At 44.7% G+C, this 144179-nt stretch overlaps 1 protein-coding gene across 9 annotated transcripts; it reads left to right on the top strand.

Moving 5' to 3' along the window:
* Positions 1-1077: 1077 nt before the first annotated feature.
* JCAD (junctional cadherin 5 associated) lies at positions 1078-97818 on the top strand. Of its 9 annotated transcripts, none has more exons than XM_048837763.2 (5): positions 19821-19903; positions 55631-55697; positions 72716-73074; positions 82223-85962; positions 92110-97818. In XM_048837763.2, exons 3-5 carry the CDS (start codon positions 72776-72778, stop codon positions 92142-92144), a joined length of 4074 nt encoding a protein of 1357 aa, XP_048693720.2. In that variant the 5' UTR covers positions 19821-19903; positions 55631-55697; positions 72716-72775; the 3' UTR covers positions 92145-97818. The 9 variants fall into 9 exon arrangements, with proteins under 9 accessions (XP_074982057.1, XP_048693722.2, XP_074982055.1 ...); XM_048837761.2 differs by having other exon boundaries at positions 55631-55693; XM_048837766.2 differs by lacking the exon at positions 19821-19903 and adding an exon at positions 51892-52042.
* Positions 97819-144179: the final 46361 nt, after the last annotated feature.

A 144179-nucleotide genomic window follows, 5' to 3' on the forward strand; every position in this document is an offset into this window, starting at 1 on the left:
TTCCTGTGCTCTATTAAACAGCTTCTGCATTTCACCCCAGTAGCAGCTATATTTTAGTGGTGAGTGAAATGATATCTGCTGATAGTTTACAAATGAGTCAATTATGCTTGTAAAGCACTTAGGAATGCTTTGGGATGAAAAGCATTATGTAAATGGAAGATGATATTATTTGTAGATCTCAAGTTTACTCAAAATGGAGCCAAATTTCCATTCATGGTGTTTTTGTTGTCAAGGGCAGATTGGAGTGTATTCTTGTTTTCACTGTTTTTTTCCCATGCGAATGATTTGCCTCTGTTAAGTTCAAAATTCAAGGGCATGTTTTATTTACAAAAATGACTTTCGGCTCAGAAAGGAGGCCTATTGGCTGCAATTTTTGTAAATCATTGCTTTTGAGGTGAGCACTGAAGTCTGTCACTTAGCCCATGCCAAACCATGATACTTTACCACTGTGTCTGTTATGAGAAACCAGGCAATGAATAGAGATTTTCAGCTTGATTTTTTAAAAAGTTTTGTGGGCACAAGTTTTTTCCTGCATTTAATTGTGATTACAGCTGTCTGTGAGTGCAAATGAGAGTTTCAAGAGCTCTCATTATCTCCTTGCTCCTGCTGACACCTATGCACCTACAAAACTGGAGAGCCTGGGGGGCCCCTTTACAAATGTTGCTTTTTATTCTAAAAAGATGCTGTTTGCCTTACTGAAATATTACATCTAACTATGTAATTGGCATGGACCATGATCAATCAAATTGCTCTGATGTCTGATGAAACACATCCTAACAGGTGTTGGGAACATTACTGTATAAGGTACTGTACCTTGTATAGGTTAGTCTGTAGAGTTCATCTGTTGTGTCTCACTTGTGTCAGTATCTAGCATTCCACACATGCCTTTTATTTAGGAAAGAACACAAAAGTATGTTATCTTATTCCTCTGGAATTTTCCACAGTTATTTAACATGTTAGTTTAGTCATAATTGGTTTGAGGGCTCTTGAAATTTATATCTCAGAAGTTCTTATTTACATCAGGCTTAGAGTAGTTAATTTCACTTGAGGTAAACGTGAAGCATTAGATTGCAAACGTACCTAATCCATCTCTCCTCCCCCATGACCAGAAATCCTGTGGTTAAAATAACACAGCCTCTATTCAGAGCACAAACTTAGAGCCGCTGGCTGAAGCAGACTTGGGATTTAGAGAACTCTCAGCAGATGAGTCTGTTAGGGTTTTGATGGGTTTTTTTTATCCTACTTCTGATCCATGAGAGGAAACCAGGATCTCTCCTGTTTGCATGCAAGGTAAAAATTTCCTGCAATCTGTGTATCTATATCTATGTGTGTCTATGTGTGTGAAAACTGCAAAAATGTGGCTACTAATAGAGCAAGAAGCATTTGGCAAATGGCTTCACAATCTTTAACTGTTAATCTGGTCTTGTGGCTATTTCAATACAACAGGAGTGAAATGATGAAACGATAAGCTTACACTGAGAGAGGAGAGCAGCACGGATTCTCTGTCACATGGAAAAGAGGCTGAGTGTTTAGGGAATAGATAAAACAGGGTTTGGTGCAGTAACAAAACTGGATTTTATTCTGTTCGAGTCAGCCTAATGCTAAACTAGAACCTGATCTGTTTTGTTGAATGTTAAGTGCAGTCACTCCCAGGGTTGTCTGACCAGTGTAATCTCCATGCAAAAGGCTAAAGCTGTGCATTCTAGGATCACACTGGATATGTTTACAGTGTATAGGGTAGTGCTATTAAATAACAACAGAACTATTATTCTGGAGTATTTTTGATGCAGTGTTGCCAGATAATTAAGTGCCTTTATATTAGCTGTGTTGCTTTCCAAGACACAGTGTAGTAAAAGATCACCTCTTTCTTGAAACCCTATTTGATTCTGAAATGCAGGCATGAAACATAGTGCTCCAAATAGAGGTTGAACTGTATTCAGAGGTTTGAACTGTACAGTTGTACCTGCCCTGCTTCTCCTCCACAGTTTAGATCATCACAGATCCTGGGCATGAAATCAGTCCTTAGGGTCTTCATTCTTGGAAATTTGCGGTCACATCATCTGAAAATACTGGCAATGTCCATTACTGAGATAATTGCTTGTTCAATTTGTTTTCATGTTGCCACTCACTAGCTTGCCCCATTCCCGGGCTCTTTGTGTTCTGCCTAACTGCACACAACACCAAACAAATGCTGTTACAGGTGGCACTCTGAATCCTCCAGCCCATTCACATTTTGAGGCGTTAACTTGCCCACTGCCCCCTCTCTTCCAGTTCATCCATTTTCTCTGTTTGATAGCTGCTAGAGTGGTTTTTTACATAGCTTCAGCCTGTGGGCTGTATTCATACAATAAGTGGCCGCCACCTGCCCCTGCTATCCCCAACATGCATCACCTCCCACAGTATGTCCTGAACTCCGCTGGTCCTAGGGAGAAACAGGGATAGCAAAGTCAGGGTTCTCATGCCACAGACTATGCAATGCCACTATAAAGACACTGGGTTGGCAAAGCCACACACATCTTTAAAACTGACAGTGCCTCATTGTCTTGGAGAGAGAAATGCAGCTTTTGTCGCTCCATACCACCGCTCGCTTTGTGGTATGGAACACAGGGAACTATAGTGAATACGCATGCACAGCTTTCAGTGATACCCATGAACAGTAAGCCATATTAAAGAGGCAGCCAAGAGGAGAGTGAATATTCTCAGGACAAAGAAATGTGGTTAGGCAGCAACTATAAAATTTCCGTATAGAAAGTCAAGCTGATGTCATTTTAACTGTACGGGCTAGTGCCAAGAATTGTAAGTTCCGTATCAAGATTCAGAGGAAAAAAAAACCCACATACTCACAATTTGTTCATGTGGAAAAATGAACTTTTATGGAAGATATTTATGGGAACCTGCCAGAGGAGTATGTGTTGTATTATTTTTTTATTGATAATGATACATATGTTCAGAGAACCATTATATTTTACTGTAAACTCCCTTTACCCAAGAAAGGAGAAGCTCAAATGTGCATGAATGTTATGGAGGGAAGATGGTTTCAGCAAAACTGGTTGATATATAAGCAGAGCTGGCAGGGTAAGAAGAACTGTTAAGGGCACAAAAGACTTATTCATGTCCTTGAATTCACGTTTTCTCCCAGTGACTTTGGGAAGATGCACATGAAATGAATAGCATTGCCAGCCTTTCTCTGGTTCTACTGTTTGAATGTTGTGATATATACAGCACCATAGATGGGCATGGTATGAATGCAGATGATTGAAATGTAAAATGGAGGTCCTGACCACTTGGGGGTCCCACCTACTTTCCAACATAGGTAATTAGGTTCTGCCTGTCTAAATTCCCCCTGGGAATTCAAGTTGTTGGGCATCTTTCACTTTCTGCCCTATCCTGTTGTGTAGTTTTATGCACTATTGAACAGCTGCTGTGCCTCACCACAAAGGTGGCTGTGTACTAGAGGTGTACAGAGATAGTTTAGGCAATGCTGCCAAACCTTCAGCTGAGGGGGCCTTGGATTATGAGGATCCCAGCCCATCAGAGATGAGTTGAAATGTCGCGGTGATACTTGTGGCTTATGTTCCAGTGACGTGTTTTGTGGAGAACAACCTGCTGTGCACTGACTGAGAGTTCTGTAGGGATAACCTGAGGAACTGAGATGTCTCCCTCTTTATTGCAGCACTGCCTGACCCACAGCACAGCTTCTCCTTCCCCCTATTTAAGAGGACACCTCCATCCACCGTTCTCCTTACTCCATTTGCAAGCATACATACCAGTTCTGGACACATTCCCTGTGTTTGAACCCTCCCCTGGTGCAGGCAGTTTGAGGGACAGAAGTCTGTATAATCTGACCTAGCACAAAGGAGCGCTGGCTTTGAGGCTGAATCAGTTACTGCTTCTGAGTGCTCTGAGATGCTCATGTGAAAGCTACTAAAGAAGAAATCATTATAGTATGTTCATTATTAGTGTTGTTTATTTACTATCTACTGGGTGAATGTGGTGCTCAGGAAGGTGGTGGACTAATATAACAGTTGGATTATAGTCCAGGAATGTGATCACCATTGTGCCTAGTGCAGGCAGGTACAAGCTTCTTCACTTGGCTCTAGAAGAGCATCTCACTCCTAACCTGCAACACTTGCTGTCCCAGTCCTTTCATTGTTAGTATTAACAGTGCAGTAGCTGGCACATATGACAAACATCTCTCAGGAACTCACCTGACACCATCCAACTCATTTTTATTTCTAACCCAGTTGGGATTTGAACTCAGCTCTTACTGCACTGCTTACCCCAGATAGTTATTCTTTATATTTGGTTTGCTACAACCCATTCGGTTATTGTTTAAACCAATAATTACTGTAGTACTGTTACTGGGGATCTGGTTGGAGAGTTGGTATTTGCTGCAGAGTAATGGACATGAAGCTAATTCTGCAGTTCCTCACAGAAAAATCCCAAGGCACAATTTAGAGCAGGGTCATGGCTGCTCTAAGTTGCTCAGGCTGCCCAAATCTCAGGGGCTGTTCCAGCAGGGCAAGGATTCCCAGGGCATGGGGACACTCTAGCCATACCCTTTTTTTCCCACCCACACCCCCTCCACCACAGACTGGGGGGAAGACAGCATAAAGGCCATTACCCCAGGCATATTCCACCTGGCGATTTACTCATGCTGGAAGATTATTCAGGCAGCTTGGTCTGCCATCTGTACAGTGGCTTTGTGCTAGCAGACTGGTACAAAGAACTGCAGCAGGTGTCAGAATCTGTTCCTGTGTTATGATCAAACCAGTGAGATGAGGTAAGTGAAATATGTGATGAAGAATTCAGATAACTGCAGAAAGGATTTTGTCTCTCAAGGAATACAGTCTTAGGTGACAATACAATCTCTTGTAACAAATTTTCTTGATGTTCCAAACAATATGTTTCTATATAAAACACATCACACTCTATAATAAGCCTCATGTTATCTTCACATACGAGCACTAAACAATGTGCACATTTGGAGATGTGAGACCCCTAAAGAAGTTTATAAACTTCAGGGTTAATACAAAAAAACCCCCTGATTTGTAAGACTTGGTTTGTTTTCTATTGGCTTGTGATTCAGTTGCAACTGAGGAGTGAATAGAGGTCTGGTAACAGAGAAAGAACAATACCTGGCCTTACTTTTTCATTAACAGTAGAAGTAGGCAGATAGATAACTAATTATTAGACTCCCACTAAGTGGGTGCTTTAGGTATGTGCTTTCATTCTTGTGATTTTGGGTACGTCTGCATTACAATTAATAACCCCCAGCTGGCCCAGCTCAGGCTAAGGAGCTGTTTAATTATACTGTAGATGCTCGGGCTGGAGCCCAAACTCTGAGACCCTGCTAGGTGGAAGGGTCCCAAAGTAGGGCTGAGCCCGAACATCTCCACCGCAATTACACAGCCCCTTAGCCCAAGTCCCGTGATCCCAAGTTGGCTGGCATGGGCCAGCTGCGGGTGTCTAACTGCAGTGTAGACATCCCCTCAGTTACTTGTATGTCATACTGTTCTGAAACGTGAGGCACCCTGTGAGCCGGTTGTTTCACTGTGTGTCAAATACTTCAAAGCAGAGAAGGCATCTAGAGGACGAGTCAGGGAAGGTTGGAGAATTCCCTTGCTAGTGATGCTGGGTGAATTTAGGAAGGAAGCAGCAATGAGGAACAAACCACTGGGCATAAGCAGTGAGCGGAATTTGTGTCAGTTCTTAACTAGTGCTGTCCAACGTACCAACTCCTGGATATCCATCAGATGTTTATCTCCTGGACTGTTGAAATTACCTGGTATGTTATGATGGTATCAGTGCAATGTAAATGTAGTTGCACAGAAGCATGTGTGAAGACAAGGGGTTAATGTACTACCTCTTGTTTGAGAATATGTAAATCGGTAAAAATAAGCAGACATGACCTAGAGCCACAAAACGTAGGGGATAGTTCTTTGCACTCTTTTAATGCCTCCCTCATCCAAGGGCTGATTTCAAATACCCCAAAGTCCTGTTCAGATCAGGAGCTGAATCTAGGTGGTGTGATGGGAGAGTGGGTGTTTCACCACTTTAAAGAGATAAGTCCCCTCTGGGAAATTCAGATCCAGATGCTGGTTTTGATTCTGAACTCCCCTAAAGTTTTGGCCCATTTTTAAAATTAAATGTATAAATTGCCAGAGCAAATGTAAGTAATAGAATAGAATATATGCAGGGCGCTAATCACATCAAAAGCACTGAAGTTTTGGTGTCTGGTCAAAGCCTCTTGATACAGAAATGATATTCCCTTTTACTTAATAGCGTGGCGTCTTGGCAGTGTGTTCCATTTCTCTCTCTCTTTCTGTCTCTCTTTCTCTTATTTTGCAGGTACTGAAGCTTGGCTGTTTATGCTCTTGGCATTTTCTACCTGCAGGGGAAAAAGTGCCTCCTTTTGTTAAACCTCTGATGTTAAACTTTGCACTGTGCTGAGTTACGCTGCCCAACTCCGTGCGGTGCCCAAAAGGGGCCATAGGAGCCTAACAAACATAACTCTTGTGGTTTCCATCCCTGTGCCCCACACAGATCACAAAGGTTTTAAAATGAAAATGTACCTAGAACTTCCAGTCCTTCTAGCATCAGGGGCAATCACCAAGCCATTGTCAAAGAGCTGCCACAACACATGATGGAGCATAACTTGACATTCCTCCTTTTGCCCCTCCCCCATCCCATGCTTACTCAGAATGTCTACCCTGAAACCTGTAGTTCTGAGTAGGGACTTGTGCAGTATCCACTGTAAGTTAACTATCATCTGTGACAGCATTTCACACTAGTGGCTAAATTCTCTGTTTACGTACACCCTGGGCAATTTTACCAATTTAGACAAAGTTGAAAAGGGTGTATGTCAGCACAGAACGGGCTTTATTTACTGTGTACTAAACTTTGCTGCAATCACTCACATATACTTCAGTGAAAAGTAAACATTAAAATAGAAATACTGTTGTCAATACTGCATCTTGAAGAAACACAAATAGCCTCCTCCATCTTCTTTATTCCATGATGAAGATCTCTCTCTCTCTCTCACACACACACACTTTTCACATGTTGAAACAGTCTACTTTTGACTCATACAATGCACCCTTCCTTTGGTAGGAACCTCCTTTAAATATGAATCAAGACAAAATAATGTCCACTAAGCCATTCCTATTTTACCCATGTTATTTTGTAAAAGGTCTGAGATCTTCTTATTGATATGCAGATCATGCCAAGGGGCTGCCACAATCACAATGCAGAGTGTCACACAATCTCTCAGAGTCAATTTTTGCAAGTTTTCCTATTGGTATTATTGCTGTCCCAGAAATTAAATATTTTAATGACTTCCAGGAAGAGGAATTGCTTTGGTCCACAGTCAATTATTTCTGAAGACATGCAGTGCTAACAGCACGGGTTCTTTTTCTCTTGTCAGTAATAAGCAGTAACTCTTATAAACTTGTGTGAAAATACAAAACATCTTTATCAAATATTTGTTTTAACTTAAAATAACTGAATTTTTAAACCAAATTTGATTAAGTAATAATTCTTCAAGAGAGGGATCATCTAGTGTTTTTTTTCCACAGGTCTGGAACGTCAGGACTGAGTTGTAGTCTGAAGTGTTCACGTTGACTTCTGTAGTCATGTGTAGAACACTAAGGACCAAGAGTCAGATGACTAAAGTGAGGCACCTCAATAAATGGCCTGATTTCAGAAATGCTCAATACTCACAGCTCTCACTGAAGTCAACACAAGCTCTGTGTGCTCTCTGTTCCTTGCCTAAAAAGGCCTAGATTCACAGAAGTACTTAAATGCCTAAAGTCCGATTTAGGAGCCTAGGTCTGGTTTTAGGTTTCTAAGTCTCAGTTTTAGGCTCCACTGTGATTCACTTGTAGGTGCCTAAACTCACTTGGTGCCTAAATTGTTTCAGCAAAAAGCTTCCTAGGCAGCTGTGTTTTTGCAAAAAAGGCACAGGCTTCTAACTCCAAAGAGAGTCCCAGGTTGTGAATTGCTAGCAGAGAGGCTGCAGGGAAATGCCTATATCTTCATGGGAGAGGCAAGGCTTAGCAAACACCCCTCTAGTTGGCATCTGCCACTGATTAGCTTAGGCAGCTCCCTGCCTTGCATGTTGGCTTTTGTGAATTTCTGTCCTGTCTTTCTTGATTTTACTTCCTTAATCATCCACCATTTTGATGCAAACAAGCAGTGACAAAACCTCTGCAAACATAGATTTGGGGTAGAAAACTGATTCTTCACTTTTAAATGGTAGAAGAGAAGGAAGAGACACAGGATTATGATCCATCACCTATAAATCAGCCTCGTCTTCTTGTTCTAGGCCATTTGGGTTTAGTCATTATGGCAAAACAATGGAAAGAGTCCATTGCTTCTCTGAATCATTTTTTGATCTTGTCCTTCTGTGGTTTGAGTTCTTTCTTGTGAATTACATCAAGCCAGATTTCCACAGAAACTACAACAGCAGTGTCATCAGTCTGCAATCTGTCAAGCCCCTCTGAAACCTTCAGTTGCTTCTGTAAACTTAGTGTTTTTCTGTAGAGTCCCTTGTGCGCTGTTTGAATCATAGAATCATAGAATCATAGAATATAAGGGTTGAAAGGGACCCCAGAAGGTCATCTAGTCCAACCCCCTGCTCGAAGCAGGACCAATTCCCAGTTAAATCATCCCAGCCAGGGCTTTGTCAAGCCTGACCTTAAAAACCTCTAAGGAAGGAGATTCTACCACCTCCCTAGGTAACGCATTCCAGTGTTTCACCACCCTCTTAGTGAAAAAGTTTTTCCTAATATCCAATCTAAACCTCCCCCACTGCAGCTTGAGACCATTACTCCTCGTTCTGTCATCTGATACCATTGAGAACAGTCTAGAGCCATCCTCTTTGGAACCCCCTTTCAGGTAGTTGAAAGCAGCTATCAAATCCCCCCTCATTCTTCTCTTCTGCAGGCTAAACAATCCCAGCTCCCTCAGCCTCTCCTCATAACTCATGTGTTCCAGACCCCTAATCATTTTTGTTGCCCTTCGCTGGACTCTCTCCAATTTATCCACATCCTTCTTGAAGTGTGGGGCCCAAAACTGGACACAGTACTCCAGATGAGGCCTCACCAATGTCGAATAGAGGGGAACGATCACGTCCCTCGATCTGCTCGCTATGCCCCTACTTATACATCCCAAAATGCCATTGGCCTTCTTGGCAACAAGGGCACACTGCTGACTCATATCCAGCTTCTCGTCCACTGTCACCCCTAGGTCCTTTTCCGCAGAACTGCTGCCTAGCCATTCGGTCCCTAGTCTGTAGCTGTGCATTGGGTTCTTCCGTCCTAAGTGCAGGACCCTGCACTTATCCTTATTGAACCTCATCAGATTTCTTTTGGCCCAATCCTCCAATTTGTCTAGGTCCTTCTGTATCCTATCCCTCCCCTCCAGCGTATCTACCACTCCTCCCAGTTTAGTATCATCCGCAAATTTGCTGAGAGTGCAATCCACACCATCCTCCAGATCATTTATGAAGATATTGAACAAAACCGGCCCCAGGACTGACCCTTGGGGCACTCCACTTGATACCGGCTGCCAACTAGACATGGAGCCATTGATAACTACCCGTTGAGCCCGACAATCTAGCCAGCTTTCTACCCACCTTGTAGTGCATTCATCCAGCCCATACTTCCTTAACTTGCTGACAAGAATACTGTGGGAGACCGTGTCAAAAGCTTTGCTAAAGTCAAGAAACAATACATCCACTGCTTTCCCTTCATCCACAGAACCAGTAATCTCATCATAGAAGGCGATTAGATTAGTCAGGCATGACCTTCCCTTGGTGAATCCATGCTGGCTGTTCCTGATCACTTTCCTCTCATGCAAGTGCTTCAGGATTGATTCTTTGAGGACCTGCTCCATGATTTTTCCAGGGACTGAAGTGAGGCTGACTGGCCTGTAGTTCCCATGATCCTCCTTCTTCCCTTTTTTAAAGATTGGCACTACATTAGCCTTTTTCCAGTCATCCGGGACTTCCCCGGTTCGCCACGAGTTTTCAAAGATAATGGCCAATGGCTCTGCAATCACAGCCGCCAGTTCCTTCAGCACTCTCGGATGCAACTCGTCTGGCCCCATGGACTTGTGCACGTCCAGCTTTTCTAAATAGTCCCTAACCACCTCTATCTCCACAGAGGGCTGTCCATCTCTTCCCCATTTTGTGATGCCCAGCGTAGCAGTCTGGGAGCTGACCTTGTTAGTGAAAACAAAGGCAAAAAAAGCATTGAGTACATTAGCTTTTTCCACATCCTCTGTCACTAGTTTGCCTCCCTCATTCAGTAAGGGGCCCACACATTCCTTGGCTTTCTTCTTGTTGCCAACATACCTGAAGAAACCCTTCTTGTTACTCTTGACATCTCTGGCTAGCTGCAGCTCCAGGTGCGATTTGGCCCTCCTGATAACATTCCTACATGCCCGAGCAATATTTTTATACTCTTCCCTGGTAATATGTCCAACCTTCCACTTCTTGTAAGCTTCTTTTTTATGTTTAAGATCCGCTAAGATTTCACCATTAAGCCAAGCTGGTCGCCTGCCATATTTACTATTCTTTCGACTCATTGGGATGGTTTGTCCCTGTAACCTCAACAGGGATTCCTTGAAATACAGCCAGCTCTCCTGGACTCCTTTCCCCTTCAAGTTAGTCCCCCAGGGGATCCTGGCCATCCGTTCCCTGAGGGAGTCGAAGTCTGCTTTCCTGAAGTCCAGGGTTCGTATCGTGCTGCTTACCTTTCTTCCCTGTGTCAGGATCCTGAACTCAACCAACTCATGGTCACTGCCTCCCAGATTCCCATCCACTTTTGCTTCCCCCACTAATTCTACCCGGTTTGTGAGCAGCAGGTCAAGAAAAGCGCCCCCCCTAGTTGGCTCCTCTAGCACTTGCGCCAGGAAATTGTCCCCTACGCTTTCCAAAAACTTCCTGGATTGTCTATGCACCGCTGTATTGCTCTCCCAGCAGATATCAGGAAAATTAAAGTCACCCATGAGAATCAGGGCATGCGATCCAGTAGCTTCCGTGAGCTGCCGGAAGAAAGCCTCATCTACCTCATCTACCTCATCCCCCTGGTCCGGTGGTCTATAGCAGACTCCCACCACTACATCACTCTTGTTGCACACACTTCTTGTCGAAACCCTTCTTGTACTGAGTGCAACTCTCAACATACTTATGGTAGTTTTGAACTAACTGAAGAGACTCATTCTCCAGACAGTTCCACTGAGTGTTATCAGGAGAGATGGGGTGTCAGTCAACCTTTTCATTCAATCAACCATGAGCCTGATGATGGCTGCAGAAGCATTTTTGAATTTGCACAATGCACTGTAACACGGCATTAGATATTACAGGTTTTCCAATAAGGTTAATATATTGTGCTGAACATCTAGACCTCAGCAGTTCTCATCCTTTTCATTCTATTTTCATTGACTGAGCAACTGCAAAAAAACCTTTTGTCATACTGTTCTCTAAATTACTGGATGGCATCTGTGGCAAAATGGATGCAATGTTCCACAGTTTAATTTCAGATGTACAATCAATACTTCATTACCTCAATCCATTAAGCAGAAACACGTTTTTCCCTGTTAGGGAACTTGTAGCCATGATTCAGCCATTCCTCATGTTCAGCCAACCATCCTGCATTCGTATCAATGTTGATTCTTTAGGCTCTTCCTTTAATTTTCCGCACTGTCTTCACTTGCATCACGTAGTAATGGGCTTGTGAGTTTAAATCTGTCCAGAAGAATATATCCAGGGAGAAGGGCTTCAGTTATTTCTTTAAATTGCTATTTTGTGCTACATTATCTGAACAGTACCTTATTAACACAAATGAAGCTTAGAACTTTTCTTTCTTTTCAAGTTTAAGTCTTTGCCTTTCCGTTGTTTTTATAACATAGTTTCCAGACCAAGAGCATGTTAAGGAGAGCTGGTTGAAAATCACTATGGTCATGTGACTCCCCTAGTGCATCACAGTGGTTCAACCAAGGGGTAGAACTGACTAAAATGGGAGCTGTAAGTGCTCAGCACTTCAGAGAATCAGGCCACTTGTATTTAGGTGCTTAACTTTAGGCATCTATGCTTGAAAATTCTGGCCAAGGCGTTTAAAATTAGAAACCATTTTTGAAAATGAGGCCTCAACCTCTCCGCTTCATTTTCCCCATCTGTAAAGCTTGGATAATAATAGTTGCCTAAGGAGCTGTAGTGATGAATTCTATAGTATCTGTAGAGCTCTATGAACATGGAAAGCTGGATAAGTGCTAATTATTAATTATTATGTAGTCATTCCAGTCAAATTGAGACTAAATTATCCAAACACAAACCCAATATATATATATCAGTCTTGCTATTTTCCAAATAGCATCTAGCAGCAATCTTGGCACTATAAATTGTTTACACCGAACCATGGGTACTTTAACCGTGTAAGTTATTTAATATCGTTTTGTCAGTCAGATAAGGAAACATTTTGAACAGCTCCTGAACTCCAAAACAAGCTACAACTGCACTAGCAAAGCATATTGCTGACCAACTCTGAACTGATAGGTTGCCCTGACTTATACCCTGTGCAACCCCACTAAAGTTAATGGAATTGTCCAGGGTGTAACTTGGGGCAGTATTGGCTCATTGTGGGTTATTTTTTAAATTCCTAACCCTTTTAGAACTAATAAGATGAACAAGCCAATTAAAGGTGTTCACAACAGAACCACTTTCCTTCAGTTCTAAATACTATACTGCTGTGAGACAAATCCTCATAATCCTCTTATCCTGAATCGGTCGTGTTGGGGGGCTCTGCAGCATTAGGGATGAACAGAATCCCTGCATGAGTCACTATTACAACCTCAGTGTTCGGACTCCAGTGTGGGCTCAGATACCACAGCAGGAAGAGCAGTGTAGGAAAAAAGAGGGTTTGGGATCCATATTGCTGCAGATCCTCTGCATAATTGGGCACCCGTTCCACTACCTTTGCCTCCCGCATGTCTGTGATGGAAGGGTGGATTTGTTTCTATGAACTCAAGCGGTGCTGTTATGAACTCCATTGCCTGCTAGTTTTAGTGACAGGCCATTGTGCTTTTGAAAATGCACCAGTTAAAGAGGCTGATCCAAGCTGTGTATCTGCAGCATTCAATCTCCTGTGTGGTTTAGGATGGTATTTTATGAAATATTTCTTGATATTTCCTATGACTATCTGATTTTTGTTCCTTTCAGGATTCAATGCATTATACCAGTTCACTTCCCTATACAAAGGGGAAAGGGGATCATATTACAAGCAGGAATGCTTAAGTCAAACTCTCTGAGCCTTTCCAACAGCAATTTGTTTTGGAACTGAGTGAGTGAGGAGGAGGGGAAATGGGAAGACCACCAAGACTTCAGTATGAGACATGCTATTCCACTTTCAGGGAGATGTAGTCTGGGCAGTCTGCAGATAGGGGTTGAGTCTGCTTCCATTGAAATCAATGGAAAACTTTTCTTGACTTTAATGATGCAGCACTGAGCCCCAAAACATTAATTTAAGGCCTGATCTGAAAAATATGACCAGTCATTGGGCTGGCAAGAGAGAGAATGACTCTGTAGTCCAGTGGTTAGGGCACTGTGATCCTTCAGGGTTGTGAGGCACCTTACTACCATCTGCCCTTAGCGGGAGGAAGCCTGTCTATGGCTGCGAGGAGTCAGCCCCCTAACTTGATTGGCCACAGGCAACACAAGCTCTCCTCTCGTCCTATGCAGGCTCCACTGTCCCTCTGCGGGTTAGTGATAGGTACCTGGAGCCCTTTGAGCATCCGCCTGGGGGGTCCTGCCCCTGCGCCACTGGACACTCACAGTGTCACTGCTCCCAGAGAAGCAGTACACCCCAGCTTATCAGTTTTATCTCTAATCACTGCTCTGTTTAACACACAGCATTTAGATAGGTTTATACACAGCTGCTGACTTTTCCTTTTCCCTGGGGGTGCTCCACCCCTGCTTCACCCTGAGGCCCTGACCCCACTCCACCCCTTCCCCGAAAGCCCCACCTTGACTTTGCTTCTTCTTGCCCCATCCCCCAAGGCCCTGCCCTCACTCCACTGCCTCCCCCAAGGCCCTGCCCTTGCCCCACCTCTTCCTGCCCCCCTCCGTCCCCTCCCTGAGGCCCCCGCCCACTCACCGCTCTCCGCCCTCCCCCAAACCTCTCCCCGAACCGCCAAACAGCTGTTTGATGGCAGCACGGCCCCCATTAGCTGTTGGGTGGCAGCGCCCCACCATCAGCTGATGAGCGGGGGCGGAGAACAGCTGTGCCTGGTGGGTGCTGAGCACGGACGGAGTCAGCACCTATGGGTTTATAGTGAAACCCAAGCAAAAGGTTTATTTAACAAAGAGATGCAAATGATAGCAAGTGGAAGTGTTAGACGCAAAGGGGTACATATTAAATAAAATCATAACACACATTCTAGAAGTTAGATTTATTTAACTAGATACTTTTCATGTCTTACAGAGCAAAACTCACCCCAAAGTCCTTCCAGGGTTTTCAGCCAGGCCTGGCTGTGATCCTTTTTATATGAGACAAAACAAGCTGCAATATGTCCCTTAGGTGAAGGATACTGTGTGTCTCTTTGCAACCCCAGATATATCAAAACATTCCTTTGATCTTTAGTCATAAACAGACACCCTCCTGCTGTGTGTTTTCTTCCTGTAGATTTCACAATCTCATCAGTTTTGCATTCTTGATTAGCTGGTGGCTCAGTATGCAAATAGACTTACATAATGAGACAGGCAATACACAATGACCAGACAGAGAGATAAGCATCTACTGCCCCATGCCTGAACAGAACCTGTCCAAGGCATGTCACCTCCTGGTGACCTGCCTTTAACTTCAAGGCTTTAAGAACATAATTTACAGTATAGGTCCATAAATTCTTAAATATTATCTGGTTTCAGAGTAACAGCTGTGTTAGTTCGTATTCGCAAAAAGAAAAGGAGTACTTGTGGCACCTTAGACTAACCAATTTATTTGAGCATAAGCTTTCGTGAGCTACAGCTCACTTCATCGGATGCATTCAGTGGAAAATACAGAAGATCTTTTTATACACACAAACTATGAAAAAATGGGTGTTTACCACTACAAAAGGTTTTCTCTCCTCCCACCCCACTCTCCTGCTGGTAATAGCTTATCTAAAGTGATCGCTCTCCTTACAATGTGTATGATAATCACGTTGGGCCATTTCCAGCACAAGTGATCGCTCTCCTTACAATGTGTATGATAATCAGGTTGGGCCATTTCCAGCACAAATCCTTTTGTGCTGGAAATGGCCCAACCTGATTATCATACACATTGTAAGGAGAGCGATCACTTTAGATAAGCTATTACCAGCAGGAGAGTGGGGTGGGGGGAGAGAAAACCTTTTGTAGTGGTAAACACCCATTTTTTCATGGTTTGTGTTTATATAAAGATCTTCAGTACTTTCCACAGTATGCATCCGATGAAGTGAGCTGTAGCTCACGAAAGCTTATGCTCAAATAAATTGGTTAGTCTCTAAGGTGCCACAAGTACTCCTTTTCTTTTTGCGAATAAAGACTAACACGGCTGTTACTCTGAAACCTCTCCTTACAGTGTGCATGATAAACACCCATTTTTTCATGTTATGTGTGTATATAAATCTCCTCACTGTATTTTCCACTGAATGCATCCGATGAAGTGAGCTGTAGCTCACGAAAGCTTATGCTCAAATAAATTGGTTAGTCTCTAAGGTGCCACAAGTACTCCTTTTCTTTTTGTAAATATTATCTGTATTTCACAATGATTGCAATGACCAGTGGGCTACTGGCTCTCAGGAGGGACCTTATAGGCCTCCCTGTGGTGAATTACTGTGTACATACTTGACACAAGGATTCTATGCACCCCTTATGCCCTCTGGCAGTTGACAGAGGTTTTTTGGGTCACAGACACTCACCTGGGAGGTGGGAGACCCTGGGTCCCAACCATTCTTCATTACTTATCTAGACAGCTTCAACAGTAGACACTGAAGGAGCCCTGCATCAGAATATCCCATAGCTCAGTGGTTAGACTGGTTTCCTGAGGGGAGGGAAACCCCTGATTCTTCCTCTGACAGAATTGGGGGAATTGAACCTGGGTCTCCTACATACTTGGCATGTGCACTAACCACCGGGCTAAAAGCTTGTGTGGAGTGAGACGAATGCATCACTTATTCCTGCAAGAAGCTGTGTAGGCACCTGCAACTAGCTGGCTCCCACTCCCGGCGTGCTAAGCCGTGCGAGGTGCCTCCCTGCAGCCTGCACACCATGATGCTCAGCATTGCAATGCCTAAGTCCCTTTGTAGATCTCACCCAGAGCCCGTGGAAGATCCATGGGACAATCTAATTCAAATACAGACCATACAGTGTAGATATATTTGATACATACAACATAGATTCAAACTTCCAGAGACTCTGGTCTCTTTGATTATTTGTTCATGGCTACAGCCATCTATATCTCTATCTTGCTCTGTATACGTATGTTGATTTTTAGGCAGAAGGAAAGGGAGGAAGTGCTGCATTTTAATAGTATGGAGGAAAGTGCAAAGGTGAGAGCAGAAGAAAGGTACAAATGGAGCATTTAGAATGTAGGCGGAATTAAAATACAAGTGCTATTTTTGAAGTGCCTAATGTATGGTAATAAAGCCTATAAAATTGTTCTTTACATTCAGTTAACATTTCTATGTGCATACATCTGTCTCACACATCATGGTAAAATGTTTTCTAATGTATAAAGGTTTATGTAGGAAAAGTGCAATTACTGTACAGATTAAAGTGCTAGTCAGCGGACGTGCATAGAAAATAAGGGTCACATTCAGATTCCATGTTCAATTAATCCAAATGAATCTGGGCATTACCTAGTTCCTACAAGTGCCCTGGGTTACATTCCTACTGTAAAAATCAGGGGCCTGAGCAGCTATTTGCATGTGCAATCACCCAGTTTGCCCACAGAATCCACGTAACTGCGTGTAACTGTAGAGATGCATAGCACATGGGGCTCTCTCTTGAACATGTGGCCCAAAATGTATCATTCTGAACAAAGAGCTGAATTCCCTTTTCCAGTCTGGCCCACTTTGGCCTGCTCTGGTGGCACAAAGGAGCCTAAAAGGATCTCCCCACCTGAAGATTCCTCTACTGTGGAGGAGTCTCCAGCTGTACAAACCAGCGCCTGCATCACCACTTTCTCCAGCCTCCGCTGTAGGGGCCAAATCTAGTCCATGATTCCTTTCAGTGGAGATAATACTAAATCTCTTGAGGCTTTTTACTGAGTTTGTTATTAAGAAACTCTGGCTAATGAGGGATACCACTGTGGAGACAGACATGTGCTATTAACCAAATTCTAAAATAAGAGGTTAAAGAAACTGCTTGGAGACAGATTTGCCCTACACGAAGTGAATTTCTTCTTATCTTTATTACTTTCCGCCCCCCCTGAACCTGTCACTGATTTTTGGTCCATTAGTGATTTTCTTCTTGTCTCTGATTTCTCTGTCAAAGACTCACGAGGTATGAGGGGAATATTGTCAGATCTCATTCACATGATGGAAGAGGCATAAAATCCACTCCATATATCATGTGCCCCTGGTTTCCAACACCACAAAGGATTTCTTCAAGCCCTCCTCATTATCTTGTTTCATACTTTAATAGAAAAGCTAAAAGGCTGGTGACAAATAGCCTCATTTATCACATTTAATAGACTATTCTTTTAAGCCCATGAAATATACACTTTGGGACAAAGGCATGGAAAAATAACACGTCATTTGCACTGGTTTGCTGCCAGATCATATTTAAAAGTTCAAGAAGTATACAAACCAGTTAATTCAGTGTTCTCTCTGTTGCAGCATCCCTCCATTCACACAACCAACTTCTTTCCCTTCAGGTACACACTATAAAGGGTGAAAGGTTGAATATGAGAGTCCTAGATGTGCTTCATTAATAGCACTCATGTTTTTATTAGCAATGTACATATGCAGAGCAAGTGCCCTGCTATTCACAAAGAGTGGAACTGAGTGAAGGCATGGAAGCAGAAGAAATACAACAATTCACTGTTCTGGGGGTGGTCAGCTCCCCAGCTTTTTATTATTATTATTATTTATATTACAGGCCCTAACTGAGATTGGGATCCCATTGTGCTAAGTGCTGTACAGAGACATCATGACAGACACTCCCTGCCCCAAAGAGCTTACCATCTAAATAAACAGTCAAAGGATGGGAGAGAAAATGGCCACATGCAGAGATGAAGTTACTCGCCCAAGCTCCCACAGCAGACCATTGGCAGCACAGGGATTTGAATCTTGGTTTCCTGCATCCTAGTCCGGCGCCTTGGCCATTGCTCTATGTTGCCTCTCTGGGGGGGCAGGCAAGGGGAGCTGCATACTGAGCTGGGGCGTGACCTATGGGCCTGTAATGCTCATGTCCGCATGGGGTGCTGGAATAGCTGCCATTGATGGGCCGCTGCGGTGCTCCATGCTTTGCATGCAGTCTGCGGTGTGACTTATCTCCAAAACCCTTTATTCAGGTTTTTTGCGAGGGAGGCAGGGATTGCCCTTCACCTTACCAAGAATTAGCCCCAGGGCCACAGATACGATCCTCACTCTGCCAGGGAAAGGGCAGGGCTACACAGACCATTCTGTACAGCACGTGCGTCATGCTAATCTGCAAATCACCACCCAGACTCCTCATATGAATGACAACCACAGCCCTCTCCAACAAACCTCATATTAAAGGTTTATGCTCAGGCTGAGGGGTCTCTCATGCAATGTAAATATTAAAGCCTATCGTCTTCCCCCACCCTACCCCATGCTTGGTGCCAAGGGGGCTCCATAGGGGCTGAGGTGTCAGGAATCTTCTCCCCTTCCTAGCCCTCTCTAGCTTGCAGGGTACTAGTTGAATGTGAAGCTGCAGTAGCTGGAGCTGCTCCCTTGTAGGCATTGGCCAGTCATTCCATGTAATGGTGGACCCTGTGGTCCTGTCCCCATTTCTCCTCTTACCTGTTCTGCTTCATCCTCCGCCAACTCCACTCCACTGGGATGTGTGGGATGCTCCCACAAAACGGGGTTCCATTTCACTGACTTCTGCCACACTCCCTGCAATGGAACCACCCCAATTCCTCAACCACTGGCCCTTGAGGAGCAATCAGAATCCCACCCTAAACGAGGGATACTGGCACAACTCCTGCCCTGACTGACAGCAGTAGGATTATCCAGGCTGGTTGATAATGGCAGGATTTGGCTCAGTGACTTCTAAGGCAGGGCTAAACAGTTCTGACTCTCCACTCTTCTCTAGTTCATTCTGGACACTGGGTATGCCTCAGATGGCAGGTCTCCAGCGTGAATTTGTACAATATTTTAGCAGTCCAGCAAGCATTAGTTCAAGGTTTCAGTTATTCTAGTTCAGATGAAGAAAATGGTGGTTTCTGAGGAGGGCAGTGAAATCCCAACCTGCAGATTTTCCTTTCCTTGTATATTTATTTTGCAATCACTTTCCTCTTATGTGTCCTAAATCTGCAGTTTCTGAAGGCAGGAGACATGTGAGGAGGGGGAGGAGGAAGATGAGAGGAAACGGCTGTATGATATAGTAGTTTTTTTCTGTGCCACCATTTGTTTAACTGAGGGAATGTATCTAATGACAGTTACTACTATTTAAGGAAATAGGTTCCTATACAAAATCCTGTGGTTTCGATGTGATCCTTTTATAGGCATAAAGAGATTTTTCCACATCTCTCTCTTTCATTTTTGTTTCACTCAAACCAGGCCTTCAAACAGATAGTTCCAGAACACCATGCCGTGGAACTGGACATTCTGCTCCTGTTATTGCTATGAGAGATGAAATGTCCCACCAATTTACCAACAAAGGCCACAAGGATGCACTCTGGACCAAGCTGAGGTCAGTAGAGTTATCCTAGATTTTACAGCAATGTAAGAGGGAGCAGAATTTGGCCATATTTATCCTGATGGGTTTTGAACTGGAAATACCTCATCATTATCACAAATCACATAATTTGATTAACAGAATAATATTCTATATGGCAAGATCTGTTACAGAACATAAACATAAGCAATTTCTAATGAATGACTGATTCTCAGTTCCTTTACAAATGCCAGTAACATGGACTGGTTAAGGTTAACTATAGGTTACCCTATAAATACGAACACTGCTTTTTAGAGTGATTCATTACTGATGTCTTCCATCTGAGTTTAAGAGGCCAATGACTCCCTTACACCAGTTTTACACCTGTGTAGTTCTACTAACTTCCAAGTGGCTATTTCTGATTTACACCAATGTAAGTAAGAGGGGAATCAGGCGCTGAGTGTTTAGCCAAAGTTCTGGAAATAACACGAACTTTACACAATTTAGAGCTTTATCGAGATCTTTAATGTATTACAGCATGCTATATAATCATATATGGTGCTGGCAGTAGCTGTTCTGCACACAGTTACAAAACAAAGATTTACTGAGTCCCAGCAGCTGCTCAGTGCCAGATGAGTATTATCTCATCACATACATATGCTGTGCAAAGATGCTGGTGCTAGTATTTTCCTTCCCTACTGCAGAGGCATGCCTGGTACCACCAGTTTGTGCTGACATAAATAATAACCTGTCCAAGCATCTCCCAAATCAAGTGCTTGGGGAAGGGGCAGACACAATGTTTTAGAAGGAAACATAACTGGAGTTCATTCACTGATCTGGCTTTCCAATTATATAACTTTATCTTGAGTAAGAGCTGGGAGCAAGAGAGTCATATACAAATTCATTGCATCATTCTATTTGATTGCTTATGCATTTCTTTTATTGTGGTAATTTATATGAAACTATGGATCTTTGTTTCTAGTACAAACCCTTCTTTTCAGTGAAAGACTCTGAACTAAATGCCTGTTTCCTCTGGAGACCTGAGACTTGATTTCCTGCTCACTTACATCAGTATTACACTGGTATAACTATTGACTTAAATGGAGAAGCTCCTGATTTACCCCATTCTGAGTGGAGTATCTGGGATTTCAGTCCTGACTCAGAGTCATGGGTGGGAAAGATTTGAATGGCCTCAACCTAAACTTTAATCAGAATTTCTCCCTATTAGAAACCTCCACACATATTGATATGATTGAGATATGCCTAAGATTGGTATAGCAGTATTACCACGCTAGCTGCTTCTTGAGCCCCTCCTCATGGCCAGAGGTTGCTCTGCAGATGACTTGCCTCACTTTCCTTTTCTTTGAGGGGCTTCTTAAATCAACTTAATACAGGCTTTCTTGAATGCAGTGACAAAAGCTCTCCTTAGGGCATGGTTTATTACACTAAAGTTCAAAAATAAACCCAGAAGTCTTCTCTCCAACCTTAAGCTGGTCACAGCCCCAAACTCCTCTGGTGTCTCAGGGTCCTTCCTGCCTTAGCAGGTTACTCCCAGCCCTTCCTAGCTGGAGCAACTCCCCTAGTCTCAGGGTCTTCCCTGCAGGAGCCTCTCCCATGTTCTGCAGTCTCTCTATACTTCCTGAATACTTTTTCCCCTCCTCCTCATTCTCTCCCCCCACAGCTTCCTATTGCTCTTTATGGGAGGATCAGCTCTTCCGTACTCAGCCGGTTCTATTCATTAACCACAGACCTCATCCCAGGTGTATGAGGCAGGCTAACAGCTGGGGATGGCCAGCTCCAGGTCTCAGGGCCTTAAAAGGGCAGGCCACCCCAGCACAAGCAGGAAGTTTCAGACCAGGATTGAGGTGTATTGGTAGAAATAGGATCCAGAATGGACCAGTGCCTGCCCACGCAGGGACAAATTCAATGGTGTTATTCCAGATTTATACTAGTGTAAGAGTGGTTCATTGTGCTTAGTTCTAGCCAATGAAGAGCATCAAATTCACACAGGCAGAAGTGACTCCAATAGAATTATTTACTTTGAATATACCAGTAAGTATTATAAACAACATTTTGGTAACTGTTTAATGTTTGTACACCGATAGTTACAGGCTTACTTGTATCTCTAGTATATAGTCAGCCCCTGTTCACTGAGTATTGCAACTTGGGTAGGAAAACTAGCTCCAAGCGTAAAGTTGGCTTAAAAGGATTCAAGCACAGAATGATGCTGCTAATAGTTGGTGGTTATTTTTTTCACCCTCATAGTACAAAAGGCAGCCAGATGTATCTGGTATGAAAGTGGGACAGGTAACTAATATCACTAAAGATAAGAGTCCCTGTCCACTTAAGAGCCTGCATCAGAAACACTATCAATTGTAATTCAGTAATTACATACTGCACAAGTGTTTATTTCTCAGGCATGCCAGAATTTCTGGGTGTGGTTCTCTTATTTATACCAGTGCATATCAGGTGTCATTGTTTTCACTTGTACCATTAGTAATTTTGTAAAAGTTGCAATGACAGTATATTTCTTCACAACAACAGGTAGCTTCTCAATTAAAATAAAACACAAAAGATAATAAATAAATAAATAAAACACACACCCCCAACCATGTTTTAACTTCCTGCAGTTTTCACTGGAGACTGGCTAAAGGTAACAATGCACTTAAAAATAGGCCCTATAATAAGACTGTACAAGCAAGTGTTAAGAGTTGCACAGGAAAGATGAAAGGACTAATACTAAACATGTTAAAAACCTAATGTGTTTAGTTATCTCATGTAGCCTTAGATATTCCATCAGCCAAGGGTTCTTCTGTAACCCTGCTGATTTGTGGCTAGCTTGTGCAGTGTTTTAGAGCAGAGGGGCCAGGACCCCACAGCAACAGCAGTCTCCACGAAGAATTCTTCTGTATCCTGTGACCTCAGCCAGATTCCTTCTGGGCATCATCCATGGTGCATTCACTTTGCCACTCTTGAGGAGGGCACAGCACATTTCCTTCTCTGAGCCCAGCCAGCTCTGTTAGATTGTGTGCAGACATGCTTTCACTCTGCCATCTTTTAGGCATCTAGCACTTGTGGGAATGATAGAAGGGAGAAGATCCTACACAACCCAAAAAAAGAGAAGAGTGAGCCTCAGCAGAGAAAGAAGAAAGAAGAAAATACCTAGTGCCCTCCCCAACTATACATATAAAAATGATGGGGTCTAAATTAGCTGTTACCACACAAGAAAGAGATCTTGGAGTCATTGTGGATAGTTCTCTGAAAACATCCACTCAATGTGCAGCGGCAGTCAAAAAGCAAACAGAATGTTTGGAATCATTAAGAAAGGGATAGAAATTAACACAGACAGTATCATATTGCCTCTATATCAATTCATGGTACACCAACATCTTGAATACTGTGTGTAGATGTGGTCGCCCCATCTCAAAAAAGATATACTGGAATTGGAAAAGGTTCAGAAAAGAGCATCAAAAATGATTAGGGGTATGGAACAGCTTCCATATGAGGAGAGATTAATAAGACTGGGACTTTTCAGCTTGAAAAAGAGACGACTAAGGGGGGATATGATAGAGGTCTTTCAAATCGTGACTGGTGTGCAGAAAGTAAAGAAGGAAGTGTTATTTACTCCTCCTTGTAACACAAAAACTAGGGGTCACCAAATGAAATTAATAGGCAGCAGGTTTAAAACAAACAAAAGGAAGTATTTCTTCACACAATGCACAGTCAACCTGTGGAACTCCTTGCCAGAGGATGTTGTGAAGGCCAAGACTATAACAGGGTTCAAAAAAAGAACTAGATAAGTTCATGGAGGATAGGTCCATCAATGGCTATTAGCCAGGATGGGCAGGGATCCAGGGTTAATCGGTAGGTGGACTGCAAAATCTTTTTATTTGTTTATTATCATTATTTTTGCATTATTTTCTCTGGAGTCTGGACCTTGACTATACCTTGACCAAGAAATTTGGACCTTGACAAAAAATAATTGATTACCCCTGGTTGTCAGAAGCTGGGAATGGGCAACAGGATGGATCACTTGATGATTGCCTGTTCTGTTCATTCCCTCTGAAACACCTGAGATTGGCCAATGTTGAACGATAGGATACTGGACTAGGTGGACCATTGTCTGACCCAGTATGCCTGTTTTTATGTTCATGTACCCATAAAGTGTTGGCCAAGGTCTGTCCCTTTATCTTTCCCCTCCATTATGAGTAAACATGGTACAAATCGCAGCAAGGGGTAATTCATTTTAGAGCTGTGTCAAACTATGCCTTTATGTAAGCTTTTGGATAGCCTAAAGGACAACTTCCTTTCACACACGACTTAACGATTGTGTTCAATGCAGTAGAATAATTTCCATCCTGGATTTACCCTGATATCAATTAACACCCCAAAAAAGTCCCTGCCAAAAAGTGGGATTTAGTCAAAAATGATGCTTGTTACAGGAAGATGTTGCTTTGGATCAAATTTTCCATTGAAAAATTTCAAAGTGAACTGAAACTACAATTTTAATTTAATTTCACATTTAAATTTACATTTTGTTTCATATTTTGAATTTTTGTTTTTCCCCCTTCTCCCTCTTTTTGCCACCGAGTTCAATACAATAAATAATGTACAAAGGTTTTTCTTGTTTTTTACATTTTTCTATCTTTCCTTTTTGTTCTTTTTACACTGCAACTTTTCAAAACGGCTCCAACTTTGGAAAACTTGCAGAGTGGCAAAGGAAAAAAGGAAAGCACTGTAACTTTTCCAAAGCTGATGAAGTTTTAAAAGTTAGAGTGGAAAGGGGGAGGTGGAAATAAATAAACAAACACTATTCAGCCTATTGACTTCGGTAGTGAAAAGGCAGAATAGGGAAAATGGCATGCATTGTAATACAGCTAAATGTAAATATAGACATCTAGGAACAAAGAATGTAGGCCATACTTTCAGGATGGGGGACTCTACCCTGGGAAGCAGTGACTCTGAAAAAGATTTGGGGATGGAGAGGCATAATCTGTTGAACATAAGCTTCCACTGTGATGCTATAGCCAAAAGGGCTAATGTGATCCTTGGATGAATAAACAGGGGGATCTTGAGTAAGGGTGGAGAGGTTATTTTACCTCTGTATTTGGCACTGGTGTGACTTCTGCTGGAATATTGTGCTCACAATTTAAGAAAGTTGTTGAATAATTGGAGAGGGGTCAGAGAAGAACCACAAGAATGATTAAAGGATTAGAAAACCCGCCTTATAGTGACTGAGCTCCTTGAGTCTATTTAGCTTAACAAAGAGGAGGTTAAGGGGTGATTTGATTACAGCCCGTAAGTAACTAGATAAGGAACAAATATTTAATAGTGGGCTCTTCAATCTAACAGCAAAAAGTATAACACAATCCAATGGCTGGAAGTTGAAACTAGACAAATTCAGATTGGAATTCAGGTGGAAATTTTTAATAGTGAGAGTAACTAACCATCGGAACAATTTACCGCAGTTGTGGTGGATTTTCAATCATGGACGATTTTTAAATCAAGATTGGATGATTTTCTAAGATATTTTGGGGAAGTTCTATGGCCTGTGATTTACAGAAGGCCAGATGAGATTATCACAGTGGTCCCTTCCAACCTTGGGATCTATGGAAAAACAAAATCCAGAATTTTTTTAGTTTTCAAAAAAAAAAAACATTTGAATCAAATATTATCAAAATGCAAAATGTTGGATGGAAACATTATGTCTAGTTTTCTGGGATACGTGAAACATATGAAAAATGTTGAAAGAAAATTTCTCACTTTCTGAGGGGAAAAATGCATTTTTGACCAGCTGTAGTGGAGAGAAAAGAATTAACTTTTCAAGTAGCCAAGAGACGGTGATATGGTAGCCAGTCCAGACTAAGATGAGCTTCTGTCTTGAGGGAGTAGGCCAGAGTCTTGTCTTATAGATTTTAAGGTCTTTGAACATAGCAAAAGTGGCCTCTAAATTCTGACTTCTCTGAAGGGGATAACACCCTGTGCCCCTCAACTCCTCCAAGTTAGAAAGCAATGAACAATTTTTTTAAAATTGCTGCAGATAGCATCATGCTTTCTTCAAGTCTCATGTGCAGAACTGTTCCCTTTCTCTGCTCTCTTCAGGTGCTAGAGACCAGCACAGAAGGTCAAAGGCTGAAACGGTCACAGATTTTTACACTCTGTACTTCTACACTCCCCTTTCCTCCTCCCCCTCTATTGTGTCATTTAGGCACCGCTCTGCATTGGGTTGGGGTGGAAACCCAGCAGAGGCAGAATTCCTTTCAGAACTCCCTGGCATACATACATGGGTGCTTCATAGAATCACAGAATATTAGGGTTGGAAGAGACCTCAGGAGGTCATCTCGTCCAATCCCCTGCTCAAAGCAGGACCAATCCCCAATTAAATCATCCCAGTCAAGGCTTTGCCACCTCTAAGGATAGAGATTCCACCACCTCCCTAGGTAACACATTCCAGTGCTTCACCACCCTCCTAGTGAAATAGTTTTTCCTAATATTCTCCCCTATCCACCTTGTCTGCTCTGCTTGTCAGTGCTTAGGGGCAGATCCATAACTTCATCTCTTCCACACCCGCTATTTCAAGGGATGCAGAGAGGGAACAGTTCCTGGACTCCAAAACAGGTAGGGAATGCATCTGTGCCTGGCTGCCACTCAGAGGCACCCTATCCCCTTCCTTGCATACCCTCAGAGCGGTGTGGCACAGCCCGGTCCCCAGAAAGCTTATTGCAACCAAACAGCTTTCTCAGTTGTTTGAGTCCTCTCATTATTTCAGTCCCACCCTAGTGAAGATTTGAATTATTACTTTGCCAGCAGCACATACCGTATGGCCTTTCTTTATTAATGCTCAAGATTAAGTCTTAGGTGATGATGTGCTTTCCATGTTGAAATTCCATTCTAAATGATAAAGCCATAAGGGCTCTAACAGTGAGAAACTGAGATCAGGTTCAACTGAAGTGTTAACGTCAAGTCCACCTAAGCTGGAGTTAATAAATAGCTCAATACTGGAAAAGACAAAGACTTTTAGAAAAACCCAGTTGAATATTTATAACCATAACCAAGTAGGACAAGTCCTGTTGGTGTTTACCTGTCAGAATTTCTAAGGGTATGTCTACACTACGGAATAAGGTCGAATTTATAGAAGTCGGTTTTTTAGAAATCGGTTTTATAAATTCGAGTGTGTGTGTCCCCACAGAAAATGCTCTAAGTGCATTAAGTGCATTAACTCGGCGGAGCGCTTCCACAGTACCGAGGCAAGCGTCGACTTCCGGAGCGTTGCACTGTGGGTAGCTATCCCACAGTTCCCGCAGTCTCCGCTGCCCATTGGAATTCTGGGTTGAGATCCCAATGCCTGATGGGGCTAAAACATTGTCGCGGGTGGTTCTGGGTACATATCGTCAGCCTCCCGTTCCCTCCCTCCCCCCGTGAAAACAAGGGCAGACAATCATTTCGCGCCTTTTTTCCTGAGTTACCTGTGCAGACGCCATACCATGGCAAGCATGGAGCCCGCTCAGGTAACCGTCACCCTATGTCTCCTGGGTGCTGGCAGACGCGGTACGGCATTGCTACACAGTAGCAGCAACCCCTTGCCTTGTGGCAGCAGACGGTACAGTACGACTGGTAGCCGTCATCGTCATGTCTGAGGTGCTCCTGGTCGCCTCTGTGAGGTCGATCAGGAGCGCCTGGGCAGACATGGGCACAGGGACTAAATTTGGAGTGACTTGACCAGGTCATTCTCTTTAGTCCTGCAGTCAGTCCTATTGAACCGTCTTATGGTGAGCGGGCAGGCGATACGGACTGCTAGCAGTCGTGCTGTACCATCTTCTGCCGAGCAGTCATGAGATGTGGATGGCATGCAGTCCGTCTGCTGCCAGCCAAAGATGTAAAAGATAGATGGAGTGGGTCAAAACAAGAAATAGACCAGATTTGTTTTGTACTCATTTGCTTCCCCCCCCTCCCCTGTCTAGGGGACTCATTCTTCTAGATCACACTGCAGTCAAGGTGCAGCGAGGTAAATCTAGCCATGTATCAATCAGAGGCCAGGCTAACCTTCTTGCTCCAATAAGGACAATAACTTAGGTGCACCATTTCTTATTGGAACCCTCTGTGAAGTCCTGCCTGAAATACTCCTTGATGTAAAGCCACCCCCTTTGTTGATTTTAGCTCCCTGAAGCCAACCCTGTAAGCGCCCCTCCCAGCGTCAGAGCAATGGCAAACAATCGGGCATCTGAGAGTGCTGTCCAGAGCAGTCACAATGGAGCGCTCTGATGGGGCTAAAACATTGTCGCGGGTGGTTCTGGGTACGTGTCGTCAGGCCCCCGTTCCCTCCCTCCCTCCGTGAAAGCAAGGGCAGACAATCATTTCGCGCCTTTTTTCCTGAGTTACCTGTGCAGACGCCATACCACAGCAAGCATGGAGCCCGCTCAGGTAACCGTCACCCTATGTCTCCTGGGTGCTGGCAGACGCGGTACGGCTTTGCTGCACAGTAGCAGCAACCCCTTGCCTTCTGGCAGCAGACGGTGCAATACGATTGGTAGTCGTCCTCATCGTGTCCGAGGTGCTCCTGGCCGCGTCGGCTGGGAGCGCCTGGGCAGACATGGGCGCAGGGACTAAATTTGGAGTGACTTGACCAGGTCATTCTCTTTAGTCCTGCAGTCAGTCCTATTGAACCATCTTATGGTGAGCAGGCAGGCGATACGGACTGCTAGCAGTCGTACTGTACCATCTTCTGCCAGGCAGGCAAGAGATGAGGATTGCTAGCAGTCGTATTGCACCATCTTCTGCCAGGCAGGCAAGAGATGGGGATGGCTAGCAGGCGTACTGTACCATCTTCTGCCGAGCAGCCATGAGATGTGGATGGCATGCAGTCCTTCTGCACCGTCTGCTGCCAGCCAAAGATGTAAAAGATAGATGGAGTGGGTCAAAACAAGAAATAGACCAGATTTGTTTTGTACTCATTTGCCTCCTCCCCTGTCTAGGGGACTCATTCCTCTAGGTCACACTGCAGTCACTCACAGAGAAGGTGCAGCGAGGTAAATCTAGCCATGTATCAATCAGAGGCCAGGCTAACCTCCTTGTTCCAATAACAACGATAACTTAGGTGCACCATTTCTTATTGGAACCCTCCGTGCAGTCCTGCCTGAAATACTCCTTGATGTACAGGCACCCCCTTTGTTGATTTTAGCTTCCTGAAGCCAACCCTGTAAGCCGTGTCGTCAGTCGCCCCTCCCTCCGTCAGAGCAACGGCAGACAATCGTTCCGCGCCTTTTTTCTGTGCGGACGCCATACCACGGCAAGCATGGAGCCCGCTCAGCTCACTTTGGCAATTAGGAGCACATTAACCACCACACGCATTATTCAGCAGTATATGCAGCACCAGAACATGGCAACGCGATACCGGGCGAGGAGGCGACGTCAGCGCGGTCCCGTGAGTGATCAGGACATGGACACAGATTTCTCTGAAAGCATGGGCCCTGACAATGCATGCATCATGGTGCTAATGGGGCAGGTTCATGCTGTGGAACGCCGATTCTGGGCTCGGGAAACAAGCACAGACTGGTGGGACCGCATAGTGTTGCAGGTCTGGGACGATTCCCAGTGGCTACGAAACTTTCGCATGCGTAAGGGCACTTTCATGGAACTTTGTGACTTGCTTTCCCCTGTCCTGAAGCGCATGAATACCAAGATGAGAGCAGCCCTCACAGTTGAGAAGCGAGTGGCGATAGCCCTGTGGAAGCTTGCAACGCCAGACAGCTACCGGTCAGTTGGGAATCAATTTGGAGTGGGCAAATCTACTGTGGGGGCTGCTGTGATGCAAGTAGCCCACGCAATCAAAGATCTGCTGATATCAAGGGTAGTGACCCTGGGAAATGTGCAGGTCATAGTGGATGGCTTTGCTGCAATGGGATTCCCTAACTGTGGTGGGGCTATAGATGGAACCCATATCCCTATCTTGGCACCAGAGCACCAAGCCGCCGAGTACATAAACCGCAAGGGGTACTTTTCGATAGTGCTGCAAGCTCTGGTGGATCACAAGGGACGTTTCACCAACATCAACGTGGGATGGCCGGGAAAGGTGCATGATGCTCGCATCTTCAGGAACTCTGGTCTGTTTCAAAAGCTGCAGGAAGGGACTTTATTCCCAGACCAGAAAATAACTGTTGGGGATGTTGAAATGCCTATATGTATCCTTGGGGACCCAGCCTACCCCTTAATGCCATGGCTCATGAAGCCGTACACAGGCAGCCTGGACAGTGGTCAGGAGCTGTTCAACTACAGGCTGAGCAAGTGCAGAATGGTGGTAGAATGTGCATTTGGACGTTTAAAGGCGCGCTGGCGCAGTTTATTGACTCGCTTAGACCTCAGCGAAACCAATATTCCCACTGTTATTACTGCTTGCTGTGTGCTCCACAATATCTGTGAGAGTAAGGGGGAGACGTTTATGGCGGGGTGGGAGGTTGAGGCAAATCGCCTGGCTGCTGGTTACGCGCAGCCAGACACCAGGGCGGTTAGAAGAGCACAGGAGGGCGCGGTACGCATCAGAGAAGCTTTGAAAAACAGTTTTATGACTGGCCAGGCTACGGTGTGAAAGTTCTGTTTGTTTCTCCTTGATGAACCCCCCCACCCCTTGGTTCACTCTACTTCCCTGTAAGCTAACCACCCTCCCCTCCTCCCTTTAATCATTGCTTGCAGAGCCAATAAAGTCATTGCTGCTTCACAGTCATGCATTCGTTATTCATTCATCACACAAATAGGGGGATGACTACCAAGGTATCCCAGGAGGGGTGGTGGAGGAGGGAAGGAAAATGCCACACAGCACTTTAAGCACAGCACTTTAAAAGTTTACAACTTTAAAATTTATTGAATGACAGCCTTCTTTTTTTTGGGCAATCCTCTGTGGGGGAGTGGCTGGTTGGCCGGAGGCCTCCCCACCGCGTTCTTGGGCGTCTGGGTGTGGAGGCTATGGAACTTGGGGAGGAGGGCAGTTGGTTACAGAGGGGCTGCAGTGGCAGTCTGTGCTCCAGCTGCCTTTGCTGCAGCTCAACCATACACTGGAGCATACTGGTTTGGTCCTGCAGCAGCCTCAGCATTGAATCCTGCCTCCTCTCATCACGCTGCCGCCACCTTTGAGCTTCAGCCCTGTCTTCAGCCCGCCACTTACTCTCTTCAGCCCGCCACTTACTCTCTTCAGCCCTCCACCTCTCCTCCCGGTCATTTTGTGCTTTCCTGCACTCTGACATTATTTGCCTCCACGCATTCGTCTGTGCTCTGTCAGTGTGGGAGGACAGCATGAGCTCGGAGAACATTTCATCGCGAGTGCGTTTTTTTTTCTTTCTAAGCTTCACTAGCCTCTGGGAAGGAGAAGATCCTGTGATCATTGAAACACATGCAGCTGGTGGAGAAAAAAAAAGGGACAGCGGTATTTAAAAAGACACATTTTATAAAACAGTGGCTACACTCTTTCAGGGTAAACCTTGCTGTTAACATTACATACATAGCACATGTGCTTTCGTTACAAGGTCGCATTTTGCCTCCTCCCACCGCGTGATTTTGGTTGAATGCCAGCAAACATACACTGCAATGCTTTGTTCTACAGTGATTCCCCAGTACGTGTTGCTGGCCTGGAGTGGTAAAGTGTCCTACCATGAAGGACGAAATAAGGCTGCCCTCCCCAGAAACCTTTTGCAAAGGCAGAACCGCAAATGCCAGGGCAAAGTAATCCTTTCACATGCTTGCTTTTAAACCATGTATAGCATTTTAAAAGGTACACTCACCAGAGGTCCCTTCTCCGCCTGCTGAGTCCAGGAGGCAGCCTTGGGTGGGTTCGGGGGGTACTGGCTCCAGGTCTAGGGTGAGAAACAGTTCCTGGCTGTCGGGAAAACCGGTTTCTCCGCTTGCTTGCTGTGAGCTATCTACAACCTCCTCATCATCATCTTCTTCGTCCCCAAAACCTACTTCTGTATTGCCTCCATCTCCATTGAAGGAGTCAAACAACACGGCTGGGGTAGTGGTGGCTGAACCCCCTAAAATGGCATGCAGCTCATCATAGAAGCGGCATGTTTGGGGCTCTGACCCAGAGCGGCTGTTCGCCTCTCTGGTTTTCTGGTAGGCTTGCCTCAGCTCCTTCAGTTTCACGCGGCACTGCTTCGGGTCCCTGTTATGGCCTCTGTCCTTCATGCCCTGGGAGATTTTCAGAAAGGTTTTGGCATTTCGAAAACTGGAACGGAGTTCTGATAGCACGGATTCCTCTCCCCAAACAGCGATCAGATCCCGTACCTCCCGTTCAGTCCATGCTGGAGCTCTTTTGCAATTCTGGGACTCCATCATGGTCACCTCTGCTGATGAGCTCTGCATGGTCACCTGCAGCTTGCCACGCTGGCCAAACAGGAAATGAGATTCAAAAGTTCGCGGTTCTTTTCCTGTCTACCTGGCCAGTGCATCTGAGTTGAGAGCGCTGTCCAGAGCGGTCAGAATGGAGCACTCTGGGATAGCTCCCGGAGGCCAATACCATCGAATTGTGTCCACAGTACCCCAAATTCGAGCCGGCAACGTCGATTTAAGCGCTAATCCACTTGTCAGGGGTGGAGTAAGGAAATCGATTTTAAGAGCCCTTTAAGTCGAAATAAAGGGCTTCATTGTGTGGACGGGTGCAGGTTTAAATCGATTTAACGCTGCTAAATTCGACCTAAAGTCCTAGTGTAGACCAGGGCTAAGATACAGGGCATCTTGCAATGGACTTGCTTGTGTTCACCATCCTCCTTTGCTGGGGGGATATGTCAGATTGCTCACAGGTAAGCTCTACTGGTCAAGCTCACCAGTTAATTCTGTTACCAGTGCCACAAATGTGCAGTTAGCAGCTGATCATGGTGTCTGCACGAGACACATTATGATGCTTTAAAGAATAAGGCAGACAAATGCACATACACAGAACTAAGTTTTCAAAGGGCCTAGGGTCTGTGTGTGCACATCTGCCTGCACACAGTAATCAGGAAACTGCTTACTTAGGTACGCACTTTGGCTGCATCAATCTGCGGTTTGGAGGCCTGAACAAAGGTTGAGTGTGCAGAAAGTGGGGGCTGTAGCAAATTGCCGGTACGATTATGATGGGTCCCACGCTTCCTCTTCTTGGAGGGGGTTCAGGGTGCAGTTTCCTGCCCCTGAACTAGGGTATCTATGGTCCCACTAGTAACCCAGAGAAGGGTAGTGGAGAGGGAGGGACCCGGGCCCACCCTCTACTCTGGGTCCCAGCCCAGGGACCCTAGGGATAGTGGTAAAGCACTTGAACTAGTGCTTCCTTCCCCTGGGCTACTTCCTTCTGCTCTTCAGCTTGTGGGGCTTCCTGCCCTCCCTTTGCACAAGCTGGGTGTCTCTTTACCTAGGGTCTTGGTCTTCTAGCCAGCCACGGCACTTCTCTAAACTCTCCTCTACTTCAACTCCTTCAGACTGCTCTCTGCTCCAACTCTTTCCCCTGGATGATTGAATCAGGGTTTTTATTTTATCAGGTGACTAGCTTCAGGTGCTCTAATTGGCTTCAGGTGCTTTTAATTAATCTATAGAAACCTTTCTTCCCTCTACAGGGAATAAGGCTTCTCCTCATGCTGGGATTTACATATCTCTCCTAGATCACTCTCCTGCTGCCTTCTGGCCATGCTGTATCACAGGGCCCTTTAAAAACTGGGCCCACGTTCATGCTGGCAGCCATTCACCAAAGCAGCAGCTGCTAGAAATGACAGTGGCATCCAAAATAATAAGGTGAGCTGATGATTATGACAATAATCCAATAGAATCCCCTGGGTTATTTTGTTTGGTTTCTTTCAGTGAGTTTAGTGCAGGTGAATTTTCATTGCCAGGCTGGGGGTCCTGGAGACTGGAAATCTCTGTTGGCCTACAGAGCAGAAACAGCACAGGCACCAGCGTGAGAGTCCCCTTGCTGTCCTGCCTCAACCCGCCATGGGAGGGGTCAGCCGCGGGGCAAAGGCAGTGCGTTTCCCCCATCCATTTAGCCCGCACTCTCCCTGCTGAGTCTGCCAACAAGAATACCTGTTCATGCCAATTGCGGTGGTAGTTTGTTATTTATGGATGCACGCTCACTTGGAGCTGGAATCTGTGGGACAAAACCTCCTGTGGGGTAAAGTGGTGTAGCTCCTTCGGCTTCAGTGAAGTTAACCCAATTTGCACCAGCTGAGGATCTGTTTCTAGTTAGCAATGCTCTCTGATTTGTTTTTAAACGTATATCTGATCTTTGCCTCTGTGATCTCCTCAGCCCTGGCACCCTCGCTGTTGCTGGTGGAGAATGACAACCGTTCCAACAGCGCTCTGGGGCGACAGCCGCTTTTATCCTGATGGTGTAGCAGGAGAGTGCAGTGGTGTTGAAATGCACTCCCAGGAGGCTTTCCTCTTTCTAGCGGGCTGTCATTAGGGAAGTGCACCCTTTGACTGATGTTTCAATGCCCGAGTGTGTCCAATTATCACAGATGTAATTCTTACTGGTTTTGCTGTCAAGGTGGAAGTATAATCTCGCACCTCATAAGCAGCAGGACCTGCTGTATGTGCTTGTTCTTGTCCTCCCTGCCATGCGTTACATCCACCTCTTGGCTCTGTGTAGAATCATCTTGTTGACTGGAGGGCGCGTAGTTTGGCGACACTGTTTTATTAAAAGATGAGCGACTATTTTCTCCAGGCTTCAGAGAGTGCAAAACGTCTGTTGCTTCACAGATCTGCCTTTGTACTATTCCAATTAGATTTGTGTACTGTACAGTGGAGACCACTGAAAGGTGAAATCCCTGCAGGGATGGATTTGTGAGATTCTGCAGGAAATTGGTATTACAAGTAATTGTTTCCTGCTGAGGGATCTATCAGAAATTCACAGAAAAGCTACACTTTTCATCAGTCTCCTGTAAAGAGTACCTAGAAAACTAAGGTTCACTTACTCTGCAGTTATCCTGTGGTGCACACACATGACACTCTGTATGCACTCCTGTTACAGTGGTTATCTGTCTAGTTATGACTAGCTATGCTGGGGTTGACTTGTAAAGATATAATAATGTTCTGTAAATTATAAATCTGCTTAAATGGCAAATGAGGAGAGGCTGGATATTTAGGACCCTCTGCGCTAGGACTTTGTCAACTGGTATTGGGTAATGCTACCTACCTTTAGTGTGTCAGATTACAAAACCTTCTTCTAAAGTTAAAACAAAATGTTCTGTCATTTTCAAAAAAAAAAAATGTCCTCTCCTAGTCACGTAACGCTTAGGATGTGCCACCTTCATTCTCAAAGAGATCAGCTGCAGCTCAACTTTCTTCTCTGATTCCCACTAATTTCATAATGTGCCTGATGTTTCCTCACATTAACATGATCTTATTTAAAATGAGAAGGCACTCACATGATGGTATATATGACAGCTTTGCAGTAATACTGATTTCTACCTGTATGTAGAGTTCAGTGTAAATGCTGGCTTATCCCCCTCAAGAATCCAGTTGTTGCTTTAACCTGTGATAGTCCTGATAGACTATTTTGAGTCAGAGTAATGTTAACTGTAGATGGGAGCTTGCATCCTGGTGTACTCTGTCCTTCCCTCACTCCCTGTAGATTTGCAAAAGTAGGCCACTGCCAGCAGCTGGTTTGGGTGCGCCATCTCCATTGAATGTGGGCCTTGTATTATTCATTTGGCTGTGTGACAGCTCTAAACTTGAAGCAACTGAGACTTTGAACTAGATAAAAGGAAATCTCTGCTATAATTATTGCAATCAGCAAAATACCCAGTGCATTGTAACTATTTTTGTAATACAAATACTTTGCCGTTTCGAACGTAAGTAAAACCTCTGTGTTTGGCTTTCCAATAAAATTGCTACTTGAACTGCTGTCACATGGGTTGAAAAATATATAAACTCCTGAAACCATGCTTGCTAGCTCTGCTGCTCCTCCAGTGCCAATAATTTCAGGAGAAAGGATGGTCCCTTTGATACATGCATTGTAGTGCAACTGGAGTATAGTGGCCAACTACAGGAAACATACAGTATACCGCACGTATACAGACGGACAGCCAATTTCTCTTCTGAGACACTCACAGTAGTGGTCATCTTCAGTATTCTGCAAACCTATATGTGCAGATTTCCTGCTGATGTCAAGCAGGAAACATACACACATAGGCAGAGGAGACACTACATTAGCACATTACTGTGCAAGACTGAGAGCAGAACTTTTCCTTCTTCCATCATTCCCATATTTAAAGAGTTTCTTCATCCTTCTTCTAATTATGGTGCTGATAACATTGTAACTTGTGGTATTTAATTTTTAAATGGAAACTTTTACTTCTAAATCCTGGATTTACTTCTAATTCCTTTTTGAAATGTATCTCCACATCTGCATGCTATTCTTTAAGGTATCAATATGAGAATGCAGTATAGGGAGGGAGGGATTTTTTCTTTGTGGTGTTGGTGTAACTCGCTGAAATTAAGGATGGATGCATTTTTTCGAGAATAAGCATTTGACTTTAAAGTTATAAGCCTCTGACTGCAAACCTAAGTTTACCTGCCAGCAGATCAGTTCATCTGGTGGCTTGTTATAACCATTGCCTGACATCACCAGGAATAAGCATGTTAAATCGATTAGGCCTTTTACAGTCTAGCACGGATTTAGGTAAACTGCATTAAAGTTTGCCAAACAGAAGGGTCTGATGAGAAGAACAGATTGTTCATGTGGAACCCTGCGAGAGACAAATATTTGAGAAGTGCAAGAGTGTCTGTTACATGGACCCCTAACTGCTTTATCACATGAGAGAAGAATCTAGCCAAATGTAATGCACTTATAGCATAAGAACTTGGTTGAAAGATTTTTGTCAGATCACCCAAACAGATATTTCATCTCTAGCAAAAGGCACTGCCATCAAAATAGATGAGTTCCCGACACACGTTTCTCAACTGCTTATTTCTCTGTACGCCATGCATAAAGATAATTTGCTTTTTGTATTCGGAATTAATTCAGTGCAGTGAAATGGTGAGGTACTCTCTCTCTCTTTGTACCTGGATTTTCATAACTTTCTTATTATTTTTATGTCTAGCTTGAGGGGAGAGGAATATGGATGACAAATTCAGCATCACATTGGGATGCTTGGTTAACTTAAAAAAAACTATGTAGGGCTAAGAATGAGTTTATATTTCAGAGTAACAGCCATGTTAGTCTGTATTCGCAAAAAGAAAAGGAGTACTTGTGGCACCTTAGAGACTAACCAATTTATTTGAGCATAAGCTTTCGTGAGCTACAGCTTATATTGTGCTTCTAGTCTCTTGTGTGTTTGTTAGAGATTCAACACAGGCCTGCTCAAATCATGAGAGAAAAAATTAAACACTAAATGCTTAAGTCAGTTAATGGAAATGTTTACGTTTTGGGTTTTTTTTTGTTTGGTTGTTTTTTTTAAAGGAAATGTTTGTGGTCATCAAAAGCCCTAGAATGGCCTGCCTGGTAACTGAAGTCCTCTGTCTAGTCACAGGGCAAGCAGCAACGTAACCTCTCCAAGCTGCCACATTTATGTGTGTCAGTCCTGATCTGGAGTACCACCACTAAGGCTACGAGGGTAGTTCAATTTCCACACCATTCACTCGTTACCGTTTCTTCCCCGAACGGGGGAAGTCCCGGATGACTGGAAAAAGGCTAATGTAGTGCCAATCTTTAAAAAAGGGAAGAAGGAGGATCCTGGGAACTACAGGCCAGTCAGCCTCACTTCAGTCCCCGGAAAAATCATGGAGCAGGTCCTCAAAGAATCAATCCTGAAGCACTTACATGAGAGGAAAGTGATCAGGAACAGTCAGCATGGATTCACCAAGGGAAGGTCATGCCTGACTAATCTAATCGCCTTCTATGATGACATTACTGGTTCTGTGGATGAAGGGAAAGCAGTGGATGTATAGTTTCTTGACTTCAGCAAAGCTTTAGACACGGTCTCCCACAGTATTCTTGTCAGCAAGTTAAAGAAGTACGGGCTGGATGAATGCACTATAAGGTGGGTATAAAGTTGGCTAGATTGTCAGGCTCAATGAGTAGTGATCAATGGCTCCATGTCTAGTTGGCAGCCGGTGTCAAGTGGAGTGCCCCAGGGGTCGGTCCTGGGGCCGGTTTTGTTCAATATCTTCATAAATGATCTGGAGGATGGTGTGGATTGCACTCTCAGCAAATTTGCGGATGATACTAAACTGGGAGGAGTGGTAGATACGCTGGAGGGCAGGGATAGGATACAGAGGGACCTAGACAAATTGGAGGATTGGGCCAAAAGAAATCTGATGAGGTTCAATAAGGATAAGTGCAGGGTGCTGCACTTAGGACGGAAGAACCCAATGCACAGCTACAGACTAGGGACCGAATGGCTAGGCAGCAGTTCTGCGGAAAAGGACCTAGTGCTGACAGTGGACGAGAAGCTGGATATGAGTCAGCAGTGTGCCCTTGTTGCCAAGAAGGCCAATGGCATTTTGGGATGTATAAGTAGGGGCATAGCGAGCAGATCGAGGGACGTGATCGTCCCCCTCTATTGGACATTGGTGAGGTCTCATCTGGAGTACTGTGTCCAGTTTTGGGTCCCACACTACAAGAAGGATGTGGATAAATTGGAAAGAGTCCAGCGAAGGGCAACAAAAATGATTAGGGGTCTGGAACACATGACTTATGAGGAGAGGCTGAGGGAACTGGGATTGTTTAGTTTGGAGGGAGAATGAGGGGGGATTTGATAGCTGCTTTCAACTACCTGAGAGGTGGTTCCAGAGAGGATGGTTCTAGACTATTCTCGGTGGTAGAAGAGGACAGGACAAGGAGTAATGGTCTCAAGTTGCAGTGGGGGAGGTTTAGGTTGGATATTAGGAAAAGCTTTTTCAGTAGGAGGGTGGTGAAACACTGGAATGTGTTGCCTAGGGAGGTGGTGGAATCTCCTTCCTTAGAAGTTTTTAAGGTCAGGCTTGACAAAGCCCTGGCTGGGATGATTTAATTGGGGATTGGTCCTGCTTTTGAGCAGGGGGTTGGACTAGATGACCTCCTGAGGTCCCTTCCAACCCTGATATTCTATGATTCTATGATTCTGTTGAGATTAATAAGGATGCCAAGAACTAAGGCCAATTGTGGTGCTGTTTGTGATGAGGAAACCGTTGAGAAATAGAGGGAGACCATAGTTTAAGGATCAGAAAACAAACTCCTCTGTTCCTTGCTTTTCTAAAAAAGGAAGAAATTAAGAGGAAATTAAGACACGCGCAATTCTTCATTCAGGTCATTTTTGCGTTGCTTTTGTAGTGTGTGCATGATCACACATGTGCTCTTGGATTCCTACAAGGCACAACAAAAGAAGGATGTAGTAAGAAGATGTAACTGTATTTTAATTTCCTGGTTTTAGTGGATTTAAGTTAGATCTTCAGTGTTGTTAATTTTATTTGCAATGATAATTTGTTCAGGTGTTGCTTATCTATCTCCCCAAACTTTCTTGAATGCACACAGGGGTCTTAACTACTGTTTTGGCCCAGAATTTCCTTCTAGGCTCATGTCCATTTTGGAATACTCATGGGTTGAAGGGAGCTGAATAACCTTTCTGGGGTCAAGTATGAGAGGGGTAGCCGTGTTAGTCTGGATCTGTAAAAGCGGCAAAGTTGCTGCTTTCTGGGGTAGAGCCTCAACTGTTCTAGTTTGGTGTAGCTCCATTAACTCTACAAAGTCCCTCCATCTCCCAGGGGGGGCAGGGGTGGAAAGACATGGGCAGGGGGCTGCTTTTGTTTCCATTCTGCCCCTTCCTGCCGAGCAGAGAGGGGGCCAGGCTCCCCGGTCCCGCTCTGGCTTCCAGCTTGGCTGGGGGCAGGGTCTCCTGGGAAAGAGGCGGGGTGGGAGTGGGGCTTTGGGGGAAGAAGAAGTGCCGTGGGGTTGGGGGGGGGAAGAAAACCCTTTCTGTCAGTGTAGGGCTATGACTACCTACAGGGCTATGCTGACACTGCTATGCTGGTCTATCCATAGCGTTGACATACCTTGTGACCCTCATTTGGCGTTGACCTTTAACAACGCATGCCAGGGCTTAAGGGAGGCACAACTGGTTTCATATTTCTGAAGGGGCCCTCAGCTTTCAAAAGTTTTAAGATATGCTAGGTAGTCTGACCAGCTACTTAACAAGGCTGTAGAACGTCCCATGGTGATTCCTACATCTAGCCCGCCAGCTTGTGGTTGAACCAGAGCATGTCGTGTTAGTAGGGAATAGATGCGGGGGAGAGAGCCCATGACAGCATGGCTCCTGGTGGAACTGTATTGTCGGTGGAGTGGACTGACTAGGAAGCACGTGAAAGGGCCAGGCTGGCTGTGCTGCTGCCTGGGAAACTGCCAGCTTGCAGCCTGACTGGTTTGTGTAGCCCTCGCCTGCATGTGGTATCTAGGCCACACTCTCTCCCCCAGTATGGGGTGGGACATCCCTACCCCGTGAAGTGAGACTGAGAAAGACACGTCATGAGATGACCCTCGTAGAGCTCCTCCTGGGCATTTCCCCCTGCAGTGGGGAGTTGCCCATGGGCATGACTGGGCTCATAATTTGAGAGATGAACTCTACGTTCTGTCCTTCCATTGGTTACCCTGTGTTCACACCCTCTTTTGCTCTGAGCAGTATCACCCTCTCAGGTTGTAGTCAGTCCACTACCAATAAGGGATTGCTAGAAAGTTGATATTTTCCTCTGTGTGATATCAGTGATGTGTGTGTTAGGAATGAACAGATTAATTTTTGAATCTCACAGTACAAGTGCATCCTCACATAATTCAAGCCTTTAATCAGCCTATCTTTTAATGAAAGGGTTCTTGAAGGTTATTTCTCACAGTGCCTATAACCCATCCAATGTCAGGATTGAGACTTAAACCAATAAGAACAAAGAAGTGATTAATCAAGATTTTCACAGTATCCTTTATTTACTCTTTTGATCCTAAGTGCGGCACACATGGCGTTGTATATAGGTACAACTGTAGTTCTGATCCCCCTACAGGAGAGCCATATGGGCATAACCTGGGCAAGTTAAGATGCAGTGGCAGCCTTAAATCATATTTTCCTAGATTTTTTTTTTAAAAAAAAAGCCTAATAAAGTGTACATTGGCTCCTTCTCATTAATCCAAATGAGAGTTTTCCTAATAAAGGATTTTATTGTTATAATGCTTAGCCCTGGTTAATTAAGCACTGGTACTTCCCCTGTATTCCAGAATGGAAGGTAACACCTTAACTTAATTAAAGAAAACAGTTATAACATGAAAGTAACAAACCCTGTGCTGCTGCCTTTTACCTCCTAACAAGATTTGTTTGTAATCACAGGTTTCTGACCAAAGGATATTGGTATAAAGAATTAATAGATTTCAAAGACTTTCATCTTGGTAGGGTGCCTACTTCTTTCCTAGCCTTTTTATGTAAATACCCTGTAGTAACATTACCATGACCCTTAGGAAGAATCAGTGTAATTAACATGACTTTTTGACTACTAATATATATTTCTCTTAGTCATCACCAATCTGTGTTCAAAGGGCATTAGAGGAGACACAAGTTCTTTTAAGACAGCCAAATCATGCAGTTCTGAGTTGGTCTTCCTCAGGAAGCATTTCCGGTGGAGTGGGGCTAAGATTTTAGTGGGACAGTAGCGGTTGGTCCTAAGTGTATATGGAGGAGGAAGTGTGTAATGTGCACTGGGGTAAATTCTGCCTTTACCTATGTGCACAGGCCATGCATTGAATGCAATGAGTCTCGCACCTGTTTGTTTGTCTAAAAGGCAGAAGCTCACATAAAGGCAGAATCTCTCCATGTTACTAGTGGTTCAAGGGAAAATGAAGCTGGTCTATCATGCATTTGTGCAAATGGTATGCTTCATCTAGAGATAATTTTGCCTGAACTTTATATGTTCAACATACATTGGACCAAAGTGGACCAATGCTTTTGCATAGATAACAGTACAGCCATGGAACAGTTTGATAGCCGTGTCACCTGCCAGTCAGCCATTTTAGAATGATTTTCTATTAAAAGCTTGTTAAAAGCATAATCCTAGGGCCCCACAAGAATATTAAGAATCATTTGTGATATTGGATAACTATGTAGAAAAGCTCTCCCTGTTCCCATCTTGATGGGCTGCCCTTGGATTGGTTCATTTCCCTGGCCTCTTTCCAGCAGCTCCAGAATCTGCATAACCTCCCATGTCAAGATTTGTTTGGATTTGTAAAAATTGTGGCACTTCTGGTATATATCAGTTAGATAACAAGAACTTCTACCCACCTCAGAACCGGATTGTCTAATGCTCAGTGCTCCTCAGTTAAGGGCATGTATCTGTATTTTTCTGTCTACTGTTTAACCCAGTGGATGACAGTTGCATCTATAAGGCTACTATTTGGAGGTAAATATAGCAGTTCACATTCAAAACCAAAAACTGCCCTCAAAATATTCTTGTCAGTTCAAAATTATTGTAGTTCTTTAGTTCCTTGGGTAGTGCATTTCTTTTTTGTGAGGGCCTAATGGTTTGAAGGAGTTCTGCGGTCTCTTGTAGAGCTATCTGGATGTGTCTATAGTAGATAGACTTCACACCGTGCCATCATTATCATATATTAACAACTTTCCTCATGGAAGAGTCACATAGAAGGTTATCCTTTCTATAGATACTTTTAAACCAACCATATGATTCTATATCAGGGGCATAATTGCTCATTAATATCTATAGGATGGTTCAAAAAGGATTTTGGTTCATAAAATAATATCTATAAAATTCTATTTCATTTCTATGGAAGCCTATTGGTTTCTTCCCTCTTAAATTCTATAGAATTTAGGGTCTATAGCACAAAGCACTTACAATAAGCTATTTTTATTACTGGCACTTACATCACTGTCCTAGATTCAATTTAATTTCTTACTGTATCCTACTGTAACATAAAATGCTGTGCTAAAGATATTCTTGCATCATTGCCTTTGACACAGTGCTTTGTTACTTTAGGAAACCATTGTATCAAACCAATTTACCATTGTTTAATACCAACATGTGCCATTTTGTTGATTTCTTTTTTCAAAAAGAATAATTTCAAGAATGGAAAACTCCCCATTGACCTATGGAAGCCCAATGACATGAGATATGTGAAACTATGCTGGACAAAGTACTAGATAACATACTGTGAGAAGTATTCTTGATCTGGCAGGTGGATGGACTAGGTGACTTAGAGAAGGAAAAGACTAACTCCTGTGATATCCTAATTCAGTTTTGTGGGGAAAAACATCTTTGAAGATATAATTATCTCTTACTTTCCAGAACCAAACAAGGAACCTTGAAGTTGCCATGCTGGATCAAACCCAAGGTCTACCTGGTCCAATATTTGGTCAGTATTGACAGTGGCCAATACCAGCTGCTTCAGAGGAAGAAACCCTATAGTAGGCATTTATGGGGTAACCTGCCCCAGCGAAAGTTTCTTCCTAACCCTCCTGTAGCTAGAGGTTGGTTTATGCCTTGAAACTTGAAGGATTCTATTCCTTCCAAACTCATATTTTTGAATAATTACTATAGTAAGTAGGAATTTTTGTTATAGATATATTTTTTTCTGGTTCCTGCTAAGCTCTGGGCAGCAGTGATATCTTGTGACAATGAGGTCCACAATCCAAATGGTTGCTTGTGTGAAAAAGCATTTCCTCTTCTCAGTTTTGAATTTGGTGCCTTCCAATTTCATTGATTGTTCTTATATTATGAGACAGGTGAATAGAAACTCTCAGTCTACCGTACCTTCTCTTTATCCTTCAATAGTTTGTATACTTTCATCACGTCTCCTCTCTCAGAAACACAATCCCGGTCATTTCAATTGCTCTTTATGTGAGCGAACAGATGAGTTTCTCATGATATATGCTATGTCTTTGTAAGTTAAATTACTTCTAGCACCTGAGAATGTGTATGTACCTGTTCTAAAAGTGGAATTGCTCTTTTCAATTAGCTGTACAATTAGCTTAATAAAGGAGGCTAAGGGGGTTTGGGCACCATTAGTTACCCTGAACTTTTGTGAGTGGCTATATTGGGCCTGATTCTGTTCTTACACCAGTTTTACACCAGTGTAATACCATTTGGTCAGATCCTATTTTCATCTGCGTAAATCTGGAGTGACTCCTTTTGAGACTAGATTTACACTGGTACAGGTGAGGCCAGGATGAGCTCTACTACTTCAGTGGAGTTACTTCAGCTTTAGGACTCAATCCTACAATATGCTGAGCACTTCCTGGGAGTTGGTGAGTGCCTTCCACTACCACTGAAGTTAATGGGAATTGAAGGCATTAGCATCTCCCAGGAGCTGCCTAATACCTTTCAGGATCAGGACTCTATGCCATTGTAAATGAGATCCGGACCAGGCCTATTCCTTTTTATCTTTTGTTGCACTAACTTATTTTCCTCATTACAACTACACACATACTGTGGCCCTTCATCTGACTCTTATGGGATTTACACCCTTTGCTAGTACTTTATTCCCATCTTCTCTAGACCAGGAAATCAGCTTAGAGACCTGGTCAGTATTTGAAAATGATAAACCACTAATAGTGGGTCTTGACAATGGGTTTAGCTGAGCAATTGCTGATACCCATTGTCAACAATGGGTAGTTTTGCCAGTGTAAACAAGGCTTGAGTGCTGATTGGTTTAAGCACGGTTCTCTAGAAAAATGCTAGCATCGTTTCCTTGGCCATTGTTCTTTGACCAGAACCCAGATCTCCTGACTCTCTTAGCCCTTTGCTTTAACTACAAGACTGTCCATGTCTTTCGAATCTTTTATTAATTGAACTCAGCACTCCATATTATTCTCATGAAGCTAGTTCAAGGCATCAGAATTCTACAGAGCAATACATTTCTAAAATAAATATTAGAAACAACATCATAGGTCTAAGGTGCAGTATTCTGTGCTGCAGTGTAACACACTTCATTATAGGGCAGATTCTCTTCTGCATCTGGGCTCTACTTAGGGCCCCTACACCAGCTGAGGACCAGCAGAACGGAGGTCTAACCTCCCAATAGGTCCCTCTGTCCCTGACACCCTCTATACCAAGCTGGGGGTGGTTGGCACAAGTGCTGGCTCTGCTAACTTTTTCCAGCTGAGAGATCCCTCAATCCATGCCAGAATAATTTTCAGCTGGCCAGTTCCGACCAAGATTCGGTCCCTTTCTCACTCAGTTTGTAATCAATTTAGTTCATATTAGGTCTAGATAACAACTGCTTGACATTGGGGATTTTCTGGAGTTCACGTGAGAAATGAAGGGGCAGAGAACTCCACTCAGGGAATTTCTCTGACATGGTCACAGGGTGAAAAGAAAAGTTTCATAAATAATAGACAGAGGGCTCTCTAAGCCTTGTTCAGATACTTAGCATATGTCTATACTGCGATAAAAGACCCATGGCACAGCTGCAGCTGGCCTGGATCAGCTAACTCAGGCTCATGGAGATCAGGCTATGGGGCTATAAAATTGGGGCTTTCGGGAATGGAGGTTGTTCGTAACTCTGAAATATTCATCACTAGTCTGAACAAAACATTTTGGTTCTTTCAAAAGTTTACAAGTGAACTTTGACTTAATACAGCTTTAAAACTTTACTATGCAGAAGAAAAATGCTGCTCTTAACTATCTTAATTTAAATGAAACAAGCACAGAAACAGTTTTCTGACCTTGTCAAATCTTTATTTTTTTAGTAGTTTATATTTAACAAGTACTGTACTGAATTTGCTTTTTTAATTTTTTTTGTCTCTGCTGCTGCCTGATAGCGTAATTCTGGTTCCAAATGAGGTGTGTGGTTGACTGGTGAGTTCGTAACTCTGAGGTTCTATTGTATTTTAGGAGCTTATTTTTCCCATTATTATTTCATGTTTTAGAGGCTCCAGGCAGTTTCAGCTTAAGTGTTAGCTGAAATCCTATGTTGGGGGGGGGAGAATTTGATTAATGCAGTGTATTAATTCCATCACTAGTACCCCTATCTGTGCACCAAATGCTCTGACCTGTCCCAGTGACCCGGGTGTCCAAGGCATAGTCTATCACCACAGTGAGCCTCAGTAGAGAGGCCAAAGGCTGAATGGACTTGAAAGAGCTCTTGAAGTGGTCCTTCTAGGTCAGGGCTGAAGCACACTGACTCCGCTGTGCAAGGAACCTACACTACTGCTACCCATGCTCTATTAGTTCAGTGACTTAAACGCAGAACTTAGTTCCCCACAGCTTCCAATACAGCACTTTTCAAGAACACTATATACACATTGCATTATTTTAAAAGAATAATCACTAAAAAATACCTTGACTGATTCCCCACCACTGAAAGGCAGCCCTTCTAATCTGCTTGTTAAAGAATGTTTAGGAAGCTGTTAAGAAATTGAATCCCCAAGTGACGAGGGTCAAAAATACTGCTGAAGAAGCAGAAAAGAACTGACAAATGAAAACATCTCCTCTCCGTGGCAAGTCTTGATGCTTTCCTCCACGTAACTATAAAATATTTCAAGCTAACATGCTCCAAATGAAAAAAAGGTGCCAACTCTATAAGCAGGTGTTTGCTGACCGAACGGGCAATGTGTAACGTGTTTTTCTGCAAACGTATAATAGTAATTTTGCTGATGAATAGCATCTGTTCCAAGAAAGTTTAATCTATTATGGCTGTAATGTGTGCTATATAGGACAGAAGAGGGAGGGAAAATAGCCATGGATTTAAAACTACATCTGTGGCTAGTTAGTTATGGTAACTCTCTCAGGTATGTGGTGGTTTCAGCATGTGTTCTAGAATGCAGCAGTAGACTAGCAACAAGAGCTATAGAGAAAACTATGAAAAATCAATACACCTACTCGTTCAAAAAAAACCAACTCCAAAACAAAAAAACCCTACAAAGTGTTTTCAGTCCTATGTCATTCACTGAACACTTGCTGGCCCTGCAGCTCTAGCCTCTATCACGTTCCCAACCAGGTGCAAAAACCATTGACACGAGGTCACTTCCAGAAACGAGACAAAACACTAATAACGAGCTTAGCAGAAATGGAGGGAAAGCACTGACCTTGATCAGCAAAGCTGAGGGTGGAACGTGAACTGTAACCTTAGGGGATGAGCAGTTGGGAAAGAATTGCTAAAGGCCAAGTCCTGATCCCATTGAAGTCAATGGTAAAACTCCCATTGACTTCCATGGAAGCAGAATTTGGCCCAAAGTGAACCAGAAAGGCAGCAGGGAAATGCATTGGGCAGTGCAGTGCTTCCCACTCACTCACCATTGCCAAGAAGTGACCTAGGCTCCAGTACACTGAAGAGGCAAGACAGCTGTTGCCGCAAAGAGCTGGCTGTTGTATGGTTTGCATTTGTTCTCTCTTCTGTGCTCCCTGCTTATTACTTTTATATGTTCTCCCATCCAGCCAATTTCTTCTGTATTTGTATGTTCCACCTTTGGATGTGTAACACCAACAGACCCCGGTCACTGACGGGCAGGATCGAACCTGGGACCTCTGGAGCTAAATGCATGAGTCTTTACTGCATCAGTTAAGAGCCATATGCCTCTTAGCTAACACTGTAGAGCAGACTCATTAATCTTTCTCACTAAGTGGTCTCAGTGCCACTAGATGGGACAGAACACCACACCCAGGAGGTGTGTGGGTTACAGATGCAGCAGTTATCTTTCCATACTCGCCACTGACTCCAGCTTATGGATACTGCTTTCTAGTTCCTCAGGACCAAACCCCTTGCATTCCTGTGCTGGAAATTTGTCATCCCCAGATATTTTGAGACTGTTTTAAATGCCCTGTGGGACACCTGTCAGAATGTGACCTGAGTGAATAGGTGGCAACTTTACCTAGGACTCCTGCTCAGCTTGCCTCCTTCCCTGGGTCCTAGTCCAGCCCTCGGCTATGTCTTGCTGCAATTCTGAAACCTTCTCACCTGTGCTTGCCCTGCTCTACTTCCACAGTCTGTACAAAATGTTATTGCTAACATGGTCTTCTCTCCTGCTACTGGATCACGTCACTCTTCTCTCAGGATCCCTCCTTGGCTTCTTCTCTCCTTCCCCCAACACCTTCACCTTTTGGGTCCTGCACAATGCCACCCCCATCCACATCTTCGCCTTCCTTTCGTCTTCCCAATTTCCTCTCCTAAATGTCCCCCCTCTTAGACCTTCTCCCACGGCTATCTTTTACCTTTTTTTCAATCCCTTTTATGCTTGAATCTGCATACTCCTGAATGCCAAACACCTACCCTCTTCTCCAGAGGTTGGAGTCAATTGAACCAAGAGGAGGAGCTCCACTACACCAGTCAAGGTGGAGGGAGACCCATGGGGAAGCACTACTCAGCCAGGCCTGGGAGATCACTGTCTCCACTTTTAGTGTAAAAAGGGGAGCTGCCATCACCATCTCCCATGCTCCTCCTTACTTTAGCCCCCTGATCTTCTCATTGGAGTTACTATTTGTAGTCTAGTAGCAGCTACAGGGCGCCAACTGAGAGAAGGGCCCATTTTTCTGGATGCTGTACAAACACACAGTAAGAGATAATGCCTGCCTTGAGAAACCCAGAGTCTAAAGTGTGAAAGAGGAAACAGAAGTGAAGTGACTTTTTCTCAAGGTCACACTGCAAAATAGTGGCAGAGCCAGGCATAGAACTTAGTCCTTGCATCCGTGTCCAGTGCCTTATCCACAAGTCACCCTCTCTCATTCGGATCCTTCCATCAAATGCACCTCCAGTACTGCCACCCCTGAGTGTTTAAAAATCACGAGTCTGGCCCAAAACATCAGGAGTCATGGCTTAAAAATCATTTAGCTTTTTTAAAAATAATCCTTTTTAAAAATATTTGCCATCCAGTTTCTGAGCCTTTAGGTTACACTGAGTTTACATTGTCAGGCTTTTCAGAAACTTTTTTTTTTCTTTTATGAAAGTTAAGATTCTCAGCTCCAAGAGCTGGGACTTTAAGAAAAACAGGAACAATGGCAAGATTTCCAATAAAATCACCAGAGTTGACAGTGCACTTCTTCCATAATTCTATTGACATTTGACAGCAACCCCCCAGTCAAAGAATTCTGGAAGATTACATTACCAAAAAAATCCACGCTGCTTTGAGATGTGAGCAGCATCCGATTATATGGTGGATTGTGTGTTTGTACTGTACTGTGCTTAGATTGTAAACCCCTTGAGGCAAGGACTGCCCTTTCCTTTTTTCTGCACCCTGATGGTGCTCAATAAATAACAATCCCCTCCTTTACACTGGCAACTTACCCCATTCTCAGTCCCTTGAATGACATGGCAGCCTTTCCCTAATGAAATCAGCAGAGTTACCAGCGCTGGAGCGAAGAGGTGTTTTGTATATTGCATAGTAAACACCACAATAGCGGGTGAGAGGTGTTGAGGCCAAGGAGGAAGGGGGAAGTATACAGTGCTGCTTCCCATGACTGTGTTCTCCTAATGAACAGCTGCTATAGGATAGCAAACAGTTCCTGATTGAGATAAGATTACACACATGCAAATGACACTAATCATCCCAGAAAGGGTTTTGCAAAAAGGATCAGATTCTGGTTATTTTTTATTTGAACTACCTTCCAGTTTTCTTAACACAGTGAAGAGATTTAAATGTTCAATCCATTGTCAGTCCTTTTGACTGATGGCAAATTGTGTTATCTCATCTAGGGAGTATCTGTGATAAAACGCCTATGGTTGTAGTGAGACCATGTAATTTTTCTACGATGAGTGTAGCTGGCTGAAACATGATGTAGACATTTAGCAGCGAAAGGAGTACAGCTCTTTCTGTACAGGCCCTGATCCTGCAGGTACTAAGCCCCTGCATAACTTTATGCATGTGAGTAGCCCCATTGAAGGCAGTGGGGAGTACTCATGTGTGGAAAGTTATGCATGTGCTTAAGTGCTGGCAGGATCAGAACCCTATGGTTAGATAAGAAAGAAAGATTGTTAGATAACAGAAATTGCCAGAAGGGTGGTTTTATGGCTAAAGCATCAGAATGGGGGAGCAGGAAATCTGTATTCTATACTGGCTCTTTTGCAGACTCTTTGGATGACCTTGGGCAAGTCACTTAGAGTCTCTTCCTGTTTCCCCGGCTGTGTAATGGAGCTATAGTGCATCACATACCTGACAGGGATGACGTGAGGCTCCGTTCATGAACGTGGTCAAAGCCCTTTGACAGGTTTCAGAGGCACTGAATTTAGCCATATGGAATGGAAATCCATCAACTTCATGAAAAAACTCCTACAGATACAGACAGACATCATCTTCCTTTCCAAATGCAAACAGATGGACATCATACCAAAAGGACTAAAGGTAAAAAATCCATAACAATCTACATATCACACAGACTATGCTGAGAGATTATGCCGCACACTCTCAAAGAAACTGCAAAACCATCTGATCAACATCCTATACAGCAAACAGGGAAAGATTAAGAATGAGCTTTCAAAGCCCTTTGAGAGCCTTGGGTAGGCATCCATTCAGAAATGCAAAACAGCTGGTAAAGCCAGGTGAATAATGAAAGAAATGACTCGCAAATATGGAAAATTTCACTAAGCTGGAATCTATTCACCAATGATTTGCCCAGCTCTATAGCTTGAGCAAATGATGGAAAAAATATTCCTCCAATTCCTCTTTAAAAGAGATCATGAAATTCATCAACTAAATTACTCAGATCACATTGGGCCAACTCTGGTAATAGTATCATTAAAACAGAGCTAGCTGGAACAGGATTCTATTACAACAGGCCTATCTGGGTGCATTTAAGAAGCCAAATAATTCTGTTTTTTTCTTTGGAGAAGTTGCCAGTGGGTGGATTTGGAAGCATTGGGCTGTCTCTCCAGCCATCACTTACATGCAGTGATTATCATCTCCTGCCACCAGCATCCTGGCTCCCAGGTGCCCCAAAAGCATTTCTCTGGATGAGGAGGGGACCCCTCTGATGTCTTGTCTTGTCCTGGGTACCAGCCAAGCCTGTCAGACAGCATTAATTTTAAAAGTGCATCCTATTTTCCCCTTGATAGACTATAATCTTCCATCCTACAGATTTTCCATGCACAGAGAGCTGATGTTTTTCTTATTAACTATGTAGCACTTACAGACTCAGCAGCTCCTGTGGGAGAGCTGGAGGTGTTTTGTTTGTCCTCTCAACGGAAACAATATACCCCATGCTGAGGGATGTTCTCAGCAAGTCTGCTGTTGTCAGAACTGGTGGCTGGTGCTCTTGGGTCAGGCTTTTCTGCTTCCCCGGTGTTGTTTTTCTGGGAAGGTGCTGCATTTGGAAATCTGTCTGACTTGGCTTCATAGCTAGATGCCTGTGTAGGAGGCCTGCAAAGGCACACCACTCTAAGTGATGGGGATATCTGCTTGAAGCTAACCAGCCACATAGCTCCTCAGACATTCCCTTTTATTTAGATTTCAAATACACTGTGTATGCGTTACCTCTTGGAAGTGCTGTGCAGGACTCTGACTTCCCACAGCACAAGTAAGCATGTTTACAGGGGTGGATTAGAGCAGGATTCACGGAGTTGTAGAGCCAGGCCATGGGCTAGAGGGGAACCCGTACACTCGTGAGAGCCCCAAACCTAGAATTTGTTCTGCACAGCAAGATCCTCCGCTTACGCAAAACAAGTTGCAAGACTGGGGCCAAAGTTCAGATCTGTAGGAAAGGGCTCCACAGGGGGTCTGTCGCAGGGACGTGGGACATGAGGGATGATTATCAGGTCGGAGCGCCTGAGAGTATTTGATTTGTTGTGGGCTGCTCTTTGCTTTGGGGGGAGCCCTTGGATTGGATTGGATTGGATCTGGGCCCCATTTTGTCTTAACCCAGCATCACTTGTTTGTGAAGATTAACTTTTGAAGGGGGTGTGTGTGTGTGTGTAATATCTGCAGCACATTAACAAGAATGTTCTTAATCCTGGGGGCTAAGCTACTTCAGGTGGCTAGAATGTTCAGAGAGGTGATAATGAAGAGAGATCCGATGGAATTCACAACAGCCATACCACCTGGGTTGAAACTACAGTGGTTTATTCCTTTAAAAAAAAAGTTTTCTGTCGTGGAGGAATCTTTGATAATTTGCAGGAAGCTTGAGGTTCACTTCAAAGCCATTAAGCTGCTGGGGAGGAAAGGCAAGGCAAGCTGTCTGCACTAGGCATGCTCCGCAGTGACTGCTTCATGCAAGGCTGGGCTCGCTCACAATACTCCCAAACGCAGAGAACAGAGGCAAGCATGGGGGAGCCACTTGGTAAGTCAGTGACATTCTCTTCCTACAACTCCAAGTTAAAGCCACTTAATTTATTCAGCCTGAATTAAGAGTTCAAGGGAATTGTGTGGGTGGCTTTGTTGTTTTTCTGTAAGGCATGCTGCAAAAACGAACCAAGCCACTGCAAAGCTGTCATGCAGCTGCCAACGATTCTAACTGCATCTCTAAGTTTCTCTCCTCATGTCAAACCATAGGCTTTTTGCTCTGTTCCGGAGCTCTGAGTGTATGGTTCTTGCACACGCTGCTCTGACCGTTTTCAAACGGATGAATAGTTTTGCTGGAGCAGCAGTAGATTATTTGGTCTCCGCTGGTGTTAGTTGCAGATGTAGCTGTTCGCATACCAGAGAGTATGTGTTTACAAGCAGCTTGGCTCTCTCCTTCAGTTGTTTGAAGACTATGTGAGGTATGTGTTCCCCATTTGGCTTGGACATAGGGGGACCTAAAGTCCCCTGCTAGCAGCTCCCCCTACCCTTTTTGCACTGGGTAGGTGGAATCAAAGAGATCAGAGCGAAAGGATTTGCTTCCCACGCAGCAGTGGAAAGAGATCATATTTCCAAGGCAGGTTTTAGATCACCTCTATGCTACTAATGAGTCTTCTGCAGTAAATTGCAGCCTGTGGTCTCTTCAGGTGACCTGCTGGTTAATTGATTCAGTGACCACTGCTGTAACAGATTCAGTTTCTGTACTGATAGCCCTGCAAAGTTTACAAACTCCTCCCCCCCCACACACATTTTTGACGTTTAAAATGTTCCATCAAAGAAATAATGATGTTAACCCAGGCTGTGGAAAGCACCACCCCTCACAGAGGGGGTTTAGTGTTTTAGGGATTAGGGTTTGGTAATCTGTGAGTGTGCAATCTGAATGCCTCTGTGTAGGTCTCCTTTATGGTGCCTTGCTGCTACATCCCTCGAGTTTTCTTACAGTGTTTATTATTCCAAACTAAACCCCCTGTAAGGGAGATGTTTATTGAGCACTATAGCCAGCCCGGGGTCTCTGATTTTCAAAGCATCTCTCTCAAGCTGTTACCAGTTTAGCAATAAAATGAAACATTTAGGTACTTTATAGCAGAGAGATGAGGGTACTGCCGTAACACGAACTAGTGTACTAAGAGAAACTGCATTTGCTTCTTGCCAGGAATAACAGAAATTTAATACTTGGGATCCATCTGGATGTTTCAAAAACTAAATAATTCCACTCTAGAATCATAACAACAAAGCATCAGTTACTCTAATTTGTACATGCAAGACAAAATGTGTGGATGGTTAATACCAGGCAGCTACCTTCTCTTTCCCCGCCCCATGGTGGGTGAATTAGCAGTAGACATGAGAAAAACAGGCCCTTCTGTAACTAAATTAAAGACATTTAGTTAAATCCCCAAATCTTGCAAAGTATTTTTTGTGAAGAGCCATAATCTGATTTGTGTCTAAACACACCAAATAAGAAAACAGACTGTGAAGCAATCCTTTCTCTCTGTCTCTCTCTACAGCTTTTGAATTTCTTTCCTGCTTTGCTATTTTCTCTCTTTTTTTTAAAGCTACAAACTTGCCTTCACCCTGGAAAGTGCCTATAACAGTGTGAGACTTCTGTCTCTTTTCATGTCACTTTTCTACCTGTTAATTCCAGTCTTCTCCCACATTGTAACCCACTTTCTGAACAGGAGAGATGAATTCTTTAGTGAGGTAAAAGGCCCTGGTTCTGCAAATGCATCCCAACTCCTGCTTAACTTTACTCCCATGAAGAGTCACAAAGTCAATGCCTGTCTTAAAAACTAAAATTGCCTTTAAAAACCTGATTGTTAGCATGTGATAATACAGTCATAGGCACTAATCCCTTAGACTGATCTATACATCTACCCCTGTGTCTATGCGAGCCCCATTGACTTTAGGGGTGGTCTACCTGCACAGATTAGTTTGCAGGATCCGGGCCTTAAACCTGAAGCTGCAAAGGTTTATTATCAGTCTTAGTGCTGTCTATTATAAGTGCATCCTTTTACACTTTACTCAGTTACCATTGCAAAGAGAAGAAAAAAACTGTTGTTTTTCCATTGGGTGTTAGGCTGAATATTACATTTTAAATTGTCCTAGAACTACAAATTATAGCCCTGATTTGGGCATCGAATCCATCCAATGGACTTTTGTGTATCTGCAGAATCTCTTCTGGATCGGGTTTTTGTTAAGGATTCAGAAAAATTGTTTTTCCATGGTTAGGCGTCCCAGAAGTTAAGACACTTCAGCTCACGCTCTTCAGTAAAAATCTGAGTACAACTGCATGAGCAAGCATTTTGATCCATGTTGTCAGGATACCAAATCTTAGTGACAATGCGTATCTTGCCTTCTAGCCTAAAGCATTCAGCCACGCTCCTGAGCAGTAGCTGAACCGTTTTCCTTTCTTTGCTTTAAAGGATCTGCATTAAGTCAAAAAAGATATTACCATTTGTTGTTGTTATAAACAGTTACATGGAAAATAATGACCCAACTAAATTCAATTGTTAAAGAGCAGAATGAGCAACTTCTGAACAAATTACTGCAGTACTAATTGGCGAGGAATCTCATGGCTTTTACTCACTTGAGACCTGCTTCTGCCACTGTTGTTGTGTCCACTATTCTCCACAAAGCAGGAGAGTGGGTAGTGACAGGAACACTGGTTCTATTCTTCTTCCCCAATGTACCAGCCTGTGCAGTTGAATTGCCATGGAATAGGGGTTGTAATCTAGAAAGGACCAATAGCAAATTACTATCGCCTGGATCACAGGGTGGGATGGCGAATCTTTGAGGCACAATTCCTTCCCTGCACTGCTCCTTGATGGCCTGGCAGCACACCACTACCTACACAAGGTAGATTGTGAAATCACAGTCTAGCCCGTTGTTTCCAGGATGGGGGCCCTTGTTTGTCTCCTCACTTCCTGTAGCATTATTTAAAATTGCTGGCTGTAAAGTGCATTCTCCTGTGCTCAGAAAGTACTAATCCGACTGAATCTGTAGGTTTTAGTCTTTCGAGTGTTAACAGATTACAATAGTATGTTGTTAGATACATAACTTGACTGGCTTTCTCATGACCTAAAGAGCACACAGAAAATAAACAAGGATCTATTGTTCAGTGGGGAAAAGCAAATGTTTTCTGTGTTGCTATCTAATTAAGAAAAGATCATTTTAAAATAATTCTCCTGACTGTCACAGCAATGACATGGCACATGCAAACTTGGGTTTTGCCAAAAGCAGATCTGATTGGAGGGTGATGTATTTCTGAACTTCTCCATCATTTTCGAGCTGCTTATGAGCAGGCTGCAAGGTCCTGCCCAAATCTTCTATTTTAATGAATTTGGCCAGAGTCCATCCTAATTAATCTTGAGGGAGTTAGGGGTGGGAGAGCACAGTATGAAACAATTGTTCTTTTGTAATTTTCTTTTCACATGTGTTGACCCAACCAAGAGCTATGTCTTCAAAATCCTTTGGGTCTCTTGCTGAACCCATTACACCAATTTGTTTGGTTTTAACAGATGTTGTTTTCCCCTTCATGAGTGGAAAGGGTTATCTCACTTGCTAAAACCTTGCTATTGTGCTTTGTTTCAAGAGCCTGTGGACTTGTGGAATGCTGGGGGAAGCTTACTCACTAGGTCCAGCTACAAAGGAAAGGGTAGGTCAGTCTTTCAACAACTTTATACCACCTTTAAGATCCAAACGTAGATATCTGCATAAATTGATGGGATCTTTTAACACCTACAGCAGGAATAACCTAAGTATGTCTCTGTGCAATATATTGCTGATTATAGTAGACAGCAAAAGATTACAGCAGCATGTACATTGCCCAAGTAGTTCATGATTAGAACATTATTGAAATTTGTCCGTGATCACTCAGACAATATTAGATGGGAAGTATGTTTATAGTATTAACTATACTGGCCCAACTTTTCAAAAGTGGCCACTAATTTTGCATGCAAAATTAGTCGTATATCTTAAAGTTGGCATCCAAAATTTGTGGCCATTTTTGGAAATTTGGGACAGTCCCTCTTCTACTGATTGGCTATCACTTGCCTATTCAGTCTCTAATGGCTTGTCTACACTAAAAAGATTTGCCATTTTAAGTACACCAGTGCAGTTAAAATAACAAACCCTTCCCTAGTGTGGATGCAGGTGTACTAGTATAGTTTTTATTCTAGTTTGGGAAGATGAATAATCTGTATTGGTGTATGGTAGCTTTATACTGGTATAAGTGTCCACATTAGGGTTAAAATAATCAGGCTAAGCAATATATTATACTGGTATGACTTTTCTTGTGTATTCTTGCCCTTACATTCTGCTTTCCTTACTGTCAAATACCAAATATTAAACTACTTAATGTGGAATTAATAATATTAACAATGTGGAAACTGAGGCAAAGAGGTTTCAACTGACCCACGGCCACACAGTGTATCAGTGACATCCCCTAAATTAGAATTTAGGATTCTCAGTCTTATCCTTATTCCACTGGACCACGATACCGCTAAAATATTACTTTGGCGTTTAAGTTCTTGCAGCGTATTTCCAACAACAACAAAAGCCCTACTGTGAATATATGGTAGGACACAGACTAGAGAGGAAGATGGGGTTGGACATCTATGGTACAAGTATAGATCTGGGGGGCAGTCCAGAAGAGGGACATTGATTCCACATAAAAGTATGCTAACGGGAGGCAAGAGAGGCTGGAAACATGTGAAAGTGAGTGAGCAAAGCAGACAAAGATGTGCTCAGAGTCTATTTACTCCAGCAAACATGATCTTTATGGAGGTGTCTGAAAGGAGGGGAGGCAGGCCAGCCCTGCGGAGCCCCCACCACAAGCCACTGTCTGCATTTGTGAGGAGGGGAAAGTGTGTGTGTGTGTGTTTGTTTTCTTGAAACCTGGCCTGAATGGCTGGCTGGCCCTGCTGTGATTAGGAGAATGCTCATGTGTGTAATCCTTTTGATCATGGAGCCCAAGCTTTATAACCAATGTCCCTGTCATCTCAAAGAAGTCCAGCTCTGTGATGGATCGCTTTATTAAAACATTTCTTACTCCATACAATTAAATACAATTGGCCAAGTGATCTTCTCTGTGTTTTTTGCCCAAACTGAGAGCTTTTTCTCCTGGTTAGAAAAAAAAAATCCACATAGGTTAGTGTGGGAACAATTTATTGGGGTTTGCATGTAGGTATTTAAAGTGGAACTGTTGGCTCTCAAGGACTTAATTTTAAGAGTCAAGAAATGTAAGTTCCCTTTGTTTTGTTCCAACAGAGCTCTGACAGATTTTACCCATGGAAAGCGGCTTGAACAGCATGAGAAAACGTGTTTTCAAACTGAGACACGTGTTCTTTTGTAGGTGGGTTTTTTTGCGGGGGGAGGGTGGTGGAGGGAAGGGAGTTGGCTGTTTACTTTTTGTTTAATAAAATACTTTACTATTTATTACAGCAGTAGAACTGTCAGGAAATACTTCTACCACACACTGCCAACTCCTCTAGGAACCTGTTACATCTTCCCTATGGAATGTCAGCGAACAGTGTTTAAAAATCGCTCCTTCTTTATTAAAGAGAAACCAGAAAAAAGAAAAACCCCTTGGCCTGTTTTCAGACTACTAATGTGGTGCTTTGTGATCAGTGGCAGCAAGCTCTCGACATTCTGAAAACCAGCTCTTTGGAGCTGATCAGAATGGTGAATATTCAAAGATTCCCCCTCTGCCTTTGTGTTTACCTTATCTGGATTTGTGCATGCTACAATAAAAGAGCACTTATCCAGTGCTCTAGCACCCTGGGCAAACTTTTTTAAATACTGTACACAAAATAACTAACCAGACGCAGATCTATTCCCCCAGGCCACCCAGCAGCAACATATATACCAGAGATATGGCTCAACTCTCAATGCACATTCAGCTCCAACCAGAGTCCCACATCACCACAAACAGCCCTCTCCAGCACCTGTCTCCTCATGATCACGGGAGGAAAGCTTTGCTGCAAGCCCTGAAGGCTAGCAAACTCAGGCTGTTACAGACCCGGGCAGAAGCCATTCCCAAACGTCTGGGGCTCCAGTGGAGAATGCCCTGGCAAGCCACTCCCTTGCTGTTCTAACAAGGCTTCAGCTCAGGTGCCTCCACTGACCACCACTGTGTCAATATGTTGCGGGGCAAGAGTCACTCTCTGAAATATGCTATTTCGTCTCTATCTGGTCAGATTTTTTCCTTTTATTTTTTTGCCCCCACTTCCAAACTTTCTTGGGAGCCATATTGTGCCTAATAATAATACATTGTGGCACATCTGATTAATTTCATTGGGGAGTTCTGCTCAGAAATTGATGGTAAAATATGGACCATGATTTTCAGTGAATGTGAACATATACACTTTTTGCTTTCTCCTTGGGAAAAATGTACACACTCTGCTGTCCGCAGTGAAGGTTAAATGCAAAATTCACAGGTTTGTATCTTCTTGTGAGCTGAATTAGAGAGATGTGCATGCCTGGGAGCACACAGGGTCCCAAACTCTCCTAATAGCCTTGTGCTGATGGGTGTCTGTGATCTGACACCAACCACCTGATTCAGAATATTTCATTTCAACAAAACAATAAAATGAATTTGGTCACTTCCTTGTCCTGAAGCATTTAGTCTAATTGGATTTTTCACTTTAAAAGAGGATTAAATGGTCAAGGTAAAAACCAGATCCTATTTAAAATGTTTGTTTTTAATACACTGTCTGCTACATAAAAGAAAAGGAGTGAGAAATAGAAGAGGTTAAAACACCAAAGATAGCACTGCCCATTATTAAAGTTTCCAAACACTTCCCATATAAGATCCCATTTTCAGTTGCTTATAATTTTGCCATACTTTAGGCATCTGAGTTGAAATTTCCCATGCTGAGTGTGAGCTGCAGGATGAATTTCTTTTGAAAATTTCAGCTAAAAGAGGTTATCTGTTTCTGAGAACAAGGCTGGGACAAATACATTGTTTTGTTCTTCCTGAAAATAAAAAATCTCACAGCCATTTCATTCATTGAGAAGCTCGAGTGCACCTGTGTTTTGGATCAGCAACTTGAAATTTATCAGGGCTGTGGCCTGTGTGTGTCAGGAATATATGCTTTTTGCCATGCCTGTGAAAATCCACCCCATTAGCATACTTTATGTGGAATCAATGTCCCTCTTCTGGACTGCCCCCTGGATCTATACTTGTACCATATATACCCAATCCCATCTTCCTCTCTTGTCTGCATCCTACCATATATTCACAGCAGGGTTGTGATGGTGGTTGCTGTTAATACGCTGGAAGAACTTAGACCAGAGTAATATTTTAGAGTTATTGTGGTCCATTGGAGTAAGCATGAAATTGAGATTCAGGCATCCTAAATTCTAATTCAGGATGTGTCACTGACACACTGTGTGGCCATGGGTCAGTCAAAACCATTTTGCCTCCGCTTCCATATTGTTAATATTATTCATTCCACATTGAATAGTTCTGTGGCCTGCAATGTGCAGGAGGTCAGACTAGATGCTCATGATGGTTTCTTCTGACCTTAAAGACTGAGTTTATGAGGACGCTGTCTGAGTGAAATGTAGAGGCAACAAAAGCTGAACTGGGATAGAGGATGAAGAGGAGGAGATTGGGAGAAGGAGTCTGCTGAGACTAGGACTGGAGCAGGAGAGGAAAACTGTGATGGAGCACAATGGGGGAGACTGGTACTGGATGGGCAAGGAGACTGGGAACTGAGGAGTGAGGGGGATGCTGAGACTGGTCGGGCAGGGAAGCTGGGACTGGGAGCTGGAGGATGAGGGAGAGGGGACTGGGGCTGTTTGGCAACTGGGAGCCAGGGGGAGACTGGGACTGTGAACCAGTGAGGGAAATAGGGGTGAACTGGAAGTCAGTTCCCTGGTTGGTGAGAAGGGGCCTCGGCCACTGATGAGATGGTGAGGGGAGACTGGGTCTGGCTGGACAAGGAAACTGGGACAAAGAGACAGGAAGTGGGGATCCTGGACAAGAGGAGAGGGTGAGAAAAGACTGAGGTTGGATGAAGAGCCCAGTGGCCAATTAGCCACTGGGCCGATGGGGCCCGTGCCAGCGGCCTCAGCCAATTGGGGTGCCCTGGAAAAATGAGTGCCCCTGCGCCTTGAACCCATTCTCTGGCAGGAGCACTGGGTGGGGTGGAGTGAGCCCCCATGCCCTGGCCAGATTTCTCTGGCAGGAGTGCAGGGGTTGGAGGGACTGCAGGTGGAAGGGGCCCCCACTTGCTGTGGCCCAGGGCCCCACAAAACCATAATCCGCCTCTGGAAGAGCCCAGAGAGGCAGACTGGGACTGAGAGGCAGTGAGGGGCAGATCAGACCAGGAGCCAGAAGAGGAGCAGTGGAACTAGCTGGGCAAGGAGACTCACACAGGAAAATAAGAGCAAAAAAAAAAATCACCTGTGGGTGAATGCTTTGTAAAAAGTGATCACTCTACAGCACTCCTCATCCTCAAAGGAAACTTGCACAACACTTTCTCAAGACGAGCCTGGGAGCTTAGATTCGTTACTCTGCTAGACACTAAAACTCATGGACAGAACAGAGACATTGGATTTATGGCTTATTACAACAATCGCTAACTCCCTCTTTTTGTCCTATGATTGCAGAAGTGTTAACAGATCACTCTACCTCGAATGGTCCCTTACAATATGTGCTAACTACTTATGCTAAACAATCTGTTCCACGTTGTATTTAGCTGTGATGCTGGGAGTTCCTTTCCCACATCTGACGAAGAGCTCTGTGTAGCTCAAAATCTTGTCTCTGTCACCAATGAAATGTGGTCGGGTAAAAGATATTACCTCACCCACCTTGTCTCTCTAAAGAATTAGACAAGTCACTTAAACCAAACTTTTCACAGGTGGTCACTATAGTGTGTTCCTCATTTTCTGGGTGTCTGACTTGAGACCCTGAGGTCTGATTTGCAGAAGTTCTGAGCACTCAGAACTGCAGCTGAAGTCATTGGGAGCTGTGCGTGAACACGTAACATAGCAGGGGGTTGCTACTCATTAAGGGTCCACTTTACAGAGATGCTGGGCACGGCACCTCCCACTGGCTTCAATTAGAGTTGTCAGTGCTCAGCACTTCTGCAGCTCAGGCTCTATGAGAGCGAGAGAACACATATCAAAGACTCGGATGATGAGATAAAACATACACTGTGCAGGACTCTCCAGTGCTGCCACCTTGCTTGGGTGCAGTCATTCAATTCACAGTATGAACAATGCTTCTAGACACTCAGTAGGTCCAGCATATGCATCTTTCTGTTCTTTCAATGATATTGCACCATGGTATCAATATTATTTATCTTCTCTCGCCCTTCAGGCAAGAATGACCATTCTTTCTTTTTAAAGCTAAGGAAACGTTAAGGGCCCAAGACAAATGCACAAACAAAGCATTTTGGTGTTTGATAATACACAACAAGGAACTCTTTTAGTGTTCCCCCTCCAGGGGTTCCATTGTATCCAAGTACTGGAGATTTTAATCCTTAACTATGCTTTAGTTTGTGTGTGTGTGTTCTAATGCAGATTTTTCATGGTTGAATGCACACTTGTTTCTTTGGCTCTGATCATTGTAGGTTAGAGGTAGCCAAAGAAAGTTTGACCCATGTTTCCACTGCACTAGAGTTGGACCAGCTGACTTTGACAAGTCGGAAACACTGGTGAGATAACAGGCATCCTCAGGAAGCAAAACCTATCAGGACACGTTGATGTCGTTGGCAAACAAACCAAATGAGCTCTGGGAAAACAAACTGTTTTCCAGCATTGTTGATCTTACCTCAAATTAGAAACTCTGCACATCCACTTTCTGGCCCAGTTTGAGAGAGTCGTTAGAAGAGAGCAATAGTTCAAGTCTCTACTCCCCTTCCCCTCCCCATGGGGCACTTTATTTTGCTGTCATTTGCTTTTTAATATACACAGTTTTCATTTGTTCCTCAACCAGAACTTAGCAGGATAATAAACCAGGACTGTGTATTCATGGTCCATGGGCACTAAGTTACCCTTGTGTGCACCAAATAGAAATCAACGTGTTCAGGCAACACGTGGAGAGCTCAGTGTTTGAGGTCTTGTTTTAAATACTTTTTTGCCTCAAGAAGCCATTTTGGGGATGAAATAATGCAAGATCTTATCTTCTTACAGTATTTCCGCAATCCAGGAACTATAATGTTGTGAGAGGACTAGATCTTGCATTTCCATCTTGTAAGATGACTGCTTAGTGCCTGTGGAAAACCATGCAAATATTAGAACCTACATACACTTCTGTAACAAATCACATTTGAAGACCCAAGGAAAAGTTTTTCAAAAGTCCAATCCCATTTTCAAAAGGGATTTAGGCACTTAGGATTCTGTTTCCTTGGAAGTCAGTGTGATTTAGGCTTCTAAGTCACTTACTGCTTTTGAAGATGTTACCTCTGAACTAATTTTACTCGTTCATCTTTTTTTAGGGAAGACCTACATCCCGGTAGGGAAGAAAGTGAATTTTTTCTTTTTGAAAAGGGATGGCTGGAAATCCAATCTCCCTATCAGATAGTCTTGTAAATTTGACTTTAATCAAAAGTCTATTGCTTAGCAAACTAAAGAGATGTAAAATCAACACACAGCTGAAGATAATGTGGGAAACTCAGTTTTAGGGCTTCTCTGCAGGTGAAAGTTGTGTTAGATTTATCTTGAGTTGTGTTTTTTTTTTTCCTGGATAAACTGCCTTATGTCTACACCCAATTTTTTTGTTTTGGGTTATCTGGTGTCTCAACCATATTAATCCATTTTGAAAGTGAGTTTACTGACATTCAGGATGGAGGCATCTCCATTTGGAATCAAGTTTTCTGCCTCTGGTAGTTCTCCTACTGCTATCCCACATTACTTTTCTGCAGGAGTGGCAGAAGCACCTTAAAAGTGTGTGTGTGTTTGGGGGGCGGGTCATAGGCACCCAAACCATGGCCCTGCCCCTGCACTGCCCCTTCCCCCAAGACCCTGCCCCAGTACTGCCTTTCCTCCCAAAGCCTTGCTCCCGCACTGCCTGTTCCCCCTAATACTCCACCCCCTGCTCGCTCCTCTCTGCCTCTCCTCCCGTTGCTCACACTTATGGCCAGTAAAAAGTGACTTTTAAAAGTGGGGGGGCATGGCCCCCTGACTCTACCCCCGCCCATTCTCGCACCTCTGCTTTGCTGCCAATCTGGGACAGCCTATCTGTTTACCTGTGTGCCCTCTGGTGCCTACTTGACTGGAAGTCACCAGCCTCTTTACATGCCAGATGGTGTTCTTTGCGATTCTCACTCATGGTATCCGAGAGTGGGGCATGAGCGGTCATGTGGTTAGAGCAGGAGAATTGAAGCTGAGGTTACCTGGAGTAAGGCAAGGAGCAGGGCTGGAACAAGGTGGGGCAAGTCTGGGAACATGCAGGCACAGGAGCTATCCCGGTGGGTGAATGCTCTGAGCATTCTGCTGCTGCTGGGCTCAAGAGCTGGTCTGCTGACTCTTCCGTTAGGCGGTGTAGTCAATTGGGCAGCCTACTACAGGCCTGTTGCATTCATTAGGTTACGTGGAGACTGGCTCTGCTGTAGGCCCTGATCCCTGACACATGGCAAGCTCACACACCAGAGTCACATACTGCACTACACCAAGCCAATAGCAGCCGTGTCCCATGCTTCAGGGTGGTCCCATGCTGAGGTTCTGGACTTCATTGCCCTCTGGGAAGAGGAAGCACTCCAGTTTCATCTTAACAGCACTTATCAGAATGCCAAGACACCCAAGATAATATCTACAGGAAAAGCTGGATGAGCTTGAAGACTAGAGGGACAGAAATGGGATGAAATTCAACAGTGTGAAGTGCAAGGTCATGCACTTACAGTCTAATAAGAATTTTAGCTACAAGCTGGGAGCTTGTCAGTTGCAAGTGGCAGAGGAAGAGAGAGACCAGGGCATGTGGTTTGATCACAGTTTGACTATGAGCCACTAGTGTGGTGTGGCTGTGAAAAAGCCAAATGCGATCCTAGGATGTATTAAGCAAGGCATTTCCAGCAGAGACAGAGAAGTATTAATGCCATCGTACAAGATACTTGTAAGACTTCATTTGGACTTCGCTATCTGCAAGTCTGGTCACCCATGTTCAAGAAAGATGAATTTAAACTGGAACAGGTGCAGAGAAGAGATACTAGCATGATCAGAGGCATGGAGGGCCTGTCTTATGAGAGGAGCCTGGAAGAGTTTGGTTTATTTAGTCTAGCAAAGAGAAGTCTGAGAGGGGATATGATTACTCTCTGTATAAGTATATGGGGGTGCAGGAGGGGTGCAATACCAGGGAGGGTGAAGAGCTCTTCACCCTAAGGGACAATGTTGTCACAAGAGCAAATGGGTATAACTATGTCATGAACAAATTCAGGCTGGAAATTAGAAGAAGGTTTCTAACTATCAGAAGGCTGAGGTTCTGGAACAGCCTTCTAATAGGAGATTTTCAAGCAAACAACTTAGTTAGTTTTAAGAGAGAGATGGATAAATTTGAGTGTGATTGTATGACAGGGCTGTTTGTGATGGTACCCTCACATAAATGTATGTCCTGTGTTCCTAAAGCTCATGCTTCAGGGTTTCAGCCAGCCACCAGCAGAGTTCAGGAAGGGGTACTTTTCCTCTCAAAATGCATTCTGGGATTTTTTTTTTAATCTCCTTCCTCCGAAACATCAGGTATGGCAGGAGATGGGACCTTGGGCAGGGTAGGGCTAGGTTCTGATGGGAAACTGTGCATTTTCTTTCTCTCAGGTGCTTGGTTGGCTGGTTCCTGCTCACATACTCAGGATCCAACTGATTTGCCACATGTGGGGTCAGGAAGGAATATTCCCCCAGGTCAGATTGGCAGTGACCAGGGGGAGGGGGTGTTTCACCTTCTTCTGCAGCATGTGGATGCAGGTCACTTGCCAGGGTTATCTGGGTATATCTCACAGAATCCTTTCCCTGCCGTTGTGAGAGTATAGGTTCACCTGGGTCCAGGTCCGGCTCCAGGCACCCGCGTTCCAAGCAGGTGCTTGGGGCCGCTCTGTGAAAGGGGCAGCACTCGTCTTTCCGTGGCAGCGGCAATTTGGCGGCATCTTTTCTCTGCAGGCTGCGCCGTGGCGGCAGTTCGGCAGCAGCTTTACTCTTCTGGCTGCCACGGCGGCAATGCAGCAGCAGCTTCCATCTTCAGACGTCCTGCTTGGGGCAGCAAAAAACGGTAGAGCTGACCCTGCCTCAGTCTCTCCTATTCTCTGCCTTTGGCACAAACTAGTCTAGTCCCCTGTGGACTGTAACACTTTTGTTCTAATGTCAGTTGTTGGGTTAGTGTGCAGCTGTTGGGTGGTGTTGGTGGCCTGTGATATACAGGAGGTCAGACCAACTGATCTAGTGGTCCCTTCTGGCCTTAAACTCTATGACTCTGTGAAACAAATAGAGGAGAGGGGGCACTCCCAGCACCAGATCCAGTGCTGCAACAAAGGAAAGGTGCTCTGGCAGGGTTATAGAAAAGCTCTGGACGATGGGAGAGCTCACATGGTCACCATCTGCTATGAGGCCCTGAAGCATACCTTTTGCAAAGGAGGCCACCAAAGGACCCCAGCTTGTGGACACCATTGAGAACGCTGAGTGGGAGGAGATGGACCCAGACGCCCATGATCCCTTCTCAAGTCATCCGCAGCCATCCAGCTGCACGATGGCCAACACATCTGCATCCGCCTGTTTGTATTAATGACCATCGGAAGTGCAGCACTTAGTTGTGTTTCCTCCATGCTGCCCAACAGCAGTTTGAAAATTGTGTTGGCTTGCAAAAGCCAGATGAATGATGGGATGAAAGTAGAAAAATCATGGGAATTTATTAGTTTGACCCCAAGTCCCAGAATTTCAGTGGCTTCTGGTAGGTATCCCATAATTCACAGTTGAAAAAATTCCCAGAATGCATAGAGCCATGCAGCTGAGCATTGCGCTTTGGCATCTCAGCCAGAATGCTGTGCACTTATTTAAAAGAACAATGCAGTGGTGGGTGGAAACAATGATTCAAAAGGGAAGTAGCTTAACTGAGGACAATAAAGCAGTGGTTGCTTTCAGAATAATTGTTCCTGATTACTTAATGTAGCAAACATAACCTGAAACATCTTTCAAGTGTAGAGGAGCCATAAGACATCAACTTGTGTTAATCTGTATCTTTTGTTGTGTGCTTCACAGTACTCATTCATTATCACACAGAGTGGGAAGAGTGACAGGTTCTGTGGGATAGTGAATGGTGGAAAGAATTTACCAAAGATTTACCAAAAAGATGCATGTCCTATTTGTATTGGGTTTCTTTCCTCCTATTCATCTTGTTGTAACGTTCTATGATTAATTCCCCCCCCCCCCCCATGGCAGATGTAGATGTTTGGCCTGTTGGGGTCAAATGAGAAGCGTAAGGAGAAGGAAGACATGAGAAAACGGGAAAGGATGATAAAGTAACCGTGGCTGAAAGAGGGAGGAATAAATTAAAGGGAGAATGAGACCATTAAAAGCACTGCTTCCACCTATGGAGTGTGCACATGCATCCGATGAAGTGGGTTCTAGCCCACAAAAGCTTATGCCCAAATAAATCTGTTAGTCTTTAAGGTGCCACCGGACTCCTCCTTGTTGTTTTTGTGGATACAGACTAACATGGCTACCCCCTGATACATGACGCCTATGGAGTGTGCACATTTATTATTTCCTGTGTAAGAGGCAAGATTAGCAATGACAGTAGTCGTGTCTCCTCCATCCACCGTCTGCTAAAATGTGTGCACTAGTAGAGCTGCTGTTATGGATGGGTTCAGCTTTCATTTTCCAAACTATCCAAGTGCTGGCTAGTCCTTCACCCTAAGAAAGCTGAAGACTGGTAGAAGTCATGCAATGGGATGATTTGAAAAGGAGCTGGTTAATTTAATGAGCAATAATACTTGTAGCTGCTAAAATTGAGGTGATGAATCTCATGCTCCAGGTGATGAAATCAGCAAATTTCCACAGAGGTCAAGAAGGAATTTCTTTCCCTCATAGTACAATTGTCAGGTGTATTTGGGAGGATTTCTGTCTGCTGCTGACATAGCAGATATGTGCCGTTGCTGAACATAGGATACCATTCACCATACTAGATCAGATCAAGCATATGTCCCTGTTCTGAAGCAGATTCCATCAGTGACCTGTGGAGCTGTCTCAAAGACAAAAAAGCATTTTGCATGAGATTTTGTAACTATAGCAATGTTCAAAATGGGTGTATTTTTCAAACCCAATTCTGGGATCTCATCACATTTTCTATCAAAATGTTACCAGAATTGTTTGAAATAGTTATCAAACTTTTAAATGTTGTCATGGTTTAAATAAGCAGTTTGATTAACATCACATAAACTTTTATGAAAACGTTGAAGTTGTTGACAATATTTTACAAAAAGTTCTGGTTTCATTAAAAAGCCATTTTTCCTCAGGAAACTTTTTTTGTACAAAAAATGTTGGCTGGATCCGGTGGCTAATCTCCTTTTTATCCCTCTTATGTTATGTTCGTCTCTGCCTTGAGTTGAGTTTATTTTGATGTTGGTGTTAAATCTTGCTCTCTTTTTGCTCTTGAGTGAGAACTTCTGCTCTCTTTCTTTAATTTGTTGTGTATACTATGGATGAAATGACATGCACACAGGAATCTAATCCTATCCTTATGCATGAAATATTGTTTGTTATGGAGTGTTATACTCTTTTATGGGGTATCATCGATACCTTTTTTTCCCCAGTCAGCTTCAGAATGGTAGCTTTCACTCTCTTGGTCTGAAAGATTCATGATCATCTGCTGTTCACAGGAACCCTTCTCCACAGTAGCTCCACCCTCTCCTGCCAGGCACACACTTTGAAGGAAGCTGAGATCTTGTGTATTAAACTAGACTCTAATGAATTGCAGCCCCTTGCATTACAGGTTCTCTTCGTTAACATGCAGTCTGCTGATCCACTTCAAGGCTTGATCAGTAGTGGTCCTGGTCTGCTGTCATGGAGCCAAGGAGTCACCCTCATCCCTTCCAATACACTCTCACACGCTTTTGGACCAAATTCTTTGCCTTACCACTTTGGAGCCAGAGTCTAGAACTGGATGTGATTCTAAGAATTCAGGGTCGCTATGGGGGACACACCCTTTCCTGCCTGCCTCCAAATCACAGTAGTAGAGGGAATGAGCAGGATAAGTTCTTTGTCATATTGCCAGGAGTAAAATCCCTCCCCACCTTTTCATAGACCAGGGAGATAGAAAAGATTTATTAGATTATCTCCTTGCCAGTGCCAAACTGTCCCCACTTTTACATTCACTAGTGTTTTATTTTGGTTACTTTTAAAGGGATTTAAAAATCCCACGTCTGTCTGAAAGTTTTGTACCTACTACTGTTAGAAATAGCTGCTAAGATACCATGACTGAAAGAAGCTGAGGAGGTAGATTTCTCTCTCTTTTTCCTGTTGGCTTAGTTGGTGCATTTTGATATCACTGCACATAGGCAGTTTCATTGTTTGTTTATTTTTCACATCTGGTCAGTCAGTTGGTTTCCTTTTTGGATGTTTTGCACAACACACAAACAAGTGTGAGAAAAACATTTAAAAAGAAAATATTAATGTAAAAACCACAACAAATTGGCTGGTGGACTCAGGGACATGTGCTTTACCTGAAACTACTTTTAACTTGTTCTCTGAAACTGCTTAGATTTCAAGGGGACAGCAATACTTGAAATGCCCCAAATGATCAGGGCTTTCATCCCTTTCTATTAGAAACTGTTCCACAGGATTAGAGATCTTGCAGTCAGGAATGTTTCCTCATATTCAGTCTACATCTTCCTTTACTTAATTTCATCCACTTACTCCTAGTAAAAGGAACTGGCCTCCCACCTGAAAAGTAGAAACCTTGGATTTGAAACACTGGGAAAATTGCCAAAATGTACAATATGTGTACATGGGGCTTGATCCTTTCTATCTGTTTTCATAAAGTACCTATAATGTCTTAATGTCTCTTTAACGTATTTATCCTCACAATACTCCTGTGAAGGAAGAAAGTGCTGCTAACCCCACTTTATGATGGGCATCTGAGGAACCGAATGACAAAGGGACTTGCCCCAGATCACACAGAAGGTGTGTGTCAGAGGAAGAAATTGAACTGAGGTCTCCCAAGTCGCAGTCTAGCACCCAACCCATTGCACTGTCTTCCATTCTGAATCTATCCTGACTTCATTTATACTACTCTTACTGGGAGCTAATGGAACTAAGCCCTGTCAATAATGTCAGCTATGCTGGAGACAGAGCTGTGTAGCACAGCTGAGGTACTACAGTGTGCAATGCCATTGACTGCCATTTGGGGGAGGCTGAAACTTCTGCAGTCTCTGGAGTCAGGATGTCCTACAGGTGGCTGCCCTGAGTCATCCTGGCTCTGAAGCCCATAGACTCCAAGGCAGCAGAGGGGGGAGGCACAAAGCATGGAATACAGATTCCTGTAGGACCAGTTCTCTCTTGATGTGGAGTATAGGGCTCCCTGCAAGCACAGTCCTTCCCTGCTGCTTCTACTTCTCCAGGACCAGCAGTGTACATGTGGGTGGGCAGGTGGGTGTAGCGTAGTCCTGACTTAGTTGTTGGTGGATGTCTGATAGGAGGGAGGTGGGTTCTGTGCTTGTGGAGGAGTTTTCTGACCTGGGGGTGGGGGGGTGATGGAGGTGTTGGTGGGGGGGGGGGGAAGGTTGCAGAGCTGAAGGGCTGATTTTGAGATGTGGAGAGGTTAGGTAGGAAGTGGAAGGGCTTTTGGATAGGTATGGGGGTAGGGTTGCCACCTGGCCGTGTTTCCCTTGGATTGTCCCTTTTCCTGAAGTAGCTGTCCTGGGAAATGCTCAGTACGCACAGCCGGCTATCTAGTTTTATGGGCTCTCAGAATCATCCTGGTCATCCTGGTTTTTTGTACTTCAGAGGTGGCAACCATCGGGGTGGGTCTCGGTGGGTGGGGGGAACAGGGTCTGCACTGATTGGGTTGGAGGAAGCTGAGAAGGTTTGGGGAGGTTCTGAGCTCGGAGTGAGATGTGCTGGGTTTACAGAGTTGAGTTTAGGGGAAATCCTTTAGTGAATGAGGATGGGGGTGACTTGGTGGTGAGTGTGGGAATAGGGAGACAGCAAGGAGATGATAGGGTAGAGCTAGCTGTGAGGGAGGGAGAGAGGTTGGGATGAGGAGAGAACTGTGTTCTCCCACCCTGGGCTTTATGGTGAAGTGTCTCCGTTTTTCACTCCGAAGAGCAGGGCACTGACATGGAAGAGGGCATCCCTCCCTCCCTGCCCCCCCACCTCACTTCCCCATATCCCCACCAAAGGACTTTCCTGTCACACCTCCCCAGGGCTACCCCAGTTTTTTACTTTCAAATATGATTAACCTTGAGGGGTTATTTTGGGCACCAGCTACCACTGGGTTTTCCCCATGTGTTTCCCCATGAGTAACTCCACTTATTTCAAGTTACTCGTGACTCTCAGTATTGACAGTGAGATCAGAATAAGACCCATTGTCCAAAGGTTTTGTCTGTTTCTAAATTGCCTGTCTCTCCCTCTGCATATTGCCTCCTTCAACCTCTGACAAATACTGTTTTCACTTGGCCACTATCCACAGCAGTAGGAGAGAAGGGGTAATAATAACAGGAAAAGCACATTTCTTCCTTGCACCTGTGAACTGTCCAGTGGGCATTCTATTGTTCATGCAGTCACAGTGGATCTTTTTCTCTTTAGAGGTTAAATAGCTGTAGCAGCCAGCTGTTCTGTCTTCTGTGCTTTTACCTCCTCTCACAATTCCAGGTCTTTGTGTTCTAGAAACAATTAGGAATAGAGAAATCATTTGAGTTGACGTGATCTGGCCGCACCTCCTGTTTACTGAAGTGTTTAAAAATAAACAACAAAACCGTCTTTTCCTTTAAAGGAAGGGATTCCACTCCTTTCTTCCATTAATTTGTCTAGTACCTCTTGGCTGGCTTATTTATCCCTGTGACTATCTGCTGATATCTTCTAGTACAGTGTAGCATTTACTGGGTTTGAGGAGCCCTGTTCTGGCAAAAAAAAAAACAACCCAAAAACAAAAAAACCACCACTCCAAAAATGGGGAATGTTTGATTTCTTTAAGATGTGTACAATACCACATGCAGAGGGGACCGAGTACAGATTCTTTAGGCTCTATGCAGAGACTGGCGTAGATTCTAAACAGGTTTAGAAATGAGTATTTTCAAATCCTTAAGTAACAATTACATGGGCTGCATAGGCACTTCTTAAAGTTTGGTTCTGTGCTGAAAACTGACTTCTGGAACACATGAGGTAAATGTGTCCTTTCCCCCTCTCGTGCCCACTTCACAAAACGTGTCTCCTATTGATAGCAGTGAATGGAGTTCCTTCTTTAGCACAGAGTAGAGACTCTTTGTAAAGCTCATTCTTGGTGACAGAACCCAGAATTTCTTACACCAAAGCACAGACCTCTAGCACTTCAGCTGAAGGAGAAACTTCATTAGCTTCTAGAAATAGTAGGTTCTTATTCTTTATGCAGACCTGTAACAGTGAGCATGTTATGCAAGCCCCCTATCAAGGGTCCTATTGAGTGTCTTACTCAATGTTTTTGCTCCCTAGGCGTATTTCAAGTCTCATCCACGCACCTCAGTGATGTGGCAGAACAGCACAGCTAAGAGGTGGTGCGCTGGAGTGTATTCATCTACAGAAGTGTTTACCAAGTTCCAAACCATTGAAGACTTGGTACCCCATATATAGAACAAGTTAGAAGAGTAGAATAGACAGTAGGTTACAAGGGTGAGCTAGCCAAGAGAAACTGTTCCAGATCAACTAATTTGATCTGCAGAACCTATTACTAGTAACAATGTGCCATCAGTAAAGAACTCAGGCTGAGTCTGTAGGGCTGGCAGATAGGAGGAAAAATCTTTTAACTTTGAATTGATCCCATTTGCTTTGGAAATCATTGTGCAACAACAAGCATGGCTTCAGATGCAGTTTACTGGGCTTCTTTGATTTGTATTACACCTATTAGCTGATTATAGATTTCAACAGGCCCACTTAGGCAATAAAGAAATCTTCCCGAAAAGCAACCTTTAAAGACTGTAAACAAGGGAGTCTAATTCAGGGCACAGCAGGACCATAAGCGGTGCCTTGATGAGCTAACAGAATAAACTTTTTTTTTCTTTTCTTGTTGTTATACATATTTTTTTTTTTGTGCTCGTTCACCAGCTAATTTTGATAGAATTTGCAGGGCTCCAGGAGGAGGCTGTGCTGCCCTGCAGTCTAACACCACTCCCCCCCGCCCCCCAGCATAAAGCACAGCTCCACCTGATCAGAGTAAAAACGAATTTTGGAGAAAATGCCTTTCTCAAGGGTTTTGCTGATCTCCAGTGCAAAGCTTCCCAAGATCACTTATCAAAATCTGAAAGCTGCAATCATCACCAAATTCTTCACTCAAATGGACTGACTCAGCAGCAGCAGCTCTGCATCTGTTCCCTGGCTGAACAAATTTACGTATGTTATCTAGGGAAGGTCAACACATGATTCATCAGCATCTGCAGGCGCTTCAGTCTTATGTATTTTATTATGTTGAGGCGAGAGAATGAAACTCTGCATCCAGTAGCCTGCAGATTGAGTAAAGTTGTCTTTCCTTATTAGAACAGCCTTCTGTTCCCTCTTTCAGTGATGGATCCTGCTGGAGAGAGCTTTCTTGTGGCACAGCAGTGAGTGAAACCAGCACAACATGTTCAGTGTGGAGGACCTCCTGATTTCTCATGGATACAAATTGTCCAAACCATCCCCTGCTTCGTATGAGAACAGAAATGATGGATACCAGCCTGAGATTACAGAGAACAGAACTAGTCGGGGAATGCTGAATGGGTTTGAGACAGACTCTGGAGCCTACATTTACAACAAGAAACCACTGGCAAAAGGCAACTTGAGCAGCAGCGAAGGCAGTCATGGGAGCCAAGGGAGGCATGCTGGTCCCGGTTACCACCCAGACCTCCGGGGTTTGTCCACTTTTCATACTTCAGAAGCGGGGTAAGTGTCTGTGTCACGCCATGGCTTGGCTTTCTGCTCTCTTCCCTTTCATTCTGGCAGATAACTGAGCATGACTTCAGCCCCCCTTACCCTCTACCTGTGATAAGTGAACATTTGTTTGCTTTTGTGCCGGTCAATGCACTGAAACGTTACATGATGCAGCACACTAACATTAACATGCCTTTTTGTAGTGTGTAGTCTTTATCAAAACAGCAGAGGGAAGGGGAGGGGGCAGTTTAATGAATCAGTAACAAACACCCTTTACAAAAGGCCTTGCTGGTGTGGAGGAGAAGCTCAGGTCACATAGGATATGTCTGCACAGAAACTAGATACCCACGGCTGGCCTGTGCCAGCTGACTCAGGGTCATGGGCTCAGGCTTGTGTGGCTGTTTTATAGTTGTGTAGACTTCAGGGCTAGGGCTGGAGCCTGAGCTCTGGGACCCTTCCACCCTGCAGGGTCCTAGAGCCTGGGCTCCGAGCCCAGAAGTCTACACAGCAATGAAACCGCCTCGCAAGCCTGAGTCAGCTGGCATGGGCCAATCGCAGGTGTCTAGTTCCTGTGTAGACATAGGATATGTCTACAATGTAAACCTAGGGTTAGTGGGACTCAAGTTAGCTGACCCATGTCAGGAACTCTGGGCATTTTAACCATAGGTTAATCATTTTCTGACCTGTGCTTGAATCAAGGGATCTGGTGTGCACACTGCAATGCACAGACCCGAGTCAAAGTAAACATACCCCAAAGCGCCTAGCAACTCCCCAGTGTCGACATCCTAGCTCTAGGAGCACGGTGCATTGTGGGAAAACTCTACTGCCCACTCTGTGCTCTTGGCGGGACTCAGGTGCCCGTACGGGGCACATCAGTACATAAAGCTCGTAACTAGTTCCTTTGGTGGCTGTCTCAGCAGAATGACTGACTGTAGTTTGAGAAGGCTTTATACTGAACCACCCTGTAATCTAAGAATTGAGCTCAGGCTAGGCTGAGTCACATAGGCAAGAAAACACCCAGGTGCACCTGTTCTGAGGACAATTAGGACACCAGTCTCCAGGGCTGGCAAACTGTTCAAATGAAACTTTGCAATTCTTAATGTTTAAAATGGGATGCTCAGTTAAGGGGTTTGTGTTGGGCTGGTTTTTTATTTATTTTTGTCTGTTTTGAGGTTTGAGATAAAATGTAGGTTTCAGAGGAAAAACACCCCAGCCTAGCTGTTGCCAGCTGCAGAGCAGTGAAGGGCATTCTCAGGGTTTGGGGTGCAGTTGCTCCAACACCCCCTGGGGATCCCTTATCCCTGCCCTCACTGCACCCCAGGAGGCAGGGCGAGGGGATCCCCAGGAGGCTATGGTGAAGTTCTGGGGCTGGCTCCTACTCACGGCCCTTACAGTGCATGCTGCCCAGGTGTCTACGCACACGCAGTCCCAAGAAGTCCAGAGGGTGCCTGGGAGAAAGGGCCAGAGAACATAGCGAGACCAAGCATGGCCCTGGAGGGAGGGGGGAGCAGTCAAGGTGTTCGTGGGGTCATCCCTCCCCCGGCTGTGCTGAGCCAGGAACTCTGCTGCTCCCCCTCCCTGCAGGGCAACACTTGGTCCCTGCTCTTCTCTCTGGCCCTTGCTCCCAGGACTCCTGCCCTCCATAGGGCTGTATGTGCAGGGGCACCTGGGCTGCATGCACTGTGATGGCAGAAAGTAGGAGCCAGGCTCAAAACTTCCCTGCAGTGCAGAGGAGCTGGAGCTGCTATCGCAGGAGGCTGCAGGGAATTTTTGGGACTGGTTCCCACTCACTGCCCTGACAGTTCACACAGCTGGGCACCCCTGCACACGCAGCCCCAGGAAGGGCAGAGTCCCAGCTTAACACGGATTCAGATCCTCCAGCCCTGCAGGTCTTGGGACCCTGGATCCAAGCCCTAGTTTAGCACAATTGGTGTGTGGTCTCAAGGGGGGTTTGGCTTGAGCCTGGGCTCACATTGCCTTTTTTGTTCACTATTGGGATGTTTACACAGCAAAACTTTTGCTTATGAAAATGAATAGTTGTAAAACAGAACCCAGCTCCTTATTTCTCATGTGTGCGTCGATCCCTGGTGGATATCCAGCTGAGTGCAGCTACTTCTGGGGAAGTTCCCTCACCAAAGAGGGTCACAATCTTTATTTTTAGGCAGCTCTCATGGAGCAAATATGAGAAAGTGTCTGTAAGTTCTTGTTAAGGCAGCTCAAACTCAGTGGAAGCCCTTGTCAGCACTTCATAAAATGTGCTTGCACCACTGCACTTCCCGTCGTGTAGCGTGTGCACTTTTGAACTGGGATAAAATGGACAGGAAGGACTCTGTCTAGAACGCGTATTCAGTAGTTAAGTTTTTGTAGCCACTTGTATGCTAAATATGAACAAAGGGAAGAGGCTGGGAAGATATTTAAAGCAAGGCCAAGTATCCTGGGTGGTTATCAGAAAAAGAGGGTCAGTTTCCGCCCCACCTTCCTCTGTCCAAAGGGTTTGGAAAGTGTTGAGGTCCTGAGTGAGGAAACGGGATCTTGTCTTGGGACATTCTCCTCCAGTGCTGGCCTAACTCACCTATGCCGCCTTCAGTAGCACTGCAGTGCTGCACCCCCTGGATGCCAGGCTTTTCTCCTCTCTCCTCCACATCTCCTCCCCTTACAGGTGACCTGTAAGCTGTTGATCTGGGCGCAGAAGTGTTCTTTCTCCCCAGCTAGAATTACTGAAAGGAGCAAATTCAACAGCTGGGCAGCAGCAGTAAGGCAGCCGGTGAGCTCAAAAGGATCTCTGGTCTAGATGTGGTTCCAAGCTTGTTTGGCCCCTTTTGGGGAGAGAGAGAGAGAGAGATGGTCTTTAAAGAATGAGGATGGGGAACCAGTGGAGGAGGTTCTTTTAAGAGCAGGCTTTCCCTCAGTTGGAGGGAGAGAGACTAGTCATCAGCAACAAAGTAATATACTACTAGAGGTAGAAAAAATGGCAAATGAGGAGGACAGAGCATGTGGAGGGGAGAACATGGTTGGACTTGGAGCTGGGCCCATGAGGAGGAGAGAGAAAATTTGGGTAAGTACGTTTAAGGCACATCAACATTACAAGAAAATACTAGCTTGCTTGTCTGCCATAGCCAAGATGTAGGGGGAATGTCCTTTAATGCTAGTTTCAGAGTAACAGCCGTGTTAGTCTGTATTCGCAAAAAGAAAAGGAGTACTTGTGGCACCTTAGAGACTAACCAATTTATTTGAGCATGAGCTTTCGTGAGCTGAAGTGAGCTGTAGCTCACAAAAGCTCATGCTCAAATAAATTGGTTAGTCTCTAAGGTGCCACAAGTACTCCTTTTCTTTAATGCTAGTGTGGATGGGGAAAATATGGCATACTGGCTGTGGTATCTTTTAAAAAAGAGTAGAGTTAAAAAACAGGACTGGGTGTCCACTCAGTGTGTCCCTCCCTAACCTCTCATGAAATGGGAAGTAATGGAGTAGAACCTGTCCGTTTACACTGTATTTAATATTAAATCTTGTTTTTAAAAAGCTCCCTTTTGCCCCTCAGAGTAGGGACCCAAATATTGGGCCTGAACGGCTGTAGTTGTATCCCTTTCGTTAAAATGGCTACCTCTTTTTTTACATGCAGCAAGTCCTACTACACACCAGCCCTACCAGGAAATCTTACAAGCCCTAGCAGTTATTGTCTATGGAAAGCATTTTGTTTAAACTCTCATGTTTTCTGTTTTGCAATGTGTTTCTCTTGCATCCGGAGAGAAATATTAGGGCCAGTGCTGCAATCACTTGGTCGGGGGATGATCTTGCAGACTCTCTCTCTCTTCCAAATGGGGACACTCAAATGCCTCTAGAGGGCAGAGTTTATTTTTTCTTTCAGCTACTGATCTAATTAATGTTGGTAGCTAATTGGGTTGATTGCTGATGGAAATTCAAACCGTCCCCATCCTGTCATTAAGCAATGGCTTTCTCTTGTGACATTGTTTCTCCATCTTTGGAAATGATTTTTTCTGTGTGCCCTCTATTCTGCACCCCCCATATAAGGCCTTTGCTCCCCCTTACTCTTGCTTCGTACCACCCCCTTCAGACTCCCTCCCTTGAGCCCTAAAACAATGTTAAGGAAAGATGACCCTTTCCACTCCCAGACTGCAGCAGCTGGCCTCACTGGCTGAAAACCTGAGATGGGGTAGAGCAGAAGCCTCTGTTAAGCAGTGGGTTTCCTCTTGGGGCTGGGAGCCATTGCCCCACTTTTTACTGGCTGTAAGGATGAGCAATGGGGGGGTGGGGCAGGGAAGGGGCCGGAGAGTAGTGAGCGGGGCCGTGGTCTTGGGGGGAAGAGGCAGCACAGGTGCGGAGCCTTGGGGGAAGGGGTGGTGCAGGGGTGGGGCCATGGTTCGGGCACTGGTGGCCCTCCACTTTTAGGGAGCTTCCACTGCTCCTGTCCTGGGAAGCTGGTGGTTTGAAGTTCTTCTCCCCGTCCTGATTTTCAGTGGGGGACAGTAGTACTAAGGTCACATGGCTCCTCCCTAACCAACTGGAGCAGTGGATGTAGAAGCAATAGTGGTGAAGCTCGGAAGCTGCACCCTTCCTCTCAAGCTGCAGCTGATCAGCATGGATCAGGGGCATAGCCTCAGGTGGGCTGCGGTTCACCCACTTAGCATCCAGGCCCACCTAAATCGGGGCCAGAGCCCCCCCAATCCACGGGCTGGGAGGCGGTGAGTCATCCCAGGCTGGGGTGGGTCTGGGCAGGGCTAGTGCTGGGGCTGGAGAGCGGGGCAGCAGCACATGGTGTTGGCAGGAGAGGGACTTGGACGGCCGGATGAATAGACACCGCACTGGGGGCGGGAGGGGCGGGCGGAGCTTGAGCTCCAGCGGGGCCCCCATCCGCCCCTTGGGCATGCCTCGCAGCCTGTATGCTCTGAGCAGTCTCCTATTCTGGTGCTTGCTGAGCAGTAAGGGCCAGCTGGAGGGGGTGGGGAGAGGCGGGCTTTTCATCCCTCCTCCTCCCTCTTCTCCCACCCTCCCCCGTCATTGCCTGCCCACCCAAAAGTCGAAGCCGACCCAATTTTCCTGTCATAGGTATGCCACTGGCAGGGATCCTAGTTTTCCGTGATAAAAATTTTTCTGACTTAAAACAACCTAAAAATCCACGTTTTTCCACAAGTAAAAGGAAATGCTGAGCTTTAGTTTTCCCAGGCAGCTGGGGTTCGGGTAGTCAGCCCCGCATGATACTTTCAGCAATACTGGGACTTTCAGTAAAGTTTAATTAATAATTGATATATGTTTTTATTTTTTCGCAAAATATACAAACTAAAGATTCGCTGTAAAAACACAAATTCCGTGTTTTTCCACAGAGAACGGATTTTTAGGATCCCTGCTGATCCATGATTAGCAGAACTGCCCCCAGTCTGGGATATAGTAGATTATGGAGACCTATTAAGAAAAAAACCCAACATAATTCCTGCAGTTGTGGGGTGAATTTAAAGCCCTGTGACTTCCTCCATGAGAGAGGCCATAAAATGGATGTAAGAATATTATTCATGCGGTGTGTTGAGAACTAAGTAGCTAATAGACATACAGTGTTTTGAACACCAGATACTGCACAGTGATTATTATTAGTGTAACCAAGTCACACTTGTAAATTCTGATGGATGATGACCAGAGACCGTGCAGCCTAGCATATAGTATTGGCCTCCTATTTGCAAAGGCACTGAGTTCAAATACTGCTAGAGTTGCTCTTTTGTTTAAAAAATTTCCAAAATTGTGTTTAAAAGTTTGCCATCGGTGTAATTTCAGATGGAACTAATTCACGCCACATCTAGGGAAATAATCAAAGAAACTCTGATCCAGAATATTTCCAATGTGTGGTTGTTTTTTTTTTTTTAAATAGAGAGACAGCAAATGGGCTTGACAGCACTTGTGTACTACCTATAGGAATGGCTGTGTTAGAAAAGAGTTTTTACCATATAGGTCGTGAGCCTGTAAATACTATCCAACATGATACTCCCAAGGGTCCCCCCATGCTTATGGGACTAAGCACTACAGCACCAGGGAGTACGCCGTGTTTGCAGGACTGGGTCCTGAATAAGGCATATTTAGAACTCGCACCGGACCTCTATCCAAAGATCTCAAAGCACTTTACAAAGGTGGGTATTAGCACAAATTTAAGACACAGGGAGGTTAAGTGGTTCAAACAAGGCCACCCTACAAGCTACTGGCAGAGTGGAGAACAAAATCTAAGTCTCCTGACTCTACTCTCCAGCTCTTAATGGATTGGCTAATAAGTTTTCCTTATTACTGATTTATTCTGTTAAATATAGTGGCCTACATTTTCAAAAATGTCTGGTGATTTTTGGTGCCCCAGTGATTGGACACCCAACTGAAGAGGGCAGGTGTACTGTATAATGTTTTTGTTTTTGCGTTCGTATCACCAGTTATATTGCAAGTAGTGTAGGGCAGAATTGCACAGTAAGCGGTGATGTTACCAGATAGCAAACATTTTCACAACAGGTGCCTCTTGATCATTCTCAACCATGATAACTGTTCAGTTATATTTTCAACTGTGGATATGGCCACACTGTCCTGGATACAAAATTATTTCTCCATGTGGACTAGTGCAAGGCTATTACTTGTCATGGTAGATGTTGCACTGCTTCTGAAATCAACTCAAGTTTAACTCAAAGTTGGGTCATCGGCCTTCTTTTCTATTACATTAATACTGTTTTCTTCTAACAAGAGAAATTGGAAGGGGGGTTGGAGGAGAGAAAGATTTTAAAATTTCTATCTTCTAACCAAAATAACAACATGAACAACATTTCAATCCAGTAGTTTAATTTTTTTTCCCCCCAGGATTTTTCTCCGTACCACTAAATGTATCTTTACCCATGCCTCTACTATCCTCATTCCTGAATCTAATTGCTGTGAGTCACATGATATAAACTGAATAATGTTCTCTGCCTCATTAATATATATGTTACAAGGTTTAGAAAAGCCCTAACATTACCTTTCTTTAAACATGCTTTCTGCATTCTAGTTGCTATGATGACATAATGTAGATCTTCAGTATGGTGTTTTACATCATGTTTAGAACTTCCTTAGTTACTATAACTACAAAATATTGTTTAAACAACTTCTGTAAAACCATTTGGTTACATTCTCGCTATCAAGGAGGCAGGATTTTCTCTCCTCTGAAGCATGCATTATGACTAGGGGAAACATTCACATAATTTTGTACATTGAAGGCTGACTCTTCTTTGTTTTCTGGTGGATTCCCACTAGGAATCTAGGTAACACTTTTCCAGTAGTTATTCACAAACGCTACTTTCATAATGCCAGGGCATTTCACTGATCCATCATCAATAACAGTGATCACTAACCTCAGTGTTGATTTACTGCCTAGAAGACCCTCCAGTGGTGTTGATGTGTTATAGTCTTGAATAAATACTGCTTGTGATTTTGTACTTGGTGTGTTTTAATAGTTTAGTATGACTGATCTCTCCATATATTTTATGTCCTTTACCAGATCTTGCACAGAACAATGCATGGCTTGTCTGTTCCCTAGACCCAGTCACTCACAGTCTCTCCAGTCAATAGCTACACAACAGCATTATAGCATTATGAGAAAACATAAAGGTAGCAGAGGTGGCCTTGGTAATCTCCAAAGGCTGACAGCATACAGTCAGCTGCAGACTCCCTCATGCTGAAAGATATAGTGGTTTTCACCCTAACTGTGGTAAAATTTCCAATATCGGAGATGTCCCATTATAGCCCATGGATTAATACAGGCTTTTAATATTGAAACCCAGAAAGCAAATTTCAAATTGTATTTTATATGGTGAACCTTTCGTTCAGACAATGGGTTTTAATCCATCAGACTTAAAACAAAAATAGTCTTTATCCCAATGTTTTAAACATTTTTGCTTGATAGGATAAAGTTTGCATACGTAAAAGAAAATTATTGAAGAGTGTTCTGAATATGGATTGCTACATTTTCATTCGGAATTCTGAACTTTATTATCTATTTAAACCTTTTTAGTGAGAAGATTATTACTTTTTTGGCAGAAACCAAGAGCAGATTGTACATAGAACTCAGGGTGGGGGAGGAGGAAGGAATTTCTTGGGTTCCATCTACATTCTTGTCCTATTTATGTCAATTTTGATTTTTCTCTCTTGTGTTATGCTGGTGGCAGTTACATAGTAAAATAATGGCAGTTAGATTTTTGGACACCTTATTTACAAGAACAGCAGAACCACAGTATAACTAAAAGATAAACTTTTAATGCAGAAAACTATCATTTTTCCTTTGGAATAGTATGTAAAGTATTTCACACCATGCCTGGAAACATGGGAAGGATCTGATATTGTCTGCTGGATTTAATTCAGAAATCTGCCTTCTGAATTTCTATAACTAAAGTGTTTGTTTTAGCCTTCCTTTTTCATGTTTCAGTGATGTGTTTTGGTAAAAACAAATTTAAAAGGTTACACACAAAAATTAACCTGATGTTTAAAATCTCATTAAAACTATATTCACATAAAATTATATATACCACAAAGGTGATATATTTGAAGCATCTAGAGAGACTTATTCCTTAAACCAAACACAAAAGATCAAATTAACCAGCACCATCTTCTCTTTCAACCCTTGTGCTATAGTACAAAATCCTGTTTCTTACAGAAATTTACATTAAGAAACTCCCCCTACTGCCTTCTCTTTTTAAATCTAGAGTCCTATAATCTTATGCTTGCCTACCCCTTTGCAACCCTGATGAAGTCAATGGGTTTTGATGTAAATGAGAGCAGAAATTAGGGTTCAAAGCCTTGTTTAACATGGTCAATTCACTTTTTATAGTATGTATTCAGTAGGACTCTACATGTCTGCGCAGCATACAACATTGTGCACATTGTTTTCTAGCAGTTAAGCATACCAATAAATAAAATAAATGCCGTGCTAATGTGCATGTGCATATAGCTTAGCCTCCTTCCTTGCTTGTGAGAAAATGTGTATGTTAATTACTAAGAGAGGCTTTTAATGTTCTATGGCTGTGAATAAATTACAGAAACTGAGAGTGGAAACCCTATTGGCATAATTCAGCATTTGACCCTCTAATAAAATTCCCTATAAAGGAAAGAGACTGCATTTTTATAGCTTGCCTGTGACACTGCATTTCTTTTGCAGGTTTTATGACACACCTCTGTTAGCATGGTCTTCGGGGCCCAAGACTGATAAAGATCTGGCCTACTGGAGAAGAAGAGGACAAGACTTTAGCGTCTTACTGGATTACACCGACAAAGGAGACTCTGAAATGAAAGGATTGGCACCACCCCATGGAGTGTACAGACATGCTAAAGAAAATCAGCTGGAGGTAGGAACAGGAACAGAGAGTGTGACGAGAAGTGGCTTGCAGGAGACCTGGAAAGTGCCCGGTGATTACAAATGGCAAAGTTTAAGAACAGAAAGCTGGAAACAACCTACAAAATTTGGAAGACAAATGTCTGATGGTGATAGAGAGAAACTGCTTCAAGATCTATACTCATTGAGCCTGGAAGACAATGTACTTAGCTCCCATAACAAAGGGAAATCACAATCATTGCCAAAAGTTCTTTCACCAGAGACTCTGAAGTGTGTGGAAATACCCTCCCTGGTGAATAATCATCACTTCCTAAGTGGAACTAAAGCACCCTCTGGTCCCCAAAACAGACTGCCTTTGGAATTCACAAAACCCAGGGAAACTGGAAGCCACCTTCTTCCTCTGGCCAAGCCCAAGTATGGCAGACCCCTTAAACCTCCATCCTATGAACTGCACCGACAGATGAGGGCACCGGTAGAAACCAGTGGCTTTCAGGACCACCAGCAAACAGATGAGCCTGTTTCATATTTAGCTAAAGGTAATGAGCTGAAGCAAGACACTTACATTCCAGACTCTGGTTTAGAGCCCCCTGTCTATATACCACCTCCATCTTACAAGTCCCCACCTCAGCCAAGTGTGAACCAGCATTCCCTCAATGAAGTGCCTAACTATGACTTGTGCTTTGACAACAGCCAGCGGCATCCAGTAGAGAGGACCCTCAGCAGCCATCTACCCTTCACTAGCACATTGGAAACTAAGGGTGAACACTGCAAAGATGACCACCTTCCTCATGGAAAACAAAGCCATTCCAGGCACACTGATGACTACCTGCATTCCATTCAGTATATTTCTTTTGATGATCCTCGAATACGGCATATTAAAATAGCACATCCAGAGAGCCTCCAGGACAACAGTAAACACACTGAAAATACATGTAGGACCAATCCTACTGCTTTGCAGGAGAGAACTATCAAACTACAATACAATAGTGCCTTTTTGGATCCATCAAACTTACTAAATATTGTAAAGGGTGAGAGAATTCCCGACAGCACCACAAATAACAGGTGGTTGGCAGCATCCAACAGAGATCAGGAAAACTGGGCCTTGCCTGACCAAAGAGACAGTGGTGACACAGATAATCACCTCCCTGAAAATGAAAGTAATCAGGAGTACCCAAAGGGCAACCTTTCTGTAAGAAACCCACATATGGATAGCACCTGTGAGACTGTTACTAGAGTAAAAAAGTTTGAACCTGGAACTGGGATGCAGAGCAAAAAGAGTTCAAAGAAAAAAATGAATGAAACTATATTTTGTTTGGTATCCATCCCAGTTAAATCTGAATCAAATCTGCCAGATACTGATAGGAACAATAACTTAACACAGAGCCCTGATAAGAAGAATGAATTCGACAACAATGGAGCTTTGCAAGAACAAAGTCTTTTAAGTATGTCTTCCACCGACTTGGAGTTACAAGCTCTCACAGGAAGCATGACCAATAAAACCGAGTTACAAAAACAAGAGCTGTGGAAACCAGAGGAGTTCAAACAAATGAATGACCTCAGATTTACTCAGCCTACAAAACACAGGGAACTCAAATACTCTGGCTCTTGGCCAGGTGATCAGTACAAAGACCAGCAAACACAGACCTGTTTCACTGAAGACTCGAAAAGGTCACAATTTTTCCATGGTATAAAACCTGGTGAACCAAATAATAAATTGATGGCTCCAAAATTCTTAGCCTGTACAGTGTCTTTGGTTGGGTCAGAACAGGCAGGTTTATCCCCTGATGACAGAAAATGTAGGCAGAACACATGCAATATGAAAGGTCAGATGAACCTCAATCCATCCAGCAATAGTGCTTTTTCAAGGACTGCCACCTCGGTAATTCAGGTACATTCACCAAAGGCATACCAGAGCCAGCCTTATGGGTCCTGCACAACCATGCCTACCCAGGAAAGGGAAACTGGCACAATTGCCAGGGGTGATGTGGTTAAGGGCAAAGCAAGTGCTCCCTGCAAGAGTAAAGAACTATTTGGTCAGTTTCTCTTGAAACCTGTTGGTCGCCGTCCCTGGGATGCAATAAGTGAGTTAGAAAGTTTTAACAAGGAGCTCCAAGAACAGGAAGAAAGCACTAGTAGTGAAGATAGCGTGGAGAGTGAGGGAACAAAGCAGGACTGTGTTCCTACAAAGATAGGGACCTCCAGAACTGATGAATCAACCCAGGAACTCAGACCTTGTAAGCAGCTAAAAACTGTGGTACCAGATGGTCCTGTATTTAAACAAGGAAGAGTTAAAAGTAAGTCTGAAAGTTGGAGTACGGAGCTTAAGTCTGATGATCCACATATATGTGTTGGATCACAAAGCTCCTTGAATGCGAAAGAGAGCAGTAGTTTAATCAAGCCAGCAGATGGAAGTGTGATAACAGAAACAAGAAACCAGGAAGTCAAGAACAGAACAAACAAACAGGGACCTAGTTCAGGCCCAGTCAATAGAGTTTTGTCCAGTAGTCCAAATAATGCAAATCAGAGTAATCCATTCAATCATGTGGACTTAAAGGAGACAAAAGAGAATAGAAATTACGTAGCTAATACGTTAGATTTTGTAAAACAGAACAAAAGCACAACTCCCAGGAGTGATAAACCTTTAGAGAGAGGATCTATAGTAAGATTGTCTTTAACTAGTAGAAATCAAGGTCATTCTGAGCCAGATTTGAGGTCGGTGGGACTGGATATTGATTCTGAACCTGGTGCTAACAACTCTGATTTTTCTTCTAATGCAAATGCAATGGAGATCCCCCAAAACGAGTCACTGCAGGCAAGAGCTGCAAGGATTCTGGGTATAGAAGTAGCAGTGGAGTCTCTAATTCCTGGGAACAGAACTAGCCTCCACCAATACACCAGTCCTGCAAATAGTATCCAGGATCCTGAATTACCAGTAGGGGAAATAGTACGTGACAAAGTAGAAACAAAAGACCGCTCTTATGAGGGCAGACGAAAGTGTGGCTGGACAGAAAGTTCTCTCTTTGTTGGAGAGAGAGACTTCTCATTTTGGACTGGTGAACACCAGAGCACTGACCAAGAAGCCAGATCTAAAACTCTGGTAACTGAGCAAGGTTTTGAACAGCATGCGGGTCTCAACAGGCAAGATGAGGATCCAGACCTGCCTTGCAAGTCTGTTACACATCAACTTGCTGAAAGAAACGTGATCATTCCGAGCTCGGAAAAGAGAGTTAGAAGCACCTCAAAGGTGATTGAGACGTTACAAGGCAAACTTGCCTCTCCCCCTAGCCGAACAGTCATGGATCGTTTGGTGCGAATGAAAGAAGTTGACTCGGTTTCCCGTATGCGGCGTCTGAGTATCAAGAGTGCAGATTCAGGGGAGGAAGTAGATGAGGAGAAACCTCCAAGGGTACAAGAGGAGAGAGGAAGCTATGCCCCACTCAGCAGTAATGAACTCTCTTGCAAAATGGTGCACACAGGTGCGGTTTCCAAGCGCATTATCTCTCTCGATGAAAATGGACACGTAACTACGATAGGCAAGAAGAAGGCTGACCGAGATTTTTGTTTAGGTAAGGCCCAGTTTTACCATTATCTGGGATTCAGTTGGGCACTGTTTTAACGGGGAACGTACATCAACTCCCTCTGTGGTCTCCTTAGAAGAAGTAACATTCCTGTTTACCTACTGCCACACACTACAGCTGCGAGTAATAGTAATTTAAATAGTAATTTAATAGGCTATGAACAGATTAGTTGTCAATAAAGAGTTGTAGTTTTCTTGTAGTGAGCATTATCCTCTACGTTATTGCAGCCACTTGGGTTCCGATTACTGAAGTTCATTCATAAAGTTGTAGGACTTTCCCGTAACCTAATGGATTCAGAAGACTGCATGTGTCAAAAATAAAGTGAAATTTCACAATACCTGCCCTGGTTTTGCGCTCCAACATAGCACACATTATGATCCCACCCATTTCCATGACTGTCCAGGTTTTTATTCTCCAGTCAGGAACACACCACATCAGGACTGAGAAGAAATAAAAAATACTTACAAACCTGATATATTCTAATCTGAAGCCATGGAGAAAGGGTTAAATGTTCAGGGTAGAAATTGTCTAGATAATATTCTTGAGACATTATACAAAGTGTTTCAGATAACTGATATCCCCCAGGAAAACATGAGGCCAAACCTTTCAGCATATGCTTTTGGAGTCCTCTGCTCCTTGGGTCAAGGATAGTCTTGTCTGCTACTTAAGTAACCCCAAGTTAACTTTACAAATTGATGAACTCTCCAGAACAGCTCACATCTGGTCTTTTGAACATAGTGATGTGCTAATTAAATGAATAGGCATCCTTGAGAAGTGTAGCCATAGATCTATATAAAGTCAGACATGCCACCTGTTCAGAGACTTTAAAGTGTTTGGAAAGAGTAAATGCATGGTACTTGGTAGGCAGGTTGATAACCCAGTACTTAATGTTTCTTTTGTTTTCCCCGCTTCCTCTCTAATAGCTGAAAACTCACAAACACTTCTTCTTTAACCCAGTCAGTATAAATCTATGTAAAATTCTCCAGTGTAGGGAGATGGAGATTAACTTAACCATACTTTATAGGGATTTTTTGTCCCCATCCCAGCCCCTGGGATGAATTGCATGAATTCTAAATAAACATCAGAATCCCCCCCCAGCTCCTACTGTTCAGGCGTCTGTTTCATTTCCTGCCCCCTCCATCTCAGATTCTCCTTCTGTGTTGAACTATACTGTAACTCCAAACTCACTGTGTAGGCAAATTCAACTTCCCTGAATTAACGAGGCCTACTGTGCCTCAAAGAGGTTTCCTGTGTCTTCCTCCTTTTGAGACATTCTGCTGGGCATGAGAGCAGCAGCCGAGCCTCCCTAGGAGCTCTTCCAGTCTACACTGCTGCAGGGATGTATCAGATCAGACTTTATGATTTATTTATTTGTATTACTATAATGCCTCAGAGCCTCCATGGTTTCCCAGGACCCCGTTGTCCTAGGCACTGTCCAATCACAGAACAAAAAAACCCAGTCCCTGTTCCAAAGAGCTTACAATCTAAGTGCCCTGGTTTATGCCAGAGTAAATCAGAGCTGAATTGACCCCTACTGCTGAATTGTACAGTCTGTTCCCATTTAGATACAGTCCCCCTTGGTGGGGACAATGCCACTTCAACAGAGCACAGAGAAGAGTTTTGCTCCTTTGCACCTGTAACAGCATTTCCCACAACTGGATAGAATTTGATCTTCATTTCCCCTTAATCAGTATAATAGAGGGCGTAGTGCTCATGTACAGGGGTTGGGAAGGAATCTCCTCCACTAGCATCCTCCCATCCTCAAAACATTAACTTGTTCACACCCAAATATGGATACAAGTGACATAGAAAAATCTCAAGTCCTGGCCTCTGAGGTGTAGTCTGGAGTATAAAACTAAGTTTTGTAGAGAGGCTTCATGCTTTGCCTTCTCTACTATCCCACACCACCAAAGTCCCATGGTGGCTTACAGTAGAACCTCAGAGTTACGAACACCTCGGGAACAGAGGTAGTTCGTAACACTGAACAAAACGTTTTGGTTGTTCGTTCAAAAGTTTACAACTGAACATTGACTTAATACAGCTTTGAAACTTTACTATGCAGAAGAAAAATGCTGCTTTTAACCATCTTAATTTAAATGAAACAAGCGCAGAAACGGTTTCCTTACCTTGTCAAATCTTTTTTCAAACTTTTCCTTTTTTTTTTAGTAGCTTACATTCAACACAGTACTTTTATTATTATTTATTTTGTCCCTGCTGCTGCCTGAATGTGTACTTCTGGTTCCAAATGAGATGTGTGTCTGACCGGTGAGTTTGTAACACTGGTGTTCGTAACTCTGAGGTTTTACTATATGTCTAGTGAGAGGGTAGACTGGAATGGGGAGGTGGTGTGAGGACTTAGTAAGTATCCAGCAGAATTTTAGAGAAAAGAGCCAAAGTGCCATGCAGCTTGGACAGGAAAAGACTGATGTCTATCCTAGTTGCAGGCTAGGTCAATCACAGATGCTAGAGGAGTCAACAAACAGAGATTCTCATCCAAAGCCTTGTTTTGCTATTTTTATACAATAACTTGTCAAACGCACCAGTTATTTTTAAATGAGGGAGTTGGAGTTAAAATGAAACACTGTACAAGAGACAGTCCCTTATTATGCAAACTACCATTGCAACAGACCACCCTAATGTATTTCCAAACACACGAGTACATTTCTGCCCCACCATTAGTAAAAGATCACTTCTTAAGCTGCTGATTTTTGTTTTTTGAGTGCATACTTAAGACAGGTTTCACTGTATTTTGAATAAATGAGAATAAATCAATGCCGTTGTCTTCAAAGGACATGTAAAAGTATTTCAAACAATTCAAAAAAACAATTCCTCCCAACTGTTTATAATAATTACCTTGGAACCTTGACATTGAAATCTTTTACCTTTCCAAGCTTTTATTCTATTGTCCAGTGTGCACCCATATCCATGCCTTTCCATCCCTCCGAGCTCCCACCCTCACACACACTGGTTTTAGGGCCAATTGTAATTACTGGGCTGCAAGCATTTGGGTGAGTTCCCAGTCTCTTTGATGTCGGTGAGAGTTTTACCAGTGACTGAAGTGGGACAAGGATTTCCTCCTTAGTATGTTGATCTTTCTAATTAGTTGTCTTATACAGTAAGCTAATAAGCTGTTTAACTGACGGGAGGGGGGAGAGACTTTTTAGATTTTTGTTGTCAGATGTGAGGAAGAAAAGTCAAAGAGTTAAAGCTCAGGGCTGGGAATCAGGAGACTTGGACTTACTTCCCTGTTCTGCTGTAGAAATGCCGCTGTGGCCATAGGCAAGTCGCTTAACCTCCGTGAAGTGCTGGTGCTAATTAGTCACCCAGCTAGCAAGGGGGATCTGGCTTTATTTACTAATGGTGGTGAGTGCTTTGAGATCCAGCTGGTGGAAGGGGCTATTGAAGTGCAATGTACTCCTAAGTAGTAAGCAGCAGGGCAATAGTACGAACTAGCTTAGATTACATGAGCCTGTCTCATGAAATAAAACATTCAATCAGCTCATTTCATCCCTGGTGTAACCACACCCACTTCAGTGAATTTGGTTGAGTGTGCTCAGACCTTGTTGGGCACATCAGCCTCTGTCATGCATGAACAGGCTCCTAAGAGCGGAGAAAGCAAGACAGTGCTAGTCTGCACCCAAATTTGATGAAGATTTGGACATTTACAAATCTACAACTGAAGGGCCACAGTCTGTTCAACTCCTGCATAGGTTTACAATGGGAAGGGTGGAAGAAGCTCTGGACAGGGACTGGCCAGGATTTCATTGGGAAGTGAAGTGCCTGTTCCCTGCTAATGCCCCCCATGGTTGTTAGCTGTCTGGGCAGAGTAAAACAGTCCCCTGGCCATGTTTCCCATGCATGCACTGCACTGGCTGGGTGCTGAGCAGGGGAACATGCTGCGCCATCCCAGGGGAGCAGATCTACTACTCTAACATCTGCTCCCCCAGCCTGCCCACCAGCTGTATGACAAAGCCAGAATTCTGCCTGGAGGGTCCAGCCACAACCCAGTCCTTTTGCTGCCCCTTCATGCACCAGACAGAATCTTGCCCTAATCCATTTGGCTTCAGTTCAGATAGCTGAAAGTGTGAGTAACTTTTCAGAGAATAAATAGTGTTCTGGCTGGGTGAGCTTCCATCATCCTATGCCCTGATTTTCACAGGCCTGTGCACTTGCAGCTCTCTTGGGAGTTGATGGAAGTAGCAAGTGTTCAGCACCTCTGGCCTTTAGGGAGAACCATGATTCAAAACCATGAATTCCTTTCTAGTTTTGTCTTCATCTCCTCCTACGAAGCGTAGTTCCTACATACCAAAAGGCTGGACGTATATAAAAAAAATGGCCAAAAAAAATTACATGGGGAAAAGTGCCCATACCTCACTGGTTCTTCCCACGCATTGATCCATAGGGCTTAAATGCATGCATCAATGTCTTTTAGACTACAGCATTTCCAACTGGAGTCTTCTATTGACTTTGATCCATGTGTTGTGTGTTAATAAAAACATTTGGACACTGTCAGAAGAAGGTGAATGACACATTTTCTAAAATATATCCGTTGCTGACAAGGTTTCCTTTATTGATTGCCCTGCAAATACTGCAGGGAGGGAGGGAGAGCGCGGCAAGAGAGGAGACAAAATGATACGACACCAATCTGTCAGTGCAACAAATGTTTATTCCTATTATCTTTACACAGGGCTAAATCCAGAAGTTCTTACTTGGGAAAACTTTCCATTGATTTAGGCCTTGATCCTGCAAGCACTTGTGCATATGTGTAAATCTGCATGGTTATTCCTTTACACACACGAGTAAAGTTACTCACATGCACCAGTGTTTGTGGGATCAGACACTGCAGTGGGGGGTTACATGACTACAAACTATGGGTGTGGTTTTCAAGGACCTACGTGATTTGGACGCACACATCCCATGGACTTTCAGTGAAGTCCCACCCCAGTGCTGCAGGCTGATATGCATGGGAGGATGCAGATATTTGCTTGCATGTAAGCTTTTGCATGATCAGAACCTGAGTAAGAACTTCAGTTTGAAACCCATTGAAAATATAATAGACCAGCTTTTGTGTACTTTTAGCTAGAAAAATGGGTATAATTGGGTGATGATGCTATTTGTTTACTTGTTGCATTAACCAAAGCATGGGGTTGATTTTCTTTGATAATAATCATCACATCTTGTGTCTAGCATTCTGTCCACACAAAATAACTCTGAAAACTATGGCCTGGAGCTTTGCACGCTGGAGGAAGACAGCCTGGCCACAGTGATGTAACACAGCCTCTCTTTGTGATACCAATGTTTAAAGCATAATTCCGCAGAGTAGGAGACACTGAGTGCTGAAAAATGAAGACAGAACTGTATCCCCACCTTGTAAAATGGTCATATGGGTCCGGGTTGAGACACATGGCTGGGAGGTGTACGCTGCCCCTTCTTTGCTCTGCAGTGTTAAGGTATATCCGTGCTGTAGCTCAGAGTGAGCCTCCCAGCTGGTGTAGACAAAGTCGCACTAGCAGGCTAAAAATAACGGTGTGGCCGTTGTGGCACTGGAGGAGCCTTGGGCCCAGCTCAGCTCAAGCTCACCCTATCCCCTGGGTACAATGTTCATACAGCCATATTTAGCCCTGCTAGCGGAGTCTGTCCACCTGGGCTGGCAGGTTCGCTCCCAGCTGCAGTACAGACACACCCCTAGGGGCCAAGCCCCATCCCAACTCAGTTCAACGGCAAAATAGCAAAACTCCTTTTCTAGTTGGTGGGTCCGATCCATCTACACAAGTTTTACACTGGTATAGTTCCACCGACTTTAGTGGAGTTACTCCCAAATCACACTAGTGTAAGTGAGATCGGAATCCGAGCCAATGGGACAAGAATCAGGCTCTAGTCAAGAACTTGCATCTCCAGGGCTTTCAGTCCAGCACCAGCACTGAATTCTCCCACGCAATGTAAAAAAAGAATAATTGCAAGTTCATTATTCAATTTTTAAATGGACTTTTTGTAGAAGAAGAATGTGTTTGCCCGGGCTTTTCTGTACTTTTAAATTAAGAAAATAGTGTCTTATTCTCTTGCCAGCTACATGTACTAAACTTGAGTAGATTTCAGAACCCATCACTCACGGTTTTCCTGTCTTGCATTTTTCAGATATGTACGATCCCTCCAGGGTTGAAAGGGTGTGAGCTGAACACCGATGAGAATCTAGAGACGTCTGCTCTCCTAAGAATGTTTTGCTGATTTTGCTCTGTGTTTTAACACTTGGAAATTGCCTCCATTTGTGGTGTTTATGATATTCTGATAAAGCCTTTAACACTGCCAATAGGAAATTAGTTATTCACACATATCTGCTTTGCGGAGATCACAGAAAACTCTGACTCTTACTTGGATACCATCTGTTTTTTGTAGCATTAAGACTTAATGCCTACACTTGACAAAGAGTTTTCATCTAAATGATGTTTAACAGTCTTCAGCTGGGATAGTAAACTCAATGAGGCTCGGCTTTGGAGCTTATTCTTCTGTGTACATTTAAACACAGGAGATTAGTAAAATGATTTTAAAGGAATGTGAATTTATAAGCTAAACTTCTGAATCTCTAAAGCCAAAACTTTGCTTAAGTTGAGGAATCTTTGGCCATAAGACATGAGTCATGAGTGCTGCTGTACTGAGCGGGGGGGAGGGGAGATGCTTTGGAATGAATGCAAGATAAAGCAAATGAAGATTGATTGATTGTGAAATCAGTTTGGACTTCCACAGTTTGAATTAATTTTGATTAAATACTTATTTGCCACATGTAGAGAAAATAAAAGCAAACTCCCCAAAGCTCCTAAAAGATCAAGACTTTTGTAGTACCGTGTACAGAACATGTAATTACAGTAGCTGGCAACTAAATATATTGAACCAATGCAAACAATACCACTGGCTGTTTTGCACTCAGTATTATCTATTTGTGTTTTGCTGTTTAGAAATTCTTTATATGACACAATAATTGCTGGTTTAAAATAGCCCATTTTAACAAAGTTAACTATATTTCTTGTTACAGAATACTGTCTATTTTTCTACGATGTAAACAATTGTTAAGTGGCCAGTATAAAGACTTATTATTATTATTATTATTATATTTTAAGAATAATTCTTTTGACAGAAGACAGACGAAGGAGGGGTCACTTATGTATCTTAATGCACGTTCCATATGGCCTCATATCCAGTACTGCCACTTTCTTTTGTTGTGAAAAGAACAGTCAGTGTATATGTATGTATATGGAGTACAGGGTTAATTTCTACAATTTTCCCCTCAACTGTTGGATCGTTCTTTTTGGAGCAGCTCTTTGGAGAACACAGCTGAGAACCATCCCTGCTGGTATTGCTGCCATAACATTCCTCGGGCTGTAATTACCAAAACGTGGGTTTGGAACCCTGTCTCGGTGTCTGGGAGCAGCTTTGATAAAATACCTGGGTTGGTTTGTTAAACATTTTTTTTATGTGGTTTGGTTTTGAATTAGGCTAGTGCGTGAAAATAAATAAATCTGGGTCAAATTCACCCTTGGAGCCAATGGGCATCACCGAAGGGGGTGGATAGATTTGGACAGCTTCTTTGTAACATTCAAATATATGGCTTTTTAAACAAACATTAAAGAGTATATTAAAAGGCCTGTACATTCTGCTGTGTTTAATACTGAATTAACCTGCACAATGTTTGTGTTTTTAAAGCCTTTATGTCCACTTCTGGGGGTTTTTTAAGTGTTGTTTGCTGACATTCTTTTGACAATATATCCATGAATTTCAAGAGCTTTGTTACAAGCCATTCTTGCTTTGGAGAACCACCTTATCTTTTAAACATTTCAGATTCCTGAAATATAAATTTTTGGGTGGTCTGTGAGTTGGCAAAAACAGACCAAACACACATACTGTGCTTTGGCAGCAAGAATTTCTTATCTGTAACACATGATTCGGTTACACAGGAACTTCATGGAATTTTTAAAAGTTTTTTGTTACATATTCAAAGAAAATGTGATTGTATAATTTATTGAACTGAATCTTGCAGACTTTCTCCAGCTCTACTTGTGAACAATCTGTATCCATAAGGCTTAGCCATCACCTGCTCCTTTCTAAATCTGGCTTCTCTGGTTGTAATACCATAATAGGTTGCATTGTCAACTCATCACTAGCAACAACCTAGACCATCTCTGTGCTAGTAATAGCTACAAAATAAGTTTCTCCCCTTGCTCTCTCAGGAGAGTCACACTCTGTGTTTGTTTTTGTTTTTTAAATGAACCACTTGATGTCAATGATACTGTTGAGTAACAAAGCTGAGATGCCTGGCAATAACTTGATTTTCAGGAGAACTGTAAACTGCCATCCATCACCAGTCCACCTACCTGCAGTTCATGTCTGTAGGGAATAATCCGCAAATTTAGGCAGGGGGGAATTAACAATTTTTTCAATGTATCTGTTGTGTAAATCCATCGAGAGTGGATAAAGTGAAATGACCAGGACATGTAAACAGCTAACATCTTAAAGAAAGGTGAACAGAGAGTAGGGGATGATTTATTGCCTATGCATGGAAAATTAAAATCTAGACAGCAGGTTTATAACCCTGGTGGTACAGTAGTTTGTGGCTGACCTACAGCTGAAACAACAGTAGCACTAATGCTATAAGAACATAGTATATTTGTCTAACAACACTGGTCATGTCCTTTCCTACTTAGATACAATATTCTATACTCTTGAATGTGTATTATTCATAAATCTGTAGTCTGTTTTTTCTACAGCACGTGTGTCATTGTTAAGGAAGATGGCTGTCTGGCATGGAACCAGTGGCTAACGCTATAGGTGGATAAGTCCAAGAGGCTTTTGCCAGATGCAGTTAGCATTCAGCATAGGGACACTTTTACCTGCTGGGACAAAAGTCCCAAACTGATCCTCATAAAAAGCTAAGCCGTGAATATAGTTTCTGTCTCTGTGCCTTTCTTACTGGGTATATAAAACCATCCCCACAAGTGGCAGGAACTAACAATGGTGGTGGAGGTAGTCTCAGCAGAAAGACCAAGAGCCTGATTGTCCATTTCCCTACACCTTGTGTATCAATTACACCAAATCAGCGTGGGTGCAAAATGCCACCAAATCAGAACAGCAGTGGAGCAACAGGCACCAAATTTCGTTGGTGGTCCCTCCAAGTATTGGTGTAGGAAGCGTGCACTGCTGCAGCCATTCTGTGAGTAAACAAGACAGCAGGCTCCGGTGTGGCTAGCCTTGTGTAACCCTCTAGAAGCACTACATTTCCAGGCATTCCCAAATACGTATAAAAAGAATTACTGCCCGCTTTAAAAATAAAAAAAGTGTAACGGGAAGAGTCCTCTAGAACCCACCATCATCTTCCATTTTTCCATCAAGCTTCAGAGTGAATGATCAATCCAAAGAACTAGTCATGTTATTGCCAGTGCAATGACGCATCCTTCAGGAAGAAGGTGAGAGCCCCAAATCCCCAGCCACTTTTCTTCTGTCGGGGAAGAAGTGTAAGTAGTCAGATTTCACAGCTCCTTTCCATGCTTCTCTGCATTGTTCACTCCCTTGCCAACCACAAACAACGGGGACTCACGCTGGTTCCTAGCCTATGCGGGGATGCAGTGGGCAGACCCTCTATTTCCACATGGAGTTCTGGGGAAGCCAGTGGGATTGTCTGCAGGCCTAAGCAGCCGCTTGCACAGATCCATCCTTCTGCAGGACTGGGGTTAATTTGCGGTTTACGTTTCCTTTAAAGAATCACTACTTTTCTAGCGCAGGTTCCAGACCTTGCTGAGGGGGAGGAGTAAGGGACAGGAGCGTGTGGCCTTAGGTCTCCTTGAAGTAATTGGAGCCTGTCTGGAAAAAGTCTGTTAATGGCCAAAGAAATCTGGCAATTGAAATGCCCAGCCATGTACTTGCATGAGTGCTCACCCAGCCATTAAATTAACTCAGAACAACCTTTCTAGGAGTAAAAAATACCGTAACTTAGCCTTCACAATCTCAGGTCATTCAAAGCAAAGATCAAGGTAGATTGTACCGGAGGGGTAGTCTGTGAGTCAGACACCAGTATCCTATACAGGGCCACCAAGCTCCCTCAATTTAGGTCCAGTGGGGAGACTTCCTAGTAGTGCAAAGTCATTAGAGGTAAGTACAGTACTTCATACACTACAGCACCCAACCAACCTTGAAAAGAAGTGATTGTTTACACTCTGTGTTTAAAATTTACAAGTAATACAAATAATGTGTCAAGTTTGTGCCTATCTGAAAATCTCCAGTCCAGCAGGCTTATTTATATATAAATATCTGAATTTAGTAAAAAGGCTTTTGCTTCTTCAATAAGTTGAAGTAATATATATATGGTCAGTGTTCTGCTGCCTTGGAAGCACACGCAGCCTATTGACTGAGGGGTTTCTAGTGCTGGCACTTATGCTGGGAATCGAAATGTAACTTTTGCTACCCTTCGCTTTCATTAGGAGTAGGACTGAACTCCTACATACCTGGTGTAGGGGGAGGGGAGAAAGAGGGTGAGTGTGGGGGGCAGGCAGAAGGTAAAGTTATTTTGCATTACTAATTGCGAATAGCAGAAGATCCTTCAACTGTACACGGGCTGCTGCAGCTCAGATTCCAGTCTCCCAGGTTAAGCTGGTAAAACTGGAAACAGACTCTTTCCTTGATAGGACCCAATAGACCAAAGAGGCAAGTGGAGGCATGAGCTAAACTGTATCATAAGCTGTGTTAAATGGAACGGAGAGAATTGGTAGATTGTCTGTGGATCATGGTCCATAAACTGATAGTTTCTGCGACAGTTGGTTTCTTTTAGGTTGGACTCAACTGCTCTCCATAATTCGGTGATATAGACGCTAAGGTCACAATATGGCAGCCCTTCTTAACTGGCATAAGCTTTACTCACACAAGGAGCCCCACTGATTTAATTGGGATTACTCCAAAGGGTGCGAGTTTACAGGCTCATGCCTGCAAACCCACAGACAACGGCTAAATTGCTGAAGCCATTGGAACACTGTTAGGGAGGTTGAAATGCTAAAACATTTGCAATTTAATTCTCTTATTTCCAACTCACATGAAAATATTTACCAGAAGCCTCAATGTGGGAGTAAATCAAAGCTGTTTATCCTAACCACTATTTAAAATAAATTGTTTGAAACAAAGAAAAAGATGAATCTTGATATCCCTAGCAAAACCAAAATCCACAATCCTCACCACCACCCATTCTGCCAACTGTGTTTGCAACATGCCTCCACTGTGTTACAGTGCAGGGAGTGGGTGAAAAGAACAAAAAGTCTGAAGTGACCAACACAGAGCAGAGAGAAGAAATAAAATGAAATTTCCTATCCAGGGGAAACCGCAGGAACATAGAGATTATACAATAAATGAGGAACGTTCCACCCTAGCCAGTAGAAAGCCGAGCAGTCCAACTCTCAACTGGCTGAAATAATAACCAAAAACATCCCACACGTAATTCCTAAACTGAGCAGAAAACAAGAAGATGTAAAATACAGATAATATGCATTAGTGTACACGTGTTGGTCTTTATGTAAAACGGGAAGTATTTCTAGAGACAGAGCTTCAACATGTGGGTCATCTCCACTGCCAACAATAAGTCATTGCCATTGATCTCTGCTCTAGACAGGCCAAGAGGGGATTCAGAGGGATAAAGGGAGGAAACAGGGATAAGCAACTACAATAATATTTGTATAATATTGCAGGATGAATGTCTTTAAGGATTTCTTTGTATTTTTCTGCACAATGTAAACACTATGTTTCCATGCTACCGTGTAAGTCAGGTGGCGCTTTTGGCCAACAATAGACATTCTCCAAATAAAGGTTTTGCATGAACACGCTGATCTTTGCTTTTTTTGTTCTGGGAAGGAATGGGATGTGTCAGCTGATGTTTCTCTTCACCTGGAGATAGATAGTGGGACTACTGAAACTGTAAAGCATCGTGGTATTTGTCAGGGGAGTGTGGTAGCAGCCACTAAACTATGGTCATTTTATGTCCTCGTGGATTGAGAATTCACCTTGTAATTAAAGTATGTGCCCTGAAAAATTATTTCCTGCACCACAAAGCTGGCCCACTTCTTAGGGGCTGGCATTCTAGCTTGTAACAGACTTTAAATTCAGCTCACTACCATCTTGGTTTTGCACCATATATTTATTCTGTAGCTTTAGAATCTGTTCTCCCCATATGTGTGAATCTGGTGGTCGTTTACTGCCTAGGAGCATGTCATTTACACCTAGGCTAACTGGGAGTAAACTCCTGCCAGATTAGAACAAGCGCATTTGACATCCAAATGCACGGGATGACAGTCCAGTTGTCACTTTAATTTTGTGTCTCACTTTATGTCTTCAGTGCAAAAAAGATGTGTGTTTTTTACACTGAGAGAGCTAGCTGTATCAATGTAAAATCCTAAGTGAGAAATGGCACTGTTAGATTTCACCTTAGCTACCTACCATGGTTAAAAGCTGCAGTGCCTTGTCTCCAACAGGATTTTACATCGAGAGAGCGATCTTGTTAACTCTCTCGATGTAAAAACACCTTTCTTTGCAATGAAGACATAGCGTAACAGGTGGCAGGAATGGCTGGGACATACAGGTCTTCTATAGTTGGTGGCTCACCACATAGGTGCTGGAATTAGGGGTGCTCCTGCACCCCTAGGCTTGAAGTGATTTCCAGTATATACAAGGTTTACAGTTTGGTTCAATGACTCTCAGCACCCCCCTCTCTACAAATTGTGCCAGCACCCCTGGTTCACCAGTGTTCAGTTCTCTCTCGCACACACATACACCCCCTCCCTGTGGTCTGAATTGCATTTTTCCTAGCTTTGCCCAGCCAGAGGCAGGAGTGGATATTTAGTTTTCTCTAACAGCTGATGAAAAAAATAACTCTGAGCTTTGCCTGAATCTAGTCAGACCTTTTTATACACTGGTTACTGCTTCTAAGACGCACCACCCTGTTGTGTGGCTTAAAGCCGTAGCCAGTGCTAGAGCGATGGGTAGAAAAGCTACTCTATGCTAGAAGCCACCAGGAGGAATTCTAGCTGGCTGGGTGCACTTTCTTCTAGCCCTCGCCTTTCTTTCTCTTTGTGGGAAAGCTAGCAGCCCTGACCATTGGCACCAACCAAGCACATTACCTTTGCTTCCCAGCCCCATGCAATGAGGAAAAGCTCTTCTTCCCTTTACACAACTTCACATGACAGCCTCAGTTTGGCACAGAGTCTGACTGAGGGCCTTAGACATTTAATAATAAACCTTATCAGATCCACCTGAACTTGGAGAACTCCATACACTGACTGCTGAAGAAGCCAGCTCTATAACTATCTTATCAGTGATACAATGTCTCGTAAACGTACCTGTGGTGGAGAGGACACCCAGTTGTGCAGGAGGCCCACTCACAGAGAGCAGTAATTACAAAGCCACTAAAACTCTATTAGTCTGTTTAGCATTTTAATAACATTATTTTTTAGGGATATGCTGGGCTCTAAGTTGGAAGGGTTTGTAAAGTGGCCTGTGTTTCTTGCATTAAGAGTTCTGTGGACAGTATTTTACCCTGGCACTTCTGGTGTCTTGTCTAGTTTTTCCTGGTTCTAAGTTTACTGCTCAAGATTGAATGGCTCAGACAATGATAATATAGAATACTGAGCCATTCGCTCTCAGGTCATGGGTTTTAATCTACCTAGGTTAGTGTCTCATTAACTGTCTGATGGTTGCTTGTTCCACATGAAAGAAGCTGGTTATCTCAGTCCATTTCTTAAAGGACCAGAAGGGTCCATGTTCCTATTGGCATTGCTGGATAGTTGATAGCCTCAGTGGACATAGAATGACTAGACACAGTGGGTATGCGTACACTAAAAACTTAAGTCAACTTACAGCCACTGCAGTAGTTATTTCAATGGTGCATGTCCACGCTACCCTCATTGGGTCGGTGGTGCATGTCTTCACCAGATCGTTTCCACTGACCTAAGAGGGGCAGAGTGGGGAACTGAGAGTCCCGTCTTTCAGCTCTGCTGGCAGCTCCCTGCTAGGAGCCCAGCTGCCCCACAGGCTCCCGGAGGGCTGCCCCCCACTCCCCATTCCTGGCCGGGAGCTGTGGGAAGCCACCTGGGGCTTCTTGCCTCCCCATTCCCCAATGGGAGCATGGTCCAGCCGGGTGGGCTTCTCACCACAGCTCCCAGCCAAGAGTGGGGTCCAGCCACCCAGCTCTCCAGTGAATGTAACAGCCGATGTAAGTAACAGAGTGTCTACAAAGACACTGTGTCGCCCTAAACACCAACATATGCCCTGTGCCTCTGATGGAGGTGGAGTTATGATGTGGGTGTATTGGGGCACTTACATCGGCGGAAGTAAGGCTGTAGTGTGTACACTGACATAATTAGGTTGCGGTAAGCTGCCTTACGTCAGCCTAACTGTGTAGTGTAGAGCAGGACAGTGACTGAACTTTCATCCTAAGAGCTGAGTCTTCAAAGCAAAGGTGAGACGCCCTGGAAGGGTGGTGTGGGGAAGGTTAAGTGCCTGCTGTGTGGGACAGGTAGAGGATAGGAGTGCCCAGGGCTCTCCCTGCTTGGACTTGTTCCTGAGCACCAAAAATCCTTTTAAAAGAGGAGAGTGGCAGGTTCAACACTGAACACTGACCGGGCTGGTTCTTAGTTTGCTCATTTCAGGTGCGTGCTAAGGGCCTGAGTTCCAGAAGCGCTAAGCACCCATAGCTCTGGTCAGTCAGCGTGAGATGTAGGGAATCAGCACGTCTGAAAATCTGGCCCTAAGTCAATATGCCTTGAGAGTCCAAGAAATTCAGTACAAACCCCTGTACACATGTTTCCTCCTACTTCTACCTCACACAGGGCTAGATTCTGGCCAGCCCCTGTCAGCGTGTGAGGGGCAGGGCACAGAGAGCAATCACATGCTAACAGGAGCTGGCCACACTCCTGTTGGGGAACATAGTCCCTGCTCCCACCTAGCAATTTTGTGGGCACTTGGCCTGCCAGCAAACTAGTTGGGTCCAGAGGGGGCATATGCTGTGTGTTGTGCAGAGGGAGGAGTGTAGTTTTCCTCCCATGCAGTGCTGCCCAGGAGGATTTCTAGCTGAGACTCTTAGTGCTCCTTGGCTCTCATGATTTCTAGCACATGCCTGATGATGCCTGATGCACTCACGCATGACCCTTCTCTGGGCACGTAGTCACTGGATAGAGTTGCCAGGTGTCTGGTTTTCAACTGGAACACCTGGTTGAAAAGGGACCCTGGCAGCTCCGGTCAGCACTGCTGACTGGGCCGTTAAAAGTCCAGTCAGCAGCACAGCGGGGCTAAGGCAGGCTCCTTGCCTGCCATGGCTCTACACGGCTCCCAGAAGCAGCAGCATCTTCCCCACTCTGGCTCCTACATGTAGGGGCAGCCAGGGGGCTCTGCACACTGCCCCCGCCCCATGCACCGGCTCCGCAGCTCCCACTGGCCGAGAACCAAGGCCAACGAGAACGGCAGGAGCAGCATCCACGGACAGGGCAGAGCGCAAAGCTGCCTGGCCGTGCCTCTGCATAGGAGCCGGAGAGGGAACATGCCACTGCTTCCAGGAGCTGCTTGAGGTAAGCGCTGCCTGGAGCCTGCACCCCTGACTCCCTCCTGTGCCCCAACCCCCTGCTCCAGCCCTAATCCCCCTCCCACCCTCCAAACCCCTTGATCCCAGCCCAGAACACCCTCCTGCACCCCAACCCCCTCATCTCCAGCCCCACTCCAGAGCCCACACCCCCAGCCAGAACCCTCACACCCCCCTGTGCCCTTACCCCCTGCCCCAGCCCAGAGCCCACTCCTGCACCCCAAACCCCTGCATCCCCAGTGCCACCCCAGAGCCTGCACCCCCAGCTGGAGCCCTCTACTGCACGCTGAACCCCTCAGCCTGAAGCTGCACACCAAATCCCTCATCCCCAGCCCCACAACAGAGCCCACCCCCCCAGCCAGAGCCCTCACCACCCCCATACCCCAAGCCCCTGAGTCAGCCCAGTGAAAATGAGCAAGTGAGCGAGGGTGGGAAGAGCGAGCGATGGAGATGGGGAGATGGAGTGAACAGGGGGCTGGGGACTCAGAGAAGCGGGGTTGGGGGGGTCAGGGGGTGAGGCAAGGGTGTTCGGTTTTGTGCGAGTAGAAAGTTGGCAACCCTATGACCGGGCCCAAACTGTCACACTCTTACCTTTTACCACGCTAACTTCATTGGTTCTCTCTCGCTGACCTCTTCCAGGCCCAGCACAAACATCATCTCTTACTGAGCCTAGATACCACTGTGGCTCAAGATCACTCAAACCCATTTCAGTTCTTCTGACACCTTGCAGTGGCTGCTGTTTTCTTGTGGAGAGCGAAAACCCAGCCATGGCAACCCCACAGCAAATTCATGCAGTGATGTGCTAGCAATAGCCCACAGAATGTTGCTCCGTGGCCCTGGGATAAAGCTGGTGTCCCAGGCCGTACATGCTGCACAAAGGGAAGGGTGACTGACTAGGGAGTCTGGCCCAGATCCTTGAAGGGATATAGGATCCTAACTTCTGTTGATGTCAGTGGGTGTTAAGGACCTAAATTCTTCTGAAGATCTGGGCCTCTGCCCCTATGCTTTCCCATTGAAATAAAAACATTGTCTCATGATCACGACCAAACAGGGAGGCAACATCACTTGGCAAAGCACCCTTCACTCAAACTAGCTGTACATGGGAGGCACTGTGTCCCCATGGATAAGGCACTGGCCTGGCAATCAGCAGGCCTGGATTCTAAGCCAAGATCTGTCAGTGACCTACAATGTGACCTTGGGTAAGTCACTTAATTTGGCTGTGCCTCTGTTTCCCCTTGCTCTGTCTTCTTTATTTAGATTGTAAGTTCTTTAGGGCGGGAAGTGTCTCCTCCTGGGTGTTTGTTTGGGCCTCACTGTAATACAAATAATAATAGCTCCATACAACGAATTGCTGGCCGGCCAGTGTCATTTGAAATCCTGGGAAGCAGAGCTGGGAAATCCTTAAGACAGGAAGGTTTGTGTTTCATCCTAGTAGCTCCTTGTTACTGTAGCACAATGTTTACAGTGGAAAGGAAATGCTCTGTTCTCCAAGTAGCTGGTCAGACTATAAATATCCCGGATGGCATAAGACAGGAGGTCTCTAGTTCTCAGGATGTGGGTCAAAGGATGGATGTAGGGCTTCGTGTCTGGGAGAGAGCGATAATATCCCCTTGCAAGGGGCTCTGACAACACCCACAGGAAAGAAGAATAAACTCTGAGGTGCCGATCCTCAGCAGCTGTACAACGTCATAGCGCCACTGACTTCTGGAGCTGCCTCTTATTCTCCTTCCCTTCTTGGCCAATCCCCTCAGTATATGGGCTGAAAAGTGCCACAGCTCCACAAAGACTCCCCTCCTGAACTACCTTCCAGCTTCCCCTTCCACAGAGTCCTCCCAACACATTCAGCTTCCTGTTCCCTGCAACACCCTTCCTCCCACATTTATAGCCCTGGCGTTCAGGCCAGTAGCCTGTCTGACAGCCCCAATACCTTCACTTTGAATCTCATATGCAGCAACCCTGCCTAACGTTCCCAACATCCATACTCACCGCAGGAAGGTGCATCCAGGCACCTGAGCAGCAGTCACGCCCTACTAGAGCAGGTCAACAGTTTTTGAACAACAAATGTCTTCACCCACCAAAAGAAATAAAAAAAGGTGTGTTTCTGAGGGGAACAATCGTGGACAGTGGTCAATATCATAGACCCATTTGGGTTGTTATGGAAAATGGGCCTTTTTCTGTATATTTTAAACATATTTATTGAAAAATGCAATAAACATTTTAATTTCTGTAACCCTTTTCATGGCTTTGATCATTTGTGGTGGAAAAATTTGCAAAGACATTTGAATAAAGCACAAATGGATCCAATTTAGCTCCTTTGAAATGAAACATGGCTGTTTCAACATTTTTTGCAAAATTAGTTTTTCATTTGTCAACCTGCTTTATTACCCCTCACGCCCCACCCACCTTCTTCTCCCACAGGATATTCCTTATCTATAGCCAGATCTACAGAAAGTGCCCTGTGACACCGAGAATCAGCCAGCTAATGGCTCTGAAATCCATATCCTGCTTCAGAAACGCCTCAGCTGTGTGAGAGAACAGACTAAGCACTTGGGGGGCCATACCCACTGTTCAGCTGAGGTCAGACAGCTGTTGTGTAGGGTTAGTCTGCATCACCTCCAACATTCCTCACCCAGGTACAGGTGCTGGTTGACTCCAGGGCCTACCCACAAGTCAGCCCCCACCCACCTCAGACACAGTAAAAGCGGGCAGCTGGAAAGAGAGGGTAAGCTTGTCTCACCCCTATGTTCTGTTTCTAAGAAATTCCTAAGGCCCTGTCTGTACATTAAAAACAGAGAAATAGTTAAAGAGATTCCTTACTCCAGTAGAGCTATTAAGCCAGGGAATTCATTTTGGGAGGGAGACAAAACCTCACTCCCAAAAAGACAATACAAGAAACCAATCAAAGCCCTTTCCTGCCAGTAGATTGTTGAAACTGGCTTCAGCTTGCCTCTGATCTTCTGTCAGCCTAGAGCTTAACTTTAAAGTGTTTTTGGTTGCTTGCTTACCCCTTTATGGGATATTAGCCCCCATATCCTGCAGCCACCCCTCCCCACTGCCACAGGTTTGATCTAACCAACCACAGGGTTTGTGCCCTTATATGGAAAAATATCATGGGCAAGAAAGCTGATGGCTTTCTCTCTGTTCGCTAATATCCAACAGGAAACAGATGAGCCAAAGAGCCCCTTCTACAGATGGCTGCCGCTGCTGGTAAGAGAAAAACAGGTAGTTTGTCTGATGAGAGGAAATCCTAGATAGGCAGTGTCTCTGATCATCCTACCTAAGATCTGGCCCTGAGGCCCCTCTCACATATGCTAATTTTACACAGTGTAACACCATTGATCTCAATTTGTGTCTCCTTAGTGATAACACAGTGTGAAAAGAGACTCTAGATAACTTCCTGTGTTGTCCAGCCAGTCTTAGCGGTGCCCACTATTTCGTCAGTAGTGTTACGGTATGTCTCTCCACTACCTCCACTTCTCCTTATGCAAGAAACCCAGAGAGAAGAGAGATTTACCACTCCTCGGTTTATTGGACATTCCAATTTACTAAGCCCTTCAGAACTCATGGAACACAGCAGGTAAGTGGACAAGAGTTTGAACTAATAGTACACTTTACATTTTCAAAGTGCCAGATGAATGTCAACTAACTAACTCCCCCGCCCCCCCCGCACAGAGTGCCTGGAGACTTCCTGCTTCCAGTTGTGTGTATGGATGTAACTGAAAGAAAATATCAATCTGTTTCTGTACACGGCACCTTTACGTGTGGAGGCAGCTGCTGCTTTGTGTGTCAGTTCAGGTGCTGGATGTCAGATTGAGGCTCTGAGTGTGCTGTTCTCTGTTGCATGGAGACTTCCTAGGTGTTCTTTCTTTCCCTTTTGTTTTCCTTAATTGGAAATAAGTCCTCTAGACTGAAAGTGACATGGGCTTTTGTTCTTTGTGCAGGGGAAAACCTAGCAAGAGAGACTGAGTCCACAGACTGTTTGTCCTTTGGAGGGTGGTCTACTGGCTAGGCATAGCTCTGGGATGGCTCTGTTAAACTTTTAAAGCCACTAACCCCTGGTACATCAGGCTCTATTGAGAAGTGGAGCTACTGTGCTGTCTGAAATACTGCTGTGTCTTCCTAGATCCATCCCAGGACGTGAGGAGGGTGTCTCAGACATGGTGGGGTAACAACCATGGGTAAATGATGACTTTTGAAGCCATCCATGTGGGTGGAATCTCTTGAGTTAGGGCTTTTGAGATAGTAGCACCTGGCCCAGGAAGCCAGGGCTGTGGTGATGGAAGTATTTATAAAACAAGCTATTGCTGGCTTAAGTATGTCTGATTTTATTTGGCTTCAAAAGTCTAATACAGCTAAGCCTAGTAAAGAGACTTCCAAGGGGAAAAGTAGTTCATGGACTCAGTATCTCTTGTGCACCAGACGTGCTCTCAAACCTTGGTCCTCCTTTAGCTCAGTAGTTAGCTCCGGTGCCAGATTCTATACAGCACCCCTTGGGAGGCACAGCCCAGACCTGGGGATGTCAAAGGTGGCGTAAACATATTGGGTTACTCTAAGGGTATGTCTACACTACGGAATAAGGTCGAATTTATAGAAGTCGTTTTTTTAGAAATCGGTTTTATATATTCGAGTGTGTGTGTCCTCACAGAAAATGCTCTAAGTGCATTAAGTGCATTAACTAGGCGGAGCGCTTCCACAGTACCAAGGCTAGAGTCGACTTCCGGAGCGTTGCACTGTGGGTAGCTATCCCACAGTTCCCGCAGTCTCCGCTGCCCATTGGAATTCTGGGTTGAGATCCCAATGCCTGATGGGGCTAAAACATTGTCGCGGGTGGTTCTGGGTACATATCGTCAGGCCTCCGTTCCCTCCCTCCCTCCGTGAAAGCAAGGGCAGACAATCGTTTCGCACCTTTTTTCCTGAGTTACCTGTGTAGACGCCATACCATGGCAAGCATGGAGCCCGCTCAGGTAACCATCACCCTATGACTCCTGGGTGCTGGCAGACACGGTACGGCATTGCTACACAGTAGCAGCAACCCCTTGCCTTGTGGCAGCAGACGGTACAGTACGACTGGTAGCCGTCATCGTCATGTCCGAGGTGCTCCTGGCCACGTCGGCTGGGAGCGCCTGGGCAGACATGGGCGCAGGGACTAAATTTGGAGTGACTTGACCAGGTCATTCTCTTTAGTCCTGCAGTCAGTCCTATTGAACCGTCTTATGGTGAGCAGGCAGGCGATACGGATTGCTAGCAGTCGTACTGTACCATCTTCTGCCAGGCAGGCAAGAGATGAGGATGGCTTGCAGTCGTACTGTACCATCTTCTGCCGAGCAGCCATGAGATGTGGATGGCATGCAGTCCTTCTGCACCGTCTGCTGCCAGCCAAAGATGTAAAAGATAGATGAAGTGGATCAAAACAAGAAATAGACCAGATTTGTTTTGTACTCGTTTGCTTCCTCCCCTCCCCTGTCTAGGGGACTCATTACTCTAGGTCACACTGTAGTCACTCACAGAGAAGGTGCAGCGAGGTAAATCTAGCCATGTATCAATCAGAGGCCAGACTAACCTCCTTGTTCCAATAAGAACAATAACTTAGGTGCACCATTTCTTATTGGAACCCTCCGTGAAGTCCTGCCTGAAATACTCCTTGATGTAAAGCCACCCCCTTTGTTGATTTTAGCTCCCTGAAGCCAACCCTGTAAGCCGTGTCATCAGTCGCCCCTCCCTCCATCAGAGCAACGGCAGACAATCGTTCCACGTCTTTTTTCTGTGCGGACACCATACCAAGGCAAGCATGGAGGCTGCTCAGCTCACTTTGGCAATTAGGAGCACATTCAACACCACACGCATTATCCAGCAGTATATGCAGCACCAGAACCTGGCAAAGCGATACCGGGCGAGGAGACGACGTCAGCGCGGTCACGTGAGTGATCAGGACATGGAGACAGATTTCTCTGAAAGCATGGGCCCTGCCAATGCATGCATCATGGTGCTAATGGGGCAGGTTCATGCTGTGGAACGCCGATTCCGGGCTCGGGAAACAAGCACAGACTGGTGGGACCGCATAGTGTTGCAGGTCTGGGACGATTCCCAGTGGCTGCGAAACTTTCGCATGCATAAGGGCACTTTCATGGAACTTTGTGACTTGCTTTCCCCTGCCCTGAAGCGCATGAATACCAAGATGAGAGCAGCCCTCACAGTTGAGAAGCGAGTGGCGATAGCCCTGTAGAAGCTTGCAACGCCAGACAGCTACCAGTCAGTTGGGAATCAATTTGGAGTGGGCAAATCTGCTGTGGGGGCTGCTGTGATGCAAGTAGCCCACGCAATCAAAGATCTGCTGATATCAAGGGTAGTGACCCTGGGAAATGTGCAGGTCATAGTGGATGGCTTTGCTGCAATGGGATTCCCTAACTGTGGTGGGGCCATAGACGGAACCCATATCCCTATCTTGGCACCGGAGCACCAAGCCGCCGAGTACATAAACCGCAAGGGGTACTTTTCGATAGTGCTGCAAGCTCTGGTGGATCACAAGGGACGTTTCACCAACATCAACGTGGGATGGCCGGGAAAGCTACATGATGCTCGCATCTTCAGGAACTCTGGTCTGTTTCAAAAGCTGCAGGAAGGGACTTTCTTCCCAGACCAGAAAATAACTGTTGGGGATGTTGAAATGCCTATAGTTATCCTTGGGGACCCAGCCTACCCCTTAATGCCATGGCTCATGAAGCCGTACACAGGCAGCCTGGACAGTAGTCAGGAGCTGTTCAACTACAGGCTGAGCAAGTGCAGAATGGTGGTAGAATGTGCATTTGGACGTTTAAAGGCGCGCTGGCGCAGTTTACTGACTCGCTTAGACCTCAGCGAAACCAATATTCCCATTGTTATTACTGCTTGCTGTGTGCTCCACAATATCTGTGAGAGTAAGGGGGAGATGTTTATGGCGGGGTGGGAGGTTGAGGCAAATCCCCTGGCTGCTGGTTACGCGCAGCCAGACACCAGGGCGGTTAGAAGAGCACAGGAGGGCGCGGTATGCATCAGAGAAGCTTTGAAAACCAGTTTCATGACTGTCCAGGCTACAGTGTGAACTTCTGTTTGTTTCTCCTTGATGAAACCCCCCGCCCCTTGGTTCACTCTACTTCCCTGTAAGCTAACCACCCTCCCCTCCTCCCTTCGATCACTGCTTGCAGAGGCAATAAAGTCATTGTTGCTTCACATTCATGCATTCTTTATTCATTCATCACACAAATAGGGGGATGACTACCAAGGTAGCACAGGAGGGGTGGTGGAGGAGGGAAGGAAAATGCTACACAGCACTTTAAAAGTTTACAACTTTAAAATTTATTGAATGCCAGCCTTCTTTTTTGGGGGCAATCCTCTGTGGCGGAGTGGCTGGTTGGCTGGTGGCCTCCCCACTGCGTTCTTGGGCATCTGGGTGTGGAGGCTATGAAACTTGGGGAGGAGGGCGGTTGGTTACACAGGGGCTGTAGTGGTAGTCTGTGTTCCAGCTGCCTTTGCTGCAGCTCAACCATACACTGGAGCATAGTGGTTTGGTCCGCCAGCAGCCTCAGCATTGAATCCTGCCTCCTCTCATCACGATCCCACCACATTTGAGCTTCAGCCCTGTTTTCAGCCCGCCACTTACTCTCTTCAGCACGCCACCTTTCCTCCCGGTCATTTTGTGCTTTCCTGCACTCTGACATTATTTGCCTCCACGCATTTGTCTGTGCTCTGTCAGTGCGGGAGGACAGCATGAGCTCGGAGAACATTTCATCTCGAGTGCGTTTTTTTTTCTTTCTAATCTTCAGTAGCCTCTGGGAAGGAGAAGATCCTGTGATCATTGAAACACATGCAGCTGGTGGAGAAAAAAAAAGGGACAGCGGTATTTAAAAAGACACATTTTGTAAAACAGTGGCTACACTCTTTCAGGGTATACCTTGCTGTTAACATTACATACATAGCACATGTGCTTTCATTGCAGGGTCTCCTTTTGCCTCCCCCCACCGCGTGGCTACCCCCTCAACCCTCCCACCTCCCTGTAGCTAACAGCGGGGAACATTTCTGTTTAGCCACAGGCAAACAGCCCAGCAGGAATGCACTCCTCTGAGTGTCCCCTGAAGAAAAGCACTCTATTTCAACCAGGTGACCATGAATTATATCTCACTCTTCTGAGGATAACACAGAGAGATAAAGAACGGATGTTGGTTGAACGCCAGCAAACATACACTGCAATGCTTTGTTGTACAATGATTCCCGAGTACGTGTTACTGGCCTGGAGTGGTAAAGTGTCCTACCATGAAGGACGCAATAAGGCTGCCCTCCCCAGAAACCTTTTGCAAAGGCTTTGGGAGTACATCCAGGAGAGCCGCGAATGCCAGGGCAAAGTAATCCTTTCACATGCTTGCTTTTAAACCATAGTATTTTAGTACACTCACCGGAGGTCCCTTCTCCACCTGCCGGGTCCAGGAGGCAGCCTTGGGTGGGTTCGGGGGGTACTGGCTCCAGGTCCAGGGTGAGAAACAGTTCCTGGCTGTCGGGAAAACCGGTTTCTCCGCTTGCTTGCTGTGAGCTATGTACAACCTCATCATCATCATCATCATCATCATCATCTTCGTCCCCAAAACCTGCTTCCGTGTTGCCTCCATCTCCATTGAAGGAGTCAAATAACACGGCTGGGGTAGTGGTGGCTGAACCCCCTAAAATGGCATGCAGCTCATCATAGAAGCGGCATGTTTGGGGCTCTGACCCGAGCGGCCGTTCGCCTCTCTGGTTTTCTGGTAGGCTTGCCTCAGCTCCTTCAGTTTCATGCGGCACTGCTTCGGGTCCCTATTATGGCCTCTGTCCTTCATGCCCTGGGAGATTTTGACAAAGGTTTTGGCATTTCGAAAACTGGAACAGAGTTCTGATAGCACGGATTCCTCTCCCCAAACAGCGATCAGATCCCGTACCTCCCGTTCGGTCCATGCGGGAGCTCTTTTGCGATTCTGGGACTCCATCATGGTCACCTCTGCTGATGAACTCTGCATGGTCACCTGCAGCTTGCCACGCTGGTCAAACAGGAAATGAGATTCAAAAGTTCGCGGTTCTTTTCCTGTCTACCTGGCCAGTGCATCTGAGTTGAGAGTGCTGTCCAGAGCGGTCACAATGGAGCACTCTGGGATAGCTCCCGGAGGCCAATACCATTGAATTGTGTCCACAGTACCCCAAATTCGAGCCGGCAAGGTCGATTTAAGCGCTAATCCACTTGTCAGGGGTGGAGTAAGGAAATCGATTTTAAGAGCCCTTTAAGTTGAAATAAAGGGCTTCATTGTGTGGACGGGTGCAGGTTTACATCGATTTAACGCTGCTAAATTCGACCTAAAGTCCTAGTGTAGACCAGGGCTAACATATAGCTTGTGGATTATTCTGCAGCCTAAAATAGAAAGAGCACTAAGGACTCCAGCCACACCCTTTCCTGTCCCGCAAAGCATGCCCTTGCACCAGGGGCTGGAGTGGGGAGAAGTGTAGGGTCTTGCATACTGCTCTGATGCAGCCTCTGTACTGGATGAATTCCCCCGTATGCTATTCTGCCCTCCAAAATCAGAAAGGCTAAGTTACATTTAGCAGTTCTATAAATACAGAGGAGCAAGAGAAAGTGTAGGTCCGTTATTTAGTGGGGAAGGGGAACTAATAACAGATGACTTGAAGAACGCTGTGGTGTTTAATGCCCATTGTGCTTTAGTCTTCACTAAAAAGGGTAATTGTGACCAGATCCTTAACACAATTAATATTAACAACAAGGGGAAGGAACAGAATAAGGAAAAACAGGTTAAAGAATATTAGATAAGTTAGAGGTATTTAAGTCAGCAGGGACTGACAAAATTCATTCTGAAGGAACTAGCTGAAACAATCTCGGAACCTTTAATGATTCTCTTTGAGAACTCATGGAGAACAGAAGAGGAGCCAGAGGACTAGAGAAGAGCAAACATAGTGCCTATCTTTTTTTAAAAAAGGGAACAAAAAGGGACTAGGGAATTACAGACCAGTCTGTCTAATTCTGATACCTGGAAAGTTACTGGAATGAATTATTAAACGATCAATTTGCAAGCATCTAAAGGATAATAGGTATTAATTAATAGCCAACATGGATTTGTCAAGAACAAATCATGCCAAACCAACTTAATTTCTTTCTTTGACAAAGTTACTGGCCTAGAGGATAGTAGGAAAGAAGCAGACATGATATATCTTGATTTCAATAAGGCTTTTGACACAGTCCCAAATGACATTCTCATAAGTAAACTAGGGAAATGTGGTCTAGATGAAATTACTATGAGGTGCACCACTGGTTAAAAGAGTAGTTATCAATGGTTCATTGTCAAACTGGTAGGATATGTCTAGTGGGTCCCACGGCAGTCCGTCCTGGATCCAATACTAGTCAATATTTTCATTAATGACTTGTATAATGGAGAGGAGAGTATGCTTATAAAATATGTGGAAAACAACAAGCTGGGAGAGGTTTGGCTTCAAAGACAAAGTACTACACTTAGGAAGAAAAAATCAAATGCGCAAATACAAAATGAGGAATAACTGGATAGACAAAGGAAAAGGATCTGGGAATTATAGGGGATCACAAATTGAATATCAGTTAACATTGTGATGCAGTTGAGAAAAAGGCTAATATCATTTGGGAATGTATTAATAGGAGTGTCATATGTAAGACACAGGAGGTAATTGTCCTGTTCTTCTCAGCACTAGTGAGGCCCTAGCTGGAGTACTATGTCCAGTTCTGGGTACTAGACTTTAGGAAAGATGTGGACTAATTGCAGAGTATCCAGAGGAGAGCAACAAGCATGGTAAAAGGTTAAGAAAACCTGACCTATAAGGAAAGAGTTAAAAAAATTGGGCGTGTTTCGTGGTGAGAAAAGAAGACAGAGTGGGAAGCTGATGATAGTCTTCAAATGCGTTAAGGGCTGTAATAAAGAGAACAGTGATCAACTATTCTCCACGTCCACTGCAGGAAAGTCAAGAAATAATTGTCTTAATCTGCAGCAAGGGAGATTTAGATATTGGGGGGGGGGAATTGTTACTATAAAGATAGTTAAACACCTCAATCGGCTTCCAAGGGAGACTGGCATCACCATCACTAGAGATTTTAAGAACAAGTTTTAGACAAACACTTGTCAGGAATGATCTAAGTATACTTGGTCCTGCCTCAGCATGGGGGGCTGGATTAGATGATCTCTTGAAGTCCCTTCCAGCCCTACATTTCTATGATTCTATAAGTCTTTATAATGGGCCTGACCTCAGCTGTTTTTTGGAAGCAGAGGTCTCTGGTTCAGTTTCTTGCTAACGTGGCTAAATTATAAATAAAGATAAGGCTGCAGTTGATATTTGTCCCTTGAATACCTGTCTGTATTCTGCACTGTCTATCATCAGGGTTGCATTTGCATAACGGCTCCCTGATGTATGAGCAGAGTGAAAATGCACAAAGTAGCTCAGTTGGTGGATCTGCAATTGCTCAAGTCTGATTGGATACATATAGATGTGCATATAATGCCAAGTGGCAGGAGCTCCAGTGCAGCATAAGCATGGAAAGGGCAGGAGCAAAGCCCAGCTTCCCTACTCTTGGGTATGTGTTTTCTAGGTTTGACTGAATGAAGTCATAAGGTTGGTGTTTTCCTGCTGCTAGATACAGTCTTGGATTTATGTATTTGCCCGATTCTATGGAAACCAGGATTTCTAGGCGGGCAAGGTTCTCCAATTGGCTAATTTTGCTTTCTGTGCAATTCTTCATACAAAGAAGAATGCACCCTGTTTTCCTCATCAGTGCAGCAAGGTTCATCGTTAATATGTTTAAGAAATATATGCCAATCAACTGGGGGGAAGGATGGATTGATTAAGAGCTCTTGCCAAGTACAATGCAGATGTTCAGCCACCCATGCACGTTTCCCGCTCCATCTGACCTGTGGGTCATCCTTTCATTAAATGTGGAGAGAGACTGAGGCAGGAAAGGCTTGACAACAGCACCACCTGCTGGACGGCTGATGGAAGTACTCAGGTGTAATCAAGTTCTAAAGAGCCTGAACTCTTCTAAATTTCCAGAAGGTATTTTCCAGACTGAGGTTCTGTCTGTTACCCCTCGCTCTGTGCTTCCCTGCAGATGGGCAGAGCACCTTCCTGCAGGTGGGAGAAGATTGACTTACTTGAGTGTTGTACATGATGACAAGGAAATTTTTGATTTTGCTTAATCTTGTCCCTCTTTCTTCACATGATTACTCTCACATGCTTCAAGATGTTGCCGTTTTCGTGATTCAGAGCAGCTGCCAGAGAATTTGATTTCACACAGAGTTCAGTCACACAGCACTGTGCTGGGCCTGGCAAGGAAATAGCTGTGGAGAATGTCTAATCTCTGCATGTTGGCATGTGCAAAACGTACAGAAAGTCCCTGATACACGCAGAAGCTGTTCATGTGGGTGTAATTAGGATTGTCCTTTATCCAATGGGTTGATGTTTAAAGAAGTATTGCAAACAGTGGTGAGCCAAATTGGTCTGGGAAAACTTGGATACCTCCAAAGTGAGATGAAGTGTCCTGGGAGAGGGGTACAGGGAGAGGAAGTTTCAATAAATGGATTATCTGCACACCCTGTGCTGTGGTCTTGTGGGTTTTCAGAAAATGAGCAAGGGCAGATCTTGGGACTCCTGGGGAAAGCCTGATCTGCTGCTTGTAGCGATGCAACTGGGATGCCTTTCTTTTCTGCGTCCTGCGCCTTTCAGTTTCAGCTGCTCTCCAGCTGCTCAGCCAGTGCTGGGGCTTTGCAGGGCTGAGTCCTGGCACCTCTTTCATTACAAATTAAGCAATGTGGGGAGGCAGCAGGGCCCAGGGGCAATGGAGGGGTGGGAAGCCTGGGGAATCAGTGGGTGCTGGGGCAATGGGTGGGAGGCCAGGGAGGCAGAGGGGGCCAGGGGCGATGGGGATGGGTGAGGAGCTGGGGACAGCAGTGGGGGCCAGAGGCGATCAGGGGATGGATGGGGAGGCAGCAGGGACCAGGGGTGCCAAAATTCAAGTTTATCCAGGGCGCCATTTTCCCTAAGGCCAGCCCTGGCCTTCTGCATGGTGTCATGTGCTACTCATACTGGAGGTAGGCAAGCCACTTGTCCAGTTTGAAGCTGGACAGTCCTCTTTTTCTCAGGTTTTGTCCTCTATGTGGTACTGAGGCAAAACTAGACATGGCTTTGTCTGGTACCATGGGTGGAGGACACCATTTTGAAGAGCATGCCTCTCTGTCCCCGCCAGCGTGACCTCGCACACCAATCATACTGGCAGGGGCAGTTAGGTGAGGATGAGACAATGGCCATGTTAACTGGGGGTGCCATCTTTTGAAAGAGACATAAAACCGAAGTCCTGGCTATGGCATCTAGTGCCTAGATCCTACAGCACTTTTCACAAGACTGGAAGTGCCAGCTCTTGTATCCTGGAGAAATTCCACTCTGGATAAGCCCATTCTGCCTCCTCTGAGTATCAGCACTTGGAGGGCAGTGAACCAACACACTGAGGGCCTTCGAGGTTTGGGTTAACCAGACCTTGTTGTCATCTCCCAAGCTGTAATGTTGTATCATAGTCAGAAATACAGAGAATCCAGGGTTTCCTCCTCTCCCACCCACCAGAACTGCACCTCAGCCCTGAGACTGTGACCTAGGCCCCCATTAGCATTTCAGTGACTCCACAAGGAGAATCTTCTCCCTCTGCAACTGAATCCTGTTCCAGGATAGGCAGATGTGGCACTAGAAGCTTGTATAGGAAATAAACTGAAGGCGATTGTTTGTTTAAAAGCAAGAAATCTCAGGCAGTTAGGAGGTAAATATGGTGATGTTCAGCTGAATGCACTTATTTTCCATGGCTGTGGGAATCAGGGTGTCTAGAGAGTAGCTGGAAAAGAGTGTGTTGTGTGTTAGTCTGATTGTGGGGTCACTCATCTGGAGGAGGACAGCTGGGGCTTGGGCACTTATCTTCAAGGGAGAGTTGTCCGAGTGAGGCAGTTTGGTGCCCCAACAGATATGAATGAAGTAAGCATGGAGTTGCCCATCATTAGCCCTGTGGAATCTGAATTTCTCTCATCTCACTCATCCCTTTAAATTTTCCTTTACATTTCTGTTTGCATTATCAGAAAACAGAGCGAAACTTTGCCAGGATCACCAAGATTTGCCTCGTTTCCAGCTGGCTCCCTAACTTAATCCAGGTTTTCTCAAAATTTGTCCCTAGGCTAGCTAAGAAGTTTGTGAACTCAACAAACTTGTCCCGGGTGTCACATTTGTAACACACCCAGCATTAGTTGTGTTGGGAGGGGAAGAGAGGAGAGGTTAGGAATGTTCCACACAGCTTTATTTCCATTCACCTATTCCAAGGATTCAGGAGTATAAATGACCTCACTCCCCCCAGTCCCACACAGATTATTTCTGGACTCTGATGCTTCACTGACTTTATAACTTTATGCTAGTCACTTAAGCTTTCTGTGCTTCAATTTTCCCATCTACAAAACAGAAATAATCCCCACCTTTGAAAGCATTTTGAGATCTACAGGTGAGAAGATACTATATAGTACATGTAGTGAAGCGGAATGGCCTCTCTGAACTGGAGAATGAGGGACCATGACATTCCCTCTGGTGGGAGGAGCTAAATCCCCCCCTCTAGATAGGAGAACCTTGGAGCTCAGTTGGTGATGAAGCACCGGAAGGAGCAGACATTTCTTCCAGGGAGCTGAGATCTCAACAGGATCCTGGACTAGGCCCTGAGTGGAGGTGCACCCTGCAGTCAGAGGAGGCAGACAAGTACTCCGAGGAGCTGCCGGAACTGCCTCCAGACAAATGCCCTGGGGAGCTGTGGGGACTGCTTGCTGCCGAGTACCCGGGGAGATGGAGAACCTTTGGACTCTGGGTCTGTACGCCCAGACTATGGTAGGAAGTAGCCCAGGGGAACAAGACTTTAGTCTGGTTTTGCTGCCAAAGAATTAGTTAGTGTGTTTCGATAAGATCTCCACTGACCCAGTGGTGGACCCATCTGCCACTGTTAGGGCCCTGGGCTGAAACCTGTGGAGTCAGGTGGGGCTGGGTCCCTCTATGCCCCTGCTGCTGACCCCACTCCTGGGGTGGCCAAACTCCCCCTTTTGGCTGGAAGACCTGTACTGTGTTGTTGGCTTATCCCAGCCGGAAGGCTATGGAGCCATAGACTGTTAATTGGTGTCTGCCCCTGCCAGGAGGTTGTGGGGTAAAGACTGTTTGTGGCTCTGTCCCACCCAGAAGGCCAGAGCTTTCCTTTATAGACTGTTGCTTGTTGTCTGCCACAGCCAGGAGGCTGTGGGCTGAAGACTGTTTGCACTCTTCCCCTCCCCCCCCCCCCCCGAGGGCCAGAGCTTCCCCACAGACTACTGGCTGCCTGTAGTGAGGTAGGGTGGTCTCCCTCCTCACTTGGGAGCAAGGGACCACTACACTGCAACATATTATTAGAGGTATTTTTTCCTTGTTCCTCATCTTTAGTTCTTGAAAAAGCCTTTTCCACACCTTTCTACAAGGCAAAATGTCTCCTTATTCCTGCACTGGCAGGGAGGTGGGCTAGATGCCTTGATAGGTCTCTTCCATTCATCGATAGTGAGAGCATTGCATGAGCTGAGCAGTATGTTTACATTATTGAGGTCACCTCACTCACAGCCGATCGGACAACGCTTGAAACTGCTAACTCTGTACAAACCACACATCAGCAGGAAACATACCACATTGCGCAAGACATGTTCTAATGTAGCTGTGTTCAGCCCTCTCTGGGAGCTGCTGTACCAGTGAGAAGTGTGCTGTGACTTATCTGCACCTGGTTGTGTAGTAAAGGCTGGGCACCCATATTTTTGCACATAGGGACCCCTCTCTTGGGCAATATGCCAAGAGCCTGCCACTTACCTTGGAGCAGATTACAAGCACCTTCCTCTCCTCTAAGGATGTGCCACCTTTTGAGATTACACAGGTGCTGGACACCTGTGTCTCCCATTGGCTGTGAGTGCTCAGCACCTTTGAGAATCACCATGTAGTTGGGTGCTTACCTTTATGCACCCAGCTTTGAAAATGTTGGCCTTAATCTTTCAGATTCAAAGGCCATCTAATTCAGTGGTCCTCTAATATAGTGATTCTCAACTCAGGATATGTGTACCCCTTGGGTACACAGAGGTCTTCCAGGGGGTACATCAACTCATCTAGATATTTGCCTGGTTTTACAACAAGCTATATAAAAAGCACTAGTGAAGTCAGTACAAACTAAAATTTCATGCAGAGAATGACTTGTTTATACTGCTCTGTGTACTGTACGCTGAACGGTAAGTACAATATTTATATTCCAGTTGATGTATTTTACAATGATATAGTAAAAATAAGAAAGTAAGCAATTTTTCAGTAAGAGTGTGCTGTGACACTTTTGTATTTTTATGTCTGATTTTGTAAGCAAGTAGATTTTAAGTGAGGTAAAACTTGGGGTACGCACAACAAATCTGACTCCTGAAAGGGGTACAGTCGTCTGGAAAGGTTGAGCGCCCCTGTTCTAATACACAACCAGGTGAGAGCCAGCACCTGCTGGAGTCAATGAAAAGACTCCCACTGATGTCAATGGATTCCGGAGCAGGCCTCTAGTGAGCAACTTGATGCCGTGGATTGAGTCTCGAGGATGGCAGCTGAGGAGTGCCAAATGCACTGCATTCCCCTGTCCCCACAGACACCCACCCTGATGGCCCAGAAACCCTCACTAGCTGCTCCATAGACATGGAGGAAGTGGGGCTTTATTCCCCCCGATTTTTCCCACAGCTGTTCCCCATTGATTTGGGAAAAGTAGTTACCCCAGATTCAAACTTCCATCCCTTGCCCACCTTGGTACTCTGGAACTCCCCTCCCCTTCTCATGACCCCAAAGAGGGTCTTCACAGGGTAGCTGTAAGTAGAGTGAGCCCCTGCCACTGTAGCCAGGCTGCTGAGAGGTGGGGAGCAGCCAAGAGTCTCTGTGCACATGTCCTTTCCGTCCAACAGATCCTGGAGGTCTGCAGGTTTAGGGATTGTAACCCGGGGCCTCTTCCTCAGGAGACCAATCACACACTGCTTAGCGAAAGATTTGTAAGGAAACTGAGCGAAGTTTCTGCCTCTATTCCCTGTGCATATTACGTCCACATAGGGGAGCATCAGACCCAATGTCAATACAAAAACCAGTCATGACTTGGTGAGATATGGCACTGAAAAATAAGGGAGAAGGGCTTTGAATCCCATTGAGTCCAATGGGTTTTGAATCAGATTCTTCACCCTGCTCCTCAAGATGCATCTAATTGCCTCTTTTCAAAACTGAATTAAGTGGAGAGTTTTCTGCCTGGCTTTTATTTGCATAAAATGAATTTTCATTATGACCAGGTCCCTCTCTCTAAGATCAGAAGAACTTGTGCCCTTAGTTCTAGCTGGGTCTTTCTTTCAATGTATAAGTTGCTATTATTTTAAAGCTCTGTGCCAGCCCACTTCAGAGAGCCATCTCTCCTGCAATGAGAGAGAGGCTTTAGGGAAAAGAGACACCAGTGAAAAATAGATACAACAAAATAGATCCAAAGGAGCTGAAATGAGGATAAGGCAGAAAACCAGAGACCACATTTTTGGCAGCTAAATTTTCGAGCAGAACTAATGTCAGGCACCTAAATCAGCACCCAGGGGATTTAACACTGGTTTCTGGTTTTAAGCACCCAGCTTTGGAAATTTCACCCTTATCAAGAGAAAAACAGGCAAAGAGAAGCATTAGTGACCCAGAAACGATCCCTGTCAAACCAGTGGTTCACCTTTACCAAGCACCCACTGCTCTGTTTCTAAACCTGGACCAGTGTTTTTAAATTAGTTATTTGTATAGTAAAAAACCTGATTTGTGGGGATTTTTGTTGTCACCTTGTTTGAATAGGTGGATAATTTTTAGTCGATACATTATACAGTTAGTACAAAAGGTAAATCTAGTGATCCAATTTCAGCAGAAGCCCATATGAAACACTGGTACACTGTCACTTTTTATGGCTGTTCAGTTAGTTCAGTCTATCTAATCTCAGTGGAAGTCTATAGGAAAACTGGAGGGATCTCCTGTGGTTACTCGAATCAGAATGGGTTCCCCTATGGCTTCCTCAGTTAAATCATGAACTTTGAATCCCGTGTGCGGTAACTCCTTTAAAACTGTTACATTATAAAGATCATTTTGAAGCATTATTATAGGCAAAGCTATAGCACTGCCTATTGTTAAGGTTGTCATGGGCGGTGAGTTCTATGGGCTCGTGGTGCCCGGGCACCAGGAATATTCCTGGCCTGAGGGCCCGGCTCCAGCAAAGTTTCCCGCGCATCCCCTGGCCCTGACTGCTGCCCCCTGGTGATTTTAAAACAGCCCGGCCACTCCTGCCGCCACCTGACAGCCTGTGGGGGGAGGGGAGGGGCTGTGCCGCTGCCCCGAACGCCCCTGCGGCCAATAGGAAGCTTCGAGGGCGGTGCCTGGGGAACAGCAGCACGCAGAGACCCCCCCCTTGCCTGGCCCACCTAGGAGCCGCTGCCAGAGGGGGTGCCCCAGGTAAGCACTGAACCCCCCCATCCACTTCCAGAGCCTGCACCCACACCCCCTCTGCACACACCTCCTCCGGCCCCAAATTTCCTCCTGCACCCCCACCCCCCTGCACCCCTTCTTGCCCCCAAAGTCCCACCCAGAGCCTGCACCCCTCACCCCCTTCTCCACTCCCACCCACTGGCCCCAGGCCAGAGCCTCTACCCAGCACTCAAACTCCATCCCAGAGCCTGAACCCCTCCCTCCCCCCAAACTCCTGCTTGCACACGCACTCCTCCCCCGCACCCACTTTTGCCCCCAAACTCCCTCCCACAGCCTGCACCCTTCACCCCCCTCTGCACTCCCACCTCCTACCCCAGCCCAGAGCCTGCACCCAGCACATAAACTCTCTCCCAGAGCCTGACTTCTCACCCCTTCTGCACCCAAACTCTCTCCCAGAGCCTGCACCCCACCTGCACCCCAATCCCCTGCCCCAGCCCAGAGCCTGCACCCCAGCCCCCCCCAAACTCCCTCCCAGAGCCTTAGGCAGGTGGGGGGGGGAGTTTGCAAAGGGGGAGGCAGGTTCTGGGTATTCTGGGCACCATCAAAATTTCTACAAACTTGCTGCCCTTGAAGGTTGCCTGACACTTCCCGTTATAAGACCCTGTATTCAGTTCTTATAACTTTGCCAAACTTTATGTGTTTGGTCTGATATGTTAGTGTATGCCCCAGGCTGAATTCTTCTGGAAAATTTAATTTGTTTCTGAGGATAAGGCTCAGGGAAAATACGTTTTGCCTATAATAAAAAAATTCTTGAGACCTTGTAATAAATGCTCTAACATCCCCATGCTGTGGAGTAGGCACTTAAAATTAGGAAGTGGGGTGACAGTCATGTCTTGTTAGGTATGTCCTTTTGCCATCCTCATGAAAATCCACCCATATCTGACCTTTGAAAAAAAATTACACTTTGCACACTGGTCCTGGAAGAGCTGAATTTGGCCAGGTGGTCCCAATCAGCTAGTTAGGCTGCAAACAGGCTGGAGGCAGCTAACTAGAGAGACCCTCACCTGTGGGTGACAGGCAGGATCTATATAAGCCAGGAGGCTGGCAACAGAAGGGGCTACTCAGAAAGGCTGTCAGCATTCCCTGGAAAGAGGGAGATATGCCTGGAGCCTGCAGAGATAATCTGCTTAAAGTTACTCCCTGGGAGGAGGGAGTGAAGAGTCTGGCAAACACAGAGGAGTGGGGAAGGTCAGGTGGTATGGCAGCAGTGCAGGGAATGGACCTGTGCTGTTGTGTGGAAAGTCCCTGAGCTGGAACCTGGAGTAGAGGGCAGACCCAGATTACCTCCACTGAGGGAGTGGCACTGTGAGGCAGTGAAACAGAAGACTTCCTGAGACTGCTGGAGAGCAGGAAACTTGATAGTCCCCCTTGGAAGGGGAACCACAATAGTGACCTAGCTGGAATCATGAAGACGGCAGCTGTGGCTCCTGAGAGTCTAAGAGGGGCTGTAGAGGAGAAACTGATGGGGTGTAAGTGCTGGAAGGTCCATTGGCCTTGACCACACTAATCCACAGGACCACCATCAAGTGGCACCATCCAGTGGTGAGTAGAGCAAACCCCATCACAGGGAGAGGCCAAGATTGGATGAAGAGCCTGGGATGGGAGACCGTACTGGGAACCAGTGGTGGGGAGAGGAACAGATGGGTTGGAGGCAGGAGGAGGGAACTTGTTAGGATATAGATATTTAGGCCTGTCTGCAAAGGCCTGTACTTTAAGAATTTAGGGGTATTCTTATCACTTGGCTAGTTCTAGAGGTATAAAAGAGAGAATCAAAATCACTGTCTGCTGGTGTAAGGGCCGTCTCTTACTGTGACAGTCTGAGGCCCTGTTCTTAGGCTAAGGCCTTTGGCTAAGCAGCAGAGGCAGCCATAAGCTAGGAAGCGAACAGTTACATCCTCACATTTCAAACTAGTCACATTGAAATAAGGTGCTATTGGGCTGTCAGGCACTATCAGGACAGGATTGTATTCCTATCACCTCCAGAGAAAGGGAAGTGCCTAGAAAATGTAAAAGGAAACTTAAGTTTGATAGCATCCTGTCTGGCAAGAACTCACTTATCAATAGCTGGGATGTGAAATCCTCACTTCTGTATTGTTTTGTCATTATAGTTCCCACTTTGCTATTGTTTGTCTGTATAATCTCTGTCTGGTTCTGTGATTGTTTCTGTCTGCTGTATAATTAATTTTGCAGGGTGTAAACTAATTAAGGTGGTGGGATATAATTGGTTAGCTAATCATGTTACAATATGTTAGGATTGGTTAGTTAAATTTCAGTAGAATGATTGGTTAAGGTATAGCTAGGAATATTACTATATAAATTAGGGGCAAACAGGAAGTAAGTTGGGATTTGAAAATAAGGAAAAAGGAACTTGTATTTAAGCTTGCTGGAAGTTCACCCCAATAAACATCGAATTGTTTGCACCTTTGGACTTCGGGTATTGTTGCTCCCTGGTCCTTCTCGCATGAACAGAGAAGTGGGAGAGTGAAGGAATAAGCTCTCTAAGAGTCTGAGTGTCTGGACAAGGAGTTGGGGCAGAATGAGGGGAGGGAGATGGGACTGAAAGGCAGGCTGCCCCTGTGGTTAAGACACTAGCCTAGGATTTGAGATTCCCTTCTCCACACAAACTTCCTGTGTGACCTTGGGCAAGTCCCTTAGCCTCTGTGTGCCTTGGTTCCCCAGCTGTAAAATAGGGCAGAGCTGTTAGTCCCATCTCCCAGGGGTGTTGTGAAGACCTCAATGTTTGTGAAGTACTCAGATACTGCACTGTAGATGCAGATGAGCACCATAGAAAAGCCTGTGAGGAAATTAATAATTGGCCGTTCAGGGCATCATTTGAATAGTGTGCAGTAAATAAGGGCTGGTGCCACACACTGAACAACAGGAAAACGAAATATTGAATAGCTGATCACGAGCTGTGATGCTCGTGGTGCCTTTTCCTGTTTGTCCTAAGGACTAGCTCTCTCCAGGTGTTGCACCCTCCATTGGTGGTGTCTTCCCCATCCTGTCTCACTTTGTGGCCCCTCTCACTCTAGGAACCATAGCCTCCTCTTCATAACTCAACCCTCTGGCTGAGTCACCATATGTATCCCCTTCTTCCTGGATATCAAAGTCCCTCTTGACAAATGAACTACTCTTGCTCACTGCCCTGACTGTGCCACTTCATCAATGCCTGGTAGGGACACCCTCTACTCTGGGCCCCGGCTCAGGGCCCCTCTCATTGGCACCCAAGGTTTGACCTACTTCATATGTGGCTGCTTTTCCCCTGGTACTTGCCCACCTTTTGCTCTCCAACTTCTCTGGGCTTGCCAAGCTACACTTCCCCCACCTTCCAGGGAGTAACTGTAGGTTACTTGCCTCTAGCCCCCGACACCTCCCTTCTTCCAGGGAGTGATGGAAGGCTCCTTCCCTCCTCCAGCTCCTTCTTTTGCCAGATTTCTGGCTCATAGGGCCCTCCAGCTGATCTTGCTTCCAATCAATTCCCTGCTCCCTGGCTTCTCCTCCAGGTGCAGCCCATGGAGTGAATCCCCCCCCACAACTTAACCCCTTCCAGTCCTGTGTGGGGTGGACACCTCATCACAGTTTGGTATTTTCAATCCTGTGCACTAGATGAGGCAGAGGTTCTGTGCAAAGAAATAGTGTATGACCATGTAATTAAAGACTCTGTCATAATGCATACATACGGCACAAGGGGGCTGTATTGGTGTTGCCCAGGCAACCTTAGTGCTGGTATTTCCTAACTTTGCAACTTTAATAATCTTTTTAAGGTAATTTTTTGTGTACAGTAATGTGTCAATGGTGAATCTTAATTGAGGCAATCCTCTTAATCTCACTCTCAAACAATACAAGAAACAAGGGTAAATATTTAGTTGTCTATTATCATTCTACTGAAAGCATGCTTCGCTGCTGTTCTGTGGGTCTGCTGTGGCTAGCACTCTTCGTGACTAGTGTGGCTAGATGGATATGGCTTGAGGTTAGCATGGTAGCTAAATAGAATAGAGCTGTGACATTCCCCTCTGGTGTATCTGGATGGGTGATCTGCGAGGTCACTCCAATCCTTGACTCTGAGAGCCAGTCTTACCCTGCTCTGCTGTGAGAACTCCCACTCCTGGGCTGTTCACACACAGCCTCTGGCATGTAAGCTGCTCCCAGCTACTTGCAAGCGACTGACACTAGCCAATATCTGTGGTCCCAGACACAACTCTGGGAACCTCAGTCTTGCAGTGTCCAGTTACGCCCGCTGGACACTGCAAGCTTATGAGTTCATCAATTTAACAAAGAAATTGATGTGTACCAGGCTTCTTGCCCCAAGGGGAACCTCTGACACACTTCAGACCAAAAGCACTGCTTCAGGTAGAATAAACAATTTATTAACTATAAAGATTTTAAGTGATTAGAAGTCAAAGCATAACAAGTCAGATTTGTTCAAATGAAATAAAAGCTGACTGGATGAGTGTAATTCTCAGATTCTGGTTTATAGCATGAATATTCACTTTTGAGCTTGTCTCTGCTTAAGTTCTGCACAGTGTTATAGTGGTACAGCTTATTCTCATTTGTGAAATGAAATAAGCTATATCACAATTGTATACAAGTAAAACTGTCCACACTTGGGTTTTTACTGGTATAGCTGTTGGCAGAAAAATCACATCCCTAACCAACATAGTTATCCTTGTAGAAGTTATAAGTGTATACCAGGCCTTACAAATTCAAAACTCTTGCTGTGTGAACATTCCCAAATTTTAGATTAGTTTTCTGTTTGACAAGGCTAAACAATTCCAGTATGCCCTTGAACACCTGCAGGTCCTCTGGAAAGCAGCTCCTGAACACAAGAGAAGCATAAACCAGTTAAATTAAAAACAGGAAATGCTTCACATCACACTTTGTTTTCATTAAAAATTTCTGCAACCATTCTGGCCTCTGATATGTTCACGTGGCTGTGCATGGACAGTGAACCACAAAGAGGCATGGATACAGGCAAAATGAACTGCCTTTAAACATATGAATGTTTGCAAACAACATTTTGCAGTGTTCACCGATATCTGCACATGACTGCCTCGGTTAGATGGTCTCCTTAGAGCGGGCATCCCATGCTTTCTGAATACTGTTGTAGAATAATGGCTTGTCACGCTTACGTCACTACAGCATATAAAACTTTGCAGCCCTAAGGGAAAAACAAATGAGATGTAACTAACTACTTTGCATTAATATGTATGGCAAAAAACACTTCTAGTACAGATGTGGTGTGTATCGACACGTGGTTGCAGCATGACCAATCAATAAGGATATAATATGGGGATGTATATCACTGTTCGTTTTAGTTTGGGCAAAGTTAGTATTAGTTTGGTGCATTCTGCTCTGATTTCCTTGAAGGAAAAACTACACACACCAACAGAATTTTTTGGAAGCTACAATTTAAGATATTTAGGCTATTTTCATCCTAGGAATTCCTGGTTTAGTAAAAACAGAATATTTTACGTATTTCCTTTGTAAAGACCCTGGACCTTAGGTGCTGACTCCGTGGGTGCTCTGGGGCTGGAGCACCCACAGGGGAAAAAATGGTGGGTGCTGAGCATCCACTGGCAGTTCCCCATCAGCTTCCCTCCCCTCCCCTTCCCTCTCCCCACAACACATCCCTCCCACTGGTGGGCCCTGCAGATCAGCACCTCTTCAACCCACTGCTAACAGCTGTTTCGCAGCTGGGAAGGAGGAGGAGGAGCGAGGACGTGGCAGAACTGGATAGGAAGAGGTGGGGCCTTAGGGAAAGGGCTGGAGTTGGAGCGGGGCCTGGGACACAGCTGGGGGTCAAGCACCCCCAGCACTTGGAAATTCAGTGCCTGTGCCCTGGACACACAGCCTCAAGGACACAAACTGTTAACACCTGCTAGGCTATGCCTGTAACCATCTCTGGAAAGTTATGCCACCATGGCTAAACAACAAACACAGAGGCATTAGAGGCAAAAAGGCATCCTTTAAAAATTGGAAGTCAAATCCTACTAAAGAAAATAAAAAGAAGCACAGACTCTGGCAAGTCAAATGTCAAAGTATAATTAAGCAGGCCAAAAAAGAATTTGAAGAGTAACTAACAAGACTCTTACTTAACATTTTTCTTGCTGTTTGTTTTGCAGACTTCCTGCTTCTGATAAACTATCAGTGAGACCACTGGACAATTGAGGTGTTAACTCAAAGAAGACCAGGCCATTGCAGAGAAGCTAAAGGAATTCTTTGCATCCGCCTTCACTGCAGAGGATGTGAGGGTGATTCCCACACCCAAGCCATTCTTTTTAGATGACAAATCTGAGGAACTTTCCCCGACTGAGGTGTCAGAGGAGGTTTTGGAACAAACTGATAAATTAGACAGTAATAAGTCACTAAGGCCAGAATGGATTCACCAAGAGTTCTGAAAAACTCAAATATGAAATTCCATAACTACTAACTGTGGTATGTAACCTACCACTTACATTAGCTTCTGTACCAGACGACTGGAGGATAGCTAATGTGATGTCAATTTTTAAGACTCCAGAGGCAATCCTGGCAATTACAGGCCAGTAAGCCTAACTTCAGTACAGGCAAATTGTTAAATCTGTGCTTCACTAGAGTTTCAACCAGACACAGAGATGAACACAATTTGTTGGTGAAGAGGCAACACGGCTTTTGTCAAGGGAAATCATCCCTCAGCAATCTAATAGAGTTCTCTGCAGGGGTGGTCAAACATGTGGACAAGGGTGATCCAGTGGATAAAGTGTACTTGAACTTTCAGAGAGCCTTTCACAAGGTCCCTCAACAAAGGCTGTTAACGGGGGTGAAAGTAACTTAAGGGACTTACTGGTATGCAGGGCCGGGGTCCTGAGCAGGTGGGGCAAGGCCCCTTGGGCAGAAGGGGTGAGGCCTTTAAATCCCCAGGCCCTTTAAATTGCCACCAGAGACCTGGGGCTCCGGCAGCAGGGCTCTGGCAGTGATTTAAAGGGCCAGGAGCTCCCGGCAGCGGCTGGGAGCCCAAGGCCCCTTTAAATTGCCCGCCTAGGGAAGCTGCCCCCTGCCGGTATGGTTGGCCGTGTACCAGCTTACTTTGACCTCTGGCTCTTAAGCAAAGCAAGAAATCACAGGATAAGAGGGAAGTCCTCTTATGGATCAGTAACTGGTTAAAAGACAGGAAACATAGGGTAGGAATAAATGGTCAGTTTTCACAGTGGAGAGAGGTAAATAGTGGTTTCCCCCAGGAATCTGTACTGGAACCAGTACTGTTCAACATAATCTTAAATGATCTGGAAAAAGGGGTAAACAGTTTGCAGATGATACAAAATTGCTCAAGATCATTAAAGCCAAAGCAGATTGTGAAGGGATCCCCTATAACCGGGTGACTGGGCAACAAAATGGCAGATGAAAGTCAGTGTTGACAAATCCAAAAAATGCACATTGGAAAACAGAATCCTGACTATACATGCAAAAGTATGGTGTCTAAATTAGTTTTTACCACTTTAAAAAGAGATCGTGGAGTCATTATGGGTAGTTCTGTGACAACAGCTGCTCCATGTGCACTGGCAGTCAAAATAGCTAACAATGTTAGGAACTTTTAGGAAAGGGATAGATAAGACAGTAAATATCATAATCCCCCTGTCATCAGATGTTTGGCTGTTGTGTGCTGTCCCAGCTCTGTGCAGGTAGCTGGCACAGCAGACCTCAGTCGAACTGCCCAACAACCACAAGACTTGGTTTAGTAGCGGAAGGCACCCGCTACTAAGGTTTATTGTCGACAAAGCACGGTAATAGCACCTGGTAGACTCTACTAGGAGACACACATGATAATGGACACAGCTCAGTGAATGGTGGGACTTTCCATTTCTCCCCCCCTCTTGGCTGGACAAAGATACTCCCTCTGAAATACATCTTTATACCATGATACAAACAAGTTTAGTTCTACCTCTGATGTGGCTAGTTATTACCCATCACCTTGTACATGTTGGTTCGATCAAAACATCTCTAGTCTGTACTGTAATCCTGACCTTATCTTTTAGGAGCGGTCAGTGTGTTCCTGTTATTCTTGGGGAATGTTTGTGCCATCCTTGATATGGGAATGTCCTGGTACCACTTGATAACGAGGATGTATTTGCGTGAGTACTCTGTGCTTAGCACTTTTTAGTAATGTGTGTTTCTGCATTATCAGCCCTGTTTTTGCCAGATTCTGTGAGCAGGTCCTGCCTCATATCAGGCTTCTGACACACAGACTTATGTCTCAGGCTCGCTTCCTTCTACACCCCCTATATAAATCTGTGGTATACACCCACACCTTGAATACTGCTTGCAGTTCTGCTCACCTCATCTCAGCGAAGATACATTAGAAATGGGAAAAGCACAGAGAAGGGGAACAAAAATGATTAAGGGTATGGAAGAGGTTCCTTATGCGGAAAGATAAAGACTGGGACTGTTCCATTTGGAAAGGAGACAACTTGGGTGGGATATGGTAGAGGTCTATAAAATCACAAATGGTGTGGAGACAGTGAATAAGGAAGTGTTATTTACCCCTTCACAAAACACAAGAACCAGGCATCACCCCATGGAATTAATAGGCAACAGGCTTAAACAAAAGGAAGTAGTTCTTCAGACAACATACAGTCAACTTGTGGAACTCATTCCCAGGGGGTGTTGTGAAGGCCAAAACTATAATTGGGTTCTGTCGTAAATATAAAGAGAAGGCTAACCACCTTTAAATCCCTCCTGGCCAGAGGGAAAAAACCCTTTCACCTGTAAAGGGTTAAGAAGCTAAAGATAACATTGCTGGCACCTGACCAAAATGACCAATGAGGAAACAAGATACTTTCAAAGCTGGGGGTGGGGAACAAATGGTTCTGTCTTTTTTGCCCAGACCAGAGCAGGAATGCAGGTTAGAACTCCTGTAAAGGGCTAATAAGCAAACTAGTTAGATATGCGTTAGATTCTGTTTTGTTTAAATGGCTGATAAAATAAGTTGTGCTGAATGGAATGTATATTCCTGTTTTTGTCTTTTTGTAACTTAAGGTTTTGCCTAGAGGGATTCTCTGTTTTGAATCTGATTACCCTATAAGGTATTTACCATCCTGATTTTACAGAGGTGATTCTTTTTCTTTTTTTTTTTTCTTCAATTAAAATTCTTCTTTTAAGAACCTGATTGTTTTTTCATTGTTCTTAAGATCCAAGGGTTTGGGTCTGTGTTCACCTATGCAAATTGGTGAGGATTTTTATCAAGCCTTCCCCAGGAAAGGGAGTGTAGGGTTTGGGAGGATTTTTGGGGGGCGGGGGGGGGGGAAGAAGTTTCCAAGCGGATTCTTTCTCTGTTATATATTAGACCCTTGGTGGTGGCAGCAATAAAGTCCAAGGGCAAACAGTAAAATAGTTTGTACCTTGGAAGTTTTAACCTAAGTTGGTAAAAATAAGCTTAGGGTTTTTTTCATGCAGGTCCCCACATCTGTACCCTAGAGTTCAGAGTGGGGAAGGAACCTTGACAGGTTCAAAAAAGAATTAGATAAGTGATGGCCCTATCCTCCATGAAATGGCTATTAGCCAAGATGGTCAGGTATGCAAACTCATGGTCTGGGTGTCCCTAAGCTTTTGATTGTTATCCAGTCCCAGAAACTGGCAGGGGATGGATCACTCTATAATTTCCCTATTCTGTTCATTCCCTTTGAAACATCCTGTTGGAAGACAGGATACTGGGCTAGACAGATCATTGATCTGACCCAGTATGACCATTCTTATGTTCTTATCTCAAACATGAGAACAAGCTCTAATCCACACAGGTTGTTGCTTGCTTAGCAACAATAGATCACTAGCCTGGCAGTCCCCAAAGGTGAGGACAGGTTGCATTTAGAAGGAAATGGGAGTTAAGGGAGTACAGCCAGATCTACTCTTTGCACCTTTCCTGACAATGAAAGTGCAGCAGCACAATAGCAGAGATCTGCAACAACCCCAGCACTGCCATGCGTATCAAGACACCAAGGGACAGGTGGAAGTTGCATTTTTCTCTTTCCACCTCCACCCCCCAGTGCCATATCCAATTTCCATGCTAATCTCTTCACACCACAAGAACCTGTTCAGAATTGTTTGTCGTATACTTTGGCCTCTGCCTTGATTTTTTTTTCTTTCTTCCCCCTGTGTAAATCACATACATAATACAGGATGGAGCCCAGCTCATGAAAACAAGATCTATAGCAAAACCCTCTAACACCAATAAATCTTCTTTTAATGAATTGGGCCTGTAGCTTGATTCTCCAGTATGGAGCTGAGCTGAGACGGCTGCTGTATTAGCCATGCCAACAATAATAATCAAGCAGATCATTGTCATAAAAATATGGGGGGAGTTTTAAGAAAGGCTTGGGCTCTCTAGCTTTCTCTTCATGCACTTGCACATCTGCTCTGCATTACACCCCCATCCAGATGACTTCACTGGGATCTGCAGTGTTCCTGGGAGTATTCACATTATCAGAAAAGAAACCACTAATTTATTTGTTCAGTCTTCTGCAAAAATATATCCATATTCCCAGTGGGACACATGTCACATTTTTCTCTTTTGCTTTGTTTTCTAATGGGCCCATCCTGGTTTTGCAGTTTCAAAGTATGCACAGAGAATTAAATGGTTTCATTGGATTGTGAGCTCTGTGGATCATCTTTCACTCAGTTTTTGTGCAACACTGAGCACAAGAGGCCTCTCTCTTCTTGAACACTGTTGTAAATAAATGATCAGAACACTTGCTTTTTCCACATGAAAGGTAGACACAAGACAACCCACTGTGGGGGTGGGAGAAAATGAAGTTGCTCCCATGTATAAGTATGGAAAGGGAAGTTCTGATTTGAGGAGGGTTGGAAATGTAACTCCATCCCCATTGCTGATGGGTCAGTCCTTTCAGATAACCACTCTGAAGTGGTCCTAGAGAAGTCCAGTTTGATTCTGCCTCAGACAGAACTCTGCTGTCTTTTGGGGAAATACCGGTAGCCATTCAAATTCTGTGGCTATGGACTCTGGGCGGGGGGAGAGAACATAAATACAGATCTTCTAAAGCATAACACTATTGTGATTAAGGCGTTGAACTGGTCCTGAGCTATGTGCGTTCAGTCCCCAGTTCTCTTACAGACTTCCTGTGTAACCACGTCACCTTTTGGTGCTTTGATTTCCCATCTGTAAAATGAGGATAATAGTTTTCTCCTGGTCTCTGTCTTGTCAATTTAGATTACAAGCATTTCAGCAGAGGTACAGTTTCTTACTACCTTACTCATTGATTGTATAGTGACTAGTGCAATGGAGTGCTGATCTCGTTTGGGCTCGCTAGGTGCAATCATCATTCAAATCATGAATATTGTGAGTGTTTACTTTTTGTGGAGAAGCTGTTTGTGCCTCTGTCTCATTCTGCCATTGGCTCAGTTGAGCTAACTGCTTGGTGTAGGTAATTTCTTGATGGAAAAACAAAAGATTAAAACTTAATTTTTTGAGGTGGTCTGGCCTTACGGTGTCTAGCTGTGTGGGCTTCATAGCTACATTCCACATGAAAACCAGGCACTAGCATGTATAGCAAATTGAGTGGGGCAGCATTCAGCTGTTACTGTATACTGAAGATATGGGCATTAATAACATATTAGCCAACTAAGGCTCGGTTGAGGAGCAATTGGGTGTAGCAACTGAGGGTTTTTATATGTAAATATAAGTGCTGTGAATGTTTTAAGGAGAGCTTCCTACTTCACCCATCTTATATTGTTAGAGCTGATCAAGAATTGGCAACTACAAGAGTTTTCATTTTTGTTGAATTTTTTGCAACCCCCCCCCCAAAAAAAAACCAACCCCTTATTGGTTTAGTTTTTACACACACCCCAAAAAATCATGGAAAATGTCAATTTTCCACAGAAGTTTCCCTTTTGACAGAAAAGCCATTTTACACTGAATGACAATTTTTGACTGGCTCCATTGCTTAGTGTAAGGGTCAGAACTGTCTTACACCATGGGGCCCTGATCCTGATTGAAGCCTTTGGACATCAGGCTCCAGAAGGAATCTGGAGATAAGCTTATAGATAATACTTAGCATGTGTTTCAGAGCAGGAGTTGGATGGCTTTCCAGAGTAATGAGGATGATACCTTTGCAACCCGAGAAGAATATTTATCCCCAATTGCTTATTTTCAGGGGGCTGAATAAGTCAGTCACAACACCAGTAACTTCAACCATTCTCCATGAGCACAAAATTAGAAAGTATCTAGGCAGACTTGGTTTGTACCTATGTCAACGGAAGAGCATCTCAGAACCATCCTACATTTCCTGGATTTGAAAGTCCCTGTGACTGGGTATAACTGCCATGAAAGGGTTAAGGGCTGTCAGATGGCCCAGCAAGGGACTTAAGGGAAGGATGGCACTGAGACAGGCAAGGGAAAAGCCTCCAGGGAATTGCTTTCTTTGTAACTCATAAGTGTTGTAAAAAGAAAAGGAGTACATGTGGCACCTTAGAGACTAACAAATTTATTTTTGCAGATACAAACTAACACGGCTGCTACTCTGAAACCTGTCATGAGTGTTGTGTTTTTTGAACAATAAATTGTGCCCTGAGGCAAGGGCCTGAAATGGATTTGGGCATGGCCCTGGATGCTTCCCAAACTGGTGAGATTCCACCAGTTTCCAATTCCACATTAAACTGAATTTTCCATTCATTATAAAGAATAGTAAATATGGCAGGCGACCAGCTTGGCTTAATGGTGAAATCCTAGCGGATCTTAAACATAAAAAAGAAGCTTACAAGAAGTGGAAGGTTGGACATATGACCAGGGAAGAGTATAAAAATATTGCTCGGGCATGTAGGAATGATATCAGGAGGGCCAAATCGCACCTGGAGCTGCAGCTAGCCAGAGATGTCAAGAGTAACAAGAAGGGTTTCTTCAGGTATGTTGGCAACAAGAAGAAAGCCAAGGAAAGTGTGGGCCCCTTACTGAATGAGGGAGGCAACCTAGTGACAGAGGATGTGGAAAAAGCTAATGTACTCAATGCTTTTTTTGCCTCTGTTTTCACTAACAAGGTCAGCTCCCAGACTGCTGCGCTGGGCATCGCAAAATGGGGAAGAGATGGCCAGCCCTCTGTGGAGATAGAGGTGGTTAGGGACTATTTAGAAAAGCTGGACGTGCACAAGTCCATGGGGCCGGACGAGTTGCATCCGAGAGTGCTGAAGGAATTGGCGGCTGTGATTGCAGAGCCATTGGCCATTATCTTTGAAAACTCGTGGCGAACGGGGGAAGTCCCGGATGACTGGAAAAAGGCTAATGTAGTGCCAATCTTTAAAAAAGGGAAGAAGGAGGATCCTGGGAACTACAGGCCAGTCAGCCTCACCTCAGTCCCTGGAAAAATCATGGAGCAGGTCCTCAAAGAATCAATCCTGAAGCACTTGCATGAGAGGAAAGTGATCAGGAACAGCCAGCATGGATTCACCAAGGGAAGGTCATGCCTGACTAATCTAATCGCCTTTTATGATGAGATTTCTGGTTCTGTGGATGAAGGGAAAGCAGTGGATGTATTGTTTCTTGACTTTAGCAAAGCTTTTGACACGGTCTCCCACAGTATTCTTGTCAGCAAGTTAAGGAAGTATGGGCTGGATGAATGCACTATAAGGTGGGTAGAAAGCTGGCTAGATTGTCGGGCTCAACGGGTAGTGATCAATGGCTCCATGTCTAGTTGGCAGCCGGTATCAAGTGGAGTGCCCCAAGGGTCGGTCCTGGGGCCGGTTTTGTTCAATACCTTCATAAATGATCTGGAGGATGGTGTGAATTGCACTCTCAGCAAATTTGCGGATGATACGCTGGAGGGGAGGGATAGGATACAGAAGGACCTAGACAAATTGGCGGATTGGGCCAAAAGAAATCTGATGAGGTTCAATAAGGATAAGTGCAGGGTCCTGCACTTAGGACGGAAGAACCCAATGCACAGCTACAGACTAGGGACCGAATGGCTAGGCAGCAGTTCTGCGGAAAAGGACCTAGGGGTGACAGTGGACGAGAAGCTGGATATGAGTCAGCAGTGTGCCCTTGTTGCCAAGAAGGCCAATGGCATTTTGGGATGTATAAGTAGGGGCATAGCGAGCAGATCGAGGGACGTGATCGTTCCCCTGTATTCGACATTGGTGAGGCCTCATCTGGAGTACTGTGTCCAGTTTTGGGCCCCACACTACAAGAAGGATGTGGATAAATTGGAGAGAGTCCAGCGAAGGGCAACAAAAATGATTAGGGGTCTGGAACACATGAGTTATGAGGAGAGGCTGAGGGAGCTGGGATTGTTTAGCCTGCAGAAGAGAAGAATGAGGGGGGATTTCATAGCTGCTTTCAACTACCTGAAAGGGGGTTCCAAAGAGGATGGCTCTAGACTGTTCTCAATGGTAGCAGATGACAGAACGAGGAGTAATGGTCTCAAGTTGCAGTGGGGGAGGTTTAGATTGGATATTAGGAAAAACTTTTTCACTAAGAGGGTGGTGAAACACTGGAATGCGTTACCTAGGGAGGTGGTAGAATCTCCTTCCTTAGAGGTTTTTAAGGTCAGGCTTGACAAAGCCCTGGCTGGGATGATTTAACTGGGAATTGGTCCTGCTTCGAGCAGGGGGTTGAACTAGATGACCTTCTGGGGTCCCTTCCAACCCTGATATTCTATGATTCTAGTGGTCAGCTGACCGCAGGGCTCCTTTCAAACTCTCCACTGGCTGTAAACCTGATTTAGTTACATTAAATATATTTGATAGAAGGATTCATTTCACACTAGTAGCTCACAAAAAGGAGAGAGGCAATATAATACAATGGCAGGTACAGTCGAAACATGCTGTATATCACTAGTACAAAGATAACAGATATATGAGCAGACACTTGGGAAAACACAAGAACTGTTCATGTCTTAGTACCCCACAGTGAGACTAAATATGGCAACATTTATTTTCTGGGTCTCTCTCTCATGCTTGGACAATTCTAACCCCTGGGACATTTTTCATGCCAATCGTGATCTATTGCCTGGCAACCAAAAAGAGATCAATGAAATTGGGTCTAGAACAACAGAGACCAATAGGCACAATTCAGCTACTCCTACTGTAACCTCCTTAAACAAATCCCTTTTAGATCCTCAGTTTCTTAAACAGGCTAATCACATATCAAAAAGGAGACTTTCTTACTCATGACCAGTTTCTACAGACTCTTAAGGTATGTCTACACTGCAATTAAAAACCCACGGTTGACCCGTGCCAGCTAACTCGGGCTCGTGAGGTTTGGGTTAAGGTGCTGTTTAATTGCAATGTAGAAAGCATTCAAGCTCAGGGTGGAGCCCAGACTCTAGGACCCCGTGAGCTGCAAGGGTCCCAGAGCTCAGGCTGCAGTCTGAGCCCGAATATCTATGCTGCAATAAAACAGCCCCACAAGCCCAAGTCAGCTGGCACGGGCTAGCTGCCGCTGTCTAATTGCAGTGTAGACATTACTTTTGTGTCCTGAATTCTCCATTAAGGCTCCAGTAATGTGAAAGTGCCTTAAAGTGGAGCATGAGTTACATTTTGCCAGTTATCCTCTTTTTGTGTGTGTGGAGTGATTTATTTTACTAATAATGTCCATGTTTCTACATAGCTAGGATAATTGTCTCCTATTCTCTGCATGATTGCCAAGGAAAAAACTAGCAACAAAAGAGTGCCTAAATTTTTTAAACTTTAACTGACCAGCACCTGGGTAATGAATTTGCATGTGCTGTTAATATGAAGACTAATACAGGTTTACTAAAGTTGTATAATTCTCTCAGTATTAATGTCCCTATTCCACATCAAAGGGTATTAATATAAGCTACCATTCAGTCCACCTCAGCATGGGCAGCAGGTGACCTGCAGGCTCTGGGAGGCTAGCCCTGGCTGGCTCTTGCCTGAGGCCCCTCTCCTCCCCACAGCTGCCAGCCCTGTCCCCAGCACCGGGCGGGTGGCTGGCGGTGCACCTCTCCCCTCCCCCCCTCCAGCCACAGTGCGCCCAGTGCTGGCAGGTCCCCTGAGCTCCAGGCAGCACAGCCCCAGTGCCTAGGGGCCCCGCAGCACTGGGCACCTGGAGCCACCCCAGGTTTCAGCTGAAGCCACCCTAGCCCATCCCCAGCATGCTTCCCTGAAGAGGAGCAGCCAGCCTGCCTGGGCTAGGGCCAAGGGGGGAAGAGCAAGGAGGAGGGAGCCTCCTGGGTGGAGTGTGGGCAGGGCCACACAGGGCAGTTTGGGGAGGCAGAGCCTCCCCCAACCTATGATATGCACCTCAGCTAAATATCACTTGTCTAAATCCATTCTGCCTTGCTTAGATCAACAAATATAGAGCATAATGAACCAGTTCCGCTGTGTGAACTTTGTCCAAGACATGAATAGAACATGAATATAAAACAGTATTTGTCCTTTTGATTCAAACCAACACAGACTAGGTAAGAGGGCTCATCACACCCTGACATGACACACCCAGCCTTAGTCTGAGGGGAGCGTTAGCAAAAACTCAGAATCCCAGACCATTGACAAATATTTTCCTGTTTCAGATTCCCCTGAAAAGTTAGGGTTAAGAAGCATAGCCTTATCGTTTTCTCTATTCCCTTTAAAGCTAGCAGCAGATAAAACTCTCAGTATTGTTAAAGACCACTTGAACTGAGGATTATGGATCACCTAGCATCAGAAATATGTTATCTGCACAAGCTGAAAATTAATAGGTGTCATAACTATGGTATTTGCCTTTTTAGACTGTAAGCTTTCGGGGGCAGTGCCAGACAACACCTAGCATACTTCTGGGCACTAGAGCCCAAATTTGTGTCATGTAAAAGTGGTAACTGCTTTTGAATATCTTGACCTTTCTAAATAGTTGTCATAAATTTGTGCTGCTAAGGCTTGACACAAAGCCCTCTGAAATCAGTGTGAGTCCTAACATTGACTTCTATGGGCTTTGGACCACTCCCCTAGAGCGGCCTCCAGCAAAATGATGTCTTCAAGGCAAATGCAGCCATGGGGTTCTAAAAGTGGGGACTACGGGATCTAGTGTGCAATGCTTCACCTTGATCCGAGTCCTAGGATCACGCATTACATACTGGAACCTGTGGTCTCCACAGGCTGCACTTCATTCAAGACAAAGGTAGCTGCAATTTACTTGCTTTATGCAAAAATGGATGTGGCCCTTAGGCTCCTGGCAAGTTGACAGTGTAGCTCCCTTGATTGGGCTAAGTATTAAAGACTAGCTACCTAGTAAGTACAATCAGAGCCAATTAGTTCCTGTTATGTTCCTCCTCCCAATGAAAATGGAGGAGAAATTGCACCCTGCTGAGTTTTGCCAATATCTTTGCGAGGGAAGTCAGCGAAGAACCTACTACCAACAAAGGTCTTGTGAAAAACAAACCTGAATATCACTCAGGTAGCCCCATTTAGTCATGTTAAATCCTTTCTGGGCATCCAGTGAGATCCCTACAGCTGGTGTTTCCAAATTACTGCAGCCTGCATTATGTTACCAATCATACACATGCTATCCCCCCCTTAGCCTCAACAATGAATACAACTTGGACCTTCCAAATCAATGAGTCCATAATATTTTCCACCAGTATTTTAGCTTAAATGTATTGTGGTTAATTTGTTACAGGAGCATAGCTTTCTCAGTGGGACCCAGCCTCTCCCTCTCATAGCAGCAGGAAGATCCTCTCTTGAAACACACATCGTTTGCCCTAGCCTAGAACACACTGTGCTGATCAGCAGTAAACCATCTCCAGATCGAATCTCCAGAAATTAACCCTTACACACAGCACCAGCCCTTGGGGAAACTGGTACAAGACAACCCTTTCCTATCCACAATCTCTCACACTACTCATTGTAATGCCCCCAACGTTTTGCTAACTCCGGGAAGTGGCCTGTATAACTATATAGTACAATTCTTTTCATAGGTGCCGATTCTGTGGGTGCTCCAGGGCTGAAGCATCCACAGAAAAAAAAATTTAGCAGGTGCTTAGCACCCACTGGCAGCCAGCGCCCCCTTCTCCCCCGCCCAGCCTCCTGTGTGCTGGCAGGAGCCCCATCAATCAACTCCTCCCCCTCCCTCGTAGCTCCGCCATCAGCTGTTCCCTGGCATGCAGAAGGTGCTGCGGGGGAGGGGGTGGGAAGAGGTGGGGTGGAGCAGGGGCAGGAAAGAGCGGGGGCTGAGTGGTGATTGTGCACCCCCTGGCAAAGGAAAAAGCTGGCACCTATGATTCTTTTGGCAGTGTTCAGTGTTGATTACCTCGAAAGGAGCGATACTCAGAATGAAGCTGGTGTGCTGAAAATGGCTCTTGAATGTGTCTCCTGCAGCTCTTTGCAGCACATGATATTAAAACGTGTGATTTAATTATTAACCAATCAGGATGCTTTTACTATGTTAACCAGTTGTAACTGATAAAATGATACTTGGTCAGTCATTTTGCTGGTGAGAACAATATATATAAATATTTCCCCTGTCATACGGTTTAAATATGAATAGATAGTACTATAGTAAATGAAACTATAAATTCTTTTTGGGTAATGTTGGTTGCTAATTTGACTCCTGAACCACTGAGGTCTGGGTATCACTGTTCTAAAGCATGTGAGTGCAGGTGTCTGTGTTTTATTGGCAAGAAAAATGTGGGAACAGTAAAAATTGATACACTGTTGCAAATAATATAGTGGACTGTGGTGGTTTCTTTGACTAGCAGTTTGGCAGCTGCTAGTGAGGAGAGTGCTGCTTTCCGTACAACAGACGGTGTAAGGTGTACTCTGTACAGTATTCTTGTATTTACAGGGGGAGTGTACAAACACTTAGTATTGGGACATGCAGCTTTTCAAAAGGCTTTAATCTTCTGTTAGGTCCCCAAGGTAAATTAGCTTCTGAGAACCTTCAGCATGAGCATCTTACTCATTTTCCTCTAAAAAGATACAAGAGGTCAACCCTGTATCAGGCTGGTCTATACTGAGAATAAAGCCACAACACATTTAGCTTTTTTAACCCAAGGTATCAATCCTCTGGCCTGGAGACTTCCGTCATAAGAGGACACTTTAATTCTACACGGGGGGCCATCCACCTTCTGTTTTTTGCAATGGATATACATCTATGGGTAATAAATGAACCAAGCTACCATCCATAGGGGTTGGCAGTCATCTTCTATTCTTCACTACCTGATTTATTGTATAGGTGGGTAGCTCAGCACATCCGCACTGTAAATTAAACTCAGAATGGACAGGTGAGGCTTAGAGTTAATGTCTGGAAAGGCACCAAGTTTCACACATTTGTTTCAGCTCCCTCAGCCTTCCACTAGTCAAATTGTGACAGGCAGCTGATCAAACACTTTGGAGTATTTCCATTCATCTCTGCCTCTCATAGTGCAGAGAGGTGTTTTTTGCCTGTCAACAGTCAAATTTTACATCAAAAGCAGCCTGGCACTTTTAGCCTAGGATTACAACACTTCCTGGGTAAATGCAAGCTGCCAAAAACTCACTTAATTATACTGCCCTTGTGTATCTTTTGTTCATTCTCCTAGTACCACTGTGTACAGAATCCATTTGTGTCCTAAAATATGAGGTGCCAGACAAGTTTAGCCACCAGACAGTGCTAATTAAAAAGGGAAATATACCGTATGGTTACCAGACGTTTAAGCCTAAAAATGTGCAAAATAAGGCAAAGGATTTAACCCTGGAAAGGTATCCTGTGTCTCTATATGGTGGTGATTTGTGAGCGTGAGGGCTAGTCTACGCTAGACGTGCTACAGATACACTGATAGAGCTGCACCGCTGCAGTGCATCACATGAAGATGCTCTATGCCAACGGGTGAGAGCGCTCCCACCGGCGTAATAAAACCGCCTCCGCGAGAGGTGGTAGCTAGGTTAGCGGAAGCAGCTCTCCCGCCAACATAGCGCTATCCACACCGGGGCTTATGTCGATGTAATTTACGTCACTGGGGGGGGGGGGAATAAGCTTCTCCTACAGAAAATAATAGGCCTTTATGGCCCATTACCCTGAATGGGCCCTTCCCAATCAGCTGTTTAGACTGGAAGCATCTTGCGTAGTGAGTGTCACCCAGGTGTGACTACATGTGAAATATAGATAGTTAATATTTGTAACTTCAGATACAAAAATGATACATGCATACTGTCAAGGTTCCGTCCCCACTCTGAACTGTAGGGTACAGATGTGGGGACCTTCATGAAAACCTCCTAAGCTTACTTTTACCAGCTTAGGTTAAAACTTCCCCAAGGTACAAAATTATTTTACCCTTGGATTTCCACTGCCACCACCAAACTTTATCTGGGTTTACTGGGAAATGTGGTTTGGACACGTCTTTCCCCCAAAAATCCTCCCAACCCTTGCACCCCACTTCCTGGGGAAGGTTTGGTAAAAATCCTCACCAATTTGCATAGGTTACCACAGACCCAAACCCTTGGATCTTAGAACAATGAAAAAGCACTCCGTTTTCTTACAAGAAGACTTTTAATAGAAGTAAAGGAATCACCTCTGTAAAATCAGGATGGTAGATACCTTACAGGGTAATTAGATTCAAAACATAGAGAATTCCTCTAGGCAAAACCTTAAGTTACAAAAAAGACACACAGACAGGAATAGTGATTCTATTCAGCACAGCTCTTTTCTCAGCCATTTAAAGAAATCATAATCTAACACATACCTAGCTAGATTACTTACTAAAAGTTCTAAGACTCCATTCCTGTTCTGTCCCCGACAAAAGTAGCATACAGACAGACACAGACCCTTTGTTTTTCTCCCTCCTCCCAACTTTTGAAAGTATCTTGTCTCCTCATTGGTCATTTTGGTCAGGTGCCAGCGAGGTTACCTTTAGCTTCTTAACCCTTTACAGGTGAGAGGATTTTTCCTCTGGCCAGGAGGGATTTTAAAGGGGTTTACCCTTCCCTTTATATTTATGACACATACAAATAGGATAATCATATTCAGCAAATCATAACTTTTCCAAAGACATCTCACATGCCCAATCTTGTACAAAATGCAGCATAATTATGCCGTAATCATATCCTAATAATAGCACTCTGACGAGTATGGGGTGCAGTGTCACACTTAATAGTGCTCTCTGGGTCATACAGTACTTCTGTCTTGCTTCTCTCACTAAGGCTTGCTACAGAGGCTTGTGTTAAACTTCAAAGTGTTTTAATATATATGTATATTACATGCAAACAAATGATGTTAACATTATTAAGCTTGCAAAATCAAGCACTCAAAAGTTAGGAAATGAAAGAATTGAAGTTGCCTCTGCATCCTTAATTTGACCCCCAGTGTATATGATACAACAGTATGCGCTCATGTCATTAAGATTTCACAGGACCCCTGCCTCATGCACTGTACAGGATGAATGATACACAGGAAATGAATCAGGGTATGCAGTTATTGAGGCTGTTGTCTTGTAGGACCCTTGCAGTGCTTAATTTGTGCCAGGGCTGAGCCCCAGCACCTCTAGACTTGGTCCCATCAGTAATGAAAACTAAAAAAAAAAAATGCTTGAGCCCTGACACCTGTTTCATTTCAAATTAAGCACTGGACCCTGGCCTCATTTGTTGCAGGAGTTGGAAGGTGTGTCGTGATTGAGGGAAGAGACTACAGGAAAAAAGAGAATGGTGTCATGATTAAGGTGGTTTAATGCTGTTCTGCGGTATTGGATTCGATCCCTGTCTCTGCCAGAGTTCCTGTGTGTTACTAGTCAAGTCACTTAAAGCAAACTTTGCAGAGGTTGACACTAATTGTGTGTACTACATTTTCTGGATGCCCTGGAGTCTGATTTGCAGAATTGCTGGGTGCTCAGAGATGCAACTGAAATCAATGGGATCTGTGCTGTGGCCAGATAAAATGCTATCTAATGCTAAATACTCTGGAATCTCAGGCCCTATTGGGCTCAGATTCGGCATCCAACGTTCGCTTTTGACCTTAATCTCTGAGTGCCTCTGTTCCCTGTCAGTCAAATGGGATGATCGCATCCCTTCACCTCACTAGGGTGTTCTGAACACTAATACAAAGAAAAGGAGGACTTGTGGCACCTTAGAGACTAACAAATTTATTAGCGCATAAGCTTTCGTGAGCTACATCCGATGAAGTGAGCTGTAGCTCACGAAAGCTTATGCTCAAATACATTTGTTAGTCTCTAAGGTGCCACAAGTCCTCCTTTTCTTTTTACGGATACAGACTAACACGGCTGCTACTCTGTAACCTGAACACTAATGTTTGTGTAACACTCAGATACTCTAGTGATATGCTTTATTATGGTGCTCATGAGAAAAACAATCCCATTTTCAGGGCAGGACTCAAACAGTATGCAGTAAATAAGACCTAGAGCAGGGGTGGCCAACCTGAGCCTGAGAAGGAGCCAGAATTTGCCAATGTACATTGCCAAAGAGGCACAGTAATGTGTCAGCAGCCCTCTACCCTGCTCCCAGTGCCTCCCACCCACCAGCAACTCTGCTGATCAGCACCTCCCCGTGCCTCCTGATCAGCTGTTTCATGGCAGGCAGGAGGCTCTGGGGGGGGGGGGGGGAGGAAGGAGGACACGGCAGGCTCAGGGGAGGGGGCGGGAAGGGGTGGAGTGGGGGCAGGGCCTGTGGCAGAGCCAGGGGTTGAGCACCCCCCAGCACATTGGAAAGTTGGCGCCTGTAGCTCCAGCCCCAGGGTTGGCGCCTATATAAGGAGCCGCATATTAACTTCTGAAGAGCCGCATGGGGCTCTGGAGCCAAAGTTGGCCACCCCTGACCTCGAGTGACACATCAAACCATGAAGAGCAAACAAAATACTGAATAGATGCTCATTGACTGAGCACCATCTAGCCTGTGCACTGAATGAGGCAGGGATCCTGTGAAACAATCTTATGTGATGATCTACTTAGAGACCAAATCACAATGCAGACGTACAAAGGGGCCGAAATAGGGACACACAGGCAACCTTAATTCTGACATTTCCTGACATCTGAGTGTTTGACTTTGCAACCAGGACATTCTTTTAACATTGTTTTTTGGGTGTAAGTGAAGTTTAAAAAAAAAATAGAAAAAAAATTCCCTTATCTGACATCCACATTTATCATCAGCAGAGCTGGAACCATTAGAGCCACCACGCAGACCTAGAGGAGGGGGACGAGATACTCTGCCAGCGGGTTTCACAGCTGTTTGCTAGGCAGCAATAAAAATGCTGAGACTCAGGAATAATGTTTTAAAGGGCAGGGGGGTGCTTCTATCCTCCCTTCCCTCCCCCCAACACGGCCCCTCTCCCACCCTCTGGTTCCTATCCCCCTTCCTGGCCTTGTGTCCCAGTGTTCCTGCCCCTCTTACCCCTGGATGGCCTGCCTCTCTCCCCCTTCCCCAACCTGTTCATGTCTCTACATTTGTGTTAGGGTGCAAGGAGAACACCAAGGGCACAGACTCCATGCTCACGGTTGCAATGCCTGGCATCACGGCATTCCTTGCAAATGCCGCTCCTGTCCACCAGAGGAAGTCCTCCTCATCCACCTACATGCCTGTGCTCGAGCATGCCCCGTTGCTCTTAGGATGGCACATGTGCAGTCCAGTTACCTGCCAGATCTGAGAGGGGACACAGCATGCTCAGCAGAGATGGAACCGCTAGCAAATTTAGCTGCCAAACACTCACGAGTCTCTAATGAGCATGTGCAAACTGATTTTTTCACCCCAGAAGCTTGTAACTTGGCTAAATTTGGGTGGATTTTCTTGGGGACAGCAAAAAGCATCAAGGTGACCCCTCTGCCAAATTTCAAGTCTCTGCTCCAAAGCATGGAGGATTTAAGAACTTCTCAACAAATGGTTGCAAGGATTTTTTAACAATATATTTTCTCTTTGTGACCAGGGTCATAGTGGAGAGCCAGCTATGGTCACTCAATTAAGGTGAACTACAAAGAATGGAGCAGACAATCCTCAAAAAGCTTGTGGATATTCCAATACTTACATTTATCAAGCCAGCATAAAACAGCTTCCTATTTATCTTACCGGATACTCAGAAGTCCAAACCACACAGTTCCCTTAAAGAGATCCAGCCTCAGGCCTC

The sequence above is a fragment of the Caretta caretta genome, chromosome 2, assembly GCF_965140235.1.
Source record: "Caretta caretta isolate rCarCar2 chromosome 2, rCarCar1.hap1, whole genome shotgun sequence".
Taxonomy (NCBI): domain Eukaryota; kingdom Metazoa; phylum Chordata; order Testudines; family Cheloniidae; genus Caretta; species Caretta caretta.

Coding starts and splice junctions, on each gene's coding strand:
- JCAD (XM_048837765.2), top strand. CDS start 72,776: ATGTTCAGTGTGGAGGACCTCCTGATTTCTCATGGATACAAATTGTCC. Junction 73,075..82,222: donor TTTCATACTTCAGAAGCGGG/GTAAGTGTCTGT, acceptor TTTCTTTTGCAG/GTTTTATGACACACCTCTGT. Junction 85,963..92,109: donor TGACCGAGATTTTTGTTTAG/GTAAGGCCCAGT, acceptor TGCATTTTTCAG/ATATGTACGATCCCTCCAGG.